At 39.7% G+C, this 144,179-nt stretch overlaps 2 protein-coding genes across 5 annotated transcripts; one reads left to right on the top strand and one right to left on the bottom strand.

Annotated features, from left to right (window-relative positions):
* Positions 1-41,346: 41,346 nt before the first annotated feature.
* parp8 (poly (ADP-ribose) polymerase family, member 8) lies at positions 41,347-122,267 on the top strand. 4 transcript variants are annotated; one of them, XM_083674166.1, is made up of 28 exons: positions 41,347-41,768; positions 42,404-42,458; positions 64,174-64,211; positions 66,795-66,884; positions 67,392-67,462; positions 70,601-70,630; positions 70,739-70,807; positions 72,890-72,984; positions 91,645-91,705; positions 92,304-92,394; positions 93,331-93,397; positions 93,731-93,859; positions 94,316-94,964; positions 95,387-95,440; positions 95,579-95,674; positions 102,604-102,696; positions 103,492-103,617; positions 105,672-105,737; positions 105,844-105,924; positions 106,421-106,488; positions 111,605-111,653; positions 112,667-112,779; positions 113,203-113,275; positions 113,411-113,480; positions 113,671-113,747; positions 114,319-114,388; positions 115,770-115,854; positions 118,078-122,267. In XM_083674166.1, exons 1-28 carry the CDS (start codon positions 41,678-41,680, stop codon positions 118,178-118,180), a joined length of 2,760 nt encoding a protein of 919 aa, XP_083530292.1. In that variant the 5' UTR covers positions 41,347-41,677; the 3' UTR covers positions 118,181-122,267. The 4 variants fall into 4 exon arrangements, with proteins under 4 accessions (XP_083530292.1, XP_083530293.1, XP_083530294.1 ...); XM_083674167.1 differs by lacking the exon at positions 70,601-70,630; XM_083674168.1 differs by lacking the exon at positions 105,844-105,924.
* LOC310807621 (E3 ubiquitin-protein ligase DTX3L) lies at positions 118,078-126,541 on the bottom strand. Its single transcript, XM_083674170.1, has 4 exons — positions 126,290-126,541; positions 124,724-125,686; positions 124,228-124,445; positions 118,078-122,720 (listed from the first exon to the last, which is right to left on the bottom strand). Exons 1-4 carry the CDS (start codon positions 126,311-126,313, stop codon positions 122,651-122,653), a joined length of 1,275 nt encoding a protein of 424 aa, XP_083530296.1. The 5' UTR covers positions 126,314-126,541; the 3' UTR covers positions 118,078-122,650.
* Between the last annotated feature and the right edge of the window lie 17,638 nt (positions 126,542-144,179).

Below are 144,179 nucleotides of genomic sequence, written 5' to 3'. Positions count from 1 at the left end.
TTAGACTCTCTGAACGACAGTTCGAGAACCACTCAATATTTGTTGTGAAACACAGCAAGCCCAAAATGCATGTAGGTGACTAGTTCAAGCTAAAGCTAACAATGCTACCATTGCTACTAACTGACAAATAGTTATGCCTTTACCCAGATACATTTGTTGACTATGCGTCTACTACTGTAAAATGTAATTAAATGTCACATAATTAAACGTGGAAGTCACTGTCCTCTCAACGGGAGCCCGGCAAAAAAGAAAACAAGAACAACAACCTGTGGTAGAAAGGCTGCTCCCAGTCCACGCACTCGTGCAGGCAATTCTGAAAAACACGAACACACTTTTCAGTCCCTTTCTTTGCTAATGCTAATGGCTTAGCAATGCTAACTCTCAGAAAACCGGCTGGGTCTCAATGTAAACATCAACATCAAGTGTGTTGCTGTGTAGCGCTGGATGAAACATTCCATAGAATGCTGCTCATGTTCTATTTCTAGAGGTGACGTATTTTGTTGAAAATACACGTCATGTATCATTATTACGAATTATTTTCAAAACTGTGTTGCTGTGCAACCTTTCAATATAGAACATTAACAACATTCTATGGAATGTTCAGTTCAGATAACAACAGACTTCAGTTGATGTTTACATCGACACAAACCGGCTGATTTTCTGAGCAAAACGGACTGAAAAATGCCTCGGTGTTTTTCAGGATTGGCTGAGCGAGTGCGTGGACTGCGGTCTGCCGTCTCTACGACAGGTTGTTCGTGTTTTCTTTTTTGCAGGGTTCGCGATCGTGAAGAGGAAAGCGACAGCGACTTCGAAGAGGGTAGGTGACATTTAATGGCATTTTACAGTAGACACATATCTCACAAATTTTGTGTGCAACGACTATTTTGCCAGTTAGAAGCAATGATAGCATTGTTAGCTGCTAGGTGGCTAAGTAACCCGTTGACAGTGTGGAAGGGTTGCTAAGAGTTAACTTTAGCTTGAACTAGCTAGCTTGCTAGCCAGCTCCATGCATTTTGGAAAGGCATGTACATTTTGGACTTGTGCTATGTTGTTTTGTATTCTAGCAACACATGGGTGGTTCTATGTCATTATTGTCCTTATGTAGAGAGGACTGACCGGGTCCAGGTGGAGGCCTTGGCTGTGTTGTTGGTGGATGTTGAACAGGGTGTGGTCGTGGAGGATGTACCACTCATCCTTGAGGATGTCCACGATGTGCACAGCATCATTGAGGATGTCCATGATGTGCAGAGCATCCTGGAGGATGTCCACGATGTGCAGAGCATCCTTGAGGTAGAACTTTGAAAAGAAAATAATTGTACGTTTGAAATTCATTATGTTTCTGTGAGATTTTGAAATCTTGGTCTGCTTTATTTTTTAGGAGACCACAGGTTGCTGGCAGTTGATTCCTTTCATATACAGCCCCCTGTACTGTGGGCCTGTCATGATTAGGGTAAGAAAGACACAAAAACCCAGGTCCATTCATCACTGTTACAATGTTCACTGTCTTTCTTACATTACTGTAATGTATTTCAAGGAAAATTGCTTTTTGCAGAATTACATTCCAGTGGTCGAAGCGTGGAGCACGTTCCACTTCACCACCTCTGACTCCTACCTGCATGGGCCATCCCAGGTATGTCTGCCGTGTTTGCACATGTTTCTGAGGTTGTACTGTCTTCCTAATCAGTAATATTGATGGTATTCTATTACTGTGGTGGCTGATGTCTTATAGTTTCTTTCCAAAGCAGGTGGATGTGAAGATGCACCATGTTTGCATGGTCCGGGGCCCTGTGACTCAGCTGTTGTGGGCCATTTCTAGAGAGACGGCAAGGCTGAGTCCAGAGGTAGGGAAGGCGCTTTACTAACCTACTATAGATACTCTACTGTCATATCTCGTGTAATGGGACTGTCACTTTAACGAATGATTTTCGCTGCTTTCTGTTTTGAAGGGGATCCCCTACTGGGCAACAAAGGTGCAGTCTCTCACTGTGATCCAGGTACGATCTGAACACATTTCTCTTTTCCTGAAACAGCATTGGATTATTATCATTTCTTTTTTTCTTTTCTTTTTTTTTTTACTTATTGGTGGTTCAGATGTTGATAGACATGCAGCTTGTAATAATGAAGTGGCACATTCCATAGTTGTCTTTGTTTGTGACATAGTTGCTTTATTGAACCGTTTTTCTTTTTGTCTCTCTCGTACAGCGCGTGGCTGGCAAGGTGACCCAGATTGTGTCCCACCTTCGTCACGAGACGTCTGTGTCTGTGACATTCAACGCCTACCAGGTAGAAAAAGTGTTTCCTGACATTTGTTTTTCAGACCATGTTGGTTGATAATGCTAATGACTTATGTGCTAAAGAGATGTGTGTATGTGTGTGTGTTGTGAATAGCAGACAGATATCTCTGTGGTGAATACCATCCTGCGTATGGGACCGGATGGGCAGCTGTCCTCCACTGCGTGGTCGGAGGCTGGCTCTTTCTCCACACCAGCTCGGCAGCAGTACACTGAGCCTGAGCCACAAGGCCAGAACTGCTATGAGGTCAAACTTAACACACACACAAACCTTTTCTTTTTTTAAACATTAGATGTCATATTGCATGTCTCAGCACTGGTTATTGCTCTATATGCTTGATGTTGGATGTTTGTTGTTGTTGTTTCAGGGCTGGGAGGAGGACCTGCTTCCTGAGGAGAGAGAGGTTCCTCTGCTACAGTGAGTTCCTCTTTGAGTATCTATTTCCTGTTTACCTGTTTACCCATTTCAGTGTGGGATGTTTTCATACTCTGTCTGTTGGTAAGCCTTTACCATATTATCACTTAGTAACTCCACTGGTTTACATGCACCATTCTCTCCCACAGCCTCTACCTGACCACCAAGAGGACTGAGGACATTGCCCTGAGGGTCACCACCCTACGCCAGGCCTTCACAGTGAGTCAACCACCCTTCTTCTGTGCTCTCTCTCTTCTGTCTTCGGTCAGATGGTGTCTCACCATTTTTTCCCCCCCTTTACCAGACCCTGCTCAGTTCCACCCAGAGCAAGAACCAGCTGTACGTGGCTGGAAAGGTCCTGCTGGGAGCACTGGTTCAGGCCAACCACAAGGTAAGACTTTGGCTTCCTCCAACAGAGTGAATTATCAAGAGAAAATGTAACAACCGTTTACTGACATTGTCTCTCTTGTTCTGTATAGGACGAGGCACAGTTCATCCGTGCCTATGACGACCTTGTTGGGTACCTGAGTGATCCCTCCAAACAGGTTGACATTGAGATAGAGCTGGCAGAACATCAGGTTAGTCTATCACTTCAATAGTCTCACATTGATTACCTGTGCCTGTATTGGGTCCTTCTTTTTAATATCATTGCTAATTTGTTGTATTATGTTTTTGTCTTTTGTTAGATTAGCCATGTCAACCTCATAGACATCCTCTATGAGCTGGTTCTGTTTGGGGTGATGGTGGGGAGGCCCCTGGTGGTGGTGAGTACAGTTCTTATACTGAACACTGTTACAGGGTGACTTTGTTGACAAGTCCATATGACTCTCTGCTCTCTCCTCCTATGTTTGCTGTTAGCAACCTGGTGGGTTTGTGGAGCGTCTGTACTCTCTCCTGCACTCCTGCCTGCCTGCCAGCAACATGGAACCAGAGGCTGAGAGATGCCTGCTGCAGCTGAAGGTACAGACAAGTTTTGATGTTGTTACTGTTCCTTCTCTCTAGTATTTAGCATCCAATCTATAGTTCAGTTTAAATGAGTACTGTGAACTAGCAGTAACTCAGAGCCTTACCTCAGGGCGGGCTGATGACGCTTCTGGATGACATGTTTGGTCAGGAGGTTCCCTGGTACTTCAACACAGAGTCTCTGGTCGTTGGAGTCTCGAGCCTCCTGGAGCACCACCTCCAGCTCCTCATGGCGTCCTTCTGAGGGGCCACACACACACACACACACACACACTTGCTATTAAGTAATCGGAATAAGTCATTTTAAATGATTGGAAGTAATTTTATTCTTACCACTAATGTTGCACTTCCCCCTCCCCCCTCTCTCTATTTCTCTTTTCTTCTCTTTCTTTTTTAGGAATTCCACAGGGTCAGATTCCATCGGTAACCGCAAAGGATGATAAGTAGTTAATTGAAATCCAATAAGTATTCTAGTTAAAGTTTAAACAATAACCTCACATGCCTTCTTGTTATGCCCCCCCCCCTCTCTCCTCTCTCTCTCTCTGATATGCAGGGTTACAGGAGTCTCACTGTCTTTACTTTGATCCTACAGACACTTATTATATATATTTGCAAATAAATGAGTGATAGAGTAGCTCAAATTGATTTAATGTCTCTGTGTTTTCTTTTCTTTTGGTGACACTTCACACTAAGGTTTCCTTTTATAATGGGTTAATAATTCAGTTTAGCGCTACGTTTAGAATTGTAGGCTGAGATTATAGAAATGATCTTGTAGCATCACTTTAATAGTCAAGAAACTACTCAGAAATCCTTAAATATTTCATCATATTCACAATTAAACTTGAAAAAGAAGTTCCAGAAAAACATCTTTCTTTAAGATCAGATTTTAGTAAATAGATATTATTGTACAAAATTTTCTTTTTCTCAAAGGGCATCCGTCTGTAATACATCAGGAAAGTCTCGAAATGCACTTTTCTCCAGCTGCAGCTTTGCCGATCATCAGTTAAACATCGGCACTACTGTTAGATAGTTGTGTAATTTCTTCCGCAGCAACAATAGTTTTCAGGTTTGCAATGAGATTAAGTAAACAGATCTGAAGGTCAACATCTTTTGGAGTGGGTACTTGTTACGGTCTAGGGGATGAGGGGCGTAACAATAAAGTGGACCGGGGGACCAAAAAGCGGAGGCAGACGGGAGAATACAGATAAACCAATAATTTATTGATCATACGAAATAATAGCAAAGTTCCGAGAACTTGCAAAATGCAAACTGAAAACTACCTTCTCAAAAAGGGGAGAAAGCGAAGACTGGTTTAACAAAGGATAGCAGTTAAGCAAAATAAGGTTAACACCGTAATTAAACACACTCAAAGAGAGTCAAATTTCCCGACACCGGCACAAACTACCACCCTAGTGCTGTAGCACAACACACACAACACGACAGGTTGCTGAATGGCCCCCTGGGGACATCTGTGAGTTCCTCCCAGCCTTTTATAGTCCACCCTGGATAACCACGTGGGAACAGGTGGGCACACCTATGCCGTCACCATGGCAACAGGAAGGGAAAGGGCGGTAACCTGGGAAGAGGCACAGGGAACAACAAAAACAAAAACACACACACAACACACTACTGCCGTAACAGTACTTTATTCAATTTTACAAAGAAATGTTTCAGGCTAACATGTTATCTCTCTCTGGGAGTCTCATCTCCCAGAGAATATATAGACTTGCAATGGAATTTGGCCTTAGAGGGCTACAGGTTCTAGGCCCCCCTTTCCCTAGCATCTGATTTCATGTCTCTGCATTGTGTACTGGTTACGGTCACTAGGTGAAAGGTCGAGAGGCACATAGAATATTGTACAATTCCAACAGTCCCCTCTTTGATTATTTTAAACAAAGTATAATAATCAAGAATTATCAACATAGATAATAAAAACATGAAAAAATATAAAAGTAACAACAGGAAATATAAAAACAACAAGAATAAGAACATTACATTCTTTCATTTACTTCACACACCCCTTTTGTCTCTAGGACATCATCCTCATACAGAATCGCCGTTAGATTCTCTTAATACCATTAAACCCAGGGAGGAGAAGAGGCTACTTCAGCTAGTTATAACAGTTGATTATTCTTCTGTGGGAAACAAGGTATAATCATAAAAAATAAGAAAATACAGAAATGAACAATAAAAAAATATAAAAACAGCAAGCAATGTCATATCAAAATTAATCACTGATACTTCTGACAAATACCAGGGTCCTCAAACTTAAGGCATACCAAGGTCTTACCAAGCATGCGTCAGTTTTGATGACTCACAGTTTACTGTGCTGAATCATTGAGGCAGACATTTTGAGCACCACACATTTCAGGAACATGAATATGACATTTACCAACAGACCAACCGAAATGAGTGCGAGCAGTTTCAGAAGGCCCCGTAGCAAAGGAGAGACCCAAGAACAGGGGTCCCACTCAGAGGTCGGTGGAATATGCAGGGCAGACACAACATCTTTTATTTGTTCTATTTGCACTGCCAAGCCTTGAGAATGGTCGGCAATATAGAAACAACAAGTAGAAGGGCTGCTCACAATCCTCCTTGTTGAGCATAAAGCATATCTTGGCCCATACGATTTTTGAAGTACCACTTTCCTCATCTTACTAGTCTCATTTCCCAACATTTCTAGTGATAGCGCAGTACCATTAGCCAATTTATCAATTTCCTCTGCCAAAATCCTGATATCAGTCAGGGCATAGTAAACACCTACAGAAGCTACAACAGAGAGAAGAAAATGTTCAATACCTGTAGTGAGAGACAGTTTGGATATTACATCAGTCTTAAGTGAACGTCTAGTGTACTGTCCTCCTTAAGGTGTATCTAACCAAAATTAGACAGCCACAAACACAAAATAAATTAGACAGCCAAAAAATTAGACAGCCACGCAAACACAAAATAAATATAACATTGGCCAGAGGAGCGCTAAAAACAACGCATTAAATGCAGAGCAGAATAATTTGTGTTACTGACCACTTACTGGCCATTTCCCTAGCAACGTGTGTGTAAGACTAGAGCGGTAGGCTAGAACAGAGCCAAATAAGGTGTCTTTTTAAGCCATTACAACAACGATCAAATGACCACACAACACTTTCATCACTGTCCTGCCATCCCATAGGGCAGAATACTCCCCGCCTGCCGTCTGTGGGATGCCACTACTAACTGATGAAAAACTCTAAAGTTAACTTATCAGTCCTCTTTAGGCAGAAGAAGAATGACTTCTGTGATGGGTCTCAAGAATATCTTGGTATGACCTTGAGATGTCTTACGTTCCACCTTCTGTACCTTGCCATCTCTTCCGGGTGTGGCGGACCAGCCCCATGGGCCACTCGTTGCAAGGAACTTGACTGTCCTTTAACAGCACCAGGTCCCCTTTCTGAAGGTTGTGGCATGTTTCATTCCACTTCCGTCGACTCGTAGCAAAATTGGTAGCTACTCAGTCTTCCAACGAGACCAGAACTTGCTGGCAAGGCTCTGCACTTGTCTCCATTGGCTCCTGAAGAGGTCCTTGTCGGTGAAGTCTCCTGGAGGAGTAGGAGGTGCACCAACCTTCTGGGTAAGTAGCATTGCAGGGGTTAGGATGAGCAGCACCCCACCGATTGCAAAGAACCTTCTGAGAGCATTGATGCAGCTTGACGTGTCCATAGATTCTATCACTTCGATATGAACTGCTCTAGTGCTTATACAAGTGAACATCACTGCCCAGCGTTTACTATGGACATGGCCTCCTCTTGTTCTGTGTGCAGCGACATTCCACGGGCCGAAGACTTCCAATCCGACGCAAGGGAGGAGATGTGCTAAGGTTCTGGCGGAAGACCTGCCATCTTTTGTTCTTCCATTTTGCCGCAGAACTTTCGACAGGTGACGCAACTCTCTAGAATTGAGCTGACTAGCCTTTTGCCACTGACGATCCACAGACATGCTGCTCTGATGGTGCCTTCAATGAAATGACGGCCTTGATGTTTTACCTGGTTGTGGTAGTGCCGGACCAGAAGCATGGAGAAGTGACTCTGTCTGGATAAGATGATGGGGTTCTTCTCACCACTGTCTAACTCAGCATGCTTTATTCTGCCACCGATTCTGATGATGTCTTCATCCACAACTGGACTAAGGTTGATGAGTGAACTGCTCTTGGGAATGTCTCTGTTGCCAGTGAGCGCAGCAAGCTCCACTGGGAAGGCTTCTCCGTGTGCCAACCTGATGATGCAGTTCTTGGCTTGAGATAGCTCTGGGGTGCGGGGTTTTTTGCAGTGGTGCCAAGCTTTACATTCAGTCAGCTTGTCTGTAGGCTTGTGAGAGCGAGCAATATGGATGAGAAGTGAAACGGGCCTCAGTAGTGACTCCCAGCTGGAGAACTGTTTGAAATGCTCAGCTACTCCGGCAGCCCTCTCTGATGCCTTTAACATGATTATTGTTACATAACATTATTGTTATCTATCGTCCACCAGGTCAGCTTGGCCACTTCTTAGACGAGATGGATGTCCTTCTCAGCTTGTTCCCTGAGGACGGCACAGCGCTCACACAATGAGTCATCGCAACACAAGTTAGACCTCTTTTCACATTTTAAAGTTGGATTGGTGTGAATCGCTTAATAGTTGTAGCACTGGGTAGAATATGAATAATAATAACTAGAAAGTTCCAGAAGAAACTTTGTGGGCTTGCAAAGTCTCATTTTGGTAGTGGAAAAGGTTTAAACATGTGTCGATAGATAGATAGATTTGCTGGGTAGTTGAAAATTAGTCTTATTATGGTAGAGGATGAAGTTAGAGATGGTTTGGTTGGTTGGTTGTATGGATAGAATGTTAGATAGATAGATAGATAGATAGATAGATAGATAGATAGATAGATAGATAGATAGATAGATAGATAGATAGATAGAATGAGCCAGGGGTAGCTCAGTGGGGTGGTTAGAGAGTTGGTTGGTTGAGTGGTTGAGAGAGGTAAGTTGGTTGGTTAACCAGATAAGGGTTTTTGGAGCTACAAAATAAGCTTAATAGTTATCTGAAAGCTTTTATCAGGGTTGATGAATCTGTTTTGGGTAGTTGAAAGAAAGTGAGAGGTTGGTTGAATGGAAGGATGAATAGATAGATGCAAGAGAGAATGAATAGGTGAGAGAGGATAGATAAATCGAACAATTAAGAAGTCAATCTGTATGGGTTATACTTAGTGAACCAGTAGTGACCAGTGAAAGGAAGAAAAGATGATGCTAGGTAGTTGAAAGGTTAGATAGATATAAGGTTGGAAAGACAGATAGTAGTTTAAAAGGTCATAGAGTCATAGATAGATAGATAGATAGATAGATAGAGAGGATGAGCCTGGGGTAGTTCAGTGGAGTGGGTAGAGGGTTAGTTGGTTGGTTAAGTAGTGCTTTCAGTGGGGTAGAACTGGCTCCAAGAGAGTGCATTGTTGTGTAATCATTCTAAGAATGTGTTCTGCAGGTCTCCTGTTGTTTTGATTAAATACTTCTGAAAGTTCCATAGCACTTGCAGTAACAATGGGGCTCTCAGAATGTTCGCCAAAATCAACACTCCACCATGTTAAAAGATAGGAGTTTTTGAGTTACAAAAAGCTGAATAAATATAATGAGTTTGAAATATATAAATCAAGTTAGACCTCTCTGCACATTTTAAAGTTTGATTAGTGTAAATAACTTAAAAGCTGTAGGAGGAGTAGCATACCAAAAAATCGGAAGAATTGGAATAATAATGATAAGAATAAGTATGAGCAATAACAATAGTTGGACTTGCTGCAGCAAGCCCATTAATAAGACTAAGTATGAGCAATAACAATAGTTAGACTCTCTGAACGACAGTTCGAGAACCACTCAATATTTGTTGTGAAACACAGCAAGCCCAAAATGCATGTAGGTGACTAGTTCAAGCTAAAGCTAACAATGCTACCATTGCTACTAACTGACAAATAGTTATGCCTTTACCCAGATACATTTGTTGACTATGCGTCTACTACTGTAAAATGTAATTAAATGTCACATAATTAAACGTGGAAGTCGCTGTCCTCTCAACGGGAGCCCGGCAAAAAAGAAAACAAGAACAACAACCTGTGGTAGAAAGGCTGCTCCCAGTCCACGCACTCGTGCAGGCAATTCTGAAAAACACGAACACACTTTTCAGTCCCTTTCTTTGCTAATGCTAATGGCTTAGCAATGCTAACTCTCAGAAAACCGGCTGGGTCTCAATGTAAACATCAACATCAAGTGTGTTGCTGTGTAGCGCTGGATGAAACATTCCATAGAATGCTGCTCATGTTCTATTTCTAGAGGTGACGTATTTTGTTGAAAATACACGTCATGTATCATTATTACGAATTATTTTCAAAACTGTGTTGCTGTGCAACCTTTCAATATAGAACATTAACAACATTCTATGGAATGTTCAGTTCAGATAACAACAGACTTCAGTTGATGTTTACATCGACACAAACCGGCTGATTTTCTGAGCAAAACGGACTGAAAAATGCCTCGGTGTTTTTCAGGATTGGCTGAGCGAGTGCGTGGACTGCGGTCTGCCGTCTCTACGACAGGTTGTTCGTGTTTTCTTTTTTGCAGGGTTCGCGATCGTGAAGAGGAAAGCGACAGCGACTTCGAAGAGGGTAGGTGACATTTAATGGCATTTTACAGTAGACACATATCTCACAAATTTTGTGTGCAACGACTATTTTGCCAGTTAGAAGCAATGATAGCATTGTTAGCTGCTAGGTGGCTAAGTAACCCGTTGACAGTGTGGAAGGGTTGCTAAGAGTTAACTTTAGCTTGAACTAGCTAGCTTGCTAGCCAGCTCCATGCATTTTGGAAAGGCATGTACATTTTGGACTTGTGCTATGTTGTTTTGTATTCTAGCAACACATGGGTGGTTCTATGTCATTATTGTCCTTATGTAGAGAGGACTGACCGGGTCCAGGTGGAGGCCTTGGCTGTGTTGTTGGTGGATGTTGAACAGGGTGTGGTCGTGGAGGATGTACCACTCATCCTTGAGGATGTCCACGATGTGCACAGCATCATTGAGGATGTCCATGATGTGCAGAGCATCCTGGAGGATGTCCACGATGTGCAGAGCATCCTTGAGGTAGAACTTTGAAAAGAAAATAATTGTACGTTTGAAATTCATTATGTTTCTGTGAGATTTTGAAATCTTGGTCTGCTTTATTTTTTAGGAGACCACAGGTTGCTGGCAGTTGATTCCTTTCATATACAGCCCCCTGTACTGTGGGCCTGTCATGATTAGGGTAAGAAAGACACAAAAACCCAGGTCCATTCATCACTGTTACAATGTTCACTGTCTTTCTTACATTACTGTAATGTATTTCAAGGAAAATTGCTTTTTGCAGAATTACATTCCAGTGGTCGAAGCGTGGAGCACGTTCCACTTCACCACCTCTGACTCCTACCTGCATGGGCCATCCCAGGTATGTCTGCCGTGTTTGCACATGTTTCTGAGGTTGTACTGTCTTCCTAATCAGTAATATTGATGGTATTCTATTACTGTGGTGGCTGATGTCTTATAGTTTCTTTCCAAAGCAGGTGGATGTGAAGATGCACCATGTTTGCATGGTCCAGGGCCCTGTGACTCAGCTGTTGTGGGCCATTTCTCGAGAGACGGCAAGGCTGAGCCCAGAGGTAGGGAAGGCCCTCTACTAACCTACTATTGATACTCTACTGTCATATCTCCTGTCATGGGACTGTCACTTTAACAAATGATCTTCGCTGCTTTCTGTTTTGAAGGGGATCCCCTACTGTGCAACAAAGGTGCAGTCTCTTACTGTGATCCAGGTACGATCTGAACACATTTCTCTTTTCCTGAAACAGCATTGGATTATCATCTTTTTTTTTTTTTTTGACTTATTGGTGGTTCAGATGTTGATAGACTTGGTAGCTTGTAATAATTAAGTTGCTTCATTGAAGCGTTTTTCTTTTTGTCTCTCTCGTACAGCGCGTGGCTGGCAAGGTGACCCAGATTGTGTCCCACCTTCGTCACGAGACGTCTGTGTCTGTGACATTCAACGCCTACCAGGTAGAAAAAGCATTTCCTGACATTTGTTTTACAGACCATGTTGGTTGATAATGCTAAAGACTTATGTACTAAAGAGATGTGTGTATGTGTGTGCGTTGTGAGTAGCAGACAGACATCTCTGTGGTGAATACCATCCTGCGTATGGGACCAGATGGGCAGCTGTCCTCCACTGCGTGGTCGGAGGCTGGCTCTTTCTCCACACCCGCGCAGCAGCAATACACTGAGCCTGAGGCACAGGGCCAGAACTGCTATGAGGTCAAACTTAACACACACACAAACTTTTTTTAAACATTAGATGTCATATTGCATGTCTCAGCACTGGTTACTGTTCTATATGCTTGATGTTGGATGTTTGTTGTTGTTGTTGCAGGGCTGGGAGGAGGACCTGCTTCCTGAGGAGAGAGAGGTTCCTCTGCTACAGTGAGTTCCTCTTTGAGTATCTATTTCCTGTTTACCTGTTTACCCATTTCAGTGTGGGATGTTTTCATACTCTGTCTGTTGGTAAGCCTTTACCATATTATCACTTAGTAACTCCACTGGTTTACATGCACCATTCTCTCCCACAGCCTCTACCTGACCGCCAAGAGGACTGAGGACATTGCCCTGAGGGTCACCACCCTGCGCCAGGCCTTCACAGTGAGTCAACCACACTTCCTTTGTGCTCTCTCTCTTCTGTCTTCTGTCAGATGGTGTCTCACCATTTTTCCCCCCTTTACCAGACCCTGCTCATTTCCTCCCAGAGCAAGAACCAGCTGTACGTGGCTGGGAAGGTCCTGCTGGGAGCACTGGTTCAGGCCAACCACAAGGTAAGACTTTGGCTTCCTCCAACAGAGTGAATTATCAAGAGAAAATGTAACAACCGTTTACTGACATTGTCTCTCTTGTTCTGTATAGGACGAGGCACAGTTCATCCGTGCCTATGACGACCTTGTTGCGTACCTGAGTGATCCCTCCAAACAGGTTGACATTGAGATGGAGCTGGCAGAACATCAGGTTAGTTCATTCACTTCAATAGTCTCACATTGATTACCTGTGCCTGTATTGGGTCCTTCTTTTTAATATCATTGCTAATTTGTTGTATTATCTTTTTGTCTTTTGTTAGATTAGCCATGTCAACCTCATAGACATCCTCTATGAGCTGGTTCTGTTTGGGGTGATGGTGGGGAGGCCCCTGGTGGTGGTGAGTACTGTTCTTATACTGAACACTGTTACAGGGTGACTTTGTTGACAAGTCCATATGACTCTCTGCTCTCTCCTCCTATGTTTGCTGTTAGCAACCTGGTGGTTTTGTGGAGCGTCTGTACTCTCTCCTGCACTCCTGCCTGCCTGCCAGCAACATGGAACCAGAGGCTGAAAGATGCCTGCTGCAGCTGAAGGTACAGACAAGTTCTGATGTTGTTACTGTTCCTTCTCTCTAGTATTTAGCATCCAATCTATAGTTCAGTTTAAATGAGTATCGTGAACTAGCAGTAACTCAGAGCCTTACCTCAGGGCGGGCTGATGATGCTTCTGGACGACATGTTTGGTCAGGAGGTTCCCTGGTACTTCAACACAGAGTCTCTGGTCGTTGGAGTCTCGAGCCTCTTGGAGCACCACCTCCAGCTCCTCATGGCGTCTTTCTGAGGGGCCACACACACACACCACACACACACACACACACACACACACACCTACACACTTGCTATTAAGTAATCGGAATAAGTCATTTTAAATGATTGGAAGTAATTTTATTCTTACCACTAATGTTGCACTTCCCCCTCCCCCCTCTCTCTATTTCTCTTTTTTTCTCTTTCTTTTTTAGGAATTCCACAGGATCAGACTCCATCAGTAACTGCAAAGGATGGGAAGTAGTTCAGTTATATCCAATAAGTATTCTAGTTAAAGTTTAAACAATAACCTCACATGCCTTTTTGTTATGCCCCCCCCCCCTCTCTCCCTTTCCCCTCTCTCTCTCTCTGATATGCAGGGCCACAGGAGTCTCATTGTTTTTACTTTGAACCTACATTCACTTATGATATATATTTGCAAATAAATGAGTGATAGAGTAGCTCAAATTGATTTAATGTCTCTGTGTTTTCTTTTCTTTTGGTGACACTTCACACTAAGGTTTCCTTTTGTAATGGGTTTATAATTCAGTTTGCACATTATAAGCATGTGTTGCATTTATAGATTGATGAGGGAAATTTAATCCATTTTAGAATAAGGCTGTAACATAACAAAATGTGGAAAAAGTGAAGGGGTCTGAATACTTTCCGAATGCACTGTACTTCAGTGGAGTGGGTAGAGAGTTGGTTGGTTAACCAGATGAGAGTGCTAGGTTGCTTGATTTGACGGATGAAAGAGAGGATGGATAGATCAGAAAGGGGAGGTATGAGTGAGATTCAATTGGACAATGGAATAACAATAGAAGTGAGACTGAGCAGTCACTGGTAGTGTAGTGCCTTCAGTAAGTATTCACCCCCCAGGACATTGTTTTTCACATTTTGTTGTGTTACAACCAGACTTTTAAATAGATTTAATTTAGAGTTTTTCGTCACTGATCTACACAAAATACCCCATATTGTCAAAGTGAAAATAATTTTTTTGAAATGTTTACAAGTTAATTAAACATAATAAGTCAATAAGTATTCAACACCCTTTGCTATGACACTCCTAAAATAAGCTCAAATGTAAAAATGTCTTCAACAAAGTACTCAGTAAGTTGAATTGAGTCCATCTGAGTTCAAGGATAATAGTTAACGTGATTTCAGAATGAATATCTTTGTTTTTATATGGTCTCTTCATCAGAATCAATTACACACTGTGGATTAGGCTGTCACTACCAACTCAGCAAATTTCATAATTTTCTCTTGATCCTGACAAACTCCCTGCCGGTGACAAGCATACCCATAATATGATGCAGCTACCACTATTATTCACATGAGGGATGGTGTGGAAACTGCATTGCATGTGGTGAATTTGCACTAAATTAAATGCTTCGTAGTAAAACCAAATAAAAACATTTTCAGCCACGTTTTTTTGCTGTATCACTTGAAATAATTTTTGCCAATAAAATTATGGATGTGAAATAGATTTTGTTTCATTAAGGGATTATTTTGGCCACTCTGTTATAGGCCAATTTTGTGAAAAAAGGACTGGGTAAGTCATGAGTAGTTTTGTTCCTCTCCATTTGCTCAGTTTGCAATGACAACCTGATCCACACAGTGTAGTTGTATAATTATGTTTAAAGTCAGTTTGTAACACAAGAAAATGTGGAAAAAGTCCAGGGGGGTTGAATACTTACTGAAAGCACTATATGGCCTAAATAATTGTAAAAATATAGTTAAATACTCAAATTCCATACATGTAATTCAGATAAAGCTACTGACAAGATGCAAATGCTACTGAAGAGTGATATCTAAAATGATATAATAATATTATGTATTAGTTTAAACAAGACATTTCTAAGATATTTCGTGCCTATACTCAAATGCATACTTCATATTTTGCTAAGATGATTTATTTTACTATGACATTCCTCAAAATTATCCATTGATATGACCCACTTCACATTGCTCTCTTGAAGTCTTACACTTTAAAGGGATATTCACAGTGAATGTTAAAGGTGTAATGCCAGTTTGATATTTCTTCCAAAAAGGCTTTCAGATTTCAAATGGATGAACTTTCTTTTCACATCTTCAGTCATAATAACTGCTTATTTCACAAGAAGTTATGGACAGAATGTGTATCTTACTGATGTGTCTACTGTCTGTTTGCTCTTTTATTTAGACATATTCCCCTTTCAAACACATACTAACACAATGTCTTGCTTGAGCCTATGCATTTCATGTTCAGACGTGCCCACTGAATGTTCACAAGTCTTACCCTATTATTAACCTTGTATATTATTTAGAATAGCATCTCTAGGAAGTGTTTGCCTATGACACTGGCCTATGCCAGTGCTGACAACCATTAGCACCTTTTCTTTATATCATCGAGGGCATAGCAATGTAATGTGAACTTAAACATACAACTCTTAGACCATGGTCAAACCAAACCTGTCTCATCCTCTTTCCTGAGGCATTGGCAAGTGTCTAGTAAATGAAGTGCTCAGATTGAAATACTCGGAAGTTGATATTGATTACTTCCTCCTCAAAATCAACCCTGGTGTCACTTTAATGTGACACTGCCATGTCAGGTCCTCACTATTTCGAGGGAAGGTTATCAAGGGCTAGATGGAGGTGACGTAACATCCTCTTACTTTCGCCCCACCCAACTTTTGTTGACAACTCTTTCAAACGTTGTCGCATAGTACTAATATTTTGCAGGTAGGTAGTCTTCAGCATTAGGCACGTGTGTGTAATTCAGATCATATTATCCTTCCATGTAATTTGAGGAAATCGGTGTGCTACTTTTGTCCGGTGTTACTTTTGTCACAACTCTCCTCTAATTCTCACCAGAGAGCCACTGTTCATTAACTTCACAAGAAATTGAGGTTCGTCTTTTTTAATAGAAGGTTTTGTCAGGGAATTAAAGTTGTAAAGGGGCCTTTTGTATCATAAAATCTTGGGAAATGTGAATGCTCCCCAACTTTAGTCTGTTCCATTTCTCCCAACAACATCTTGCTGAAAGACCTCTGCTTCTAAACTAAGAATTGATTGAGGGCACAATTTAATTTGACAGTGACTGATGTTATCACTGGCTTCATGTGTTGATTAAAAAGAGTGAAAGTCCAGGGATGCCAATGAGCAAGGTGAGAGACAAATGGTTTGGCCATCATTTTCCCTACAGTATACTCAAACATTTTTTTAGAGAGCCAGTCTTGAAAGTTGTATGGAAATGTACATTTCTTTCACATAACATTTTTCACATATAATATACTCCTGAATTTAAATATAGCTATATTCTCTTTTGGGCAGTGAAGAGCTTGATCAAAAGACAAGAGTTGTTACTTTTTGTGTACATCTAATCCATTTCACCTATACCTACTGTATGTCTGTGGAGTCATGAAAATGGTTTACAAAGTAAACACACACATACAGTATTCTTTATGTGTTTTTTTAGATATGGGCAGTTGATTCTTGTCATTCATTTGACTAAAGATTGCATGTAACTGCATTTACAGCAACAAAGAGTCAGTCACATCAGTATGTCAGAGTTTATGAGAATTGACACCAGGAAACACTTTGCAAATAATATTCTCCAGTCAAAACCGAAATGTCACTGTATCAAGTGACAAAGACTTGTGCAAAAGTTCTCTATATCGCACACACAAAGAACTTAGTTTTTTTTTCCACTGGCATTGTTCCAATTATCTTGTTGAAGAATAAAAAATAATAATAATAAGAGTTGAAGGTACTAAAAAATCTTGTTAGAGTAGGGTGCCCTCTACTGGATTCCAAAAGTCGCAGAATCTAATGGATTTAATGGTAGACAAAATGGTGGTTTATTTAAACATATATTGATTATGATAAATGTTATTTTATTGGACATTTGATATACATAGAATGTGATCCAATATGCTGTACATTTAAAACAATAAGATACCAAAAGCAGCAATAAAAGTAACAATAGAATATTAAACAAACATCTCGTACTACATACAGTATGGTTCCATAACACTGGAAAACTACTCAGTCCTTTTCTTTGACTACATCATTGTAATTAACTGATTGTGAGACATCTATGTAAGATGATTTTGTGCAGATGAGATAATAGACAGGTGATTCTATTCAGACCAAGACTACTTTAATGTCATTCAATTTACCTTAGTGCGTACTCCAAAACAGGTTATACCAGATCCAAACAAATCCTTCTACAGACAGGTCAGAACAAGTGTGAGCAAATAAGGCTCTATTTTTACAGAGTGAGTAGCAGAAGGTTCCACTCTCACTTCCCTATTTTTCTAGAACTCCCTCACAGTTTTCTTAAAAATAACTAGATTCTTAAAATAGCATACCCTATCATATACTGTATCCAACACCCGACTGTAACCACAAACACACCATTGCAGCTGGGGCAAAAAGGGGTCTATTTTGTCTGAAATGTTATTCTATGAGTTTATGGTTCAGGTATTATGTATTAGTATTATTATCTGTTTATGTGAAATGAAGATGATGTGAAATGTTTGGAGATTTTCATGCAAGTTCCTAATTCCTATGATTATTCCCATATGTTATAAATCAAGGGGTTACAAATGTAACCCAAGTGATCTGAAGGAGATGAGGGAGAGTCCTCACCATGGGACACACACTCTGAATACCTATTAGCTATTCAATCACACCTGTACAGGCTGGGGACCCACAAGGGGACACACTGTCTGGTAAAAAGACGAAGATGACACGCTCCCTTCATAAAACAACAGAGTGCCCCAACAGTAGGCAGGTAGCTTTTCACTGTGGAGAAGACTTTGCCCTTATGAAGCAGGACCTGTAAAAAGGAGAGGATCGCAGAGAGAGGGCTCTGAAAAGGCACACCTCAAAAAGCCTCCATTTCAGGTCGTAATGACCTCTGGTGGTTGGCCTAGAACTCTGAATTGTGGCAACCTTGTTCAGAGGCAGGCCATCCGAGACAAGGTTGGACCTTTCACGGGCCAAACCCATAAGTCCATCAGCCCAGGTCAAGGGTGGAATAATTGACCCTGCACTTGAGACAAGTGGTGTGTAGAGGTATTCGTAAGTCACGCCTAAGTTGGCGAATCTCAGAAACCTTGCTGTGTGCCTAAGGTGGGTGAGCTTTGTTTTCATTGCAGGAACTCTTAACACCTCTGGCCCCTGCACCAGGAAATATTTTATTCCAAGAAAAGGTGCCAGCCCATGCCAGCCGGGACTTACTTAGGCATAAGGTGGCCTGTGCAGTGCTGCCTATTAAAGGTGTTGTTTCATTTAACATTTATTTAACCAGCTAAGACCCATTGAGGTTAGAATCCTCTTATATGAGGGTGACCCGGCAAAAAGGGAGATACCAGCGTCTGCATAAAATGTTTACAAAGATACAAATACACATAAAAGACAAGTGTTAGCAATACATTAAGGATTAAAATCAACTGCAGCTAATTTTTTCGTTGGTCAGAGTCTTGAAAACAGGCAAGGACACTAGCTTCTCTAACTTTAAAATCTTTTGAAGCATGTTCCAGGATGAAGTGGCATCCCTGTCTCAGCCTTAGGAACAGATAATGATAACAGTGATTGTGAGCGAAGACTACATTGAGTGACTGATCTGGTCAATACTACTGCAAATAATAATAGATAATAATAGATTAGAAATACAAAGGAAGTTGCCCTTATAATGCTTTGTACACAAAGGTATACCAGTGCTTTAACCTCCTGGTGTAGAGAGAGGTCCATTGCACCATGGCATACAATTCACAGTATTGAGTGACTGATCTAGCATTGGTTATAAATCTAAAAGCACCTGTGTTAAGAGCTTTTAAGGAACTTGCTGAGGCCTGCATATAAACAAGGTCAGAATCTGCACATACAAGCCAATTGTTTATATAGCGCCAGTGGCCATGCACCCTCTAGCACTATTGCTGAGGCCAGCATATAAACAATATCATGAATATCTAGCAACAAAGATGTTATAAGAAAAAGTCTCAAAGTCGGCGGTCACCAAAGGCTTGATTGAATGCTTGTAAGCGCATCGAGAACCATCGAAAAGTCCCAAAATGGGACAGGTAGCATGGAGACCAGACGGATGGGGCGCACTGAGTGAGGGAGAAATGAGGCTGACAGGAAGGAATGCGTAAATGAATGCGTCTGGTTACTAGTGAGCCACCGCTAAAGACAGACAGCAATGTGCATTGTCCTGTGATGTGTAAAGATCTACAGTGGCCCTGCTGTGATCTCTCCACATCTCCCGGACGACATCTGGGTGGAGACGTCATTCCCCTGCTAGGGGGGCCTCCATGCGACAGTACAGTAAATCCGCTCCCGAATTTAGTCTGCCTGGTACATGTGTTGCTTTGAGAGACAACAGATGGTTGCTGCTCCAAAGCAGCAGTTCCCATGCTACGGCCAGGAGTTGCTTGGAGCACGTGGTTGGTGGTTGGTGGTTGATGTACGTCACCCAGGGCGCGTTGTCCGACCTGACCAGGACATGAAGTCCCTGTAGGAATGAATAAAGTGGCTAAGGGCATGATGCAGAGCCCGACAGCGTTGGAGCTCATTGAGTCTGACCATATGCCGCTCATTGAACATCCTTCGTGAACTACGCCCCATTCCTGTAATGACGCATCTGACATCACAACCCTGCGTGAGAGGACTCTCATCATGAGGCAACCTCTCAGCAGGCGGGAGAGATCTCGCCACCACTGTAGCGCTAAGGCATGTCCCGAAGACAAGCACCAGAGACAATCAGAGAAAGATCTATGACCCATTTTTGGAATTCTTGCATGAGAAGGCCGGGACTACCACTATCAGGAGGCCATGTGCCCAAGTAGCCTCAGACACATTCACTACAAGACTGTCGTGGTTGGACGAAACACCTCGGAGCATAGGCAAAAGCCTCTCGCCTGTCCACGGTGGGGGCAGCTCGAGCTGAGACCGAGTCCAGAGTCACTGACAAGGTTTGTCTCTTGGGTCGGTGTGGCACAATTTATCCAGAAACCTAGAACAAGCAGGTGTAACAACAGGTGTGCTGTGTGCTCTGCTGCCTAATCCAAGGTGACCACACATATTAACCAATCGTCGGTGTAAGTGGGACCCTCAAGCCCTTTTCCTAAAGGAAGGCTATGGCTGCTTCAGCACACTTTGTGAGTGTCTGTGGGGCCAGAGACAGACTGTATGATAAGGTTAGATATTTGTAAGTTGCGCTCTGAAAGGCAAACTTCAGAAAATGCTTGGGTCAAATAGACTCCAACAGAATGACATGCGTAAACATTCGTAAGCGGTAGGTCCGTAGGTGCTCGTTGAGGCCAACTAGTGTAGGAAATGCTAGCAAGCCAGGCTAATAACAGTGAAGTGGGGGGAGCAGGCTAACAGTTTTGTACAGTAAGCTAGCTAGCCAAGCATTGCGGCAACCAAGTGTGGAACAACTAGTGTGGAAAACATGAGGAAGCTTTCTTTTACTTGGTGTAGTAAAATAGGTCTTTCACTTAGTGTAGTAAAAGAGGGGAGCACTTTGATGGTGGTGTACACTGGGAAAGCTCGTGTGGCACCCTTTAGGGCACAAGAAGTCACAAGTAGCTAGTGACTAATTCATCTCTTGTTGGCGAATCAAACTAGAGAGAACTTCGCTTGGTAAGAGTGAAGCCTGAGTCAGCAGGATTCCTGTGAGGAAGTATAAGCAACCTAACTCCCCGGGAAAGCTGTTAACTTTCCAGTGGAACAGGTAAGATAGATAGCTAGGTTCTATCAGAACACTGCAGACAGGATTGTGAATAAGCGAGTGAAGAGTGAAAACAATGAAATGGGTGACCTGTGCATGAGCTTTTATAAACTGGGCTGGGCATCAATCCAAAACGCTCCCGGCCTGTCCCATGCGTGAATGAATAGGGTTTCAGTGAATAGGGTATGCAAGGGTGCATACAGTATCACTTAGTGAAATGTCGAACCGAGTCGACTGAAAGAGAACTCTGATTTCATACCCTCCTGTGCCACACATTGTTCTGTCAGAAAGTTTTGAAACCAATCCAATACTTCGACACTTCACTTTAAACCAACCATATCCAGTCAGTGTTCAAGGCTTTCGATTAGTCAATAAAAAGTGAACCACAGTGATGTTTCTTGTCCTGGGCATCTAGAATATTACCTGCAACCTTAGTCACTGCAGTAACTGTATTATGCTTGGCTCTAAAACCAGAACTTAGATAACACTGAATGATGATGAAAAGGTTGCCAGGTTTTCCAAAACTTTTGCCAGCGCAGTTTTGATATGAGACAATAGTTATCCAACTGGGATGGGTCTCTGCCCTAATGTAAAGGAGTGACATACTGTAGGCTGCTTTCCACACCTTTGGAACTGTTTGAAACCAATGAAAGATTGAATACTGTATATGAGTGGGAGGGGCAGCAGTGAACGTCCTCACCAATTTAAAAAAAAAGAAATAGAGGTTAAATTTGTCCGGTCTGGCTGCTTTCTTAATATACAGTGCCCTGTGTAAGTAATGGGACACTGAAACATGTTTTCTTCTTTTGGCTCTGCACTCTAAACATTTGGATTTTGAATCAAACAGTTACTATGAGGTTAAAGTAGAGATTTAAGCTTTTATTGATGGTATTTGTGTAGATATTGGTTTTTACCATTCAGAAATCACAACAGTTTTTATGTATAGTCCCCCTACTATTTCAGTGTACACAAAAAATGATTGGACAATTGGCTTGAAAGGGGTTTCTGGTTCATCAGGTGTGCTCCATCAGATCATTTGTGCAGTCATAAGAGAACTCTCAATATCTGGTATTGATTCTAGGCTTTACGTTTGCCTTTGGAGTGTGCTATCGGTGTCTGTCAACATAAAGACCAAAGAGACGTCAGTGAAAGGGAAGCCATTATGAGGCTGAAATATCAGAATATCAGAAACATAGCCAAAATCTTAAATCTACCAAAATCAACAGTTTGGAACATCATTAAAAGGAAATAAATCACTGGTACTGTAGACCAAGGAAGACTTCTACAGTGGATGACCGAAGAATGCTCACCACGATTAAGAAAAACACCAAAACAACTGTCCCACTGATCAGGAACACTCTTCAGGAGGTAGGCGTGAATGTGTCAGACATTACCATTCGCAGAATATGTCACCAGCCGAACTACAGAGGCTTCAATGCAAGGTGCCACAAAAACAGGATGGCCAGGTCACGGTTTGCTAAAAAGTACTGAAAAGAGCCTGCAGAGTTCTGTAAAAAGGTCTTGTGGACAGATGAGACAAAGATTAACATGTTCCAGAGTCATGGCAAGAGTAAAGTGACCCAAATGACCCAAAACATACTGCTATAGCAACTAGCTTTTCAGGGCCAAAAAGTGGAAAGTTGTTGACTGGCCAAGTCAGTCTCCAGATTTAAATCCTATTGAACATGCATTTAATTTTCTGAAGAGGAGACTCTTTTCATTTGCTGAAGAGGAGAAGGCAAACATGTCCTCAAAACAAACAACAACTGAAAATGGCTGCAGTACAGGCCTGGCACAGCATCACCAGAGAAGATATCCACCGTCTGGTGAGGTCAATGGGTCGTAGACTTCAGGCAGTTATTGCCTGCAAAGGGTTGTCGACCAAATGCTAAACATGAGTACTTAATAAATAATGAATTTGATGGTCTGAAATAGGGGGACTGTGTTTAAAAAGTGTAAGTAAGTGAAACCAATATGTACACAAATACCAAGAAAAGCATCTCTTTACGCGCAAGTAATTGTTTGATTTGGAGTGAAGAGCCAAAAGAAGAACAAATACTTCACTGTCCCATTACTTACGCAGGGAACTGTAAATAGTTGAGTGCCTTTACAACTTCTGTGCGCAATCATGTCAAAATGAAATAGAGGAGCCGTAGGTTGGCTTGCAGCTGTATCATGCACAGCTTCATTCGAGAGGTTAGGATGGGGTTCATTATCAAATAAATGCCTAGCCTTAGCAAAATGTTCATTAACCCTTTAACACCTGATACTGCATACAGGCAACAATGTCTTTAAACACATGGTAAGATGTCTGTACGCGATCAATTCACAAAAGCAAAGAACTGTCTTGAAATAGAATAGATCCTAATAAACATAGAAATCACAACTCTCTAAACACAGAAATTCTGCTCCTCTGAAAGAGTCTTGTACGTGGTCAAAAGGGTGAGTTTCTGAAATGTAATGGATGCAAAATGCTCATAAGATGTCCAGACACAAGAGTACATTTTGTACAAAAGATATAATTTTTTGTTGAAGGTATAGTCACTTACATTTACATTTATAATTACATAGAGACATGAATACATGCAACATTGCATAACTATTACTTTTTTTTTCTTCAGAAATGCTATTTGGGGTCTCCTTGGGCAGTCATAATCACTGCTTAATTTTTATCCAAGCAAAACTTGATCCGGGTATCTAACATGTTAAACAGTTTAGTCTTGTCTGTCACGTCTATTGAATTTGAGGACAATTTCATCTGGAGACCAGAGTAGTTTGTGTTAGAATTCATGGACTTTCGTCACGTTATTGAGGTTTGCCTTGGCAGATTCGTAAGAAAAGCTTGATTTGCATTTCCATATTAAAAAGGTGCACTTATTTCTCAGTGCCCTGAATGACTGCCATTCAGCCTGGGAGTTACCCTTTCTGGCTTTGGACCATTGTGTTTCATTTACGGATCAAATCTGATGATTCCTCTGTGAACCAGGCTGTCACGCCTGAGGTTGCTGTTCTGGTGACTCTGGTGCCCTCCTCTAGCGGTCCGGTGCCAGTGCTACCTCATTACTACTCATTCCGATCACCTGTGTTTTCCTGCCCTGTGTTGTGTATACAGTACACTATAGCCCTTTTGTTCCCCTGTGTCTTTGTCAGAGATTCTCCCTCTCCGATCGTAAGTGTATCTTGCCTGCCAGTCTGTTGTCCGTATTATCTTGTCGTTTACCCCGTTGCCTTGTACTTGTTGGCCTGTTTATTATTATTTCTTAGTTTGCCGTTTACTCCACTTGTGAAGTGTGTACCTTAGTTTATGGAGACTGGTTTTCTCCACTTTTATTTTTTTTTTACCTTTTTTTTTCAAGTATATGCCTTTGTACCCTGCGCAATCCTCTCATTAAAGAGAAACTTTATTTTTGCTATATCTTTCGTCTTGAGTTATCTATCCGCATTTGGGTCCACCCTACCAACACTTAACACCAGGCATTGTCTCTACCTCTTACCCGGTATTTTTTGAGAGGGGCGGGTTTATCACAGATAGTAGAAAATGCGGAATGAAAATAAAAGTTCATGCAGGAATGGCTGCTTACCGAACTGCTTAAAATTTCCAATCGACTATGACCCGAGGGGGCACTTTTTGTTTCATAGTCGAAAGGAAATTTGGTGTCTCTAATGCATGCAACTGCACAATGATTGCTTAAACCGTTTGGGAAAATACCCACGGCTGAGTACTAACACATGGATTGTTAGTTAAAATAACATCAATACTTGTTGACTTGGAGATGTCTTTTGGGTTTGATCTTGTGACTGCATTTATCACTTGAGTAAAATTCCCCCAGCCACACAGTCGTTCAGCCAGAGAGTCCAGGGATTCTACAGATGGAGGTCTATGAACACCCTATTCAAATCAAATTCACAGCTTTTGATAACTGCAGTTTCAATGTTAAAAACTCAAACTGCTTGGTTTGAATAGATACCTTAATTCACTAACCACATACCTATCTTTAATAGAAATGGCTATACCTCCCCCCCTTGCTTACACGGTTACCTCAATATACATTATAACCAGCTAAGCCTATAGACTGATTAACAACAGATTTGTTAAACCAGGTTTCTGACAGGACTACGACATCTGTGTCAGCAGTATGACCCAGACTTTTATCATGTAAATTTTCGGCATCAGACTCCTCACATTAATATGCATTTGGAGTCGGAAGTTCTTCTATAGCCAATGGGCCTTGGTTCAGGTGAATGTTTCCTGACACCAAAAGAATGAGAAAAAACCTTGATTTGTTTCTTCCTAAAATCTCTCTACACTTTAGAGGACTTAAAACAATCCAAACTACAGTCATCTGACACAACAAACATAGTTTTTAGCCAGACCAAACCCTGCAGATGATAAAGTTTATTAAGATATCACAATAGGAATAAAATGGTCGCACAATCAGACCTAAAAGCTGCTGTATTATCTGTCACTGTGGGATTTGGCGGGATCTCTGTGGTAGAATGAGTGGTCTTGTTAACTCAATAAGCCATAACCTAGATAGACAGCAATTCAAACTATTTGTACAAAAAGACCCATTTTAAAAGTGTCCAAAATAAACTGATAATATATGCTGAGTTAGAGTCTTATAAATCCTAAAATTCCTTAAGACTATTGTAACAATGTGCTTAAATATCTTGTAGTGATAGAAAATGTCCATCTGTAGCCTACAGGTCTAAATAAGAGTCCAAAGTGTATGCCTGAGCGTTCTTGGAACCTTGGCTACAGTCCCAGCACATTCAACAGCCGCTGTATGAGTGCGCTGAGGAGTGCAGGAGAGTTTACCCGGTGTGTGGATCTGGTCAATGCACCCAGTCGCCTCACAGTACCACACCACACAGCAAGGCAGCAGTGGGCCCTAGTAGACCAGCAGATCACCAGAGAACGCTGACCCAACCCTCACCACCACCCCAGGATGTGTTACATCTACAGCACAGTGTGTGGCTCCTGCAATGGCCTACAAAACATTACCTCCCCCATCCTCTGAGGAAGGTAATCATTGACTTCGATGGACAGCCCGGATGGATGTCAGGGTAGGGTCTGTTGATAGAGTGCTGATTTCTGGTCAGCAAATCAGTTTGTATCTTGAGGACCTCCAGGTGTGTTTCTTCTTCTCAGCATTGAGCGCTCTGATCGCTTACAGTTTCTATGATGCACAGACATACGTATAATGCATTATTATGCATAACTCTGTATAGGCATGTACAGTTTGTATAGGCATGTACAGTAAGATGCCTCATTTCTTCATAATATATCATAATATGCTGTCTGTCTATAAGACATTATTTGTCAACTGATGGAAAATTGCTGATAATAGCTCAATATCATTTTCAGATTATATGAGACATTATAATGCAAACATACAGTTACATACTTATAACAAGGATATTACTGTTCCTAATGGTCCTATACACAGTATGAAAAGTGAGCAATAAGGATCGCAAAAGCAATTACATACTAATTAGTATTAAAACTGACATTATAGGGGGTAATTTTCATAGGATATTTTTTACTACAAAACGTACAAAATAGCTTTTTTCACATACAGTAAGTAGACACTGGTATGGTTCTGGAGATAATGAATGTGAAATGCCCCTTTTAATGTATCATTGTAAAGTACTACCATTTTGTCAATATTAGATGTTTGGTTTCTGGATGTAGTCCATTTCTTTGGGTTCAGCACACAGGATTCAGGTTATAAGTGTTCTTCCCAAACCCCAAATAGGCTTATTTGTAACTCAGCAATCTACCACAGGGGGAGAATCCTGACTCACATTACACAAAGGTAGATGGTGATGAGAGAATTGTCTTCGTCTTGAGCAGATGGAGGTTGTGTCCTCTTGAGGGTAGGCCACCCTAGTACATTTGCTAAGTGTTCATTTAAACTTGGCAAAGACTCCTCACACCCATAATAACACTTTGTACCCTGTAAATATGGAACTGTCGAGGACACAAGGAAACTGTTGATGCTCTTGATGGAAACTGTTGATGCTCATAGCTCTGACAACCTCAATCGGCATTATGTATAGGAAAATTAGAATTTAATTTAGCCAATTTTTAATAGTCTACTCTGTATAAGATGGGGGATCGAAGAGCAAGCAGAAGCATGACGTTTAAGTTGGAACATATATCATAAACAACCTGGGTGTGACAAGATAAAAGTATGAATTTTGCACATAAAGAGAATGTTATTCTAGGCGTCCCTTGTGGCCAGCTTTTGCATACTGTATCATCTGACTTTGGCTTGTATACAGTGGGCCAGTGTTTAACGAGCACACCGACATCGCAGCAGGGTATACCTTAATGCCGCTGCTGCAGCAGACACACGGTGTGAAGTGCTGCCGAAAACCACCACAAGGTGGTGGCAAGAGCTGTGAAGGACCTACCTTATCTATCTTAACAGATAGATCGGCAAAATTAAGGTTATTATAGCAGCTCATGAATTGCAGAGATGAAGAGTGGAGATGGTTTAAATATCAGGTTATTTTAATGAGGATGCAGCAATATCTACTACTATCTATATAACTACTACTACTATCTACTCTCATACCGTCATCGTGCATTCTCTCACAGTGCAGTCAGCTTTTATGTAAGATATTGATTACAGAATGAAGTTAGGGATTTTCATGCGAGATAGGAGTAAGAATTTTGGGTTTCAGTGGGATTGAGACTGGATAGAAAAGTAGCCTACAGTTGTTATCATTAAAACTGTCATAATAGGGTGCGAACGTCCACATTTTCAGCAAGGGCAGCCTTCTCTTGTTCACACAATGTAATAATAATAATAATGCATTTTTTTGTATAGCGCTTTTTGAGGAATTGTTTGAAGAAGGAGAACGTGCTGGATTCTTTGATGTGGTTTGGAAGTGTCCCAAAGTGAGTGGAGGCTGCAGTGAACAAAGCCTGGTCCCTCCACTAAAACACTCCTTAATCAGTTTAATGGGAAACAATGAGCAAGCACACACAGACATTGAATTCCCCCTTCACCTTCCCTCACCCATTTGTTAACAATGGCCAGGTGTGGCAGAGGTTGGCAATGGCATTAAGGTAAAGAAAATGTGTGCTCAAAAACTAGATTCAATTATATTTGTTTATTTGTTTTAACGAAAAATCTACATTTCAACCTACTATGACAACTGTAACAAACAGACCTGTGTCATTGCATCAGAGATCCGAGCAAAACAAATATCTTGAGTTTATTACAGTGAATTACAGATATGAAGAGTGGAAATGGTTTAAATATGAGGTTATCTTAACAAGGAACAAGCAAGGACCACCAACTCGTTTTTTTCAAATATCCTTATCTATTCTCTTACCGTCATTCTCTCCCAAATACACTACAATTCGCTCATCTTCCCCCACTACATTGACCAGTTCTGATACATAGAAACTCCTGTTTCCCACTTAGTCATTGACATATGTAAATACAACTACAGATTGAAACATATATATTTGTATCATAACTGGCAACAATATTTGGGGGATGTTAAATAAAAGTGTACCAGTCAGTGATAACTGAAAATTAGCAGTAGGCCTATCTGTAATTATCTTGATGGTTAACAGGTTCGGCCGACATCGCAGCCCCCTCACAATATTTTAGGCAGCACCCCCTTGTGAAATATACTTCCTACAACACTGCATAAATATTACTTTCGTAAAATGGAATTGATAACAGTTATCTAAAATATGCAATGCCAATGTAAGACAGAGAGACTTGTACATTTATGTTCTCTATGACTACTGCATCTTAACATGGCAACATACTATGTAGGCTAACATTAGACAGATCTCAGAACCATGACGAATATCTCTGCTGCGATAAGACGGTCAGTGATGGGCAGTGAGTTACAATATAGTGGGGGAAGGTGTAGGGCAAGGTGTGGAGTGGGGGAAGGTTGAGCAAATTTGTCAGCAAATGTGGGATGATGTCAGTCATCTTCTGCTGTCCTATATACTGTAGGTTGTTATCATTAAGCATCACAATAGGCTCTGCCAAATCCATGCACACTTTATTGGAAAACGGATATCTAATCAATGGCAAATTAATCAATGGCAAATTAGGCTAAATCAGCTGGAAGTTTATACAGTCGATCTGTTGGAAAATTCAGTTGCCATGAGTTCGGTGAAAATTATTGACACAAACTGCTCTCTTTGCTTTGTGAGCACGCTGTGTCCATATAGCCTACTCCTTAAATGAGCAGTATCAACTCAGAGACATTATATGTCCACTATGAGTTAATAATATGCAATTTCACTGACACACATATTCCGTGTCTGACATAATTTTATGAAGTGTCCATAAAGCCATGATTTGTTCTAAATTAAGGTTTATCCAAGGATATCATTTCGAATTTCTCAGATCAGGCAAATTTGTCCTTTACTAAATTGAAACAACAACTCATAAACTACTCTTCACATAATTCATCAAGCAGCAATGTTTGTAAACACACTATAACACACTACAAGCATATCCATTATGCTCAACGATGCCTCCTGGTGGTTGTTTTGCCGATGTGAATGACCTGAAATAAATCTCACTAGTGCCGTCTTGGTATGCCTGTGACATCGCCACACCTGTGGCCAACTTTTAAACTCTGGCCTATTGTAGGTAAGGTGAAAGAACCAATATGTGTTCTCATACTGTAGATACCTCACCCAACAATGTGAACCCAGCAAAACTATCTATTTTTTCAAATATTTATTCTATCAGTTTCACATCTATTGAATTTTGATTTGGTTAAATGATTACATACACACAACTGTAAACACAGTTATGTAGATACAAACCAACCAAATTAATGCATCTACAAATAGAAAGCCTCCAATGATTGACAACTATGTAAAATAAATCATTCATGAGGAGCCAAACACATTAGTAAGCATCTAGCAGCAGCACATTGTACTGTATAGCTAAACGCTAATCTCAAAACCTATATTAAACTACATGAAATCCTCAAGCACAGTTGACATAATAATCTGAGCATACCATTGGTTCAAGCAGGTTACTCTAAATCAACGTCGGAGCTGCCTGTCAGGTGACAGGACAGCTGGTTCATACGAATGCAAAAACATCCATCACATGTTCAAAGCGACAGAGGCTTAAAAGCAGCCAAGTTAACACTCTTCCATAGTATTCAACAGTGTGAATATTGCACTGGCTAGTTGAGTAAGTTTTGTATGGTCATCCCACCCACCACTACTAGCCTCCACCCACTCGGTCGCTCTGCATGTTGCCTTCCTACGGGGGGTTTGATAAGCCATGAGCTCCCTGTAATATTGTGTACTTGTATGTTGTGGTCGTTTTACTTCAGGCAGGGAGCTATACAGAGTGGAGCCATCCAATTATGCCAAGCTTAATGTATTACCATTTTCATTAAATAAATGGTTAAACTGACGTGAGTGTCCTGACTGAACGATATTATCCACTGGGTTAGAGATAATGGCCCAAACCTTCTCTCATTTCCATGCATAAGGTTTGATAGATTCATATATGATACTTTTGTTCTTCTTCCCTTTTTTTTCTTCTTTTTTTTTACTTGTCTGAGCTTTAATTGGTTCAATGTTGCCTAATGACATTTGGGCAAAATATACATTCACACCCGTTTTATTAAGAAATATCACTTATGAGCAGGGGGGTTATTGAAGGCAGAGGGTGAGTGGTGCAAATGTTCCACATGCCACAGGGTTCTGCACTGAAGTTCGTTGTTGTGACGTGTGGTTGGTTACATAACCACAGGAAACCCATAGCAATGTGTTTTTTCAGCCATTCCTGGTAGGAGCCTAGTAAGCAATCGCAGTGTAGAGGAACTTCTTGTTGTATAATTTTCTTTCCATTTGATACGAAAGATAGATGGCATGGTTTGCTGGTAGGTTGGTTTATTGTACAACCACGTACCTTAAGTATTTTATTTACCTTTACCTTTTCAAAAATATTAATTATTATATATATGAACTTATGTACATTTAGAGACAGTGACCAACCATGCTTAAATGAAAAATAATCATCATACCCACCATCTCCTAGCCCTTTGAAGATTTGTCACGTTCACTATATTTTTATTAAACTCTTGACGTTGTTAGCAGTTAATAATATTCCATTGTGTATATTCCAGGGCTGTTAAATAAACTGTTAAAATGTTTTCATTTCACTGCTCCATGAGCTACATTTTCTCTCAAATATATGGTTGTCATATTTTTCATCTCTATGATTCGAGGCAGCAGTGTCTTTACTTCAAATGGGTTATGGAGCTTTTGTTAGTAATTATTTTTGTCAGATTTTGGCTTGAATGTTGACTCTGTGGTTCATGATATGATGTTCATCTATTCCTTATCTCGTTAGACCACACAGTTCTTAGTTTAAGGCTAACAAACTTTAGCAAAATAAGCTTTTGCTCGTGGGTGTGGAGAGGTGTGCCCTTGTCTGCCCAATCAGGTAATTTCTTAACAATATTATCTATCCATCTAGCTCAAGAGCTCCCCCAGAGGCAAGTTATGTATTGTAACTTTAACCACGAGGGGGATGAAACATCTTCTGACCCTGTGGAGTGGTTAAGGGAAGTTCTACCTAGTACTGCACCACCTCTTCCTCAATAGCATCACAGACACAGAGTGATGCATGAGGTTCCTGTTCATTCAGAGAACACATTTGAACATAGTAAATTGAACAAGGGTGAGTCACCTGGGAAGGTTTGTGGCACTAAGATCATCTTAAGTCCGTTGTGGGTTATGAAGATGATCTGAGTCAGTTATGGAAGTGAAGATGATCTGAGTGCAAGGTGGTTTTGGGAAAACACCTCTGAACAATTCCCATGATGTAATGTTCTTTTCCCATCCTACATTCAACTGCATCTTTGAATTATTCTGACTCAGGTCATCTTCGCCTCCATAACCGACTCAGATCATCTTCACCTCCACATTTTACATTTTAATTTTTTTACCACCTCAGTGTTTATGATGACGTTGATGAATCCACCTTTAACTTGACCTGGGAATGACCCCAGCTCTACTTCCCTGTATGCTCTGTGTGTATGCTATATGCTCTTGAATAAGCAGGTCCAAACAACCATTGCTATCCCATTCTCCCCATATGCTAAGTCTGGGCCCGTTACTATGGGACAGACAACAGTGGTCGGCTGGAATTTTCCATGGGGCATTTTAACAACATGCCTGGGCAACAAAAGCAGTGAAACAAACAAATCTGTCCATTTGGCTGCAGAGTTCTGTTGGAACTGGGTGAGAATGTCAGGGATTGGGGCTCACAACAGTTCAACAGGAGAAATGTGTCTATTTCTTAAACCCTGTCATTGTATTATCTGTGCTCTGTAGCCAACAAGGACTCAACCGTGGCAAGGATTTTTTTTCCCATAAGAAAGCATTATTTGTACACACACACACACACACACACACACACACACACACACACACACACACACACACACACACACACACACACACACACACACACCATGAAGATCACAGGCCATGTACACAAATACTTGATTTGTGGCAATTCAGCATCAGATTGTCTATTGGAAAACACAAATGGAGTTATCTCAGAGGTCAGGTATATATAGTGCCCTGTGTAAGTAATGGGATAGTGAAGCATTTTTTCTTCTTTTGGCTCTGCACTCCAAAAGTTTGGATTTGAAATTACTACAAGGTTAAAGTAGAGATTCTCAGCTTTTCTTTGATGGTAGTTGTGTACATATTGGTTTCACCATTCAGAAATGACACTTTTTAGACAGAATCCTCCTATTTAGACTACCGAAAGTGATGGGACAGATTTATCAAATGTCAAAATTAAGCATTCATGTTTACTATTTGGTCGACAATTCTTTGCATCCTTGCAATAACTGCCTGATGTCTGTGACCCATTGACCCCACCAGATGCTGGGTACTGTATCTTCTCTGGTGATGCTCTGCCAGGCCTGTACTGCAGCCATCTTCAGCTGTTTGTTTTGAGGACATTTTGCCTGGTATCTCCTCTTCAGCAAATGAAATGCATGTTCAATAGGATTTAAATCTAGAGATTGACTTGGACAGTCAACAACTTTCCACTTTTTGGCCCAGAAAAACTCTGGAGGCATTTGCTTGTACTGGAGCAGACAGGTTGTGTCTGTACACTTCAGAATACATTCTGCTGCTGCTGCTGTCAGCAGTAACATCATCAATTAAGTTAGCCAGTTCTTGTGGCAGCTATACATGTCCAAACCATAACACCCCTTCCATCTTCACAGATGTGGCATGGTGTAAATCTTCGGAAGATCCTTTCCTCTTGCAATCACTCTGGTACGTGATAATATTAGTCTTATCTGTTCACAAGACCGTTTTCAAGACCTCTGCAGGCTTTTTAGCAAACTGTAACCTGACCATCCTTTTTGAGGATAACTAGTGGTTTGCACCTGGCAGTGAAGCCTCTGTAGTTTGGCTGGTGACGTATTCTGCGGATGGTAGTCTCTGACACATTCACGCCCACGTTCTAGAGAGTGTTCCTGATTTGTGGGACAGTTGTTTTCTGGGTTTTCTTAATTATGGTGAGCATTCTTCGGTCACCCCCTGTGGAAGTCTTCCTTGGCCTACTAGCCTGTGTGCGATTGCTGAGCTCACCAGTGTTTTCTTTATTTTTTAATGATGTTACAAACTGCTGATTTTGGTAAGTCTAAGGTTTTGGCTATGTGCCTGATTGATTTTTCTGATATTTCAGCCTCATAATGGCTAACCAGACAGGACAGTGTTACAGTAATCAAGCCTACTTGTAATGAAAGCATGCATACGTTTCTCGAAACGGCTGCGCCCTGGGAATGTACCTCAGGTACTCTGACCATTAGACAGTTTAAACGCAACACCCTGACAAGGACTACATAAACATCCACAAACACTCATACAAGATCAGGTAAACAATCTCAATTTGAGTGAAAACAGGAAAGATAGAAGAAGGGGAAGTCCCATGTGTTTCTCCACTAACTGGTGAACATGTGTACATTAATTTCTGCCTGGTGAGGGATGGCTTTGTGCCCAACCTACAGTATAAATCTGTAGATTGATTCTATATTCAACGGTTTTGTTTTTTTATGAGGGCAGTGGAGGCTGGCCAGTACACATCTGTTAATCCCTTCAGTTGTTTTTCTCCATGACCTCACCATGTTCGGATGAGTTTCCCTTGATTAATTAATTCAACCTCTTTCAATGGATTTTTCGTCCGTGCTAAAGCTTCATCAGACAATACATTGTACAGTGTAACAATCTAGAACGTAGCTAGAGAGCTGCAATCCAGGATTGGTTTGTGAAATGGTGGATATTTCAATGACATTGCTTTTTGAGGTGTTACAGTTAATCATATTGCAGTTCATTGTTAAGCACCTTGACTTTGGTGACTCCTTTTGAAGACATTAATCTTTTTTCGATGATGTTGTTGAATGAATATGAAATGTAGGGGATTTCTCTCAGATTTGATGTTAACAATGTTTCAATGGAAAATATGTCATTAGAGAAGTATTAGAGATTACTTGCATATTCTTCTTCTTATTTTGTATTATGAGGAAAGTCCTGGCTATAAGCTGAATTTTTAATTAGTCACTCAATACATCACCTACATAAAAGTGCTTTGCTTTAGAAATGATTCCATTATGATAACTTAAATGCCTGTGTAATAATTATTATATAATTATTATCTTATGACCAACTCACTTTTTGTCCTCCACACAGTGACAGACAGATTTTGTCTTTGACATGAGATGGACTGAAGATGAAATACAAGGACCTCCTGAGAGCAGGTCTGCCTCCTCAGTGGCCCACCAGACTGCTTCTGTGAAATTTTTATTAATGAGGTAGGTTCTCCATGAAGTCAGAAATGCAGCACATCTCTCTACCCCTTTCCTTTCAATCTCTCATCACCATCCTCTATGACCCTAACTGACATTTCAAATAGCTAACCACAGTTGATTTGTATGACTTGTTTGTACTATTTTTCTGTTATTCATAAAAACAAATATTCGGAACAAATACAGTGCCCTGCATACGTAATGGGATCTTCAGTTGTTGTTTGTTTTGAGGACGTTTTGCCTTAAGTCTCCTCTTCAGCAAATGAAATGCTTGTTCAATAGGATATAAATCTGGAGATTGACTTGGCCAGTCAAGACCATTCCACTTTTTGGCCCTGACAAACTCCCTAGTTGCTATGGCAGTATGTTTTGGGTCATTGTCTTACTGTATGATGAAGCACCATCCAATTAATTTGGAGGCATTTGCTTGCACGCAAGCAGACAAGATGTTTCTACACACTGCAGAATACATTCTGCTGCTGCTGTTAGCAGTAACATCATCAATTAAGACAAGTTAGCAAGTTCTAGTGGTAGCTATACATGCCCAAACCTAACACCCCCTGCACCATATTTCAAAACTTTCCTCTCGCAATCACTCTGATACATGATAATATGAATCTTATTTGTCAACAATACCTTTATGCCTACCTCCTGGATAGTGTTCCTGATCTATGGGACAGTTGTTTTGTTTTTTTCTTAATTATGGTGAGCATTCTTTGGATGTCTTCCTTGGCCTACCAGCCGTTTGCGATTTGCTGAGCTCACCAGTACTTTTTTTTTTCTTTTTAATGATTTCCTAAACTGTTGATTTTGGCAAGCCTGAGGTTTTGGCTATGTTTCAGATTTTTCATCCTAATAATGGCTTCCTTGACTTTCATTGACACCTCTTTGGTCCTCATGTTGATAGACACAGATAGCAAACTCCAAAGGCAAATGCAAAGCCTAGAATCAATGCAAGACATTGACAGCTCTCTTATGCCTACACAAATGATGTGACGGAACACACCTGACATACCAGAAACACTTGTCAAGCTCCATTACTTTTGGGTACCCTAAAATAGGGGGACTATGCATAAAAAGTGTTGTAATTTCTGAATGGTGAAACCAATATGTACACAAATACCATCAAATAAAAGATTATCTATCTAATAGTAAACAAAATAAGAAAAATGCTTCACTGTCCCATTACTTACGCAGGGCACTGTATATCAGCCAGTATACAGTGGCTTAATTACAGTATACTACAGTAACTGCTAGCATTTAATTTCCTTTCTCAGAAATATAGGCGCCAGAAAGTGGGGTCCAGTCTGTGGACTCCCCTCTTTTAACCTCACTCTCTATAGAACATATGTAAATAATATATCTAATAATAGAAAATACATAGCCCCCCACTCCAAAACTGATTCTGAAAACTCATTCCGACGCTGTCATATAAAAAATATGTTTCAGTCACATAACTTATCACCACTGGAATACCACTGTGAAGACTGTGTGTGTGTGTATATATATATATATATATATATATATATATATATATATATATATATATATATATATATATATATATATATATATATATATATACATTTTCTTTTTGGGAAGGAAGGCATTATTTTCAGATGTGATCCTCTGAGCCTCAGATATCTTTTCACCACATCCTATTGATATCAAACAGTGTTTAGGTAAAAGCATGAGATTAGAATTATGTCCTCCACCTCGGCTGCCCACCTGGCACCGCCGCCTCTACTAATAATAAAATATCATAAAATATCATATACACTCACGTGGATTCAGTGGCCGCGCTACTCGGTCACGGCTTTTCACTGTCCTGGCGGCCCGCTGGTGGAATGAGCTTCCCACGGTCAGGACTGCAGAGTCACTTCCGATCTTCCGCCGTAGATTGAAAACCCATCTCTTCAAGCTACATCTTAACAGTCCCTCCTAAAGACCGCTTCACCCTCACTACCCCCCCTATACTAACCCTAACCCCGAGACCTCTTCTCCCCTGCTACCCCCCTGTACAAGTTCTCTCCTGCTGATAAAATATATTTAATTAAAAAAAATGTGCCTACTGGCATTACGACTGCCAATGGCCCCTGGTGTGAGCATTGATTACTTTGTCTTATGATGACTGTTGGATAGATGATTCTCTTACTTAAACAAATGTATTTGTTGTACGTCGCTTTGGATAAAGGCGTCTGCTAAATGCCATAAATGTAAAAAAAAACACGTTAAACACCTATTAAATGTAGCACACTCTAACCATCAAAAAAAAATTCGATTTGTGTGATGGCTTGTCTAGAACAAGCATATGGCTAATGCGCCCCTCCTTGCCCCCATTGTTGTAAAACCTAAACAGGTGGTACACATGAAAGCAGCCTGTGGCAATACAATGCCTTGTGGGACACCATCCATACACATGCCATATCAGCATCAGCATCAGCATCCACACAACACACAATGCTCAATCAGCCACACATTGAGCATTAACAGCAATGATATTACTGACTAGAAAATGCTACAACATGAGTATCATCATTGTCGTCATCAGACAGCGTTTGTATACACAGCCCTAATAGCTTCTCATTCACAAAGCACTGGCTGTGGTGCTGGGGAGAGGGGTTCAGCTCAGCACCTGATGGGGAATTGCCAGGATCCCAGCCAATGAATAATGCAGCAAATTCACTCATCGCTAAGCTCCTGTCTGACACAGCCGAATGGGGCAGCGAGGGGCGACTTGGACGGGCTCCAGTATGAGACACCAGCCCACACCCGCCTCACTCTCTGTGTTTTTATATCCCCTGCTCCATGGGAGTGCGCTGTTAATCGTAGTACAGTTCAGAAAATCACCTTACATTGACTGGACCCAAGGACTTGTACAGAGTCCTTGTCTTAGCAGTGCCAAGCACCGTGTAAATGTTCTCCCTCCTCTGTTTGAGTAAAGCTTTAATGGGGTGGGGTGGTATGTTCATGATTACATTGAATTGGACGTAAAAAAGAATCAAATAAGTCAAACAATGAATTGCAATTTAAATACATCAATATTATGATTACAGTAGTGTAGATGGATTTGTTAGGGCAAGTCATGTGATTGTGTTTAAATGTGGCTGATACAAAGACAGTGATCATTTGATCTTCGAGGGTGAATGGTGATCAATGCCCCCCCTTTCTCAGCCCGGGAACACTTATTTACAGTTGAATGAGCATGCCTGGTGGATGTCGCACCTCGCCTGTTATCAATTTCTTTGCTATTGTAATGTATAGTATAAGCCAACAGGCCTCTCCCATCGATGTCTCTGATGTTCCATATTAGGGTGGTAAGGACAAAACAGAAATATTTTCTTTGAGTTTCTCGGGTTAGGCCTATGTGCACCTGTCTCCTGTGTTGTCCTTGACACACATAGTGTTAGACTTATGTTTAAACTTCTGTTTGTTTACTACAGTTTGTTTATTTTGTATGTTTCTTTGGAACTATTAAATTGGTTAATTTGTTGATGCTCTATCCTCATCCTTCTTATGTGCATTAATGTGATGTTGTGCGCAAGATAAAGGTTCTGTTAAAACAGCACAATGTAATTGTGACCAGGTTATTACATAGAGTTCCCCATTAATGTCTAATGTTCAGATGCATAGTTAACAACACGCAGACTTGAGTCATCAACATCAGGTATTGTACTATGCGTAAACTCCTCATGATTTCTTGCAACTAAAAGCATGGTCATAGCATATTGGGTAATCTTAATGGAATATAGGATCTGTGATATGATAGAGTCTGTCACACAGGGATGGGCAAATCATTATCAATCATTATTAATAATAAAATATCATAAAATATCATATACACTCACTGAACACTTTATTAGGAACACCTGTACACCTTCTCATGGTGGAGATGGTGTAATGGTGTGGGGAATGTTTTCTTGGCACACTTTGGGCCCATAATACCAATCAATCACCACTTGAATGCCACGGCATATTTGAGTATTGTTGCTGACCATGTGCATCCCTTCATGGTCACAATTTACCCATCTTCTAATGGCTACTTCCAGCATGATAATGCACCATGTCACAAAGCAAAAGTCGTCTCAAACTGGTTTCATGAACATGACAATGAGTTCAGTGTTCTTCAGTGGCCTTCCCAGTCACCAAATCTGAATCCAGTAGAACAGCTTTGGGATGTGGTAGAACGGGAGATTCACAGCTTGAAAGTGCACCTGAACAATCTGCAGGAATTGTGTGACGCAATCATGTCATCATGGACCAGAATCTCAAAGGAATGTTTCCAGCATCTTGTGGAATCAATGCCATGAAGAATTGAGGCTGTTTTGAGAGCAAAGGGAGGCCCTACCCAGTATTAGTATAATGTTCCCAATAAAGTGTTCGGTGAGTGTATAACATAATGTTAACTTGTGTTGTCTTGTTGGTCATATGACCACTAGTGTGTAGAGTCTGCTTTATCATGTCCATAACCGTCTGAACTTTACTGGGGAATAAATGTATGTTCTTTATTCTTATCCCGTCTAGTGCTTCTTTCTCTTTTTAATACATACTCAGTTGTTTACTAATTCTTCAGTAGTACATGATAATAATGACATGTAAAACCTGAAAAGATGTCCTTTACAAGGACAGAATTGATCAATCACAATCATGCAAAGGGCCCCACCATTTTAATTACTCAGTGATGACGAAGCACAGACAAGTGTTCTCTTTATGCACAGATCTAACACTATCATAAATGGCATAGACACCTCTGGCGTGCTACACTTTCTACACACTCTAGGCAAACTTCTACCATCTGGTATCAAGAGAGGAGACAGGAGCTGAGCGTGGTCACCTTTGACTGCCTCCTCTGGTGTTTCATGTGGAGACCAAAGGCTTCCCACCATCTGTCTCAGTCTCCTCCTGCATGGCAAGCATGATAGACCTACTCTTGGTTCCTCACAGCTCAACGTCTGTGAGAAGCTGTGTTGTGAGCTATATTCAATATGAACACTGACTGGTCATTTTTTGTAAATGGGGACTGAAATACAAACACTTTAGGGAAATGTGGAGTGCAGACTGCACACAATTGTGTGCTTCTTTTGAAGCTCAGTAGGTGTTAGGTTCATAATTTCATCATAGTGGCATATTGCACTATGGAATGCAATGCTATTATCAAAATCTTAGATTTGTGATTTTTGCAAGGTAAATGGTGTTGGATTCATGTAGGCATGAATATTATATTTATATATCTTATATTTTTCTTTTAATACTACTGTTAATACACTGCACATATCTGTACATACTGTACATATCTGTTTATACTGTTCATACGGCATTCCATATTTATTCTGCTATTTACTCTAATGTTACTATTAAGACATATATACTGCTTATACTGCATTGCCTGTACAGCTCATATGCTGCTTACACGGGTCATACTGCATTCTATTTATTCTGCTTATAATGCTACTGCTAATTCATATACTGCTTACACTGCACTACTTATACTATACTGCACATATACTGCACTACCTGTATATACTGTTCACACTGCACTTTTCTGCTTTTTTGCACTTCTGGTTAGACGCTAACTGCATTTCGTTGTCTCTATATTTGTACTCTGCACAATGACAATAAAGTTGAATCTAATCTAATCTAATCTAATCTCATCTAAATGAGCAGGACACAATATTGAGTAGCCTATCTCTCCCCGACTGTTGTGTGGGGGAGGTGACAAAACCTTGCTCTGGACTCAGTGAAGACAACTGTCAGTTGCTCACCCACGAGTTTGTGGCTTTTGCACTGTGGTTCTTGATATCTGACACTACTACCTACAGTATTTAGTCACAGGCTTCCTGCAACTTAATGGAACAGTTGAGAACTTTCATATATTTCTTTCATATAGAACTTTCATAGGTTTCATATATATTAAAACTAGGCAATTTTTTCCATCAAATAACTATTTATCCTATGCGTTGTGATAAGAATATTGACATGAACTTGAATAAGGTCTCAAAAATGGGCTATATAAAAATGCCCTATATAATTGACACTACAGTAGTGGTGTAACCTACAGACCTAACACTCCTGGTTAATGTACGGTATTATAGACATATCCAATTGGTTTATCTGAGATATTGAAGCTGATCAGGAACTTTATTAAGCCTCTTACAGTTTTTTTAGTTAATGGATAAGTAAAACATTCTGTCATATCCAGCCCAGACTTGCATGCCTTCATATCAATATTCTCTACCCAGTGCATTCATCGATGAAGTCATACTTTCAATTCCAGCCAGTGACAAATACGGGAGGTGGATAAACTGAACAGCTTTCTGACATCACACAACATCATCGGCGTTCGTCTGTTGATTCCACGGTGTTATGCAAGCTCCTCTGTTTTGTTCCTCGAACAGTTTGAAAGAGATGGTTTCACTTTAAGACTGGCAATAGCTCTAACCGTAGCTTTCGAAATCGCCATTGTTGGGTTCAGCAGAGTAATGAGAAGTGGAGACTGGGGCTTCCGGTGTATAACAGGCTATCTTTATGAAATACATCGAGGCGCGGAACTGCCGACTCCTGGTGCATATTACCATAATCTATTGTTATCCGAGATGATAGCCTCCAGAAACTGAGAAGGCACGGTGCGTCGGACACACCTGGGATTTTACCAAAGCAGTCTAAGAGCCACGCTCGAATGAAAATTCAGTTTCTGGAATACATCATTCCTATTAAAGGGATACTATTTGCCATTATTAGAAAAAAGAAGCCATTCCAGTGGGTTTTATTTAATGGGGATGTGTTCAAGGCAGGAGAGAATACAAAAAGACGTCGACATCGTAATTCAAAGGTGCAAGGCAGAGAAAGACTGCCTTTTCTCTGGTGAGTTTCCGTACAGTCAGTGGTGTTTTCCTCCCAGGTTTAACCGTTAGGTAAATGTCGGTGTATGTCAGTGCAATTGCACACATTTTCATCATTGCTCTAAAACATACACTGACTGGCAATGCAATATCATTACACATCATAAATCCATTTATCACGAATTTATTCTATAAATGATAGGTGTACGTAATGAAAAATTTGGAAAAGCCAGGCTCTTATTCATTAAATGATTGTGTGGTAGCATATCTGCAGGCCTTGAGACAGATAGTTTGAATGATGGTTATTATTTCCAATACATGGGGAAAGAACTGAAAAATAACATTAATATGCTTGTCATGATGACACTAGGTTTGCTTGCATCCTTATAGAATGTTACTCAATAAATAGGATAGCATCATGGATAACGCACTCGCCAAGCCATTTGGACTGTCCAATAGTTTTGACGCACATAAAGGTTCTGTAAATATGTATTTACAAAGAATTGGTAGCCTTTACATCTTTTGTCAGTGGAACCCCCCTTTGATGTTGCCATGGAAACTGCACTTGTTGAAAGGGACTTTTCTTGTGGTCGTGATCCTTCTTGAATATAATCCTAACCTCCCTGACCAGTAAATTTTCCTTTCATTTCATTTCAGATTTTAGATATACTGACGCCACGTTCACATTCACTTATTCCAAAGGATCCAAAAGGTAAACATTTATATTGTTACATCAAATTGATTTTGTAGCATTGATGTTCTAGCCTTATTTGTCAAGTCCTGTATTGTAGTTGGTACAGCATGGCTCTAGGTTGGGGGTTAGATTCCCCTTGGGACCATAATATTAAAGAAATGTATGCACTCACTGTACTGTAAGTCGCTTTGGATAAAAGCATCTGCTAAATGGCATATATTCTTATTTTACAAGTGCAACACCTAAGGGCCATATCATACAGTAGCATGATGTTCCTCACACCCAGCTCATGTTGCATGGCTAACAAGTGAGTTGTACATGACACACTGGCACTTGTCTTTTCTCATTCCTTTTTCATGGAGTAATGGAGTATACTTGACTTTTAGGTCCAAATTGCCTTAAAGGTCCAGTATGTAGATTTGAGCAATCGTGCTAAATGGCCATGATAAATCAGTAGCAATCAAGGAATGAGATCACATGATATAGAACGTTCAGTGAAGAGTAGAGCCTGACAGATATATCGGAGCACCAATATTATTGGCTGATATTGGCCTTTTACAGAAATATCTGTATCGGCACATATTCCCCATGCATCCCGATTCTTGAAAATCTGTGTAATTGGGTTTTTCCAGAGGAAAATATATACATATATGGATTTTTATTCATGAATAAACTTGTTGTAAACTTGTGGAGTGCCTACTGAAGTGGCTGAATTTAGCAAAGTAACATTAGCTCTTTGTACTGCAGTCAATTAGCACAGTTGCTAACTAAAAGGATGTTGACTGAACAAGATAGTTGTTTGGCATACGGAGTCACACAGTAATATATTATTTACCAATCATTTCTTTCACCAATTAACATAGCTATCTTGTATCCATGAATTTCGGAGTCAGATGTTCTAGCTAATTTTTGTCACAAGCAGCTTGGGTGCTAGTTCCAATCAACCGTATCAGCATGGACTGCACAAGGCAGGTTTGTTTACTTTCATGAAGAGAGCGGAATTTACCACTTTGATGAAGTTTATCTTGGGGAGGAGAGGGCTGGAATAAACCATTACTGGAAATTACAGTGGCTGGCAACCAGACATTGCAGGGGGTATTCTAACAGTAGGTTTTAAGAATGCTTTTCACAGTGCATTTTTTATATGTTTTTGTAAATTAAATATAACTGTATAACAAAAATACAAACTGCGTCACAACAAGTTAGATTGAACAGCAAATCACTGATATCAATATTCAATGCATAGAACTGTGCACATAAAATAAATATGCTCTATTTATCAATGGAGATCATTTCAGGTCATTATTGAGAGATGGATTTTTGCCTAACCAGCATTAAGACCATATTTTGCCCCCCATAAATCGATCAGTATCAGACCCAAAAATCCAGGATCGGTTGGGCTCTAGTGAAGAGCACTGTTTTGGTCCAAACAAAGCTCTTTCTAAAATCTGGTGTTGAAGTCGAGCACTGGCCTTTACGTACCTATTTTGAGTTTTGTTTGTTTACAAGGAATATGCATGCGGCTTGCTGCTATTCTTAGCATACAGTATGTAAATTTTCACATGTTCATTGTAGTCAGAGAGGGCAGCAACGTGCAAAACGACATGCTTCAGCTTTAAATAAAGAAACTACTAGCCTAGAAATTCACATTTATTAGGTAACTATTGCTCTTCAACATACTTATTATTATAAATTTTTTTTACAGTGGTACTCCTCCTACAATGTTTAAGCTAACGTCACACCAATCCAACTTTACAATATGCAGAGATGTCTAACTCGCGTTGCTATGACTTTTGGTTTCGATACACTTTATAAACTATACAAACTTGAAAGTGTACTTTTTAATATTGAGGTCTATGGAAACCAAAATATGCAATTTTTTCCCACTGCCCTCTTACACCTTTTAAATTATTCACACCATTTCAACTGTATAATGTGCCAATAACTCCAAATTATCAACTCTGATAAAATATTTCTGTTAAACTTTTTCAACTATTAAGCTTTTTGTAATTTCAAAACCTCTCATCCAGTTAACATACTGGAATGTTGATTTTGGCCAGCATTCTGAGAGCCACAATTGTTACTGCAACTGCTATGGAACTTTCAGAAATGTTGAATAAAAACAACAGGAGACATGCAATACATTTTCTTAGAATGATTACACAACAATCCACTCTCTTGGCTACCAATTTTCTACATTGTTGAAACCACTGTCAACCACTCAACTATCTATCACCTCCTAACATACTATATATCTAACCTTCTTCTTTCCAACCTTATATCTATATTAAGTTTCAACTACATGTACCAAGCCATCATCCTTTCTTCCTTTCACCAGTCACCAATGCTTCACTCAGTATAACCCATACTGATTTACCTCCTAATTCTAATCCTAATACATCCCCTCTCTCTTCTATTCATCCTCTCTTTCATCTATCTATCCATCCAACCAACCAACCAACCATCCATCCATTCATCCATCCAACCAAACCATCTTTATCTGCTACCATAATAAGACAATGCTCATCCTATCTATTTATCTATGACCTTCTAACATACTATATCTAACCTTCTATCTTTCCTCCCTTATATCTATCTAACTACCTAGCCTAGCTTCATCCTTTCACCAGTCACTACTGCTTCACTCAGTATAACCCATACTGATGAACTTAATTGTATTGATCTTTCTCATCTATCCATCCTCTCCTTCATCTATCCATTTTTCCATCCAACCAGCCAGCTAACCAACCAACCAACCATCCATCCATGCAAATGATCTCTAACTTTATCTGTCTATCTATTTAACATTCTATCTATGACCTTCTAACATAAATGGTAGCTGACATTAGCCGAACTGCTCCCCAGCTAGCATAGCTAGTAAGCCAACGGTATTTATGGACAAATGCTAGGTAGTTAGCTGCATTAGCCTACTAATTGGACAGGACAGAAATTATGTTACCAGCACTCTACAGATCAAACAATTCATTTGACAATCTTTAATTAGCTGCATTTCAAACTAGGCGAATACAAGTCAGCGCGTGTTCACTTTTTAAAACACAACACTTTAGCAAAGTTTTGCGGGTATATTTCTTTCTCTAATTACAGCATATGTCTAAAAACATGTATATATTCATCATACTGTTCACATTGTAAAAAGCCTATGTTTTTGTAAAAATAGGGCCTTTTCGGGTCTTTTCTAAGACGCATTCTGATTTTCGACATTAGGACCAAAAAGTAGCCTGGCCAGTGCGGACGCATATAGGAGGCTATTTCGACATCCAAGGTCCATCAAATGTTCGCTGGGCTTTTAAGATCTCAGGCTTATCATGTTTATCACAAAGCACTGGTAGCCTAATACTTAATATCACAGTTACATGTGTACTTACATAAATGACATCAATCCAATACCCCACCCATCACTAAAACATTTATTTATTCAGGCTAAATAAGTTTTAGTGATGGCTGGGGCAATGGATTGATGTAATTGTAATGTAAGTACACATGTAGCTGTGAAATTAAGTTTCAATTTCAAATTAAGATCTCAATTTCCTGAAGCCTAATTATCATACACCTGCTGTGCCATTACATTAAATGGCAATGGCAATTTACAACAGACTATTATTTGAGAAGGGGGTGAATTTTGGTTTGAAGTCAACTAAATGTAATTGTCAAAGCAAACCAGATGATGACGAGAAGTAGCATTGCGTAGTGCTAACATCAACAGGAGAAACTCTGGTTCATTTACAATGCCCCGTCGACCAGGATCTGATTCCCAGGTCCGCCATCTCATGCTGTGCTCCTTCTTCATGTGTCACCCCTTCTCCTTCCAACTGTGAGTGGAGCTCCCCACATCAAAAAACATAGCACATGTTGAAAATGAAACTGTGGAAAATGAAACTGTAGACGCATATTTACTCACACAGCCTCCTGACAGCAACCCTGCATGGCATGAATTAGCACAGTAGTAGGAATCCTCTCCTCCAGGCATGCCATTGTCATGATAAATATTCTAATTGTCCCCCATGATGAACTTGAGGAGTGGACTGTGGAACGGTCTCTGTCCTTTTTTGTGTTTGTGTCATAGGCGATATTTCGGACACCACTTGGGACAATTTTGACAAAATGTGTGTGAATGATGCGTCTTGCCATAGAGATCCATTGTCGTGTCAGATAGTGTTCCCTTGCAAGATAGTGTTCCCGATCTGACAGAAAATAGGTTTCTAAGAGTAATCTAATGAAAATAATTGTAAAATAACAATGATAGTGGCTTACAACTTATGACACTTGGTCTTCCAAAGCAGTTTCATGATGACAAATTACTGTCACTGATACTATGAATATTAACCCTTTAACATCCGATGTTGCATTTTGGCAACAATGTCTTTAAACACCTGGTTAAATGTCTGTACGCGATTAATTCACAAAAGGAAACTATTGTCTTTAATAAACGCTTGTACGATTGTTGTAATTACACTATTGTAAGTTTGATATACTGTAGTCACTTGAAATGCTAATGTTGTGTAAATGTTACGTATATGTATTATTGATTGCATCTGCAATCTTATATTATTCAAGTCAAAAACTTTGATTCATTTTGGTGTTACATTGACAGATTGTGATAACATCAGTTAATGTTCTGAATTCAATAATTCATGTTAAAATATTCTTAAAATGCATGAAAACCAAGCCATCATCAATTATGTTTTGCCTGAGATACCTCTTAAAACCATCTGACAAGGGAACACTATTTGACAAGGGAACACATACTGACACGACACCGGCATTTACAAAATGACATTGAATGGCCCAAGGGGGGTGCTGTAGTAAACAACTGAAATTCCGAAATGACACTGATTGGCCGTGGGGGACAACATGTTTGCTGTAGACTTGTTCTAAATTAGTTGTTTAGGAAGTGCTTAGTTAATCACTGGACCAGCACCCTTTGTAGATGAGACTGTTCCCAACAAAATGTGCTGTCCGTAGTGGTATCAAGAGTATTGGCGGCTCCTGTATTTTACAGGTTTCCCTTTAATTAGAGCAAACCTTGGGGTCTAGACTTCATCTTCGCAAATTAATTTCCATATTATGGACATAACTTGGGCAGAAATGGTTGGGGGGGGGGGGGATTCTAAGTCCTGGTAATGTAGGGTGTTAGGGGGTGGAGAGGTCTGAGGAGGAGGAGCCCAGGTGTACCTTAAAGAGATGGGTCTTTAGTTTATGGTGGAAGATAGGTAGTGAATCTGCTGTCCTGACAGTGGTGGGAAGCTCATTCCACCAAAACACAGCAGACCAGAAGTCCAGAAGAATGAGAACAGGGTAGAGGGATGAAGGTCTGGCAGTGTGGAGGGCCTCCGTGACAGCAAGGAGAGCAGTTTCAGTAGAGTGAAGCCTTGAAGCCGGATTGATGTGGGTCAAGGAGATTGTTCTGAAAGAGATAATGTTGGTTACAAACAGCACGTTCAAGAGTTTTAGATAACAAAGAAAGAAGGGATACCAATCTGTAGTTTTGGACAACAGATGGGTCAAGTGATGCTTTCTTGAGAAAAGGTTTGACTTTGGCAGCCGGGACAGAGTCAGTGGTCAGGTAGGATTTGATGAGGGTGGTAAGGAAAGGAGGGATATTGTTCGTGATGGATTGGAGAAGGGGTGAAGGGATGGGATCGAGAAGGCAGGTGGTTGCCCAATTGGGTGAGACAAGTTTTAGATGATAAACCACAGCCAAATCTACTCGTGGTAGTAGTGATAGCAAGAGGTTGCGTGAGAGCTACTAATGTCATCAACCTTCTTTACAAAGTAGGTGACAAAGTCATCTGCAGAGAGGGAGGAGGAAGGGGAAGGTGGCAAACAGTTTCCTTGGGTCAGAGACAGATGATTGAATTTTAGAATGGTAGAACGAGGCTTTGGAGAGGATCTTGCTGGCCGAGTGGAGAGTGAACAGAGATAGTCAAACGATGAGAGAGTGGATATGAGGATGGAGGAGGCAGCATCAGCAGACAGATGGGAGAAGGATTCAGTCAAGGGTAGAGAGGGTCCACAGGTTGCGGTGGGTAGTAACAGTATGGGTAGAGTTTGAATGGGAGGGGATGGATTTGAGGGGAAGGGAGAAGGATACGATGTGAAACTGGAAGAGGGGTAACAGTAAGGTTGGAGGTGGAGCAGGATCTTGTGAAGACAAGGCCAAGCTGATTGCCTGCCTTATGAATCGGAGGAGAGTGAGAGAGGGTAAGGTCAAACGAGGAGAGAAGGTTAAGAAAGCCAGAAGAGTGAAACTTCTCTGATTTGATATTGAAGTCAGCCAGGAGAGTGAGCGGTGTGCCATCTTCAGGGAAGAAGCTGAGAAGGACATCCATCTCATCTCGGAAGTCACCAAGCTGACCTGGGGGGCAATAGATAACAACAATGTGAAGTTTGACAGAGATAGTAACAGAAACAGCATGGATTTCAAATGAGGATATGGGCAGATGTGATAGAGAAAGAACATTAGATGTCCACTTGGGTGAGATGAGGCGGGTCTAGGGGTGTGAGAAAAGGAGTAGGCAGCTGAAGTAGCCGTGTTCTCTGATGTGATCCTTGTCTCAGTGAGAGCCAGGAAGTGGAGGGACTTGAAGGAGGCAAAGGCTGCGATGGCCTCTGCGATCCTGACTGCAGACCGGCAATTCCAGAGTCCTCCGGCAACAACAAGATGAAGACAGTTTGAGCATGTAGAGTACACCAGATTGGATTGGTTGCTGCGGCGAGGTGGAGTGCCTCGTCTAAGTACCCTAGGTGAAATAGTCTGTGTGTGTGTGTGTGTGTGTGTGTGTGTGTGTGTGCTGGTTCACCAGTCTCTGTTTGCAGCCTCTAATTTTTCTAGCACACAATGCATGTAATGTCATACCTGATAATATGACACCAAACAAAGAATCACATTTCCTTCTAGAATTCCCACCTCCTCCCAATATGGAATAAACATTCAAAGAGTGTTGGAACTGAACTCTGATAGAGTGGCTAGACATGAAATGTTATCATTGAATGGGATTACAGCCACATTACATTAGACCCTACCTCAATGTTTTCCTAATCAAACAAAAACAAATTTGTTGATTTCTTGATTACTCCAGAGGTACATATTCATCTAAAATATATCAGCAACAATGTGTAATAAGCAAAAGCTAATTAGCACATATTGAAGCTCTCACAAGGCATGCATTGTTATTAATAGCCCGGTGTTATATCAAGCAATCACCAAGTTTCTTGTTTTGAAGTAAGGACAGCTAGCTTTGGTAGTTTCCCGAGCATGGTTCGAATTTTAAGACTTCTTTGACTCCTGTTTGCAATGTTGGACATGATCAGACGTTAGATCAGTTTTGTCTTTAGCCTTATGGCAAGAAGAATGTGGAACAAGAAAATTAGCTACTTTAGCACTACAACGTTTTTCACTAAATGACCCCTGTTCTATCCATTTGTTTTGTAATTTGTTTGATCATTTTATTATTTTATTATTAACTTGTTGTAAATCCAATTACATAGTCTGATCTGTTTGTGTATGATTATAGCTTTTTGTAATGTTTGAATCATACAAACTGTATGCTCTTTAATGACATGATTTATGATGTATATATGATTTGCAACAGTTAAGTAATAACAAACTTTTTGACAATTGTTTATAAGCCAGTTATAAGCAGTACTTCAAGTGGTGTGACAAAAACTAGTTCAATTTGCAACTGTCCTGCAAAAGACTGAACACCAATGTGATATACAAATAGATTGCTTAGGACAGTTGTCCAACATATCCTTGTTTTTAAAGGACACTTAACTGTTTTCGTAGAGGTTTGTGGGCAGTCCATTTATTTGATGTGAGTCAACGTGCAGGAAAGATTAGCAGTGTGTGTTTTCCTCCATTGTCCTCAAGCAAAAGGGAGTTGGCTCTTGCTTGGCTTAAGAGTCTCACTCCTCAGATCTCTAAATACCTACTGCAAATCAAACAGTCAAATCTCTTCCATGTCTCAAAAATACTTTGAAATGTTCTTCAGTCTTAGAATGATGATACACTGTGCTCTCAAGTTAGTATTCAAAGTGAATGAAGATATTGTAGCATAGCCTACATGTTGCAAGGCGTTTAGGCTTGGAGGCACTACATATTACACTTTATGTGATAATGTAGTAAAAATAACTACAGTAATGGGCAGCCAGATACATGCAACGGTGGGGCATTTTAGATCATTTGCAAGCTGGTGAACTTGCCATGCCTTAAGGCTGAAGGTCTTCAACAGGGGTTAGGGGCTGCTAATGTCAACAAAAGGTCAGCTTTCTGCCACACCACAAGAGTGAGTACAGCGCCTGTAGGAACGTTGGTGTAAAACACAACATTACAAGTGGAGAATGCTTTGAAGTCATTCAGCAGTACTTTGTGTCCAGAGACGTTAGCACTGATTGAAAGATGTCAATTCGAAGGAGACAACGCACATCGAAAGCAGGAAGGCAAGTCTGAGGTTGTTTCTCAACCAACTTTCTGTGACAAGGGAAGCTACACATTTCCTGAAGAAAGCTAGACCTATGTGAAACACATTGCTCAAACCTTACTTTCTCGGTCGAATATAGACATTGCCTGTGGTAAGTCTTTTGGCAAGTCTTTCGGCATGACAAGTTGCTTCAAGCTCATTTTTACAGTTAAATGAAAGTCAGGGGAATTCCAATACAGGAGCCAAGATTGTAGCATGTTATCATACACAAACATGTCTAAGCCTTGTCTTCCGGTATTAGACCCTATACAGGAGTCCCGGTCCAGCCCTCCATCTAACGAGTTAAATCCTCAGTCTAGGGTCTTACCCTGCTGTTAACCATCTACTTCCCACAGTTTCCCCTGCTTCAGCTTAATGTTATGCTCTGAAAGTGACCTACAAATCAGACCCTAGCATATGAAATGGTTAACAACGGCTCTATTCTTATATGAGTGCCAGTTGGTGTGGTTGCAGGAATTTAATTTATCGATGAGGACAATTCATCCAAAGCGGATATTTTAATACTGGGGCTAGAATAACCATTCAGATGCTTTGGTGTAATATGCACAGTGTAATCTATCTTTATATGTTTAGCAAGGAGAGTAACACAACTTTAGGTGACCATTTCAATTCTGTCTAAACTTCTAACAAGAACTAAAATAATAATTTTTCTTTAAATGCAGATTTGTACTTTATTTAAGCTTTAAGTGTTACAGCATGGTAATGCAATGTACCAATAAAGTAATTTAAGAAATAAAAATAAATAAATAAAATAAATAAAAAGTAAATAAAAGGAATGAAATAACTTAAATAAATTAAAGTAAATAAAAGGAATAAAATAACTTAAATCTTACCCTATCTTACTCTATCTAACAGCATTGGCATTTGCGCAACCACCGAATACTCTCGGTTCCTCTATCAGCCCTGCTGATTTCTCCGGAGTAGCACCGTGCCCTCAGCTGAGGGGCTTAGACGACTCATGCTTCCTAGTACAAGTGAAGCGGTCACTCAACTTCCAGCAAGCCTTTTAACCGAGTCCCAACCACAGACAGTTATGGACAATGCCAACTACTGAAAGGGCGAGGGCTAAGTCTCCAGGCAGCTAAGAGGAAGCCTACTCCGATACTAACAGCCATCCAGACTGGGGGCTTCCAAGTCTAAACTCTCCCCAGAGAGGACTGGTCATAGATACCCCGATTGGGCTAGACCTCCTGGTCTCTTAGGGATCCGTCCTCCGTGGGGTCATATGGAAATGCCCGTTGAGATGCTCTTGTCATCCCATTTTATACCTATTCTCTGGACCTGGACTCCTCCTGGTAGGTTGAACACTTTTCCCTGATCAGACTTCTTTCTCCTTCCCCACACCATATTTGGGCATACCATCCCCTGTTCTGGAAAGTATCTTAGGTGGATGTTGCACCATATTTGGGCACATCTTCCCCTGTTTGTACAGTACCCTCCAGATAAGGCCCACGTCCCAAGGTCATTCACCTCTCTCTCCCTACCAAACTTGAATGCAGATCAACACTTCAACTTTAGTCATAAAACAAACTTCAACATCAACCATTAAACATGTAAAACACATTTCAATCATTAGTCAATCTTGAATCACTCTGTTAGGTACTCAACATCAAACATTAAACATGTTAAACACATTTCCACATTAATCATTCTGTTCGGTACATTTGAAACATTAAATGTATTAAAACATGTACTATTGGTTATATTTGGTTACATATATATATATATATATATATACACATATACATACATATATACACACATATACATAGATATATATATATGATTACATTTGCTGTTACTTTATTAGCTAAATTGGAGTAGTTATATTTTGATATTATATCATTAGTTATTTAGTATATCCTATTGATAACACTTGATTTTACTTCAGAACATCATTACTCCACACAGGCCTGCCTAGAACCAGGCGTTGCAGATCGAGGGAAGTCCATATCTTTCTATATATTCAGCCTGCAAATCAGTGTTGAAGGACACGTCTTGCCAGAGCATAGCCTTCAAGCAACCGGTTGGTCCCCCCCTACATACAGTATATCCCTTGCATCCATTCCTCTACTACTGTGGGTCAGTGCCTGGCTGGCTGTGTGATAGATCTGTTGTCTGACTCAAATGGTCATGAGTGTCACGACTTCTGTGTGTGCTACTGCCCTGGTAGAATTGCATTCTTGTTCTGAGACTCCTCAGACATGGTAGGGGAAGCGGAACACCATTTCAGCATTTGAGCAACACCACCTGTATTCTGAGATTTTGTATTCAATATTCTTATTTAACCTGTTTGTGATGCATGGTACGATTGTGGGGTTCTACAGAGGAAAATTCTGCTTAAGTATGGCATTTTTGAGGATTTAGATGAGGTTTAATTCCCAAGCCATTCAGTTTGTCCCAAATGACCCCCTATCTATTGCTATTGGAAGAGAGACAAGAAATAGATTTTGAATTTGCAGCTGTTGTTTTTGTTTCTCATAATTGTCATTGTTTCATTGGTTCCGTCTTTGTTCCGTATGTGCATTCACACATACCTACAGCTTTTGATTGAGTAAAACCTTAATGGCTCAGATTTGCTTACCCTAAAAACTGTGCTGGGCACCACAAGTTTAGTTCATATGGGCGCTATGTCGGTTATTTCGTTCAGCAAAGTTTCAGTTTGCGCAGAGGTGGAGGGCAGGTCTCCGGCAATGAGTGGATGGGGATAATTAAATATGAGATGAAGATGTCCATTGTCCTCGCCATAAGGATTTCACTGTGAATGTTGGAATGGATAATAATTCCTTTTGTTGACTAAATAAAATTACCAAACCTACAGTTGTAGGCAACACATTTAACCACACACTGAACTGTCTATGATACCTTAATGTAACCATTCAGCAAGCCTAAAGTGGTGTGGCAAATTCAACCTGCTTTCCAAGCTCTATAGAATGGTTTAACACTAGTCATACCAAACAGACATCCACGTGCGCAATGTGACACATACAATAAAATAACTATGCCATTATGAAACCCATGCCCCCCTCCTTCCCTGACTGTTCCTAAATGTCCGTTTACATAATGGCGTTGTTACAATTTCAAATTTCACACATAGAAAAAAATCTGGAAGCATTTACATGACTACCACAGCTTTTTTTGATTGCCAACATCTCCAAGTCACGTCCTGAGGCGCGATTAACACCTGCTCGATTAACACCTGCTCGATTAACACCTGCTCCCACACCGTAGCTTTTACCCCATCGTGGTGAATCAAAACTGACCATATAGTTATGAATGGCTTACCCATTTCAACCGTAATGGTGATATCAGCAATAAAAACAGACAGACTATAATTATTTACATGATCAAAGCGATTACATGTGAATAGAAGCCCACGCAGGGCGCACCCAGCCTGCAAAGAACAGACATGTACCCTTCATCACACCCATATTTAAACTCGGCTTATTACATTTGTTTTACTCAAGCCACAATTTTGCTCTCACTCTATTAGAACCACCATATTTTTTCCACCTATGTGTCTGATTGATAAGCACACGATATCCATGCGCAGGAAGACAAACACATTGGCCATGATTACAGACATTTGGAACACTTTTGTGAGTAACTCGATTGCTTGGTATAAGCCAAGAGACACAATCAATATTTGTTTTGAATGTGGTTTGCATGGTGTAGCATGGAGCCGACAAGTTTGTCTGTGGACTGTGTTCTCTTTTAGTTGACTACACACAACACAAGTTCATTATTTGTGCATGGTTCTGATTTAATTCAATGATTATACTGTTACACTAACGTAAAAAAATGGAGGTCTCCAGATGTCACTCTGGGTACTTTGGTTAGTAATGAGGGCCCGGGGCTTCTAGTGTTAACGAACCTGTCGCAACTTTTCTCATGTTTCTAAATAAGTATCCGCCGTCATCGCTCACACCATAATCAACTGCCATTTTGGTGTAGCCTTACTTCAGTTGCCTTCATGCTTTTCATTACATCATTTACTTTACCTTTTTGTTTTCTCTCTATAAACGCTGTCATGACTGTATGGTTATTACAGTATTGTACAGTATTGTCAGTACTCAGGGTCCCTGGCAATAGTGGATAAGATTCAATGTAAATAAAAGTACATAGAGTGCATGAACATGTTAGAACTGTGATGTGCACAGTTCCATGATCATACCATGGATTGAAGAACTCCAATTTACTGCTCCGCCTATATTGATGCAAAGTTTGTGTTTGTCAGAGCAGACGCACCAGGGGTGACACAAAATCACCAAAACGGTGTTTGCACATGTTTTTTGCTTTCTGCCACAGTTTAGTGGGAGAAAAGTGGAGCCTAAGTTTAGTATCTCCCCATTCAGAATGGATTCTGTTCTCGGGGAGGAGTGAAACTGGATTGTTTTCAGCATTCGAATTGTATCTCTAAAAGACTTTCTAGTGGCTAGATAAATTGAGCTCAAGTGAGCACACACAGGAGCTGAATCAAAATGTGTAGCCTACAGATCATGAATGTCACACATCAAGAATGGTCCAAGGCTACAGCAATGAAAATAAGTCAATCTACACACAATACCTCATAATGACAAAGTGAAAACAGGTTTTTAGAAATTGTTGCTAATTTATTAAAAATACAAAACTGATATCACCTTTTATATAAGTATTTAGACCCTTTGCTATGACACTCGAAATTGAGCTCAGGTCCATCCTGTTTCCATTGATCATCTGTGAGATGTTTCTACAGCTTGATTGGAGTCCATCTGTGGTAAATTCAATTGATTGGACATGATTTGGAATGGCACACACCTGTCTATATACGGTCCCACAGTGCATGTCAGAGCAAAAACCAGGCCATGAGGTTGAAGGAGTTGTCCGTAGACCTCTGAGACAGGATTGTGTCGAGGCACAGATCTGGGGAAGGGTACAAAAAAATGTCTGCAGTATTGAAGGTCCCCAAGAACACAGTAGCCTCCATCATTCTTAAATGGAAGAAGTTTGGAACCACCAAGACATAAATAGGGGGAGAAGGGCCATCGTCAGGGAGGTGACCAAGAACCCAATGGTCACTCTGGCAGAGCTCCAGAGTTCCCCTGTGGAGATGGGAGAACCTTTCAGAGGGACCACCATCTCTGCAGCACTCCACCAATCAGGCCTTTGTGGTAGAGTGGCCAGACAGAAGCCACTCCTCAGTAAAAAGCACATGACAGCCCACTTGGTGTTTGCCAAAAGGCACCTAAAGGACTCTCAGACCATGAGAAACAAGGTTCTCTGGTCTGATGAAACCAAGATTGAACTCTTTGGCCTGAATGCCAAGTGTCACGTCTGGAGAAAATCAGGCACCGCTCATCACCTGGCCAATACCATTCCTACGGTGAAGCATGTTGGTGGCAGCATCATACTGTGGGGATGTTTTTCAGCAGCAGGGACTGGAAGACTAGTCAGGATCGAGGGAAAGATGAATCAAGCTAAATACAGAGAAAACCTGCTCCAGAGCGCTCAGGACCTCAGACCGGTACGAAGGTTCACCTTCCAGCAGGACAACGACCCTAAGCACACAGCCAAGACAATGCAGGAGTGGCTTAGGGACAAGTCTCTGAATGTCCTTGAGTGGCCCAGCCAGAGCCCGGACTTGAACCCGATCGAACATCTCTAGAGAGACCTGAAAATAGTTGTGCACTGATGCTCCCCATCCAACCTGACAGAGCTTGAGAGGATATGCAGAGAAGAATGGGAGAAACTCCCCAAATATAGGCTGCAATCGCTGTCAAAGGTGCTTCAACAAAGTACTGAGTAAAGAGTCTTATGTAAAAGTGCTATTTACATTTTTTATTTTTAATAAATTAGCAACAATTTCTAACAACCTGTTTTCACTTCGTCATTATTGGGTATTGTGTGTACATTGATGAGGAAATAAATTAATTGAATCCGTTTTAGAAGAAAGCTGTAACATAACATAATGCAGAAAAAGTGAAGGGGTCTGAATACTTTCCCGAATGGACTGTATATGAAAGTAATTCATTTGTAGCCAACTATGATACATGATATGATGGACAGGGGTGAAAAAGAACAGTTAAATACAGACAGTAGGCAACTACAAATGACTCGGGAAGTAAAACAATGAACATATAATTTGTTTTGTTTTCATCATTGCACATGGCATGTAAACATATATTGATAAACGTATATTGATTCATGAAAGCTCTCATTTCAATTGTGTGAAATACGTTCAATATGAACTTGCGATGCCAGAGTGGAAAATCAATGACACAAACTGCGTTCTTTGCTTTGTGAGTGCATTGTGTCCATATAGCCTACTGCTGAAATTCAGAAAATAAACTTATTATATTGCTATGATATTATATGATAAGCTATACAATTTCGTGGACACACTGCCACATACATTCCATGTCTGACATCATTTTATGAAGTGTCCATGAAGACATGATTTGTTCTAAATTAAGGTTTATCCAAGATCATCATCACCGTCTTTTTTTTAAATTGAGGCGTGAGGTGTGAATAACGTATTAGCACAGACGATGCACCCAACTCCTTTCCTTGAAATGTAATTTGTAATCTAGTTAAATACATTTCCAGAGTAGCTTCCCCAACACTGAATATCTATACAGTATTTTGATACACTTAATGGAGAAAATGGACACCTCACTGATGTAGTGGTCTTGAGTACTGCCATTGGTTTTACCAACTCTTTCCACATGAATGATTAAAGAGCTAACTTTTTGCCAAACACTTTCAACATTTAGTTGGTACAGGGTCCATTTCTATAATTGATCATTCTTTCTCTTGCTAATTACTGGAAGTTCTCCTCAATATGTGTCCTCTTTACGTAATTACCTCTTGTAATATGTGTCCTCTCTTTGTACACACAATTCTGATATTTATTTAACTTATGAAGTTACAACTCATTATTTTGTAGTTTCTGCATTTCATTTAGAATCATTTAGTTTTTTGCCTGAGCTAAATGGTTCTGATTTAAAGAATATTCCACACTGTCTGATAAATACTGTAATATACACAAGAAAATGTGAGTGCATCACTTAATCTAACTGCATTGGTACAGTGGGTGTTCTGTGAATAGAGGCTGTTGGTGAAGTAGCAGTTTGAAAGGGGAGGTTGAGGGAAAAGCCCTGTGTCACCTTCCCTGGTGTTCCCACTCCAACCTGATTCCGAATTGATTTGTTGTCACTCCAAGCAGCCTAGCTGGGATCTCTGGAGATGAAATCCACGCTCTGGAGGTTCGATTGCAGGACACACACACACACACACACACACACACACACACACACACACACAGCCTTTGTTAGAATACTCTGTGCGTTGTGATAATGCGCCACTCTACTTGCATGGCTTTTTCAAAGAGAATGACTTTCAAACATTCACAGGCATTACTATTCTGGTACAGTATTAGTGTAATGCTTTATGCCTGAGGGGGAAAGGTATATTGTCTGTCTCTCTCATAATAGGAAGTGTTTTGCTGAGTGATGCCGCCAGGTTGACGCAAATATATATTGTGAACTTGTTTTATGCTCCTGTCCTGTCTTGTGGCAGTTGGACTGGATGACTTATTTACAGCTTATAGGTGACTAGTTTTTGAAATATTGAAATCATGCACATTAGTTGAGGGAACATCGTTGATGGTCTCAAGTGGCACCTTTGAAGGGTGACAGTTTTAAGTGTGATGTTTATATGCTTATCCCTTGTAGCTACATTTTTACTCATATCTTTTGATTAATAGCTAGTATTTACTCACTGAATTCAGCAGCAGAGATCTAGCCTACTGTTGTCAAGGTGTCTGCCATTTTCTCAAAAGCTATTTTTGAACAAATGGACAACAAAAAAGGAAAACAAACTAAATTGAGTATTGTTGGAGCAGACACTATAGGAGCTAATGCAATTATTGCACAATCCTTTTAGTTTTCTGGAAAGGTTTTGCCATTCAGTGTTTTACCTACACAGCAAAAATGTTTCTCTCAGCTTGCCAGGGTAATACGTTACTGTGGAAGAACAGCTATAGTTCCATTTACAGACCCAGGGAGAGCTCCTATCCTTGACATTTACTTTTCGAATCCTTTTGAACATGTTGTTCTCTACATGCTCTTATGGCACCGATAGCCATACAGATTTGGGACATAAGTAAGAGCTGAGAATGTACTTGCTGACTGTTCATGGTAGTATTTTTCTCTGTTACCGGGTGGAATTAGGCCGGTTTGGTTGACCCATGCCATGTGGTTAACCCATGCCATGGACATTGTTTTAATTAATTTTAGAATTCTCTACAATTTCCTCCTGCCCTACCTATTTCCAAGTATAGTAGGCCTGGCCTAAATGTAGCTGCTGTGTGCTGGTAAAATTCACCAGTTGTTTACTGCTGCAGCTCAGCACCAACTGCAACTATTGTGCTGATTCAAAAGGCTACCTGACTTTTCAAAGATGACCATAGCCTAGCTACAGGGGGCTATTTCTAAATTAAGATTACATATATTACAGAGAGGAGTAAGACTGTCTACATTTATTATCTTTGGTTTTCAGGAATGGAACCTTGCTTTTTGGTTGGTCTTGAGCCATGCCACAACATGAGTGTTGGTCATGCTGTTAAACTAGGCCTAAAGTCATCCTAACTGCGTAAAGTTTGATAAGCACATAGTTTTGGAAACCTTGGTTCTGTAAGGCACTGACTGTTTTGTAGGCTACAGTAGAGCTGGCAGGGAGGTACATGATACCATAACTAGCTAATAGCGCACCCTAGCCTGTGGATCAACACAGAACAAATACAACAGTAATGTAAAATAACCTAGAATAGCGTGAAATACGTTTCTAAAAGGCCACATTTTGCCGGGAGAGGGCTCTTGGACCATTCACTGCAATATTATTCCCCTGTGGTTGAACCCCGAATGCGTGCACATCCTAAAAATGCACATGGAGAGATTACTTATCCTCAAAAGTGAAAAGAATTCACAAAAAATGTCCTGGAAAATGTTAATAGGTTAAATGTTAAAATTGTGATATCAAACTGTGTAGAATTGTTAGGTGCTTAAAAATGTTCTTTAAAACTATGTAGAATTGCATGAAATGCGCTTAAATAAGACCACATTTTCATGGGAGAAATCAAAGTTTTCAAGAAGCCTCCATATGTGCTAAATAACTGGTAGAATTGGTAGGTGCTTAAAAATGTTGTATGTAGAATTGCATGAAAGCTACTTACAGAAGAACACATTTTGGAGAGATGACTTATCCTTGAAAGTGAAAAAAACGAATATACAAATATATATGTTTCAAATATTATTGTTGTCCTATCAAACTGTACAATTGCTGGAAATGCGTTTTGAGATGTCTACATTTTCCTGGTGGGGGATCCCCAGACCCCCGTCAAATCTGGTTCTCCCCCCCCCCCCCCCCATATTTCAACCACAATTTTCACCAGAACGCTGACTCATTTCCTTTTAGGAAATAACCATGTCTGAATAATATAATTGGCCCACTGTGTTTTTGAGAGGACCTGCCTTCATTATCAATGCACTGTAGCTGATTTCTTAGACTAAACATCAAGAGATTTTGGTGATAAGTGTCATGGTGCCTTAAAATTGGTTTTGTTAATTGAGATTGCCTTTGAAGCTTTGAAAGTCCCGATGGAGATCCTGATACTTTACCACAGCTTTGGAAAAAAGTGGATTTTTTTCCCCTTTTGTTTTGGCTCGATGTGGATGGCGGATTGCAGCATGTTGAGGTTGTGAGAGGGGGAACAGGGACCTTCATATCCATTCATCACCTTGTCCTCCACAGCACTTAGTCCAGAATCTTACCTCAGCCCTCCACCCACCACCATTTAGCCATCACATGTTAGGGCAAATGCTCTGCAACTCCTGTTTAATGGAGCCCACTCTAAATTGGTGTGGCTAGCATATGTCAACAGTGTCTCACAGCTCTCCCACCACCGCTCATGTCTGGGGAGCATTTAATCATCAGTGGATTAAGGAGAATTCGCCACTCAGTAATTGCATCAAATCAAATTCCGCCACTCAAAGTCAGGTTTGTGATTACCAGCAATCAACTGGGGGGCCTGCGCTTCATGCTCAAATGGACTTGGCTACTCCTACTGTGTATCAAAACTCCCAGATGTTAACACTGCTCTGGTCCCTGTGAGGGGGATGAGGAATGTCTGGTCTGGGTCTGGGGTGGAGGAGAGTGAGTAAGAGAGTGGTCAGACAACAGTGATTAGATTGTGGTGCTGAGAACATTGGTCTTAATGGTCAGCCGTGACAGGAAGCAGACGGTTTTCAGCGTGCAGCCAGATGTTCTGGGGTGACGGGCCAGGTGGTCGGTAGACTAAATCAGATCCCTGACAGATTTAGCTACAGCACACTGCACATGGAGGCATTCCACCCTCTAAGATTGCATATAGTTGACTTTTCCTGGGTGTGTGTCTAGTGATGTTGGTGGAGGAGGAAGGAAATCTTATGAAGGCACACAGTCCTGCACATTACCTTACTGAACTGAAGAGAAAATATGTAAAATGGTAGACCATTTATATGTTAAAAAAAAAAAGAAAATGTAAAAAGTGTCACCTCTCCCTAATGGTGAAATTAAATGTGTAAAGGCTAATTCAGCACATTGTGGTTCCATGAACAGCCTATTTCTGGCCAATCAGCCACAGAAAGTATGGTGTGGGCCACAATTCAGCTCCCAGGGGATCTGCCCCTCGCCCTGCTCTTTGAAAAGACTTCCAAAACTACCAGATATCCCGGCCAGGAAATGCCAAATCCATGCTAGTATTAATTTGTTACTGAGGGAGGCATTGGTCTGCTGTGTATTCCCTCAGAAAATTCTGTGCTTTGCAAATCAAAAGAAGCCGGAAACATGCCATTGCACAGATCTATTGTTGAGGTTGGCTTGGTTGAGTGCTCTGAGATGCATGATAATATACCTAAGGTGTGACTGATTAATTTGAGCTTGTCTGGGCATAAAGTGATGATTGGTCATGTTCCAGCAGATCCTGCAACAGTATGAAGTGTAGACAATGTATAGTACTGACACAATATGATGTTGTGTTCAAGAAAGCTAGTCTGAATCATGAGTGCTCTTATGTCACTTTTTCTCTATTGCACTTGTAGCCACTCTGCAGATCTTGCTTTTACAGTAAATGGCAGCTACAGTACGTAGTCACTGACAGAGGTTTCTTGCACAATTACATTTTAAGCAAGTTATGCAAAAGGATACAAGCATGACAGTTCTACCACACAATATCTATCATATATCAAGCACAGTAACCTAAACATAGTAACCTATGCCTAACCCAATAACTACAGAAAATGTATCAATCTTTCTCCTCTTGTTGTTTGGGAAGTTTAGCTTAGCTCTGGCTAGGTAGGGAGTGCAAGTACTTTGTAAAAATGTTAACACTGTTGTGAAGCTATTAATAAAGTAAACACAAGCTAAAGAATAGCAGAGGAAGTGGAGGAAGGAAAAACCTGTTTGCAGTGGACATGTTTCACTGAGGAAGAGAACTAGAAATGATGATTTCAAGAAACAATAGCTGTTCTGGTAAGAGTGCTTAGGTTGGTGGCTGCCTCAGCACAGCTGAGGTCAAAAGCATCATCACATCTGCTTGTCAGCAGTCGTTCTGCTTACATCAAGCTATTTATGCTCCAATGAGACCATAATTGGAAAATGGTCATTGAATATCATAATTACATCAAATCCCGTCAGTGTTGCCCATTAACACTTCTTTGCCACACTTTGTTTGTGTGCAATTTCATACTCTCTGGAAAGCATGGACAGATGTCTTAAAGGAATTGAATTTGGAATATTTAGTGACAGTGTCAATATCTTTACCGTTCACTCATTATCATTCAACCAGCATGTTGTCCTTATTTCAGATTGCTTATGAATATTGGGTAACACTCCATTTTACTATCCCATTTCCAGAGATGTTTATCGGGTATTTACTAAGAAATTAAGCTAAGTTGTCTAATGCCTCACAGAATGGTTAGGGGTCCAGTATGGCAAAGTATGTGTCTGGCAGTAGTTTGTGACTGCAAGCCTCTTGGATATCGTGCATCTTTGTATTAAATTCACCTGGGTTGGCCTACTCCTGCTTGGGGGTTTTAAATACTCAGGTGGACCCATGGTGACACCTTTTTGATGATATTCTGCTTTCGTCAGTCCTCCAGCCAGTCTGGCCCACGATACAGGCTCCCATTGTACAGTATATGCTAAAAATACCCCATGATCAGACTTTTATGTCCCCTAGCTGAAAGGTGTGCACATTGCTTTACCTCCTACATTGTTATGTATCCATTTCTCCAAGCCTCTCTAGATTGGGGACCTCATGTTGTCTATTGAAAGTTTGATTGAGCCAACAATATTCTTAATTGGCTTTGGAATTGTCAGTTGCTGATAAACACCTGCACTCAGATGATGTTCGTGAAACATGTAATTTGATAGTGTCTACCTTTTACGAGCTAGCACAAAGTAGTGCACAGGTTTCAGCATTTCTTTGCTTGCTGTAATTGTGTCTGTGTGAAATTCATTTATTGATTTGTTGCATCATTCACAGTCATCTTTGAGATATGAGATGAATATAAGAGAGAGGCAACCACAAATTATATATAATAGATTGGGATAGAATACAATGGTATAGAGTATAATAAACAAAATGAAAAAGAAAAAAAATATTTTAGTACTTAGTCGTCTCTAAAGTGAAGTGTACAAAAACTATGCTCAAGGTGTAGACTGTAGGCAATTTATTTCCCTTTATATGAAATGTAGATAGCTACCTCTTCCAGGGGCAACTATATAGCTACTTCTTGAGCGTGTAACTTAATGAAAAACTCACAGCAAGTCATTGCACTGTGTCACTATCAGCGGGCGGCTTTGGGTGGGGGGAGGCGAGAAATCCGTTTTCCGCTAGCTGGTGTCTGTTGATACGCTTGATAGAATTTGCTATTGAGCCATACACCCTTTGAGTGTCAGTGCTGAGTCAACCAGGAACTGTACAGCTGTAATTATGACCTCACTGAAGCATACACAGTCACAGGGGAACTGATTTCTTGTTATTTTCCCCTTTAACTGGTGTTTCAAATTATGTATTGCTATTTTTTGTCTCTAACAACTGGCAACCCACCTGAGATCTTATTATTTTCCCTTCAACAATGTAGGTACTGTACACACCTGCTTCTTACTTAAAGTTATATTATGTACCAATGTGTTCCCTCTTTCTCTCTTAGGGTGTCCTACTCTGTGCACGTCTCTGATGATTATCCAGGTAAGGAATGAATGTCCAGTCTGTGTCCTCACAGTGTGTAACACCTTGGTCATGCTGTCTTCCTAGTGCAATCTGCTTCCGGAGGACCTCAAGACAGCCCAGATGCTCTCCTTCAATTCAGGCCTAAAAACTCACCTCTTTAAACAGGCCTTCCTGTAGTCTTCTTTTGTTCTTTTTAGTTTATTATTTGCTGTCATTCATATGGAGCGCCTTCACCCAATTTCCCTCACAATCCTACTGCAAGTACACAGGGCTACAAGTTCAGTCTGTCCAAAAAGCATTCAAATAAACTCCATGACACTTACAACTAATAATAACACGGTGTCAGTCGATCAAAGTTAATTCGATTTTTAATACCATCACTTTGAAGTGAAATTCAAGTTCAGCATTACTGTGGTATGCATTACTGTGTCCCTCCGCCCAGCCTCTGCGGAGAGATATGTTATAGCTACGCTCTCAGGGTTAGGGTGAGACAGTATCGCAGGCTACAACGTATCACTACACATCTACTGTGTGGAGGGACACAGTAATGCATACTTCGACAAAAAAATAAGTTCCACAAAGTAATTTATTGAATGTTCATTTGACTTCAAAGTGGTGGTATTATTAGCTTTGATGGACTGCCACCACTTATTATTAGTTGAAAGTGTCATGTGGAGTTTATTTGGGTGCTTTTTGGACAGACTGAACCCTGTCTACTTGCAGTAGCATTGTGGCTTATGAGGAAAATACTATAATAAGGCGCTCCATATGAATGATAGCACATTCCAGGTTCCGGAATACTTAGATATGGTTCAAAATGGCCGTATGAGCTTTGAGAATATACAAATGAGAAGTGCTTTACAAACATTCATTATTAATATTAACACCAAGGGCTCCCACGATCATAACATGACACACGGGATTCCCATGATCAGTTATGACATAACATGGGATTCCAAAGTGTAGGGTATTACTACTGTACATAAAGGAGCGAATGTAAGTTTGTTGGAAATCTGCCACCGCGGCGAAATTCAGTTAGAGGTTCCAAACAACAACATCCTCCCGAATAATAATATAAACCCCTGAAATAGACTTGCTGTGTCAGACATTAGCTGTTATGTTTCTGCATGTGCGCACAATTCCAAGAGGCAGCCACCTAAGACAGAAAGGCGAGTCCACTCCTCTAGAACACCACTGGCCATAACAACATGTTTGTATACAAACCAAGTATCAGCTTGGACACTCCATTTTAGAAAGCACTTTTGCAAACCAAAACAGCGTTTGTAAATGAAATATTTATTTCAAGGGAGCTCATTCCCTGATCACTACTGATTAAACATAGTCATTACAATCCCCAAAAATTAGGGACTTTAATAAGTGCAGACTTTCGAATTACTACTTGCCATGACTTTTTAGAATAGATACTATGATACTTTTATGATAGCATAATAAAAACATGCGTTGTTTTATTGCATTTTAGCAAGTGAGATGTTTTTATACTGTATATTCACAATAAAACTTGATCAGATATTATTTTCATATATTACTTACTGTGCTGCCATCATACAGTTTGTTGAGTGACTCTAACCTCAGACATTGCATGATTAACAGGGAGAGTGCCAGCGAGCACCAAAAAGCGCATAATGCTGTCGATTTTTAAACCCCAGACTTTCTTTCAGTAGTCTGACAGCGGACCACAGTCATTCATTTAGATCTTAATTCAGTCAATGAGCTAATATTGCGCAGCCGAGAAAGCTGCTTTAGGATTTGTCACGCAATGGGACTTAACCATGAAAGATAACAGGGGGCCTGGTGGTGAAGTGCCAGGTGTCCTTCGTTCTGCCTGAGACGAACGTCGCTCACTTGCTGTTTGTTGTCACTCAATTGTTTTTTGTCAGAGAACAAAGTAGTTATAAGGCTTGGGATATACAGTATATTCCATTTTGGATCTGTCAGTTCAGGAAATGAATTGATATTTAATTGAAAAATGTCTTGTTTGTAGTTGTAGTTAGTAGGTGCACAGAATTGTAATACTGTATGTCTCCTGGATTGAAAAATAATTGACCCCAATTGTATTTATAGTGCATTCATCTGAATGTGTTTTCAGTCAGCAGGTGGAGCTGGATGTTGTCCAACCTTCCTCACTTCATTATGTTGGATAGAATAGGCATCACTGAAAAGTGAAAATAATTCTGTGCAGAGTTGAATATCATTGATAGAGTTTGCACAGTTTTCATTCCCTTAGATGAGAGAGAACAGTTGGATCATTACAACAAAATAATTTAAATAATGCATTTTCCCCATGCAAAAAAAGATTTTCATCTTTAGATAGCTTAAACCTTTGTTGGTGGCTCCCATTGCTGCATTTAAGCGGGTAGAGCTGTCATCAAAATTGGCTGGCTTATTGAGAACATTTGAAACAGGACAGTTTTTATAATAAAAAGGCACAATGCACATAAGCAGCATAAAGTACACACTCCACATAGTTCCTACAGTATCATATTTCACTCTGGTTGCCACTATTCAGTGTCATGAGCAAGGCACTGTATTGTGCGTGATGTGAGTGTTTTAAAACTTTCTTTCCTTTTATTCTTTCCTCAGATAACACATATGTATCAAACTCTGAAAATGATGAAGAGGTTTTAGTCACGCGAGATCCAATCCCTGTCATTTTCCACAGAATTGCAACAGGTTAGTCGTAAGGTGCCCACAGGTGTGGGGCAACAGTATAACTATTTTTTTTGTGTGTGTGTCAGATTGTCTGTATACTGTAGAGTTGAACTATTGCATTGTGTAGAGTGGTCTATGAGAATCTGCATGAATACACTGAATTGTATTTTTCATCCTGTTTGCTTTTAAGTTCTATATGTTTGATAAGAAAGTTTTGGACAGTAGTTGCAAGAAGACACTGTTGCTAATGAGCATGTCTGTCTGTACATATTCTACTGGGGGTGGCGCTTGCCAATTTTCAGAGAATGTTATCTTAGGCTCACCACTAAATTCTCTGTAAACAACATTATGAGCTAATACACTGTTGTTTCAGTGGAAAGCTTAATGTCAGCAATTGCTCTTTGTGTGGTTTCAAAATTTCCAGCCCACAGTCCTCCTTACATCTCTAAAAAATAATAAGGAAGTAAATGTCATATATGCTTAGATTTACTGGCTTACTGTGCCTAATTCATTATACTTTGTCAACAGAGATTAGGTTAAATAATGATGCCACCAGCTGCCTGTCTATCAAGTCAAAGCTTCAGGTAGACAAACACCAGGTGAGATTACAATACATGACTATGCTATGCCATCAATGAATATTTTACACATATCTCAGAACATAGCTATTTTTAATATTTATGCACAGACTTTTCAATCTCAATATTATGTAACGAATAACTCTAACCCTAACTGACTGATACTGGATTTTTGGCACATTTTTCAAAAGAAAACAATGGCAAAATGATGCACTTAATGCTGATAAGGCAAAAACTCATATCCCAATAATGACCTGAAATGATCTCCATTGATAAATAGAGCAACATTCATGTATTTTATGTGCAGAGTTACTATGCCAGAAGAGAATTTCACATTGCTCAGTGCACTGCATATTGATATCAGTGATTTGCTATTCAAGCTAACTTGTTGTGACAGTTTGATCAACCACTGAATTATTTTGGTTATACTCAGTTATATTTAATTTGCAAAAACATACAAAAAAATGCACTGTGAAAAGCATTCTTAAAACATACTGTTAGAATGTCACCTTCATTTTCTGTTTGCCAACCACTGTAATTTCCAGTAATGGTTTATTCCAGCCCTCCCCCTCCCCAAGACAAACTTGATCAAAGTGGTAAATTCCGCTCTCTTCAAAAGAGTAAACAAGTGTACAGTAAACATGTCCCCCACAAATGATCTGGTGCCTCTCCTTGTGTGAATTGGTGACAATTATTCAAATGTATGACTGAAAAGTTACCGGAATGTGTAGTGCTTATTTCATTAATTATCAGTTTTGCTTCTTACAGCCAATTGCATTTATTTCAAGGCAGTCCACGGATTTGAGGGAGGCTGAATAATTACCGGACCTTGTAGTGCTTATTAGATCCATTTGAAAGGATTTTACAATATTATTTGAAAACAGTTAATTGGCCAAAACGTGAGGTGTGCTCTCCTCTTTGCATGCCGTTATGACGTTTAGCTGCACTGTCACGATGAATCGGCATCACCTTGAAACTCCTAAACAATCTCTATGGCAAGACTCATCATTCACCTAAGTTTCGTCAAAATTGTCGTAGTGATGTCAGAGATAAAGCTTGTGACATACGAACGGACAGAGACCGAATCATAGTCCCCTCCCTGATTTCATCAGTGGGGTACGACAAACCTGTGTTGTGCAGTCCATGCTGATATGGTTGATTGGAACTATGCACCCAAGCTGCTTGTGATAACTTTTATCTCCAACGTCCGACTCTGAAATTCATGGATACAAGGTAGCCATGTTAACTGTTGAAATAAATTATTGGTGTGTTCAGTAACATCTTTTTAGTTCGCAACTGCTAATTGACTGCAGTCCAAAGAGCTAACGTTACTTTGCTAAATTCAGCCACTTCAGTAGGCACTCAGGTAACAGCAAACACCAATAAACACGTTTATTAATTCCTAAAAATCAATATACAGTGCCCTGTGTAAGTAATGGGACAGTGAAGCATTTTTTTTTTCTTTTTTTGGCACTACACTCCAAACGTTTGGAGTTTAAATCAAACAATTACTATGAGGTTTAAGTAGAAATTATCAGATTTTATTTTATGGTATTTGTGTACATATTGGTTTCACCATTCAGAAATTACACTACTTTTTATGCATAGTCCCCCTATTTTAGGGTACCCAAAAGTAATGAGACAGATTTATTAAATGTTCAATTAAGCACTCATGTTAAGGGTTTGGTGGACATTATTTTGCATGCAATAGCTGCCTGAAGTCTGCGACCCATTGACCCCACCAGATGCTGGGTATCTTCTCTGGTGATGCTCTGCCAGGCCTGTACTGCAGCCATCTTCAGTTGTTGTTTGCTTTGAGGTCTTTTTGCATAAAAAATCTTATCATCAGGAAATTAAATGCATGTTCAATTGGGTTTAAATCTGAAGAAGCGTAGAGCCGAAAGAAGAAACAATGATTCACTGTCCCATTACTGACATAGGGCACTGTATGTCTATATTGCTCTGAAAAAAACGAATTACACAGATTTTCTATAATTTTGGAATGTGAGGCTGACACACATTTTTAGTGCTGTATCGTTGCTTTATCGGAGGACAATACAGATATGTCTGTAAATATTGGCCGATAATATTGGTGCTCTGATATATCTGTCGGTCTCTAGTAATGAAGCAACAAGACAAACGACTATATACCTAATGAAGTGCATAATAATAGTTCACATGATTGCAGAATGAATATCCTTGACTTTGTAAGTTCCCTCAGTTGATTAGAGACTCAATTACACACTGTGTTGATTAGGCTGTTTGTTGTCCCCCAATGATGAAATCGGGGAGAGGACTATGATTCGGTCTCTGTCCATTTGTATGTCACAGGCTTTTTCTCCGACACCATTGGGACAATTTTGATGAAACTTGGATGAATGATGGGTATTGCCATAGAGACTGTTTAAGAGTTTCGAGGTGATGCAGATTCATCATTAAAAATATCATAATAGGGTGCAATGTGGAGAGCTAGGAGTGTAGCCTAATGCAATAGGCCTATAGCCTAGCAGATTTGGAAAAATCAATGCAAAACTATAAGAAGCAATGAAACATGATAATGAAACAAATAAGCACATACATTTCAGTCTGGCTATGAATGCAGCTGAAGGAGTGTAGCCTAATGCAGTAGGCCTATAACACATTTGGGAATAATATTTTATAATAAGTATACCAGCATAATTTAATACCAAAACTTGGCCTATATCAATACGGAAACCAGAGTTGTGTAGCCTAGGTTTATAGTCATTCGCATTTGTCACCAAATAATTTGCCTGTGCACATATTTTGTCTTAGCCTATTGGTGAAATTTGTATTTGAACAAAAAGGTGTCTTATATCAATAGATTTAGTATGGTAGTAGAATAGTGGTGCCCAAATAATTGTTCTCTTTGGTCACAGAGGGTGATCGCACCAAGAGAAAAGCCCTCCCTGTGCTTGACTCAGCACTGTAAAAGAGACAATCAGAGTGTTATAGTAAAAAGTTTATGAATGAACGTCTTGTACAAGCTTCTCCATCACTCTCCTTTTGTAGAGGACATCATTCGTGCGGGACAACATGTTTACTGTCCTTTTTTTTTTTTTTTTTTTTTTTTTTTTTTAATATATAAATGTATAGAGTTTTCACAGAGAAAAATCCTAATTCATCATGTTTACATTTCAGGCTCTGAGGCAAAACAAATTGAAATGGGGGGTGAATACTTTTTCAAGGCACAGTATAAATCTTTGCTGGTAAAAAGTGTAATTTCAGAACATGAATGAATGAATGTCAATGATAACTCACTTGTACTGTATCTCCCAGTGCCATTATGCCATAGAGGAGGATTCCGAGGGAGACAATGATTCTGAGGAGTTCTACTATGGAGGTCAGGTAAGCATAAAGTGTCATTTGCAAACTTGAAATATGATATCATAGCATTATCTATTACAATTAAGTCATAAATCCACAGACCTCTTTAAGCGACTTTGGCTGTGAGAGTTACTTAAAATAGTGAGGAGCTGGGAATGGCTCCCTTTGCAGCACCACCTGAGCATGAACCCTTTTGATTTCAATAGTCGGAAAGCTCATCAAGTATAAAGCACTTTTTAAATATTTTCAGTCAGTCTGCTAAGAAATGGGCTAGTGGCTAATTCTTCATTTCAGCAGGGACTTTTCCATCATCGAAATGAATGGCCTCACAAGTGACTTTTCTCTGTATGCATCATATTGGCTGTACGGCGGAGCAAATTACCGCAAATCCATTAACGTGGGCGGTGAACTCTGATGGAGATGGTGGCAAGTTGGTTTGACTTATTAGCTTGTCATAGCTCAGATTATGACACATAACCCACCACACTAGGCTAGCGGTAAATAGCCCCTGATGCCCCTTGTTCCATAGTCAGTCCCAATAATAAGCCCATTTCCTTCTGACGTGTATTTTACACTGTGTTGGTGCACAGGGAAAAGTGTCATCGGCATATATTGTATGGGCTATGGGCTATTTCTCACAGGGGAGGCTGATGGAGGTAGAAATCATGGCATGAGCAATGGTATCAAACGTGTGTCCTTCGATTTCTACCTCCACCAGCCACCCCTGGCTATTGCTCACTAGCGTCCAGAAAACTCTAATATCTGGCCTTGGGGGACGGTTACAGTTCACTCTAGGTTCGTACACTGCTATAATGCCATCATAAGATGGATCCAGTCTGTATCGTAATAAGCCATAACCGATGATGACTGCAGACTTTTATCACGTTCTTATCTGTTTTGTGTCGTGATGGTGTTATGCATTTTTTTCTTTAACTGGGATGTGCTTATATGATGTTATGGAGGTGCACTTCAACTCAAAACACTGGATGTGAGTGCATTTCAAGTGATAATAACTTGCTAACTGGTGTTTATGTTTCATCACCAGTTAGCAAGTTATTTTCAAAAGGGTCTATTGTTTTCTTTCCTTAGTTATGTGTTTAATGTTGTACCCATACTGTTAAACTGTTTCCATTGTAAACAACACAGCCCTTGCATTCTAAAGAGAATATGAATCACGCAAGTAATCCACTATTGTCTTAAATGTGTCTGCTGACAGCTGTTATGTGGATTTCTTAATTTATTTAAGTGATAATGTTGAAAATGAAACGGAATTGGAGATGACATATTTGTGGAGTTAGGTAGTTATTTTTATCTCACCCACCCAAAGACAGTCTTTTGTTCTTCATGAAAGTTTTTTGAAAATTCTGATTAAAGGATGTAGGTAGGCACACTCAGAGCTGTCAAACATATCATCTTCTTCTGCATTTTGGATCATATTTTTGATCTTACCAGACAAGATCAAAACATCCTTTACTGCTCTAGAAATGTTAAGATGCTAGATCCTTTACTATTCACTGCTGAGACATTTTAAGATGTTATATCCCTTTCTGTTTTAAAAATGGCATCCTGCTTGTTCGAGGTGTTCATTGGCTTTCTTTGGGCAGACAGCCTGATTGGTCATGCTATGAGTCTATTTGGAGATCTCTCCAAATGAATCCACAATATTTCTTCCTGTTCCCTAAGATGGTACCATCTTGTGGAGGGAATGGCAAAGGGCTCATAGAAAAATAGGCCTCATAGATTGAAAAAATCTCAATGGTTACGAATCACAAATTAGAGCTAAAAAAAAAACCCTGATATACAGTTCCCTGCGTAAGTAATGGGACAGTGAAGCATTTTTTCTTCTTTTGGCTCTACTCTCCAAAAGTTGGGATTTTCAAACCATTACAATGTGGTTAAAGTAGAGACTCTCAACTTTTATTTGATTGTATTTGTGTTCATATTGATTTCACCATTCAGTATGCATAGTCCCTTTTTTACATATTACATTACTTACGCAGGTCACTGTATGTCCTGATATGCAAATCGACTGGCCATTCATCAACTGGCTCTTTTGATCGGTCAAAGAATCAGTCAGCGGACCCACAAGTCTCTTTTTGATAGGTGAACTATGATGGCGAGCTCCACAAGCACCCCCAGCTGGAGGCGGACCTGGCAGCGGTGAGGGAATTATACGGACACCATGCAGTATCTCTCAGGTAAAAAAAAAAAAGAACATTGCTTTTGTCTGCCCCGTCCCTCTCTTTCTCTTGTCTTTTTCTTACAAGATACAAGGTGATTTTATTGTCATACAACCAAAGTTGGTGGAATTAGTTTTCATGAAAGCGTGGTGGGAAGCTCTTCATTTACTGATATATACAGCAATGAGACAAGACAGATAATACATACAGTATAACACAACATTATGTACAATGAGTATGCAAGGTGTAGAAGACTGGCAGTTTTACAGTTTGCATAGTGCAATAGTCGCAAGGGTGTTAAAAGAGTATCACTGTCTGGTTGATGTGTTGTTTTTAACTGTTCCTCTATATGCACTTGCATTAGTTTACTTTGGGATATCTGCTCTGCACTGTACTTGCAATAGACCTACTTCAGTTATGAACCATGGATTTATTTGTCTCTCATTACGTGTGAGTCATCCTGGACAGTCAGTGATGACTGAATACTTTGGTTTATGAGTGTTTGTCTAAAATACTTCTCACACTTAAAGGCATGCCACCCACAGGGAGGTCCTACCGTTTCTGTTTATAAACAGATGGTTGGATACTGGCAAATGTATCTCGCTCATGTTTGGTTTCGGTAGAAGCTATCACATAATTAAAATAAGTCATTGGTAATTACTGTATTATTGAGAATGCCCACCCTTCATGTAATCTGAAAAAGAGATTGAGAAGTACACCTTTTACTCAAGAGTGTTCACTTTGCTTCTTGAAATAGCCTGGCCTACCTCACTATAAAGACCCTCCTATAAAGACACACAACAGCAGCAGCCTCAGACAGGTGGAGGAGAGCCAAGGTCAGCTGCATTATGATTGTGGCCGGTGACTCAGTGGCTCCAGGCCACTCGTGGGCCCTGGATTGTCGTGGTGGAGATGAAAGGTCCTTTAGCCTCTGGGGCCCGCCATGCCAACCCCCCCCCCCCTCTAAATTTGTCAAAGATTGCTAGGGCTTCTCGCCTTTAAACCCTGGCCAGCCAAATGACCACCCTGAGCCAATCTGCTAAGTGTCCGACTCTCTCTGCTTGATGAGTCCTTGATTGCTCCAGTGTCTGCCCTGAGAAAGACAGAGAGAGTGGGATGGGGATTGGAACACACACCCGAGTGCCCTCGACAAGGGCTAATGGAGGGGACTATTTGGGGAGAGCTCAACTTTAGCTGTGTTTAACGCCAACATAAAATGTTTTATCAAGAGCAACTTTGTGAAGGACACAATGTGGGGCTTTTGTCCCCATGTTTGTCTATGCATTTGTCTATACAATTTACATCCTGGATATTTAGGGGCAATTTTTTTCATAATGATTTGAAGTCAGAACACCAAGGGCGTTCTTCAGCAGAAGTAGTCATACAATTCCAAGTTATGCAAAATAAATTGTATAAAGTGCTCAAAACACATGTTTTTGAATATAACTTGTTTGTTGGGGAGAAAACAAACCCATAAATCCTTTATATAATACTCCCTCAGACGCTGTCCTCAGCTTGACCTCACTTGTGGGCCTCCACAAGTGTTTCCAAGAAAATCTGAATTCCCTTTAAAGAGCGATAGGAGTGAAGATTTTAGGAGGGTTCGAACAATGCCGTTACGAACCAGCTGTGTGCATTTTAATGCATTTACAATCATTCATTGAGGTTGCTTTAAGGTAGGCTGGGAGGTATATCGAGTTTTAACAATATACTCAATGTAATTGTATGCATGAAATGGGCATGAGCTGAATTGTGTGTATCAATTCAGTGTATTATTTTGTGTATTTTATTATTTTTACAAGCATTTTTCTTACAGTATGTCGACATACAGTATTTGTGTAGTTTCCCCCCTTCTGTAATACCCCATACGCTTTATACAGTGCATAAGCCCAAATCAAGCACTGACCGCAGAGTCTGGCAAAGCCAACCTCTCATCCTCTTCTGTTTGCATTCACGTACTGGAGCTATGGCCGCGCGCCACCTGACAATTCATGTTTCAGAGGAGCACAGCAGTTGGCTTGACTGCTGTTTGCAGAGAAGAATAGCGGATAGCAGAGAAGAATAGCGGATCTGTGCACAACAAAATCTTGCATATCTTACATAAACATATTTAACAATTATGTGTTGTCTTGTCAGGATTTTGTTTGGATTCTGTTAGTAATAAATACCTAGGCAAAAACAACATTTTAACTTTATTTACTTTTATAGAACATAAGAGTTTCGAAAGAAACTTTGTGTACTTGCTTCAGCTATCTATGTTAGGGCAAAACTCAAAACAAGTTAGGCTAGCCTCTCAAAGAAATATACTGTATATGTGTAATTTAAATGTAAATGTTTCTTATTTCAGGCAAAAACTGCTGTGTGTTCTACCAGAACAAACAGACATAGAAACTACTTGTACATTGTAAATGCAGACTGTTTTTTTGAATAAGAAGTATATTTGAACTTCATGTTGAGCCTCATACAAGCTATAAGGGAATAAATTAAGGAATATATATATTGTGTACCACAGAAAATATTGAGATATGAATTTTAAGCTATACCCAGCCCTACTACAGAGCCAAAAACTATTATACAGGGCCCTGAGTTTTTCCTGACCACATGATCTGAACAGAAAACCAAGGGTCTGTTTTATATATTAGTAAATATTATCTATCTTGGAAAGGTTTTGATCAAATATCTTTATCGTTGTGACAGCAAGTTCTGGCATAAAAAATAATGCCTTTCTCAATGCAGAACCTTTATATTTTATGAAAACTATAGTGATTCTCTAATTTCCTCTGATATAAGAAATGTTCCCACCCATACTGTACTTGAGTGGGCTCTTAGGTCTAAATGTGTATGAAATATCTCTTGCCGGGGAGAGAAAAGAGGATTACTCCCTTAAAGCACCCAGCTTTGCAGACACAAACGCGGCCATCGTCGTCATGGGGGATGTGATGTGTAACCATGGTGACAGTTAGCCTTGGGCATAGCAACAAAGTCATCCTGATGATCTCATGAAAAATGAATGCGTGGAGTAAACCTAAGGACGATGGCACTGTCAGGGAGATGCTCTCGTTGCTCTCAATGCCACGATAAGAGTGCATACACCCCCCCATGCCAACCTTATCGGCCATCTCGATAACACCACTTATATGAAATACATTCATAGCAATGCAGTCATAAAACATTGTGGAACTTTAGCCATGAAGTATGCTAACTATTCAGAGTAGAGGATGGCATGGGAGAGAAAATTAATATCCTGTCCTAGAGCCTACTCAGCAGTCTATATGCTATATTCCTATCCTTTACCAATCCTGCTGAAACTTAACACCACCATGGTTTACGGTAGTACCGGTGCACCGTGACTTCCCTACTGATGACAAAATAGGCTATATTTCATAAAGGGAAGCTACAGTATGTGAACATAATTTCGGCCACACTTCATAACGGGAGGCTACAGTACACCAGTGTTAAAAAGGTTCATATTGCCATGGCAATGGTGGTCTACCTCAATGCCGCTGCTGCAGCAGACACGAGTTGTGAAGACCTGTGAAGTGCTGCTGAAAGCCACCACAATGTGGTGACAAGCTGTGAAGGATTTACTGACAGTGCTGACATTGCACTTTATTGGTGTTCCCTCCAAATAAAATAATCACTCAAATAAAAATGAGAGAGAGAATGGTTGGTGATGGTCAGCTTGCCTTATCGGCTTGATTGGCAAAATCAAGTTTATTATAGCATCTGAATTACAGAGATGAAGAGTGAAAATGGTTTAAACATCAGGTTATCTTAACGGACCAAGCACTGGGACCAACTCGTGTTTTTCAAATATCCTCGAAATGCTTTCTACCCCAACCAGCAAGTTCACCTGACCAGGGCACAAATAGAAGTGCCAATAACGCTTGGTAACAAGTGCAAAAAAGCACAAAATAATGTATAATGTATAGATGCATGAATACATACCAGATACAGGTTATTTGTTGATAATATTGGACACTACTGTACCCTCAGGCTATGCACCTTTACGCAATGGCATCAGTATTTGTTCATCCACACTTATCCTCCTCCTGGTCTTTCTGCTCCAATACTTAAACAACAAATTGTGTTCACGGTTCTGATGTGAGTTTTGATGGCATTATCATCAGTGAGGAAAGACAGATTGGGACGCTTGGGAGAAATTATCGTTCTAATTACTTGACGTTGGTGGTCTATTTGTAATTTAGAAATTCTAACAATGCTAAAATGTAAAGAAATTAAATAAATACAAATAATAATGATTATAACAGAGGAGTGAAGGTGAAGGTTTATTCATTTGAGTCTACACTGTTGGAACTGCTCTGTTGGCCATTGTTCCACTGACCATGGATGGGGGGGTCGTTAAGTGTCGATTAATCGGAAAATTCTGATTGTCAGGTATACCATGTGACACACAGCCATTTTCACCCCTTTGGAGGGGGTCTTTCAGTGTGACTGAGACTGGATAGATAAGTAGCATATATAATAAATGAGAGGCTGAGACAGAGATGCCTGTGCAAAACAGACTTTTTTTTCTGGACGTTTAATTCCCTGTGACCCGCTTCAGGTTTTCACAGCCTTTAGGGTGGGGTGAAGCAGAGCAGGAGAGGTTTGCAATGGCATTATGATAAGAAATGTGTGCACAAAACAAGATTAAATTACATTATTTAATTTGTTTCATGTTTTAACAAAAAAATGTTGTTCTCTATGGCAACTGTAGCAAACAGACCTGTGTCATTACAACAGAGATGTGAGATCTTGGTCCCCATTAAAATACCTTGATAGCCTACTTAAATAATTTCCTCTCTCCATCTCGCCATTCATAAGCTGATCTGCAATAGCCTACTTTCCCTCGCTGTCCCTCACTCTAGGCCCACCTGCTCACTCTCATTATCCCTTGACACCTTTCTACAGATTTATTCGTCATTGCTTCATCAAAGTTTTTGAATTTTTCATGAAAACTCTCATTTTAATCATGTGCAATACATTCCACGTGAACTCAAGTGGAAAATTCATAATACGCACTGCACTCTTTGTGTTTTGGGTGTGCTGTGTCCATATAGCCTACTGCTGAAATGTGCAGAATCAGCTAAGAAACATTATATCGCTCATTAATATCTAATTTCATATTTCAATGGTAGAGGAAACGCTGACAGATATATTGTATGTCTGACATAATTTTATCAAGTGTCCATGAAGACAAGATTTGTCATAGGCTACTCCTCATGTAATTCATACAGGATGCCATTATTGTTCATTCAGAATGAAAAAAAAGGATTACAATAATACAAATTAAATAAAAACATGCAATCCATTTCAGCTCAGAAATTGGGCACGTGAAGACGCAAATACAGGTATGAGCTACTGTTTCACAACAAGCCCATCCATTCAAATTGCTCAACGATGCCCCCTGGTGGTTGTATTGCCAAGATGAAATACCTCAAATAAAATATGTGGAAAAGGTCAGGTTGACTGTGGTGGTATCGCTGCGATACCGTCTCTAAACCATGAACTATATCTGCATGACATCAACAATTGCATTGTTCTTTTTTTAATACAAGCCTAAAATGCGATACCGAATCTTTAAATATGTGGGGTGATTTTTGCAATTTTCCTATATAGTTTTAGGGTGACTGAGATTATTTTGTGAATTTATATTTGACATTATGTGTTATATTTCTCTGCATCTGCGCCTATGCAACACATATAGACTCAAAGCGTAAAACTATGCTGCTTGAAGCGATCCTCGCTTCACGGATGTGCTGCTTTTGCATGCAGTCTAGCATGTCTCATTGATCACCGTGAGTTGTTAAACTATGGCTCACACGTTGCGGTGCATGACAGCGTTGGTATATTTTATAATGGTATAAAAATGTTATTTTAGCTGTTTACCAAAACATATTCAAGTTACAATTATATAATGAATGGGCTTAATGGGCTTAAAGTGCAGACTCTCAGCTTTAATTTGAGGGTATTCATATTCAAATTGGAGGAAGGGTTTAGGAATTACAGCTCTTTTATATGTAGCCCCCTCTTTTTCAAGGGACCAAAAGTAATTGGACAATTGACTCAAAAGCAGTTTCATGGACAGGTGTGGGCTATTCCTTTGTTATTTCTGTATCAATTAAGCAGGTAAAAGGTCTGTGTTGATTCCAAGTGTGGCATTTGCATTGTGGCATTTGCAAAGCTGTTGCTGTGAACACACAACATGCGATCAAAGGAGCTCACAATGCAAGTGAAACAGGCCATCCTTACATCCTGCAGAAACAAAAAAATCCATCAGAGAGATCGCAGCAACATTAGGAGTGGCCAAATCAACAGTTTGGTACATTCTGAGAGAAAAATAATGCACTGGTGAGCTCGGCAACCAAAAGGCCTGAATGTCGACAGAAGACAACAGTAGTGGATGATCGCAGGATCCTTCACATGGTAAAGAAAAACCCCTTCACAACATCTATCCAAGTGAAGAACACTCTCCAGGAGGTAGGCATATCATTATCCAAGTCTACCATAAAGAGAAAACTTCACGAGAGCAAATACAGAGGGTTCAGAGGGTTACAAGGTGCAAACCATTCATAAGCCTCAAGAATAGAAAGGCCAGATTAGACTTTGCCAAAAAACATCTAAAAAAGCCAGCCCAGTTCTGGAACAGCATTCTTTGGACAGATGAAACTAAGATCAACCTGTACCAGCATGATGGGGAGAAAAAAGTATGGAGAAGGCTTGGAACTGCTCATATTCCGAAGCATACCACATCATCTATAAAACACGGTGGAGGCAGTGTGATGGCATGGGCATGCATGGCTTCCAATGGCACTGGGTCACTAGTGTTTATTGATGATGTGACAGAAGTCAGAAACAGCCGGATGAATTCTGAAGTGTCTAGGGATATACTGTCTGCTCAGATTCAGCCAAATTCAGCAAAGTTGATTGGACGGCGCTTCACAGTACAGATGGACAATGACCCAAAACATACTGCGAAAGCAACCCAGGAGTCTTTTAAGGCAAAGAAGTGGAATATTCTGCAATGGCTGAGTCAATCAACTGATCTCAACCTGATCGAGCATGCATTTCACTTGCTGAAGACAAAACTAAAGGCAGAAAGACCCACGAACAAACAACAACTGAAGACAGCTGCAGTAAAGGCCTGGCAAAGCATCACAAAGAAGGAAAACCAGCATTTGGTGACGTCCATGGGTTCCAGACTTCAGGCAGTCATTGCCTGCAAAGGATTCTTAACAAAGTATTAAAACTGAACATTTTATTTATGATTGTTAATTTGTCCAATTACATTTGAGCCCCTGAAAATAGGGGAAATTGTTGCAATTCCTAAACGTTTTATACAATATTTTTGTTCAAGCTGAAAGTCACTTCAATTGCATCTCGATTGTTTCCTTTCAAATCCATTGTGGTGGTGTACAGAGCCAAAATTATGAAAATTGTGTCACTGTCCAAATATTTCCGGACCTAACTGTATTCCTGATATATCACAGACTCCTGCTTTGTGCTTACTTGGCTTCATCAGTGTCATAGATGATATATAACACTTCAGAACAAAATAAAACCTCTTTATAATACTTTATTAAGAAGATGTGTCAAGTAAAGTGTTACCCTTTTCTGCCCCTTTTTGATTGGGAATATCGCCTTGATTGAAGATTGGTGTTGTTTTTGGACCTTGCTCCACACTCAACAAAGCAGGAACAATTCAATAATAAGTAATAAATATGACAAAAGGTGCAATAATGTCAGTGCAATAATAAGTGTGATAATGGCAGATGTCTTCTGATCAAATAACCGCTGTTGTGAAACCAATGGCCACCTCCTTCCCAGACTTTTCCTAAATGTCTGTTTTTAACATATTAGCATTGATACAATTTCAAAATCACGAAGGAAAAAAACCTGGAACTATTTTCATGACTACTGTACAGTAGGTAGGGGTTTAATAGGTGAAGTAAATCCGCCTACAGTGTGAAGTGCTGCCGAAAGCCACCACAATGTGGTGACGAGCTGTGAAGGATGGGATATGCGTCTTGCACTTCCATGTTTGTTTACATTTGTCAGCTTGCATTTCACAGCACGCACAAACAATAACCACCATCGGATTATTTTCATCTTCTGGAAAGTGTTTTAGTCAATTATTTTGATCACTAATGAGCTCACACGTAATGTGAGAGCCAAAAAGGGCAATTTTACTGTAACACCATGTTTTGAAGCTAATATGCAGTATCAAGGACAGGAAAATATGTGAGGGGGCTACAGTTAGGGGGGTGCTGCCTAAAATGTTATGAGGGGTTGAAGGGGGGGCTGTGTTGCATATCACATGTTAAACAAGCAATTCTGGTATCTTTTGACGGGAGAATAACGTAGTGGTTAGTGTGAGTGAAAAGCATGAAATGATCGGATCTCAGGTTTATGACACTAGGCCTATAAACAGCTCTGATAAACGTTGCATATATTTGTCAGTATGTCCATCTCAACTAATCCAATTAGGCGCTGCAATCTACAGTAGCAGGTGCCGACTGTATGTCACTGCGCACCACCTCACATTTTGGCTATTTGTCCCGATTCCGCCACCCCACAGCACACTCACAAAGCAAAGAGCGTTTAACACTTTAACACTAACGTTAACACATACTCACTCACACTCTGCTCAAATAAATAACACCATGCTCACAAAAAAAACAAATCTAATCTTGAATGGCACCAGCCATCAGTAACCGTACTCCATAATAATCATATTACATTCACCCATTCTCCTGTTAAAAGTCACCAGAAATGCTTATTTAACATGTCATATGCAACACAGCCCCCCCTTCACCCCCTCGCAACATTTTAGGCTGTAGCCCCCTCATATAAATTAGTCAGATATCCATTACAGGCAAAATTGAAGATAAAGTCAAACTACTGTATACAAGCTAGACCAACCTTTTTAGCCTACCGAGGCCATGACAAAGAGAATGCTTTGCCTTATCAAATAGATTGGCAAAATCAAGTGTATTATAGCAGCTCATGAATTGCAGAGATGAAGAGTGGAAATGGTTTAAATATCAGGTTATTTTAACGAGGACCAAGCAATGGGACTAACTCCTATTTACATCAAGCATTCTCTCACAGTGCAGAGAAGTGGGGGAAATGTTTAGCACAGTCTGACTTGAATAAACATGAGTTGGCTTTAATAATGCAACAAATTTTCATGAGAGACAGGAGTAAGGATTTTGGGTTTCAGTGGGATGATAATGCATTTATTTTGTATAGCACTTTTTGGTGGATCGTTTGAAGGGGGAGAGAGTGCTGGATAAATTGTCATGCTGTTGTTTGTTAATCGGAAACGATCGAGGAAAAAAATTACCTTCCCCCATCAACCATACAGTATATCACTATAAAGTTCAACTCCTGCCTGGCTCGGGAACAGCTTGCCCCAGTCACACTGCATTTTAGGTTTTAGTCTGTGAATAGAAACGCACCAAAAGTGAGATTTGTTGACACAGGTTTGTTTGCTACAGTTGTCATTGAGAACTACCAGTCGGCTAAATCTAGATTTTTGTTAAAACATGGAACATATAAAATAATGTAATGTAATTTTGTTTTGTTCTCACATTATTTATCATAATGCAATTGCCTATTTGGGAGGAACGTACCGGCATACAAAAAAATGCACCCCTGGTTTTGGACACGCTCTGCTCTATCCCCCCTCCTGTTCACTCACTCCAGCTCTCTTGCTTGATCGTGACTGTGGGAGTGAGTCCTCTCTCCCTGCCCCTCCTATTGTAACTATGCCTCAACTGCTCTGCTTTGATCTGAAACAATCGAGCAAGCAATTGCGGAAGGCTATCTTATTTTGATGAGTACAACCTTCAAAAAAGTATTTTACACACATCGTGTCCAATACAATGTATGCACAAATCAGAAAAAAGATTTGTCAGCAGTATTTGAAAACATGTGAATAAGAACGTAAATAAAAAAAATGATCACCACACAAATCTGTCAATGATTTGTTTATTGATACAAGTGGCGACTACCAGTGTCTTGGGCTGAATAAATTTGTTGGATATCCAATACAGGCAAAATTTAAGATAAAGTAAAGCTATACAATAGGCAATAGCAAAAGTGGACAGTCAATGAGTAATACGTGGATAGCTTTCCAAACCTGGGGAAAGATTAATCTTGGCCAGTGGGGGTGCGATTGTCTGAGAATATGGTGATGAAAATCAGTTCATCTCTAAAGGCAGACATTGACAACTTCTCATATCCACATTAATTTCCCTGGCAAGCAAATTGATTGCAAAAATGGAACCATAAAAAAAATTAGACAGCTTTCTGCCCTCGCAGCACGGAGAGAGCGGGTGATGACAAGTGAAGCGACCCTCACTCTTTGTGTGTGTGCGTGTGTGTGTGTGTGTGTGTGTGTGTGTGTGTGTGTGTGTGTGTGTGTGTGTGTGTGCCCATGTATGCATGTGTGTGTCTGGCACGTTTAAGAAGAACTTTTATATGCTCCCTATTGTCCTTCAAAACCGTTATAGTACAGCTTTCCAAAATGCATCTCACATTCCCTGGCAAACAAGTTCATTGCAAAGACGTAACAATGAAAAAAGAAGTGAAGCAAACGTTTTTTACTGTTTTATTTATACAAAAAAACAATGACCAATCACCAATTATATGTTAGTCTCTATATATTCAATATGTAGCTTTTTAAAATACAAATTGTTGTATTTTGATTATGATTCTTACGTCCTGACTAAACTGCATTATTTTTGCATGGTAATTCAATGATTACACTGAAAACACTAATGATAAACAATGGACGTCCCTAGACGTGACTCTGGAGGTGTTGGTAAGTAATGAGGGCCTTGAGGTTCTGGTGTTAAACATACATTTCAGAACTTTTGTTGCAATTCATCAAATTGGTGTTGACTGTATGGTTCATGATGTGTTAATTGATTTTTTATGTAATTAGACCACACAATCCTCAGTTTAAGACCAACAAACGTAAATCTTTTTAGTAAATCTTAGTATCAGTGGCTGAAATTGTACAAAAGTTCTGTAGAGCATCTTTAAAGGTACATATTCTACGATTAAAGGTAGATATATGAGGAAGACATTTAATTCACGCATGAGCAAGGCAGTGCAACGCAATAGCCGTATGACAAAAGGCTGCTGTATGAATTGTCGTGCTTTATGCTAACTATCTCTGCTGGTAGTCCCCCGCTATTTTGTGGCAACGTCACAAGTCTACCTTTAACATTCGATATAATGTTTAATTTATATGACAGTACATTATATGCAGTGTTCAAGAGTCCTTTCTACAATTCCACTTCTGTTGTGAATATTAACCAAGACATTATGAGGCAGTAATTGCACAGAGCGTTATCAGTGAATTGATGTTAAACCTTGTCCACACTGTGCTCTATCTTCCCTTGCCCTTACACCAGCCCTCTTTGCTGTGCTATTAAAATCATTTTGATGGTGTGGCGGTATTCTGTGAAAGTACTGGTGGTGAATACCTCATTGATTTGTATTCATATTGATGGGCTTTGTGTTGTGCAGCTATATAAAAAGCATGAGAGCTGAATTGTAGTGTACCATGTACTGTGGTTGGAGATCATGGTGAATTCATCTATTGTTTACTGGACCAAATATCATGATCTTGATTGCTGTATACTGTACGCTCTACCATAGTGCTTTCAATGCAACTGGGATGTTATTCAGCAACAATGAAAATCAAACAAACAACACTTATATATTTAAATATTACTTAAATAGTAAAATGTTTTTTCTTTACTGATTGCTTTCCTCAGCCTTGGTGTAAATGTGTGTTTCTGCTGTGCTTTTAACATAATGTATTTTGTCAAATAAAATGCTGGGGAAATGTTATCTGGTGTTGCAGTGTGCTGTGGTTGAAAGAATGCTGATCCAAGAAAAGGGGAATGTTTAGGATTGTGTCTGTCAGCTTCCTGTAAATTTGGAGTTGTAAATCACACAAAGAATTGTGGCAGTGACAGAATCAACACTACACCAGGTGAATTTTTGGCACGTTTTCTTTCCATGTAAGGCCCTGGCCACACCAAACTATGCTATCTGTTAATTACGGATTGAGCCATTTACATTTATGGCATTTAGCAGACGCCTTTATCCAAAGCAAAAAATACATTTGTCAGTGAATCCATCAGTCATCATTAGAAAAAGTAATCTATGCTATATCAAGATGTAGCCTGAAGAGATGGACCTTCAATCTACGGCAGAAGATAGGTAGTGACTCTGCAGTCATGACAGCAGTGGGTAGCTTGTTCCACCAGCGAGGTGCCAGGACAGTGAAAAGCCATGACCGAGTAGCGTGGCTGCTGCATCCACATAGAGGCGGCGGTGCTAGGCGGCCAGCCGAGGTGAAAGAGCGGAGTGATCGGGCAGGGGTTTGGGGGCTGACCATTGCTTGCAAGTACGGAGGGGCTGTTTCCTTTGTCGCCCGGTAGGCGAGCACCAGGGTCTTGAATCTGATGCGAGCTGCTACCGGGAGCCAGTGGAGGTTTCACTATGGGAGTCATCCATTGACGGACAACGGAAATGACAAGGGTCTGTCCGTTTCATAAGTTTTGGCAGTGTTTTACGGACAAAAAGAGTTGAACTTTCCACAGTCCATTCCTCCTTTTAGCCAATTAGAAACAAGGTTTTGTATTGACTTGCTAGGTTGCATTGTTCAGTTGCTGCTGTAGGTTGTTTCAAAAGTCACGCCTGAATTCCACAGATTAAATCAGATAGTGATTTTATACATATACGTTTTCATCAGTTTTCTGATAGTTTGGTATTGCCGGGGTCTAATGCTCTGACTCTCCTACATCAACTCAGACGTGGTCATTCATCATCTGATGTGTGTATTGTGTGTGTGTGTGTGTGTGTGTGTGTGTGTGTCTTCTGTGCTCAGGACAGTATTAAGCTATTGGCTGAGTACCAAGTGTGTAGGGACAGTTGTATTTCAATCTTTGATGCTTAAAACTAAAACTCGGTTTGGGTCATCCAAAGACGCGTGAGACACTTTATAATAAAATAACTCTGCCCTCCTTCCTGACTTTTCATAAATGTCTGTTTTTAACATAATAGCGTTGTATCAATTTCAAAATCACACTGTGGAACTACCACTGCTTTTCTTGATAGCCAACATCTCCAAGTCACATCCTGAGCCACGATAAACTAATTTGCCTTCATCATGGTAAATCAAACAGTTATGAATGGCTTACCCATTTTAACCATAATGGTGGTATCAGCAACATAGACAGACAGATAATAACAGTTATTTGCATGATCAAAGCAATTACATGTGAATAGAAGCCAGCGCAATGCACAACCAGCCTGCGAAGAACAGACACACCCTTCATCATATCTGTATATCGAAATCCCAGTTTACTTTACATTACATTTGTTTTACTTAAGATACAACATAGTTTTGCTCTCTGTCAATTAGCTTTGTTTTTCTCCACCTGTGTGTGTATGTAGGCTACAGTAGCCTATGTGTGTCTGATTGATGATAAAAGCACAAGATCCTTGCACAGGGAGACAGACAAATTCGCCTTGATTACAGACATTTGGAACACTTTTGTAACTCTTTTGTAAAGCTTGTTTATAACCCAGAAGACAACATCAATATTGGTTTTGATTGTGGTGTGCATGATGGAGCATAAGAGCTGACGTATTTGTCTGTGGACTATCCTGACACATTTGCGTAAAGGTGCATAGCCACTGAAAGAAGAAGTGATTTTGTGTTAACTTGAATTTTTTTTAACGTTAGTGAATGACTGGTGTATAGACCTTCTTGCATGTATGTATAATTATATTTCATTACATGATGATTATTGCTTCAGATTTGTGTTCTTTTTTACTTGTTATTAAGCATTGACACTTCACATTTGACTGCAGGTTTTTTTTACAATATACAGTTACGCTAGTATATATCTCTGCATATGTTATATGTTAGTAATTGGTTAGTAATGAGGGCCCCGGCATCTAGTGTTAAAGCGTTGATACCACATACACCACACAGTATGTTGACTTATTAGGGTTCTCCCCAGGATTTTTGAACAGCGTGGCGCTGGATTGCCCTGCGTATTGTACCAGTATTGTACACAAAGCACAGTTAATAATTAACATACAATGCCCTGCGTAAGTATTCTGCACTCCAAAAGATTGGATTTTAAATCAAACTGAGGTTAAAGTAGAGATTCTCAGCTTTTATTTGATGGTATTGATGGTATATGTACATATTGGTTTCATCATTCAGAAACACGTTTTATGCATAGTTCCCCTATTTCAGGGTACCCAAAAGTAATGGGTGTGTTCCGTCACATAATTTGTGCAGGCTTAAGAGAGCTGTCAATGTCTAGTATTGATTCTAGGCTTTGCGTTTGCCTTTGGTGTCTGTCAATGTAACTGAGTTGAGATGGTAAAGTTCAAATATCACCACCCGTGCTGTCGAATTGCTAGCTTTTCGATAGCTTAGCTGGTTAACATCGGGTATTTGAGTCGATAGCCACGACTCAGTGAAGATGAGCGTGTTGCAGTCCCTGATGTCTCATTAGAAAGTAATCCTCCCCCTGAGTTCATCCAGCTTGTTGTCCAGCGACTGGACATTTGCGAGGAAAATAGTTGGGAGAGGTGGACACTGTGATACTCATCTTTCGCACCCCTAAAACAAACAGTCTCGTTTACTATAAAGTCTTCTGATCTGATCACCTCTGTGTCCTACCCTTTCCAAAGTTGTTATCCTAGGACCTAGGTGATTTCAACATTGTTTCTCTGCTGAACATGCTTGACTGTCTCAACCTGGTACAGCATGTCAATGTCCCCACACACAATCATGGGCATACACTACCTTATCATCACTGGAGGAGTCCCTGCCTCAGACCTGGATGTACATGAGCTACGTTTATCTGACCATAGGGCTGTGATAATGTCTTTGAGTACTCCTGCACTTCAGCTCCACCCTAAGCACACTATTAAATTCAGAAACAACAAGTCCCTTGACACGTCCCTCTTCCAGGAGTCTGTTCGACCCTGCCCTACAAGATGTCTGCCTTGAGTCCACCCTTGCTGAGATGATCGACCTGTATAATCTCTAAGAACCACTTTAAACAGCCTTGCCCCTGAAAAAACATGTCAAGTATCCTTCCAACGGTCCTCCCCATGGTTCACACAGGAGCTGCGCAGTATGAAGACCCTTGGCCACAGTTTAGATCGTCTCTGGAGAAGTACTGGTCTAACTGTCCACCTGCTGGCCTATAAAGACCACCAGGCTTGATATTTCTTAGCACTAAAAGCAGCCTGCTCCATTCTTCTCTGCCATGATAGACAATGACAGAGGAAATCCCAGGACCTTGTTTTCCACCATCAGTCGCCTCCTCCACCCTACCGACTCTGGCCCTCCCACAGCAACTACTGAACAATGCAACAGATTTGCATTGAGTTCACTGTTCAAAAAACATGCTCAGCTGCTTTCATCCAGTTTGTTACAACCTGTTCAACAAGGCCCTCCACACTGGACAGGTGCCATCACCCCATTGCTCAAGAAACCATCCCTTGATCAATACCTTCTCTTCAACTACAGACCTATTTCCAATCTCCCATTTTTATCTAAAGTCCTGGAGAGTGAATCTTCTCCAGGACTTTAGACCCATGCACAGTACTGAGACAGCCCTGGTGAAATTTGTAAATGACCTGCTCATGGCTGCAGATACAGGATCCAGAAGAGTGAAGATTGTGATCTTAATTCTTCTGGACCAGTGCTGCTTTTGACAAAGTAGATCACACTATTCTACTGCAGCACCTCACAGAGCACACTGCCATCTGTGGGACTGGCTTAAATTGGTTAATCTCCTACCTTATATAACCACAAGCAATATATCACGCTTGCTGAGTTCAGAGGAGTCCACCATTACCTGTGCTGTCCCACAAGAGTTGGTTTTAGGACCTATCATCTTCCTTTTCTGTATGCTCCTGCTTGGCCAGATCTTCAGACAGCACAGTGTCCAATTTCTCTGCTACGCAGATGACACACAGGTGCACATAAAAACCAAGCCTGACAACATCTGCTCTGTCAACCTTGTTCGACTATCTGGAAGAGGTAAAAAAACAACTTAACTCCAACTCAACAGCAGCAAGACAGAGGCCATGCTGATTAACTTTAAAATTCTCCTCTTGGTCTACAAAGCCCTTAATGGCATCAGACCTACCTACTCAGATCTACTCTGCCCATATGAACCTCCACACATCCTACAGTCAAGCCATGCCAAACTGCTTCATGCACCCAGAACCAGGGTCTGCACAATGGGGGACCGTGCCTTTTCATGCCACACATCACACCTTTGGAACTATCCTGACAATCTGAGGGCTGTTCAGACAGTTGGGGCTTTTAAAGCAAGCCTTAAGACGCATTTTTATCGTCTGGCCTATCCATCCTACTAGACTTGGATAGGTTTTATGATGTGGTTATATATTTGTTTTTATTCATTTATTTTTAACAATGTTTTATGCACTTTGAGACATCTCAAAGCGTGGATGGTGATGTAAGGTGGATGTGGCGCAAGCAGATAGGCAAGTGCAGTCTGAGGTTTCAGCCCGACTTGCGCTCTTGGCCAACTTTCAAAAGTGATGATATGGGGCGCAAACACCTCTGCACTCCACCTGCTCCTGGCTCACAGAGTGGTGTGTCATCTTCACAAAATATGCAAATATGATATTCAAACCTCTTGCCTAAATTTTCAAAAAGATGTATGCACATTTGCCTCCGGAAAAGTTGCACCAGGGAAGGATACTTGCACCATACTTGGGGAAAAATGGTATAGTCGCTACCCAGAAAATAAAATACAGTGCCTTCCATAAGTATTGGAAAGAGGAAGCATTTTGTATTTTTTTAGCCCTATACTCCATGAAATCAAACAATTACTATGGGGTCAAAATAGAGAATCTCAGCTTTAATTCAATGGGGGTTATTTTCAGATTGGATTCACCATTTGGGAAGTACAACATTAAAGTACTCATGTTTAGTATTTAGTTGACAATCCTTTGCATGCAAAGTCTGAAGTATGTTTGGGGTCATTGTCTTACTGTATAATGAAGCGCCAACCAATGAATTTGAAGGTATTTGCTTGTACTCGAGTAGACAAGATGTTTCTGTACACAAGTTAGTTCTTGCAGCTATACATGCCCAAACCATAGTACCCCCTCAACCATGTTTCAAGTGGTATGCTGTAAATCTTGGGCATATCCTTTTTTCTCCAAACCTTCCTCTTTCAATCACTCTGGTACATTTTATTCATCTAATCTGTCCACAAGACTGTTTTCCAGACCTCTGTAGACTTTTTAGGTACTTTTTAGCAAACCTTGCAGTGAAGCCTGTAGTTTGGCAGGTGACGTATTTCCTGCGGATGGTAGTCTCTGACGCATTCACGCCTACCTCCTGGAGAGTGTTCTTGATCTGTGGGACAGTTGTTTTGACAGTTGTTTTTAATTAATTATGGTGAGCATTCTTCGGTCACCCACTGTAGAAGTGTTCCTTGGCCTACCAGCCTGTTTGCGATTGCTGAGCTCACAGCAATGATGTTACAAACTGTTGATTTTGGTAAATCTAAGGTTTTGGCTATGTTTCTGATAGATTTTTCTAATATTTCAGCCTCATAATGGCTTCCATGACTTTCATTGATGTCTCTGGTCCTCATGTTGACAGACACCAATAGCAGACTCCAAAGGCAAATGCAAAGCCTAGAATCAATTCTAGACATTAACAGCTCTCTTATGCATGCAAAAATAATGTGACGGAACACACCTGACTAACCAGAAACACCTGTCAAGCCATTTTTCCAATAGTTTTGGTGCCTTGAAATGGGGGATTATGTATAAAAAGAGTTGTAATTTCTAAATGGTGAACCTAATCTGAAAAAAGAAAACATTGAATTAAACATTAATCTCTACTTTAGTCTCAAAGTAATTGTTTGATTTCAAAACCAAACAGTTGGAGTATAGAGCTAAAAGAAGACTTGAAACTGTATATAGGACTCATATAGGACAATCACACCATTCTGGGTTTAGCCTTGGGGATTGGGACCAGAGCTTTTCCTGTGCCTTGCATTCCATTGCTGACCATCTCAATCAACATTGTCCTTGATTTAAGCTAAATGTGTGTACAGTCCAGGGTCTTACAATATTTTCACCACACAGTGCAGAGAATGTTAGCCCGCCAATCGGCAAAAAAAGCTCCTTGTAGTTTTCAAAAGCATGTGATTACCCCCAAATACGTCACTCAGGGTAAAATCCTCAAACTACCTAGCTTTTGATCTACACAACGCATTTGGAAGCTGTTTTCGCATGCCCACATGTTTGTAAGGCGATCTGAACAACAATTTTGAGATAAAAAATGTCTCTTTAACAATAACATCACAGTAAACAGTACCGGATTGAGATTTCAAAGGGAGGCCATTTTTTATTATCTGTGAATCTATTGTCATTTAGGCCTAATTCAACTGAAAATATTTTTTTAAGATGGAAAACTGTTATCAATATCACATGTGTGGGACATTTTTATGTTGAGATATCAAAGGGTAACCTTTTCAGTAATCTGTCAACCATTGTGGTGCAGTCCACCTGAAGTTATGTTTTAAGATGAAACATGGTTATAGAATTCTGTCTTGTGTGTTTCAGGGAATACGGTGCAATTGATGATGTGGACATTGATCTGCACATCGATGTCAGTTTCCTAGATGTAAGTATAACATTCTCATTGGGTTCCATTTGTCACAGTAGTGTAAATATTGGATGGGTGATTTGATCCGAAGTGTGTGCTAGGTGAAAACATAATGTATGTTATTATGTAAACATCTACTGTAGAATCAATTTCAGATTGTCTGGTAGACCGCATTTAGACAGCATTGCTAGGCATTTGCTTTCTTTGAAATTGATCAGTTTGTTCTGAAGTGGCAGGCGATACACATATACAAATGTAACAGTTTTGCATATTACAGTCTGAATACCAAATCATAAAAGAATTGAAATGTCTGTCTACAGTCTTTTTTATAAGACTTTGAGAGCCAATTTAGGAGTTTAAATAATCAAGTAGCAGTTTTCACGCAGTTTCTCCAGTTTGACCCTTGCAATATATCATTGTTTTTTTTTCGCTGACCGCGCATGCATTTTATTCATGGTGAAACGTCTTTGACTATATGCAACAGTGGAGAAGGACACACAAACAGATACACTGTGCCCACAACTTTGTGGTGCCCACAACTTTGCGGCTGTTAATAATATTATTATTATTGATAGAATAAGCATTCCATGAATTGTTGGTATGGTTTTGTCCTCAGGAGGAAATAGCTCTTGCATGGGATGTGATCAGGAGAGAGCCAGTCATCGTGCGACTCCACTGCTCACTGACACAGTATCTGAACGGACCAGGTCAGACATAAGGCACTGTTCACAGATCAGCTCAAAGGGAAACCGTTCAACTTTTCAAATGTAACCTTTATTTATCCGGGGAATTTATGCGGGTGTGCCCCAAGAGCATGCCTCTATGATTTGGTCCCTAACCAAGGACATAAAACGAACCTCAGTCTACCCTGCAGATCGCTCCAAGTCTGAGGAGTACAGTAGCTAAAAGCTGTTTTTCCTAATTCAGTTTTTCCTAAAACTTCAACGCCACTTTTAAACAGATGTTCACTGTTATTAGATCAGCTCAATGGTGAACATGTCAACTTGACGCCATTCTTACACAGATACATTTTCACTTCTTTTTTTATGGTTGTCTTGATAGTCTAAAATTGCCTCCACCTCATTAGCTTATTTTACTATATTGGCATTTCAACTCCTAGTCGTTACATGAAACTATTCTGGATACAGGTCAGGAAACTGTTACTCACTTCAACAATGAACCCTACATATGTCTTAATTGTCTTATTGTTAGTCCTATCCTTTAGCGGAGTGCATTTAAAGAACAGTACAGATTGAGAAAAGGAAAAAGAGGAGAAGGCCCCTTTCGAGAATTGAACCAAACTGCTCTTCATTGTCTTTTTGGAGCCTTGAGAATAGGCAGTAGTGGCTTTGAATGTTTCTGAGTGTCTGTTCCTCAGACATATAATTAATCGGATGGTTTACCTCTTTTTTTGCAAGCGAGACTACCTTTCTTTCAACTACTGTTAGATCTGCAATATAGACTACTGTGCCTTTCTTGCAACTAGGGTTAGGCCTGCAATATAGACAGCTTGGAACAGCTTACACTTGCACTAACCTTCCATCTTTGAGCATTTAAAAATGGTGATTGATGATATTTTGCATACAACTGGACTGCAGCACAGCATTGCTTATTCTTTGCGTTATACAATGTTTTTTTTTCAGTCCCAACAGTTGATGTGTTCCAAGTGTCGACAAAAGACAGATTTGGACTTGGACATCAGATGAAAAAGTGAGTGAAAGAGAATTCTATGTGTTGCCAGTATCATCTACCAATTAAATCATATCACAACATTTTGTGCTTGTTTAATTATGAATTTAAGAATGTGCATTGGTTGTTTTATTCTTCATTTGCCTTTTGATGTCTGAGCTTATGTTAAGCAACAAATCATATCAAATAGATATTCCCTACAATCCTATCATTTTCTTAAGATGGAAAAAAGTTAATTTTGCTTTTTGTATTTACTGCTGTGGAAAGTCATTAGCCGATTCTGTTGATTTGTGGCTTTGCGTGGCTTTGCTCTTATTGGAAACACAGCTGTATTTATGTATTCTCTCCCATCAGGATCATGCAGACATTTGTCACCCAGCAGTGGAAGCACCAGAGTAAAGAGAAGCTCAACTGCCCACACAGCAAAAAGCAGAATGACAAGAAGGTGAAATCTCCGCTGCACATTTTCACAACACTCCGCAGGTAAGAGAAACAATGTGCCATGATGAACTCTGACAATGACTCTGACAAATCTAAAACAGATATAGACATGGATGTTCTACATTTTTGTCATATTCCAGTCTGTTTGATTTGGCAATGGAGCGAAGGTGGACGCATCTTTTATGCATTTGTTCCCCCAGATTTTCAAAAGTTGATGAATGCTTAATCTGATCTTGATTTCAATATTAGAGATGAGCTCTGGTTCTTTGAAACAATGCAATCTTAATGTGATATTGAAATCAAGTAGCTAATATAGGCATTGTGTAACATTGTTTTAACATATGTTTTCTTTTTCGATTATATAGCGTTTGGTTCTAGTAAACGTTCCTCAATTATTAGTTCTTTAAGTAAAATCTCGAAAATGAATGAGCTAATTTAGAGACTAGAGATAGCTAACTTGAATAAAATCAAACTTCACTTCCTATTTGACCCTGTCAGATCTCCCAGCTACCCCCCTCCCGGCTGCGTCAAGAGCAAAAAGAAGCTCAAGCCCGAGCAGGACGGTGTGTCCAAATCCCACCGCCTCCTCCGCAGGACCTGCTCCAACACCGTCAAGCAAGAAGCTGATGGCTGTAGCCCTGGGACAAGCACCGGCAAGTCGACCCACAAGCTCCTGGGCCACTCCTTATCCAGCGACCCCCGCATGGAGCATGGCGGCCCGCTGCCCCTCAAACCCCACCGCCTCCTTGGCCGCCCCTGCTCGACCGCCGGGCTCAAACCTGATGACTGCGCTTCTGCGCTCCGCCCTCCCCACAAGCTCCTCCCCCGCTCTTGCTCTGGCGACCCTCGCTGCGAGCACACTGGTGGGGGTGGAGGTGGTGGAATGGGCATGGGTGGCGGGGGCAGTCTCGGGGGCGGCGGTTTGAAGCCCCACCGACTGCTCAGCCGATCGTGCTCCAGTAACATACGGACGGAGGAGCTGGATGGACTCAAGCACCATCACCGGCTGCTGAGCAGGTCCTACTCTAGCAACACCAAGATGGGCAAGGCGGACATCTTCAAGGAGCCTGCCACCGAGGGCAGGCGGCTCTCTCTTACCTCAGGGCTCATCGGCATCTTGGCCCCGTCGCTCGCCACTCCACCGACGGTGAGCATGCTAGTGGTTATTCAGATCTGGGCTTTGATAGTCTGCAGTACAGCTCGTTTCTTTTTTTTCCTGGACAGTTCAATGATTGATTAGCGTTGTTGATTGGTCAAAACCTGACCTCAAGGCTCGAATTGAAATTGCAGCAATGAGATGTTACTTGAAGTATGGCCAATCTCATGATATGATGCAATGCTGTTGCTAACATTTTGGCTAACTAGGAATAATTCTGGTCTAATGATGCTCTAATTTTATACTCATAGCAACAGACTGGATTGCAGCCAGTCCCCCTCCATGTACTGTTTTCCAGATAATTAAATGATTGAAAGCTGTACAGATATTATAGTTGTGAACTGTGACTTTAACATTGTCATAATTCTCACTGGCGTTAGTTGTTTGTGGCCTTTTATTCTCATTCTTTATAGCCAAACCATGGTGCCAAGTCTACACCAATAAGAGACAGAGGCTTTCTGGTCCAGGTAAACAATACACACACAGACACACACACTATAATAACACTGTTTTATGTATGCCTTTCAACTCGACTCAAAATGTAAAAAAAAAAAATAATACACTTACTATGTGCCATGTGCTGAAACTGTGTTGGGTGATGACAGACCATGGAGTATGCTGAGCAGAGGATCCCTGTCCTGAACGAGTTCTGTGTGGTGTGTGATGAACCTCATGTATTCCAGAATGGACCCATGCTGAGAGTGAGTACCATAGCAAGGACCCAGGGCCTTGTTGGTGATTGAAAAATATGTATGCAAAGAACATTGAACATTCCAGAACATAAAATGTATATCGGATAGTTAGTTGACCATCATCTGTATGGGACTGTCCAAATATACTCTTCCCCTTCACTTGTTTTAAACGTACTCTCAGGGATCCCATAGTGTGTCCAGTAGGTCACTGTTTAACATATGAATTTGTCATATGGGCAGCATCTGTAGTGAATCTAATGGATAGGCTTGCTGTACCTCAATGAAGTCGTTAGTATTGTGTTAGTAAATGTGAGAGAGGGAGGATTTCAGCATACTGTATGAGATAAATATATTATTATGTAACAAAATTATATGTATGGCCTACTCCTGTGATTATAATCAAAGTGAGTAATTTATTCTCACAGTAATCAGAGGAATTTATTCTCATAGCAATTGTATTGCATTCGTCACCTTAACCAATGTAATTTCCTACTAGGCTACTACAGAACCATTGGTAGGCTAATTTCTAAATTAAAGGTCCACTAAAGTGACTTTGATTTCTATATAAAATAATGGGTAGGTTAGGTTACATACTTTAATTGTTTCCAATGAATTATTAATTGTTTAGCTTTTTTGCTTATTACAGTTTCTCAAGCCAGCAGACTACAGGATTGACTAAGCGTGACGCTCATACATTTGATTGACAGTTCACATTTGTCACTGACAGTTCGTCTTGTGAGCCATTCCCAATGTTTTTTTAGTTGGCTATAATGTTGATCAATTTGTTAGCAGCCTACAGCGTCTCTTATGTGGATTTATGCATAATTTATTTTTTGCAGTAGGATGCGATTACATTTTTGGTAAGTTAATTTGAAGCTAGATTTGTAAAATTGTTAGCAACTCCACTAAGATAAGTTAGCAAACAGGTTGTTTTTCTAGCTTGCAAAATACAACATTGCTAGCTCAAACAACAAGATAACTACATCATTTTCTTAACATTGTATTATGAACAGTCTTGCTACATTTTACCACAGCATTTAATTGGTAGTCTGGGCTGTTTTCTGTAACTGCTGAGCTGACAATGTGTACTCTGTTAGTGTTTGCTAAAATGGGAGGGATGTAAACAAATTATAGAATTGGTTTATTTGAGATTTACTACCAAGAGCACGTATCCTATTGGAGTATAACATGAAAGCTACATATTGTGTAATTTACAGAAATGAACAATGATTGATTGCTTTTGAATAAGTAAGCTTTGCATTAATTATACAAAATGATGAGAGAATAATTTACAATATTTTAGATTGACAGTTTAAAGATATAGCCTAGACAGAAATCTATTAAACAATATGAGGGTTAATTCACTGTAATGCCTTGGAAGAAATGATGAGTTGGACCCACAAAATCTTCTCTTATGCATGGCTCAACAATTCCTTTGATGTATTCCTCCAAAGTAAATTTGGTCCATGATACCTGAAAGATGACATCGAGTAGAATTAGATGCAGTCAGAAATAACCAAATCACCTTCCATATTATTTATTGAAGCTTAAAAGAACCACTGACTGACCAGCTTGGAGCTGACTGACCAGCTCCAAGAACAACACTATAATTTCATTGGCTTAGGCTGGACACAGGAAAGACGCTCATCTGAAGTTGCTGCTTGTCAGTCAGCCTGATATGAGTGTGAGCCAGCCGCAGAATGAATGAAAGTCAGGTGCCTGGGCTGAAGGTGTCATCAGGTCGTCAGCAACATAGTTTGAGTAAATTGACCTTACCTACTGACTGACCGACCTACCTACCTACCAAAAGAACTAGTCAGCTAACTATAACCTATATATTTTTGTATAGGCTATGTTTGAGTATAATAATCGTTTATATTTTATTTAGTTGAAATGTGCTCTCTTTTTGTAAAGCGGTACAGTAGCCCGCTCTCCACTGGCAAGATAACCCTCAAGCAAATAAACATACAGTAGGGGCGTGCAAACTTATAAGCATATCATGAATTACAACACTTCAATATATACAGATAAATATAAACCCTTTTTCTTTTTTGGCTCCAAATGTTTGGATTTGAAATCAAATAATTACTATGAGGTTAAAGTAGAGATTCTCAGCTATTATTGAAGGAGTTTTCTGTACATGCTGCTATCATCATGAAGGCATCACAACACTTGTTAGACATAGTCCCCCTATTTCAGGGCCACCAAAAGTGATGGGACAGATTTATCAAATGTCCAATTTAAGCACTCATGTTTAGTATTTGGTCGACAATCTTTTGCATGCAATAACTGCCTGAAGTCTGCGATTCATTGACCCCACCAGACGCTGGGTATCTTCTCTGGTGATGTTCTGCCAGGCCTGTACTGTAGCCATCTTCAGTTGTTGTTTTGTTTTTTGTGATACATTTTTCTTTTTTGTTTTCAGAGAAAAGCATGACATGGAACGCAATTATATGCAGTAAGCCTATACAATATGAAATTACAGCAAAATAGTACATACAATGATCCATCACACTATACACCCCTGCCCCCCCCCTCCCCCCCCCCCCCCACACACACACACGTCCCCAATCTCCAAAGCAAAATGTTACAGACAGTACAGAGTATGAGTCAATCAACAGACAAATTACAGTTTCAATTCAACAACTCCCTAATTTCAACAGTTGTTCTAGCCCACTCCATAATGGTACTCACACCATGCATTCTTGCTACAGAGAGCTCCGTGTTGATTACATCCAGGAAGGTGTTAAGACAATGTGTGCGTGTGAGTGTGTGAGGAGGCTGTGGATGAAAATGGTATTACCACTCCCAAAACATCTGACAGTATAGAGGACACCTGACTCCAAAAACTTCCACATCTCTGCATTCCCAAAACATGTGCATTAGGGAGCCTACATGTCCATCTGAACAAAGGTCACACTAATCTTCAGTATATGGTGTTTCCTTGGAGTGAGGTAGGTCCTATGAATAAAGTTAGTATGAATCAATCTGCTGATGATTGGGGTTCTTAGATGATTGGGGTTCTTGGGCTTCAACCACACCATCCCATACTTTCTTCCAGTATATAGACCCATCATCAGCTGAGAGGGCCATGTCCCTAGCCCACACTTGTTGAATGTATAAGGGTTTGTAGGAAGAGGTAGAAAACAGAGAGTATAGCGCAGACACCATACCCTTGGTTTGAAATTCCTTATTCAAAATGGAGTGGAAAGTGTGGTGGACGAGTGATGTATTCCAAGGGACACCATATGCTTTCATGGAGGACCTTAATTGGAGATATAGAAAGAATGAGAACCCAGGTAAACCCGTATGCAGTGCATAGGTCATTACAGTGTGTAGGTCATTAAAAATACAGAATCCATTACCATCAATACCTCTGTCACTCCAGGCTGGAAATGAGAAAGGGACAGTTCCCATGAGAAGCGAGTAGTTGTGAAAAATTGGACTGTTCAAATGCCGCCTGACCCTTTTTCTGCAGTAAGCCACATAGTAAGAAGGAAGGAAACAATATGGCATAGGTGGAGCTTGGAGCATTTAAGTAATATAGCAGAGTGAACGAGATCTTGCAATCTGTGTGTAAAAAAGCTAGCCTTTCCTCATTTGGGTTAAGCAACGTTGAGAGTGGACGCAGCACGGATGACCACAAGTAGTGTTTAAAATTTGGGAGAGAGAGACCAACCTCTGATTTGTGATATTGCAAGGTAGACTTTTTAACCTGCCCCCCCCCCCCCCCCCCAATGAATCAAATGAAACTAGTGAGTGCATCTTATCCCAGTAATTGGTAGGAGAATTGGTAGGAGGGTAACATTGAGGAGAAGAAGTTCAGACTGTCCATCTTAATAATGGAGACACAAGTCCGCAGAGAGCGAGGAAAATGAGACCAACTTTCTAGGTCTGCCTGTGTGCGACTATAAATGCCTTTAAAGTTGTTTCTAGTGGTAATGGCTAATGAGGGAAAATGTCTGTTATGACTATGGGTATATGAGAAGGCAGAGCTGTTGGCATCAGTGTTGGGTTTAAAGGTAATAATGCCGACTTGGTCCAATTAATTTTGTATCCCGACAAAGTTCTTTGAAGGTCTCAGAAAATGTGAGTAATAGAAGAGGCTGCCTTATCCATTAACAACAATATATGGTGCTAATTGCCATTGAATGCAGTAGGAGAAATTATAGGATGTCTGATTTTCTAAGCAAGAGGCTCTAGTTGTTGTTTGTTTTGAGGACGTTTTGCCTTAAGCTTCCTTTTTTGATCTGATACTCTTGGTCAGGTACAGGCGAAGAGAGAATGGCAATTTAAAATGGATTATTGAAATGTTATTTATTTATTAAAATTGAAATACAGATGCAAGGATAATAGTTAATAGTTAATGTAATTTTGGAATTAATATCTTTGTTTTTATAGGGTCTCTGATTTGCATAGGAATCCATTACACACTGTGTGGATCAGGTTGTCATTACACACTGAGCAAATGGAGAGGAACAAAACTGCTCAGGAATGTGACCCTGAGGCCTGGGGAGACTTACAAAAATCTACAAAGTTGAATGGCGGAGAGGAAAAAGCACAGTCAATGGGTCAACATCATCTCAGTCACTCAAAAAGAATCCCTTAATGGAAAATAATCTATCTCATATCCATAATTGTGTTTGCAACAATGAATTCAAGTGATACAGCAAAGAAAGTGGCTGGAAATGTTTTTATTTGGTTTTGCTACAAAGCATTAAGTTTAGTGCACATACAATGCAGTTTCTGCACCATCTCTTGTGTGAAGAATAGTGGTAGCTGCCTCAAGTTATGGGTATGTCACTGGCAGGGACTGGGGAGTTTGTCAGGATCAAGAGAAAATTATGAAATTTGCTGAGTTTGTAATGACAACCTGATCCACAAAGTGTGTAAGTGATTCCTATGCAAATCAGAGACCCTATAAAAATGAACTATTGTCCTTGCATTAAGATGGGCTCAATTCAACTTATTGAGTGATTTGTTGATGACATTTTTGCATTTTAGCTAATTTTAAGAATGTCATAGCAAAGGGTCTGAATACTTATGTAAATTAGGTATTTCTGTTTTTCTCTTTGTCATTATGGGGTATTGTTTGTGGATTGATGGCAAAAAAAGTATAAATAATCCTTTTTAAATTGGGTGTATAACACAACAAAATGTGGAAAAGGTGAATGGGGTCTGAATACTTTCTGAAGCCACTGTATGTGAAAGCTAGGCAGATGATCATAATGACATTGCTGAAAGGGGTGCCTTTGCTGGGATAACGTTAACTTATGCGGAATAAACCAGAAATCTAGCTTGCTATCCATGATAGTGTGAAACTGATCATTTCGGCTGGGCTCCTGGAGGAAAGCCCCTCCCCGTCGCATTCAAAATAGGACAGGAGTTGTGGTGTTTGGGCTAATGGTTATGGGCTCACCACTGCTATGTCCAAACTCAGTTTACAGATGACATGTCAGAGGATCACAACATTATTCATACTGTCCAAACTTCGAGCCTGACTGCGTGAGTTTATCGCCAATGCACTGCGACATTCATGCAATTTGTGTTATATCATAATAAAATAATATCATCCATAATATTATGTCACTATCTCGCCGACCTATTGTTGCATGTTGCTCACCTATTGTGATTGAAGTTTTGTTTTGTATCCAAACATGTCAGACACTTGTGAATAAGCCTAGTTCTTAAATATTTTTTTCTTTTCTAATTAGATTTTTAATTGTCTCGCAGGATAGTGATGTTTTAAGTGAGAAGTTATGGTTTGTCAAAAGCTGCAACAGGAAATTCAAAATGAGCACCATCACTTACCAACTATGTAGACAACATACCATAAGTATTAGAAAAAGGAAGCTTTTTGTCTTCTTTTAGCTCTATACTCCAACAGTTTGGATTTGAAATCATCCAGTTACTATGAGATTAAAGTAGAAATTCTTATTTTTTCAGATTAGTTTCACCATTTCGAAATTATAGAGTTTTGGAAAAAGATATTGTGGACAGATGAGGCAACGATGAACATATACCAGATGGATGGCAAGAGTAAAATGTGGAGAAAAAAAGGAACTGCCCCAAACCCCGGCATACCACCTCATCTGTGAAATATGGTGGAGGGGGTGTTATGGCCTGGGCGTGTATGGCTGCCACTGGCTCACTTGTTTTCAGTGGTGATGTAACTGCTGACGGCAGCAGCAGAATGAATTCAGAAGTCTCCAGAAACATCTTGTCTGCTGAAGTACGAGCATATGCTTCCAATTTCATGGCGCTTCTTCATAAAGCAAGACAATGACCACAAACATACTGCCATAGCTACTAGGGAGTTTTTTCAGGGTGAAAAAGTGGAAAGTGTGGCCAAGTCAATCTTCTGATTTAATTCATGAATTTCATTTCCAGAAGATAAGATTTTAGGCAAAAGACCTCAAAACAAACAACAATTGATGATGGCTGTAGTACAGGCCTGGCAGAATCACCAGAGAATATACCCAGCACCTGGTGGGATCAATGGGTCACAAACTTCAGGCAGTTATTGCATGCAAAGGATTGTCGACCAAATAGTAAACATGAATACTTTATTTGGACATTATTATATTTTTTCCAAGACTTTTAGAGCCCTGAAGTAGTATGTTTAAAAAAGGTTGTATTACTAAATGGTGAACCCAATCTGAAAAAAACCCATTGAATTAAAGATGAGAATCTATACATTAACCTCATAGTAATTGTTTGATTTCAAATAACTGCTAAAAGAAGACAAAATGCTTCCTCTTTCCAATACTTATGGAAGGCACTGTATAAGAGTGTGTGTGTGTGTGTGTGTGTGTGTGTGTGTGTGTGTGTGTGTGTGTGTGTTTTAACATCAGCTCTCATTGTATTTTTTCCTTTTTCCTTGTTGTGTGTGTGTGTGTGTGTGTGTGTGTGTGTGTGTGTGTGTGTCGTCCTCACAGCCCACAGTGTGTGAGCGCGAGCTGTGTGTGTTTGCCTTCCAAACGCTGGGAGTAATGAACGAAGCTGCCGATGAGATCGCCACAGGAGCTCAGGTACAGCATGTGTACAGTCTGTATGTCTGTTAGCACTTTTCCACGCATGCACACACACACACACCCTACCAAACCTGGAACATCTGTCTCAACATGATATTTTAATATGTGATCCTCACAGTACATATATTTTTATTGACCTCAGGCTCAACTATTTCAACAAAGCAATCAATGAAATAAAAGGATTGTTATCTCTAAATTGAATCTGCAGTGTTTAATTAGGCCCAGTGTGACCTAACCAGGTAAAACTCTGGGCCCGCTCCTTTGTATGCAGCATTGCAGCCAGGCCTAAAGGAGTTAAAGCAATAGATCACTTAATTTCCACATAACATGATCTCACATATACCTTGGCTGTGGTCAATTCACCAAGATAGTTTTGCGTAATTAACCAGAAACTGCTGCTCGGATGCCAGAATACTGATTTAAATTATAACACAAACAGTTGGTAAATAAATCATTTTGTCATCATCAACAAAAACAAAACCGACCCATGCTTATAGATGGCAGCCTAACCTATGGTTTTACAGAATTACAAAAAAGTGAATAGACTGCAGGACTCTAGTGTGACAGTAGTTAGAATTGTGTGTTTGTAAGGTGTTTTAGATAAATGGGAATCTATACTGTAGCAATGCTCACTCAAAGACATATGGCTATCAAGTATTTAATTAAGGGAACTAAACACCCCAAAACTGAATTTACCGCAGCCAAGATTTGTGTGAGATCATATTAAGTTGAAAATAAAGTGCACTCTTGCTTTAGGTCTTGTGTGATTCTTCCCTGTTTATTGTCTTCTAGGTGGTGGATTTGTTGGTATCCATGTGTCGATCTGCGCTGGAGTCACCAAGGAAAGTCGTCATTTTTGAGCCATACCCCTCTGTAGTGGATCCCAATGATTCCCAAGCACTGGCCTTCAACCCAAGGGTACTGCTCACTTTACTACACTAGAGACAGAATAGGGTCCATTCACACTGATCATGCTGTCAAATTTAAAAATGGTGACGTATGTGTGGCTGATAATGATTTTTTACCATTGTGTGGATTTTGTTAGGTAAATTGCCAGTCAGTAAATATATATTAGCATACACTTTTATCCAAAGCGACTAACAGCATAGTATATCCATAGCGATTTACAGTCCAGTAATTTGTTGTATATAATTAAATGAGTAATGGGACGGTAAAGCATTTTTTCTTCTTTTATCTCTACACTCCAAAGGTTTGGATTTGAAATCAAACAATTACTACAAGGTTAAAGTAGAGATTCTCAGCTTTTATTTGATGGTATTTCTGTACGTATATCACTTTTTAGACATAGTCCCCCTATTTTAGATAACCAAAAGTGATGGGACAGATTAACCAAATGTCCAAATATAGCACTCGTGTTGAGTATTTTGTCGATAATCCTTTGCATGCAATAACTGTCTGAAGTCTGTGACCTACTGACCCCACCAGACCCTAGGTATCTTCTTTGTTGATGCTCTGCCAAGGCCTGTATTGCATCTTCAGTTGTTGTTTGTTTTGAGGACGTTTTACCTGAAGTCTTCTCTTCAGCAAATGAAATGCATATTAATTATGATTTCAATCTGGAGATTGACTTGGCCAGTCAACAACTCTACACTTTTTGGCCCCGAAAAACTCCTCAGTTGCTATGGCAGTATGTTTTGGGTCATTGTCCTGCTGTATGATGAAGCGCCGTCCAATGAGTTTGGATGTATTTGCTTGTACTTGAGCTGACAAGATGTTTCTGTACACTTCAGAATTCATCCTGCTGCTGCCGTCAGCAGTTACATCATCAATGAAGAGTGAGCCAGTTCCAGTGGAAGCTATACATGTGAAAGCCCCCTCTACCATATTTCACAATGATATTTTTTGAAGTCGTATGCTGTGGATATTGGGCAGTTCTTTTTTTCTCCACACTTTACTCTTACCATTACTCTGGCATCTTTGTCTCATCTGTCTACCTTTTTCCAGAAATTAAGTTTACGTAAATTCAGGCGGGACACTTTAAGTCGAATGGCACAGTTGTCCCTCAGATGACAGACAGCTGATTCACATGTATGCAAAACATCACAACATGTCTCAGGCACAAGGCTTAAAAAAGCAGAGTATGCTACACTCCACCATGGTTAAACAGTGTAATGCCACTGGCCATGAGAGTTCACTTGTTGGTCGTCCCACCACCGCCCCAGCCTCCACCCGCTCGGTCACTGTGTATTTACCTATCTACGGGGGTTTTGATAGAGTGTTCCTGATCTGTGGGACAGTTGTTTTGGGTTTCTTAATTATGGTAAGCATTCTTCAGTCATCCACTGTAGAAGTTTTCCTTGGCCTGCCAGCCCGTTTGCGATTGCTGAACTCGCCAGTGCTTTCTTATTTATTTATTTATTTATTTATTTATTTATTTATTTATTTATTTATTTATTTATTTATTTATTTATTTATTATGTTACAAAGTCTTGATTTTGGTAAGTCTAAGATTTTGGCTATGTTTCTGATTGATTGTTCTGATATTTCAGCCTCATAATGGCTTCCTTGACTTTCATTGATGTCTCTTTGGTCCTCATGTTGACAGACACCAATAACAGACTCCAAAGGAGTCATACTAGACATTGACAGCTCTCTTATGCCTGCACAAATGATGTGACGGAACTCACCTGACTAACCAGAAATACCTGTCAAGCCAATTTTCCAATACTTTTGGTGCCCTGAAATAGGGGGATTACTGGATGTATAAAAAGGGTTGTAATTGTCTAAATGGTGAAACCAATCTGAAAAAAAAAAAACATTGAATTAAAGCTAAGAATCTCTATTTTAACCTCATAGTTGTTTAATTTCAAATCCAAACTGTATTTGTATAGTGTATAGAGCTAAACGAAGTTCTGCCCATGTTGCATAACATAGTCACTTTTCTCTAAAAAGATGATGAATGTGGCTTTATTTGATTGCAGTGCCATGACTCTGTTTCTGTTTCATATCAGAAAAAGGACTATGACCGAGTGATGAGAGCCCTTGACAGCCTTACATCTATCAGAGAAATGACCCAGGTAGGGAGCCTTTTTATTGACAGTGTCACTTCTTGTGGCGACTTTATTCAAGCAATATAATCCTTATAGCCACTAGCAATATACAATTTATATATAAATTCTACAGGCAATGTCACCTTATACTGTACCAATATGGAGACGTTTTAAAGGCAAAGTCACCTTAGAGCATGATGGAGCCTCCTTACAGGTAGGGATATGCATTTTAAATATTTTCAATTTTGGAGTACTCATGATTTTTTTGTGTGTGTAAAATAAATAAACACAAATATTTATGGATGATTTTTTTGGACAAAGACCAGGATTAAAATGTGAAATTAGGTTCTTGTTGGTGGAACTAATGATTACATTAGACATATTTATCAACTTGAAAAGCTTGAAAAGGTAATCATCAAATGCTGAGCTGGGCTGCCGACCCAAAGAACAATATACATGCTTATACAGTTCAAGTTTTGTCAGTGCTTTTTTTCGGTTCATCCTCAGCAATTTGGAACATTTGTCCCTGCAATGTTACCTCATAGCATTATCCTCTAATGCTTAACGTCCACACTGCATCTTAACATAGTATGTTTGATTTGATTAAGTTTAGGACCTAATTGATCTTGGCCTTCATCCCCTGCCATCTCCCCTGTGCCTTTGTTCAAATGAAGGCAGGAGAGTTCAATTAATGGTCCTTTTCATTACAGGCACCTTACTTGGAGATAAAGAAGCAGATGGACAAACATGACCCGTTAGCTCACCCGTTACTACAATGGTAATAAACCTCTGTCCTGATGTTAATACCTAAATTGAATATTGTTCTTTGTCATTCCATTTTCCATTGCTTTTTACCTAATTGGAGTTCGATTAAACAATATTCTTTGTCTAAAAATGCTATGAACATGTAAAAATTGCTAACATAAGTTGGAACTTGTATAGCTATTAGAGCACAAGTGACAGCCCTAGACACTTTTCAAGAATTTTAGTATGGAAACATTTCACTTTGTTATTTTCATATTTATGGTTAAAAAAAACAACCTGTCTAGCTATATATGCAAGTGCCTTTGCATAGCTGAACCACTTAGTACTATTTCGCTGTCACTGCATAGCTCAGCACTTAAGTTTAGTGTCTGTCAATACATTGCTCAAAACCATAGTGGAGTCTTAAGACAGAAATTCATGATGCAATCATAATGCATCAAAATGCAATACTTAACACCCTCAGCTCACATACCAATAAAGCATGCCAGTGTCAATCACTACTATTTGGTTTCACAGCTGACCATACCCTTAACCATGGGTTTTAACATATACCACAAACGTTTATCAATTTAGTATTTTGTTTATGTTTATGCAGTGCTATACGCATTGCTTATGAAATACACTATTGTAGATTGGTAAAGCTAGTTCAATCCTAATATAATATGCATTGGTGATGTAAAAACTGCATATAACACATCAGTCGACATTTGGGGTTGCAATGACATTAATTAAACCCGTTCTTAAATACAATTTCAGCTATTGTGTCTGAATAATGTGGTACAGAGGGAAGACTCTTCAGGTTGGGGAGGAATTTATTCTCTCTCTCTCTCTCTCTCTGAGGAAGCCTGTTATCACTGAGTTCATTTCAGACAGCGTCAGAGCTGTAATCACTCTGATTTCTGTAGCATTCCGAGATGGTAAAGGGGTTGAGTGAGATAGGAGGTAAAATGTAGGACCATGATTCGATAAGATACGAAGAACATTTAGAAATGAAGGAAACCCCCAGGCACTTGGATCAAATATAGCAATTCCACAGCTTAAAGTAACTGTACTCATCTTTGCCCGCATACAGAGAATGTGACTATTAGGTCATTCTGAAAGTTTAGTTTGAAAGTTTGTGTGTGTGAGTGTTGGTCTCAATCGTAGCTCAGCACATCAGTGTTATTTAGTGCCCAGAATGATTCCAGATGCCCTGCTCAGGTCATATGGTTATTAATAACATAGGGCTCTTGTGATTTAGCACATGATCTAATACTAATAGTATGATATTTTGGGTATTTTATATTGTGTGTGAATAGGTTTGTATTTTCAGGAAGCCATTACAACTATACCCCATGGGCATTTTATGTTTCACAGTTGTGCAACAGTCAAAAACTAACCAAACTGATGTTGTACATTGGTTGTGAGAATATTGTTTTTGAAAGTTTTTTAAATGTCAAAATGCAAATGCTCTGTAGCTTTGCAGTGTTGGATTGACATTGTTATTTGATGGTTGTTGGTTGGATCACATGTTGGTTGGAATTAACAGTTTATTAGACGTTGTTATGTGATGGTTATTTTTCTAAGTTCACTTAAGGTTGTCATTTGATGCTCATCATCTCGCGTTGCTGCGTGATGTCACATGGGTTGAATAGTAGTAGTAAGAGGATACATTTCAGACCATGCTGAAAAGGCTATTACAACAAGAAAACCTTTTCTTTTTACAAATGTTCAACATGTCCAACTATTCTCTGTGTTACAGAATGTCTTTACAACCTCAAGGAAAGTATTTACCTACGTTTCTAATTTCTCTGATGCACAATCTGATCCCCATTATTACTCTTGTGTTGCAGCAGTGGACTAGTGGCATTGTGGACAGAACAATATATTACAAACCAAAAGGTTGTGGGTTTGATTCCCAAATGGTTTAATAAAGAACAGTGTTTATTCAATCATGCATGGAGAAAGTACTCATATAGCTTATGTCAAGTAAAGTATTCCAGTTCTATTAATGTAATTACATGATATTTTGTACTTCCCTTTAGTTAGGAATCAATGGGCAATCTTGTTACAATGGTGGATCATGACTGTCAAATAATGATAATGTAGAAAACCTCCTTTAAAGTACACATGCAACCTTGTCACAATGTTGTGTGATGACCGTCAAATGCTCGTTTTAAAAAAATATGTAATAGGCAACATTTAAAAAAAAAAAAAATGATTTTCAACTGTGAGACTGGTGTGATTCTGACCGTCAACTGCCAATTTTAAGAAAACTTTCATTTTCAACCCATGATAAACAATGTAGCAACGTTGGATGAAGACCATCAAATGACAACCATAAACCAACATGGTATGATGGTGTTAGCACATTCTACTGTGCAACGTTGGGTTTTAACGTTGTCCCACAGTTATTTTCCATCGTCTCTCTTATGGTTGGTTGATCGATTCACAACACAGTGAATCGATCATCATTATTATCATTGTGCTATCAACATCATCAAACAAACAGTGGCTCAGAAATATCATGTGATGACAAAGTACGATGATAATAATATATATTATTAGTAGTATTCATTTTGCATAATCCACTCATCTCCATATCAGATTACAGTGACAAGTAAATATGTGTTTTTGTCATTGTGATAATTTGCATTTCCCCATGTAATGTCTATTATTTGCTTGAGATATGAAACATACAGTTATACGAAAACATTTTAGTTGTCATATTTTAGCCCCTTATATTCAGTAGGTTTATCGTGACGGCCGAGTTCTGGAGCAGAGGGAACTTTGGAGGGGCGCACCCCACACGTTGGGTGGTTGTAATCTCTTTGACAGTCTTGCTCATCATCTATTCTCATCATCCTGATCGCCTTACTTATCGCAGGAGAGATCTTCATCATGGTTCTGTGATCTGTTTAATGAGGCTAGGGGGTCTATTAGGCCATGAACTTTGAGCTGTTACGTATGTTGACATGCTATGCTACAGTTGTCATAGAGAACATAAGTACCAATTTATTTACAAGTCCCTCTGTCTTAGCTCACTCCTGAATATACCAATAGCAACTGGTAGATATCACACTGGTTAGGCCAGCGTTTCCCAACCGCTGTGCCGCGGCACACTAGTGTGCCGTGAGAGATCGTTGGGTGTGCCGTGAGAAATTATCCAATTTCACTTTTTTTTAATTAACATTTATTAATAATTATCTGCAAATAATATGCCATTGTCGAGTGTCTGTGCTGTAATATAGTGACTGGCAGAGTAATGTAATATTCGTCCGGGTGGCAGCAGGTAGGTAATTGCCTCGTTCCTTCTTAGAGACAAGAGAATTAGTGACGCATGCGACAGGTCGTGGTGACAGTGATGGAGAAGTTTTTAAAAAGGAAAAATGCAAACTCCGAACTGGGCCCTGAACAAGATTCTGACCCAGGTAAAGGCCCTAGTATGAGTGGTGGTAAAAAGAAAGCAAAGACGGTGAGCTTGAGGCAATATACAGCGAAAGCTATCTTTCGTTCGGATTTACTTTCACCGGGGATGAGACGACATCGACTCCATTATGCTTGGTGTGTGGCGAGAAGCTGTCCAACAGCGCCATGGTGCCAAGCAAGTTTAGTTTGGCTAGACATATTGTCATCCTATTGTTTGTTAATGGGAAACGATGAACTTGTTGTAAGCGAAGCTCACAGAGCTCAAGCAAGCACACACTGGAGCTGCAGCAAAATGTGTAGCCTATAGATCATACATGTCACACATGTCAAACATTTGTGAGTTTTATATATTATAGCCTACATAATAATATGAATAACAGAATGTCAACATGACAACTTACTTTCACTGATCACAGTAGGCCTATACCAGGCACACAACTACCAGCGATTGTCACCCAGCATCATAATAATTGCAGGCCACATGCCATGGGCCATGATACTGTTGATAACCTACCCTCTGCCCCGTCTCTGATAATCAGTGGAGCGGACAGATCTCAAACCATGAAGCCTATTGCACATTAAGTGGTGGTCATATTTTTACAAACCGAGGAAGAGGCCAGAATTATTACAACCGCAGTCAAGCATAGTTTCTAAAAATTACTGATATTGCCAATTCGCACAGGACAAAAAATACGGAGATGCTCTGGTAATGATTGTTGTGAAACTAATCCTGTCCAAATAGGGTTTAGATTGCTTTCATATAATACTCTTGGGCTTCTTTCAAATAATAGGCTATGATGTTGCAAAATAAGCCTACATGCAACAGCCTAGGAGACATTATTTATATTTAATCCATTGAATACGCAAATCTTGATTGGCATCTTCCCCGACAAATGAAGTAAACAAAATAAATAAATGAAAATGCTTGCTATTCAGATTATATGTTAGGACATGTAAACAGTTACCTCCCAAAGGTCATTTGAATTTGCGATCATACAAACAGTTATTTCGGAATGTTAGTTTGGAATGAATTCCTTCTGAATGGCCAAATATTGTGCATGGAAACGTAATCGCTGTCCCGTTAATCCTAAACTAACCCTCAAATCCTTGCACTGCTTTCAAATTACTCTGACAAATAAAACAACAATAGAAAGAAAGGCTATAGCCTACTGTAAAATACTGTCTGCTTTTCCACTTTTTAACAATGCCATTGTAAAATAAACATGAATTACAATAATTAAAATTACATTAAAATATAAAAATAATATCAGTTCGCTTTGTGGAGACGTAGATATTGAGTTACTGTTTAACAACACATTGCCTGTCCATTAGCATGCTCAATGATGCCCCCTGGTGTTTTCTTTTTTTTGCCAAAGTGAAATACCTAAAATAAAACATGTAAAACTTGACTTGCTACTGCTGTGGTGGTACCGCCGCACTACCGCTGCTCAACCATTTTCATATTCTTGGTGTTTTGATATTGTTTGTGAATAGGTTTGTGTCTTCAGCAAGCCATAACAGCTGAGGTCTAGTATATCAAAAACATACAGTACTTGCTGTTCACGTCATTTGGAACCATTCACATCAGATTACAAAGATGGATACCTACAGACAGAGAATGATTGACAATTACAGCAATATACTACAACAGGTCAACCAAGCTGCTGGAATTGTTAGGTTGCAAAATAAATGACAAGTAACCATTTCTCTTTTCTTTCTAGGGTAATATCCAGTAACAGGTCACACATTGTCAAACTACCAGTGACCAGAGTAAGTGATGCTTTTTTACCCTAGTCGTAAGAACGTATTGGAAAGAGGAAACATTTTGTCTTCTTTTAGCTCTATACTCCAAAAAATACAAAAAACTCTTGCCTGCTCAAGTACAAGCAAAAGCCTCCAAATTCATCATACAGTAAGCACTTCACCATACAGTAAGACAATGACCCCAAACATACTGCCATAGCAACTAGGGAGTTTTTCCAGGGCCAAAAACAGAATGTTCTTGACTGGCCAAGTCAGTCTTCAGATTTAAATCCAATTGAACATGCATTTCATTTCTTGATAATAAGAGTTTAGGCAAAAAGACCACAAAACAAACAACAACTGAAGATGGCTGCAGTACCAGCCTGGCAGCGCATCATCAGAGAATATACCCAGTGTCGGGTGGGGTCAATGGTTTGCAGACTTCAGGCAGTTATTGCATGCTAAGGATAGTCAACCAAATTCTAAACAGGAGTGCTTTATTTGGACATTATATGATTTTTTTCCAATACTTTTTTGTACTTTCTAAATTGTGAAACCAATCTGAAAAAAACCCACATTGAATTAAAGCTGAGAATCTACTTTGACCCTATAGTAATTGTATGATTTCGAATCCAAACCGTTGGAGTATCAAGCTAAAAGAAGACAAAATGGTTATTCTTTCCAATACTTATGTAGGGAACTGTATCTCTATAGAGGGGCAGGAAAAGGCCTTTACTTCCTGTATGCAGACACATTACTAAGTTACAGTAACAGGAGTTGCTGCAGAGTGACAGAAAAACAAATTTAACTCAGATAATATCTCCCTATTAAAGGGATATTAAGTATGGCTTAACCTTAATCTCCTAAGACTTATGTAATATCTCTCTGATGGTATTTTCCCGCCGCTTTTAGCCTTTCCAGATGTCGTTAGATGTTCCTGTGAAGTCAGAAGGCAGCCTGATATTAAGTTAAGAACAACGAAGCAGAGTGAACATGTGATAAGTGATATGCTCTCTAACATCTCCCTTCTGTCACGGCAGCAACTGAAGTTCATGCACACACCCCACCAGTTCCTCCTGCTTAGCAGTCCGCCTGCCAAAGAGTCAAACTTCAGAGCTGCCAAGAACCTCTTTGGGAGCACCTTCGCTTTCCAGTATGTCGCCCCTTAGTCTACACACCCTCCATGCTCATGAAAACATGCTATACAGCGATATACAATTTTCCTTCCCTTTAAACATATCCAGTAAGCTTTGAAGGTCAGTGGGAAAATCCTAATTTAATGTGTTTTAATGTCAGTCTCTAGGGCAAGAAAGGGTGTGTAGAATGTCCTTTAAAGGGTGCGTAGAATGTCCTTTAAAAAAAAAAAAAAAATCTTGCACATAGATAACAATATTTGGTCAGAAAGTATGTTTCTGAATATGTCTCTGTGTCACTGCATATTTAAACTTAATACTCTGACACTGAAACTTTACACCTGAATGATTCAGTAACTAAATCCTGACCAAATTCACTAATGTGGATTTCAAAAGTAATATATAGTTGATTGTTGCCAATTGTATTTTTTCTTTCTTGTCAGTGGTTCACACATAGAGAATTGGCACTCCATTTTGAGGAATGGTTTGGTTGTTGCATCCAACACAAGACTTCAGGTAATAAAACCACTAAGGATATGCTGTTTTTTTATCAGCGTTTTAACCCATTGAGGCTGTAATCTTAATATAACCTTATATAATACAAAAGAGTGCCTTGATATAGCCCTGTAATGTTTTGGTTGTGCTGTGCAGCTCCATGGCGCCATCTATGGGAGTGGAATCTATCTCAGCCCAATGTCAAGCATATCCTTTGGCTACTCAGGTACCCAGTGAACCTTAGTTCATAGGGAAGTTAATGCATTTAACATGGTAAATGTATTACAAACAGTATGATATAATGAGCCACAGTCAGTAATGCTGTAATTAATACAAGACACTACAGTATGTAAGCAATATGTGGTATAGAAGGTAAGAAAGAGCTTGTTATAACTGATTGATTACTATTGATGTAGGGATGAACAAAAAGCAACAGAAAGTTGCTTCCAAGGACGAGACTGCTACAAACAGCAAGACCAACTTACATTTGCAGGTGAGAATGATATTTTGAAAATGAAAAGGTGTTTAAAGCCACAATACGTAATTTGTGAAGACGTATACTTTTTTATATTACTTATAGATGCCTCATGAACATGTCTCCAACCCCAGCTTTATGTGGCAAGCATGACGTTTTGTTGTTGTTCAGAGTTAAGAATTGTGGCTTTAAAGATACCATTTGCAACTATTTTACATGGAAATGTCACAAAATGTCCATGTTGTAGCAATATGTAGCTACATGGAATTAAAGTCCTTAACAAAAAACCATCACCTGAAATGTTGTAAAGATTAAAAGTAATGTCTGTCAATCTTTTCTAATTCAAGATGGTGGCTCATGGCTGGAAAATTAGGCTTTTTCAACTGAGATAAATCTACATGATTACTGAATGTATTTAGCATTATGAAAATATCAGGCTAACCTGGAGATCTACTGGTGGAGCAAAATTGTAAATTGTACCTTTAAACTGGAATAAAATTGGCAATTGTTACTACATACAAATAGTGAGTATTCTTACTTTAATATATGATTTAAAGTAATGTTGTTGTTATTTTTTATCCTTTTATAGTCACAAAAGAAAGGGCAGCAGCCCCAGTTTTTGCAAAGTCGGAATCTGAAGTGCATAGCCTTATGTGAAGGTAAGTAGGCCTATACTCCACAACATATGTGTTTCAGTTCCCAGACAGAGATAGTTTGTTTTGGTCACACTTAAAACAACACTTTTTTAGCATCATGGAGCCTTTATTAACCCTGTATAAGGCATACAGTGCTCTGCGTAAGCAATGGGACAGTGAAGCATTTTGTCTTCTTTTGGTTCTACACTCCAAAAGTTTGGATTTGAAATCCCAAAATTACTATGAGATTAAAGTATAGGTTCTCAGCTTTTATTTTATAGTATTTGTGTACATATTGGTTTCACCATTCATAAATTACACACTTGTATGCATAGTCCCCCTATTTCAGGGTACCCAAAAGTGATGGGACAATTGGCTTGACAGGTGTTTCTGGTACGTCAGGTGTGTTCCATCACAGCATTTGTGCAGTAATAAGAAAGCTCTTGATATCTATTGATTCTAGGCTTTTCGCTTGCCTTTGGAGCCTGTTGGTGTCGGTGAACATGAGGGCCAAAGAGACGTCAATGAAAGTCAGAGAAGTCATTATGAGGCTGAAATAACAGAAAAAATTAATCAGAAACATTGCCAAAACCTTAAACCTACCACAATCAACAGTTTGGAACATCATTAAAAGGAAAGAAAGCACTAGTGACTCATTGAACGGCGCTTCATTATACAGCAGGACAATGACCCAAAACGTACTGCCATAGCAACTAGGGAGTTTTTTAGGGCCAAAAAGTGGAAAGTTGTTGACTGCTCAAGTCAATCTCCAGATTTAAATCCTATGGAACATGCATTTAATTTGCTTAATTAACTTGAGGCAAAAAGACCTCAAATCAAACAACAACTGAAGATAGCTACAGTACCGGCTGGGCAGAGCATAACCAGAGAATATACCCGAGTGTCGGGTGGGGTCAATGGGTCACAGAGTTCAGGCAGTTATTGCATACAAAGGATTGTCGACCAAATACTAAACATGAGTGCTTAATTTGGACATTTGATGAATCTGTCCCATCACTTTTGGTGGCCTGAACTCTAAAAAGTGTTGTAATTTCTGAATGGTGAAACCAATATATATACAAATACCATCAAATAAAAGCTGAGAATGTCTTCTTTAACCTCATAGTAATTGTTTGATTTCAAAAGAAGAAAAAATGCTGCGCTGTCCCATTACTTACGCAGGGCACTGTATATAATTTCTTTACAAATCATTTATAAGCAAACAGGTTGCCAAACGTGGCATAACCCTTTTGCTACCTTTTGCATAGCGTGACATGAGTGATTTGTGAAGCACAGCATGTAAGCCTTATTAAGGAACTGTGAAGACTATGAACTATGAAGCTACAAAAGAAGTCATTTGTTTCAAGTTGACTGTTTAGTTAACATCTTGGTCTCTCTCTTCCAGTCATCACTTCTCCCGACCTGCACAAGCATGGAGATATCTGGGTCGTTCCCAACACAGACCACGTCTGTACAAGGTTTTTCTTTGTGTAAGTACATGGCATCCCTAAAGCAGCATCATATCCAAGTAGAAGTTTGCTGGGTTAGTTTGAACAAAATTAAGTAATTGCTGAGAAAACTGACAAGTGCCCTGTTTTTCCTGCTGTGAGCTTGTGGTGTCCTGTGCAGATAGTATTTTGTAACTAGGTGAAATCACTGCAGGCAAACTCGCCACCATCCGTGATTGGTCGGAAACACTTTCTATGAGGCATACACAGAAAATTAATTATAACTAATTATAAGCATGCCTTATAATCATTATATGTTATGCCTATCTTTCTAACTTTTTGAAGGGTACTGACATCATCTCTTCATAGTGCGTGTTATTTCATGAAAACAACTACAATAAACTATTATATAGCAAGTTGACATTGAACACCTTATGTGATGTCGTCCATTCTACTCCCTCCATGAGTGCATTCAAGGCAAACTACATGCTGCACAATATCACAGATGAGAAGGCTCATAACATTGTGTAAGTGTGTTACGACTCCAGATGAAAACTCGTCTACGTCTAGGGGCTGTAGAGGAGTCGCAACAAAAAGGTAGTACATCGGACTTACTGTAGGAATTAAACAGCCACAAGCCACAATTCAACTATATACAGTATATACAGTTATTTATTTCCTCGGGGCAAACACAACACAAGACACACGCCAAGGAGAAAAGGGAACTACGAGCGGTGCCAAAGCAAAGAAATCATAAACAAAAGTGATGTCCTAAATTAGTGCAATAGTAAGCTATACTATCAGGGCTATGCTAAAGTGCTATGCTACACTAGACTAGAACATACATGGGGCGGCACCCACTCCTAACCTGGTGAATTGTAACACAGGTGAGCCTACGTGTTGGAAATGTAAACCCATGGGTCTCTTACCTATTCACCTTACCCCTATGGCGTACAATTAACAGACAGACAAATTATGAGAAAAGAAAATAAGATGCAAACTAACACGTCGGAGATTTGAACAAACAGCAAATGCAAAAACCAATACGTCGGAGATTTGAACAAACAGGCAACAACGAGTCGACAGCAAACGCAATACTACGGTGAAATGGGTCGACTCCCGAGGGGAAGTCCAGCGTTTTAAAGGACACGGACAGCCCTCTGATTGGTCAGGAACAGTGATGAGTGATGGGGACGAATGGCCAATTGCTGACGGACACCTGAATGTAGAGTGACAGGGTAAGGGAAAAACAGAAGGAAACACAAAACACGACAAGGATACACGCACATGTAGGAGTGGGAACGTAACAAAGTGTAAAGAAGGCTTATTTAACCAATAGAACTCGATCTTGGGGTCTCCTGCAATGCTTTTTCTTATAACATGGTGATGTTAACGGCTTACATAAAGCAATTTAATGGCAACTTGCTGTTACTTTCATCAAATACTTAAGCCCTACTTATAAATGCACTAGGAAGATGCTATGAATGAGACATTAAGTCATGTCAGTACCCTTCAAATATATATATATTTTTTAAACTGATAAAAAAAAACAATTTCCCCATTGGGGATAATAATAACATGTTTTACATAGGATCATTATGAGATGATATAAGACATTATAAAGCAGTCATATACATGTGCTTATAACAAGTATTATTTTTTGTACAAATATAGACATGTTACTAGGTGTTTAAAGACATTGTTGCCTATATACAACATTGGGTGTTAAAGGGTTGAACAGCTAATACAAAGGCGTACAGTTTCTTGTACGTTTTCTTCCTGATAAACTAGCGTTTGGCTTGTAACCATTCCTCAATTATTATATCCTCCAAAAAAACATTTGAGCCCTGTGATTGCCTCCATTGTTTACATTAAAGAGGGTACATAGGACCTACGTATAATGCTTGACTTGTATACACTGCCATCTATTGTATTGGAGTGGTATAGATGCAAACTCAACATAGATGCACTCCGAATATGGTCTGCTCAGTGCACGGTGGACACATTGAAACGTTGCATGAACCAGCTGAATTGAAACTTTGATTTAAGCATGCTGATCACTTGACAGTGTTCTAACAGACATTCGTGTCTAATTAATGTCAGCATTTGATATTTTTTCTCTGTATAAAGGAAGACGGGTTCATTATCCCTAAGAAAGTGAGATCAAACACAGTGGTTGTCAGTGTGGAAAGGGCTTTAAAGTGTTTGGTTAGGTCAGGGAGTTGTTGCTGAGGAGTGACAGTCTTTTCTCTTCTTCTGGACCAGTTATGAAGATGGGCAGGTGGGCGACACAAGCCTCAACACACAAGACCCCAGCATCCATAGGGAGATCCTCCGAGTTATCGGCAATCAGACAGCCACGGGATGAATGCTTCCCTGAGCAATACCGCTGCCTCCACCTCTCCTCCATCTTCTGTCTCAAAGCTGGATTTTTGAGCTGAGGAAGATCCGTACCAAGTGCGTTCATACTGATGAGCGCAGAAATACGCGACTTAGCAAAAGTTTGAAATCCTCAAAGAATAGCTACAGTGTTTCCAACCTTGGTGAAACCACAAATATTTACAACAGAAAAAAAGCAAACAGTTTAGGAAGAAACATTTTGCTAAGTTTATAAATAAAATGGAGAATACTGTTTTTCCTAAGACATGTTACGGCTGAGTTTGATGGACGACTTACATTTTTTTAGAGAACATTTAAAATGGTAAAACTCTTTGGTGAACATTTTGAGACTTCCCCTAGTAGATATAGGACCTTTTTGGGAAACAAGGAGATGTTCCTGTCTAGAAAAGGTACCACCTGACCTTGTTGACTAAGAGTTGTACCTTTTTAAAGTACAATGTACTTTCTGTATTCCGAAGGTGTGATATGCACTTTATTTTTCTTAATGTAATATATTTGTTCCAACTAGGTCATAATCAAAAAAAAAAAGAAGCCTTTTCCACTCTGATTATTTTAAAATGAACAAAAAAAAAGGTTTATGTATCTTCAACAGTGGTAAATATTGGTGAACAGTTCTTGTAAATGAGGGACACAGCAATACAAGGAGGAAATTCGAATGGGCAGCTGGTTGAAGACATGGCAGAGCTGTCATAAAATAGATGAGCAGAAATGTATGCTGTGTTCATTTTCCAAGTCAATCCGCTTCCTTCACATGCTTATCATATTGGGAAATAAATATATTGGTTGCTACTCTGTTTGCAGGGGGACAACTGGTTTACAATGAAAAGGATTAAGATTCCAGTCAAGAATTAGTCGATTTAGGATCATTCCATTTGCCAATCCATTTGCCTTTTAAAACCGGTCTAATAGAATAACTCTTGATTTAAAATAAATCAATTCAGAATAAAAAGGCAGTGTTACATAATGCCTTTCATTTCAGATTGATCTTTGTACTGGTTGAAAAATATGGATGGACATAATCATGGAAATTCACTTAAAAGACAAGCATTTTTAAATGGTTCCTTTTGTTAGGGGTATGGGATTTCTATACAAACTAAGCGTTGATGTTTGCTGCTTGTTGTTTATATATTGCCGTGCTTCTAAGACCAGAGCTCAGAGTATGGTATTCCCCATGTGTTCATTGTAATGTATACATTTCTAGGGAAATTATATTGGTTAGTAGATATTGATATTTTGCCATATTTGACACCACCACTCTGCATATGATACATGACCCCTGTGTTTTCAAAGAACATAAAGTTACAGGTCATATTGTTTGAAAAAAGTAACTTTGGGTTACGGTATGTAACCCCGGTTCTCTGAAGGAAATGAGGGAGATCTCTCACTATGGGATATGCACCCTTGCGTAAGCTATTCGCTGGGAGCGCTTTGCATGGCTGACCCTGCCCCAGCCACCTTATAAAGGCTCATGCAAAATGCAACCAATTAATTCTGCGAACCACCTCTTCACAAGCCCGTAAAAGAGAGCCAATCTGGTGAGATGTCCACCTCATCTCCTTCAGAGAACTGGGGTTACATACCGTAACCCAAAGTTCTCTTTCAGTCGACTCGGTTCGACATCTCACTAGGACATTTGTTAAATGCCTTGATTTCCAAAGCCCGGTCCACTCTACTCAGAAGGTGCAGTGACATCGAGGCGGTAAAATGTCACAAAAGTGTGAGGGGATGCCCAACTGGCTGCAGCACAAATCTCAGAAACAGAGCCCGGGGCTGCAGGCCTTTAGAACTGCTTCTGTAATAGCCTTCACTATCCAGTGGGAAAGGCGCTGTGTGGATAGCGCCCTACCCCGTGCAGGGTTGGTGAAACACAAACAGTTGATCATATCCCCTCTAGGGCTCAGTTCTGTTCATGTAGATGTGTTGTGCACGTACCGGGCAGAGTGTTCTGGCATCTATCTCCCAGGGTGGGGGATGGAAAGAAACCAGTTCAGTAGCATGACTAGTGAAGTCAAGTCATAGAAATGACCGTGGGAACAAACGTGGCGTTGGGACAATTGCACCACGAGAGGGTGCTCTCGTTACTCTCATAGTGAGAAAAGGTGTCCCTTCTGTAGACCGGGGTCCCCCGGCCCTACATGGGCGCTCATTGAGAGCGGAGAATTGCTGTGAGGCCTCGCACTCAGCGGTTTCCTCTTCCAGCAGGCTATTCGCCAGCTCTACACTCTCAGCGAACTTGGCTCTCCGCTGCAAATTCCTAACTTCAAAATGCACGCAATACTCACAAGACGAAGGATCAGAGAGCGCATCCCTCGCGTGGTGAAAATCCCAAATGGCTATAGTGCATCCACATTTACGAGGACAATCTGGGCACAGATTGTTCTTCTTCACTTTATGTTTTCCCAAAGCCTTTAGAGGAGGACGAGAAGGAGAGAAAATTGGAAGTGGAATAAGTGGAACTTCCGTAAGGAACAGTTAAGCTAGGTAGCTAGGTTCTATCGGAATACTGCAGACAGGCTTGCGAGTGAAGAGTGAAAATAAGTAATTGGTTACACTTTGCATGAGCCTTTATAAGGTGGCTGGGGCGGAGTCAGGCTTGCAAAGCGCATATCCCATAGTGAGATGTCCAACCAAGTTGACTGAAACAGATCCACAAATTACTTGATCACATTCTAAGTAAGAAACATTCAATGTGATTGTACAAAATAGGTTAACTCAAAAGTCAGGAAAGGCAAATGGGCAACACAATATGAATGTGGCCAGTACATCTAAGTATGATAACATTTGGTGGACTAGTTTATTCAGTGATTTTGGTTTAGACTCTATCCTGATAATATATTTACAAGAGTAAGACCAGCCAGATTTATAGGCAGTCACAAGAACTGATATCAGGTTATGACAGCTGCATAGATGCTAACTACAGTCGTTAGTCAGACTAACATGTTGAGCTTGCATTAAGTTTCCTGCACAATTAGCTACCATGATTACTTATCAGATCTGTTGTCATGCTAATGACAATGTTCACTCCAAAATATTTTTGTTGTTGTTTTTTTTTAACTTTTTGAGACCTCAAAAATGGTCTAATGTTTAGATAAGTCCATGTCCGTACCAATCAAAATCTGGATGTTGGACGGTGCTTAGTTAGGTCGACACAAGGTGGCGTAGACTTTAGACCACTTTTCAGGTCTGAAAACACCGGACCAACTTTGACCTCTGTGGGAACTAGCATAATGAGAGTTCAAGTAAAGACATCAAATCTTGCAACTTATTTTGAGAAGAGTAATTTCTTAATACCAGAAAGGTTACTATACACTCAGAATAATACATTATCTTATAACACAAGCAACATTTCAAGGAACTTGGTTACTGCGCCATTGACACTTAATTTAAAATGTTTCAAATTATTATTACTGTGTGAATGGGTGCGTTATAAGGGTTATAATTGTATGTCTTATCAATTAATTTTCACATTAAAAAGTTGTGTTCATTTGTATTTTAAGGTATCATGATATCTCATCTCATGAGTGAAGAAAATTGCACCAAGTGCATGTTGGATATGGACCTACAGTTGTTCTGTAGTAGTAGTACTCCTGTAGTAATGATTTGACTGTCAATTAAGAAAGAACTAAAAAGTGCACACGTAAAAAAAAAAACAATGGTTTTAAACTAAAAGGATAAATAAACCAGTGGAATGGGGACCGATCAACACAATAGGGTCTGCAGCATATTTCATTTGATCCGCTTTGTGATTGAGTGTTATTTTGATCTGGATGTCTTTCTTTGTATTTTCCGCACAATTTTAGTGAAAAAGTATGATTATGCTACTTAGCATTTGGTGCCTTATAGAAATTGATAAATGGCAAATATGACAATACATATTGTATATATTGTAAATATTGCCACAACAACAAGGAGGCCAAATATTTTCTGTATTGAGTTTTTACTGCTTTTTCTTTCTTTTGCAAATGAATTGAGCTTTTTGGCTTTTTACAAGTTATGAAAATAGTAGCTTATGTACTTGTTTATGTTCATTAAATTCAAACCTGCTGAAACCACAATTTATAGTTCATTTTTCATTGCACAGTATGACAATGTCAATCATGCCACATCAATGTCAATGAGTTGAATAGTTCTCATAGAAAACTAAATAATTTTGGGGGAATTATTATCCCTTGACTGAATTTAAATGGAATTGACCTTCCCCATGTGCTGTTCTCAAATATTAAAAGGCATTAATGATAACTCAAAGGATCAATTGCGGCCAGCTTTGCCAAGGGTTCATTCTGATTGTCTACCCTCTTCCTGGATTGTGCACTAATTAATTACACAAATGTAATGTTCATTGTATTGCATCTCTCCATCCACTTCTGATTGTTGTGACCACTCTTCACATTCATATGTCTACACTGTTTTTTTCAGTGAGACTGTCCAAGGACATGAGTCAATAAATTCCTTTGACTTTCAATTCATCTTGGACACGGTCCAGGTAGTGGGGATCCGGGTAGCCATAGCTGCAAAACCATAGACACAAAAACATATATGAAATGAGTAACATTTTATACTCAAATGCATAATGTACTATAACTTTCCATAGGCATGTATGATGTCTCTTGTCTTTATAATTCAGTATACAGTGCCCTTCATAAGTAGTGGAAAGAGGAAGCATTTTGTCTTCTTTTAGCTCTATACTCCAGCAGTTTGGATTTGAAATCAACCGTACTATGAGGTTAAAGTAGAGATTCTCAGCTTTACTTCAATGTTTTGATTGGTTTCACTATTTAGAAATTACAAGCCTTTTATACATAGTCCCCCTATTTCAGGACACCAAAAGTATTGGAAAAGTCTGTGTGTTCAGTCACATCATCTGTGCAGGCATAAGAGAGCTGTCAATGTCTAGTATTGATTCTAGACTTTGCATTTGCCTTTGGAGTCTGCTATCAGTGTCTGTCAAGGAAGCCATGATGAGGCTGAAATATCAGAAACATCTACCAGAAACAGCCAAAACCTTACACTTAACTAAATCAGCACAGTTTGTAACATCATTAAAAAAGAAAGAATGCACTGGTGTGCTCAGCAATCGCACATGGACTGGTAGGCCAAGGAAGACTTCTACAGTGGATGAACGAAGAATGCTCACCATAATTAAGAAAACCCCAAAACAACTGTCCCACTGATCAGAAACACTCACCTGGAGACTACCATCCGCAGAATACGTCACCAGGCAAATTGCAGAGGGTACAGTTTGCTGAAAAAGTACATAACCAGCCTGCAGAGGTCTGGAAAACATAAGGTTTTGAGAAAAAAGGATCTACCCAAGATTTACAGCTTACCCTGTGAAATATGGTGGAGGTATAGCTGCCACAAGAACTGGCTAACTTGTCTTAATTGATGATGTTACTGCTGACAGCAGCAGCAGAATGTATTCTGAAGTGTACAGAAACATCTTGTCTGCTCGAGTACAAGCGCTTCATCATAGTGACAATGACCCAAAACATACTGCCATAGCAACTAGGGTGTTTTTCAGGGCCAAAACGTGAAAGGTTCTTGACTGAGTGAATCTTCAGATTTAAATCCAATTGAATATGCATTTAATTTCCTCCATTTCATGATAAGATTTTAGGCAGAAATACCTAAAAACAAACAACAACTGAAGAAGGCTGCGGTACAGGGCTGGCAGAGCATCAACAGAGAAGATGCCCAGCATCTGGTGGGGTCAATAGGTCGCAGACTTAAGCGGTTATTGCATGCAAAGGATTGTGGACCAAATACTATATATGAGTGCTTCATTTGGATATTATATGAATCTGTCCCATTACTTTTGATGCCCTGAAATAGGGGGACTATGTATAAAAAGATGTACAATGCTGTCAATATATACTTTAACCTCATAGTAATGTTTGATTCGGATTGAAAATCCAAACTTTAGGAGTATAGAGCCAAAAGAAGAAATCATGCTTCACTGTGCCATTACGTACACAGAGCACTGTAACTGAATTGAACAGTGGCATCTGAACTTACCAAGTAGCACCTCCAAGCCTAGAGGTTTTATGGTGAATATCATTCCATGTAACAACATTGTTCCTGCCACTTGTGGATGATCGGCCAATGGTGAATATAAGCCGCTGCTTGAAGGCCCGCTTCAGAAGCTCCAGGACCTTCCTGCCCTCGAGGGAGTCTGGCAGGTATGCGTTGCGTGACACACCCTCATACCTCTGACCAGGATTAGGGTGCCCCTCCTATAAGAGTAGGTTTTTGTAAACAATGTACAGTACCTGGGCATGATGTGATATGATGTGCAGTGCTGGGTTTCAAGGATAAGTCAAGCTAAATATTTAGTTTACTGTAAATATTCCAACTGCATCCTTGATGATGTTTTTGACTCTAAATGGAGAGGACATGTCATACAAAAACAGCATCAACAAAGCTGTCACAGTATGTCACGTGACAACATAAACAAAGCTACCATAACGGATCATTCAGTACAATGCATTACATTAAGGCTTTGTTTTCTTACCTTTTGAATTCCATTTGGAATGTAGTATGAAATTACAATGGTTCCATACTTCTCATATTCAGGCAAAAATGTCCTCTCCTTATTGACCCTCATAGTGCCTCCCTCGGGCTGTGTGCCCTTCAATTCACCATACAGTTTCCCACAAGTGGGACAAGCAGGTTTGAACTTAAAGGCTGTTTGCAGGCAGTCCCGACAAAATGAGTGCTTACATTCCAATGTCTTTCTCTCCGTCTCTTTAATAGTGTCCATACAAATGGCACATGTCTCCTCTTTGTCCGGCTGTTTGTTGTGTGCGGCGGATGTACCAGAGGCTCCATCGCTGGCTTTTGGTGTTACGGGTCTCTGTCTCCCTGAAGAACTTTTCGAGAGAAAGTCCTCTAATTTTGCTATGCTTACATAGTGCCCAATGACTGTAACTTTTTGTTTACTGGAGCTGCTTGAGATCAAAAGGTCTGGAAACTCACTTTGCAGGCTTTTGTAGTGCCGTGGATCTAAACTGTACGACTTCACTTGAAGATCTGTAGCAATTCTCTGATAGAATGTGATGAATCTTTCTCTGGCAAAGTGAACATGAACCAAGTCTTTTCTCTGATTGAGAGTATGGAAGGTCACCACTACTTTTTCAGGGGGTTGATCATTCATTTTAATTGAAATGTCTTCCCCCTGGATTCTGAGTAGTTTCTTAGAACATTTTTGCTCAATGTATTTCATAACTGCTCCAACTACCTCGACCGGTTTTACTTGGGTCTGGCTGTGATGACCCTGGTGATGCCTGGCATTTGGGGCATGTCGCTCTAGACTTGACAACTTTACAAACAGGTCCTCAATTTCCACAAACGATCCATGTGCTTCATATGACAAAGCTTTTGACTTGTGGTTAGAATGTCCTCTGAAAATGTCTTGAACTTCATCAGTGTATTTGAAAATGGCTGCATCAACAGTGAGAGTAACATCTGAAAACATCTGAGATAACAAAAAGGAGTCAGAGGGTTTATTATGCAAATTATTGTTAAATAGCTTTCTATTTACAAATTGTGACCTGACTAAAAACTAAGTTGCCATCTGTATCAAACACAGCAGAATCCACAGGTGAGTGCTTACTCTCCCATGAGCAAGTCTGATTTTAGTAGATTATTATCTACAAATCTCATAAGTAAATGTTAACAGTGCATGGAACATGTTCCTGCAACTCTGTTGAACAGTGGTGGGCAATTTTTAGGGCTAACCACGAATTACTTAAACTTTAAGAATTCAAAGAATTGCTGTAGGCTAAGTGGGATCAGTCACCAAAAAACTTGTATTTTGTATACTGAATTCCATCTAGTATACACCAATTCGTAGTAATTCATGACTTTGTGAGTGGGTGCTGCTTTTGTTCCAGACAAACAGTGGCACACCAGATACTACGTCTAAATCAGTCGTTGATTTGTAGAATCGGATAGGCCTACTGTACCCTCGACCCTCACATGGTTAAGATTGGCCACTCTGGCAAACATTCCTAACTCAGTCTTAAATCAAGATAATTTCCCATACTACACAAACGTTGAATTATTAGCCTATACATACCTCTTTCAATGGTGAATTTGCCATGACTTATACACACTTTGAAGTGCGTCCTTTCGTTGCTACGACAGCGAGTAGGTTTCCAGATACTTCCCTTTACTAAATGCATTCATACATATCCCGTATGGTAGGCACAATTCAATTATAGCCTAATCTTAAGTACTACGTAAGCTACTCTAGTATATTGGTTTTCTTTGAATGTTGAGTATATTCACTGCCATGCATTGTTTGAATTCAAACATAATACGCGACCATGTTTTGGTTTCGATTCGAGGGCAGGGGGTGGGGTTTAGCTCCATCTATGCGCAATGCTCCTCTTCTGCTAGCAGAGGGCAGTAGAGTACCATGTGTTTGATAGAAGAACCCTCTGCCTGTCCATCCGCAGGATGGCGTTATAGGCTGCTCAATGTTATAAATAGAATTACCCTCTACTGTGATGATATGAGATAAAAACATGTATTTGATAATACTTGGACCATCGATTGGGTTGATTAGCTTCAATGGAGAACCGTTTCAATGCAGAACCTATTAAAATGTTTCATTTTTATTTCAGATAGTCAGCATAACACAAACCTACAAACAAACCTATTATCAATATAATGCAACTTCATACTGCAGTACTATCCTCCACAAACAAATAATCATGCTATGTTTTATTGTGTGGTCTGATTTCACACATCATGTTATGTCGATCCAAGCTGTTAACCCGCAATCCTGGCACTAACAGGCAGAAATCTGTATGTAAATCATCTTTTTTCGTGACACAGTTTTCTATTGTGACCTTAATGATATGGTGCACCCAGTAACTTCAAATTAATTAGAGCTTACGGTAGTCGATTTAGAGTGAGGCTGTGCCATTGAATCCGTGCAGTATTCACTGAACTACCAGCCACCTGCAACAGGACGCGCTGAAAGACTCAAATTAAGTCCCCCTATAAGAAGACGACGACACAACCATTTTTCAAGGCATTTCTAAAGGTGGGGGACTGACCGGACTTGTACAGGGATCACAGTATGTATATGCCACAGGCAATTTAGAGTCTTGCTATTGAATTACCAGAAAATAGATATTAGAGCTTTAAATATTGGAGGGGAATAAAACCCTACATTGGCTTTTTAAATTATTTATTTCTATCCTAAATACATTTGGCAATAATACGTTAATTGTCGGTTGTTTACCTATTCTAAAATGTTGAAAGTATAGCCTATGCAATTTGTTTACTGAAAGATTGAAACAAAGTCATTGTGATGGTTTGACTTGTGAAATAAGCCTACTGTTTTACCTTTTTTGACATTTTGATCCTGAAGGTCTGTCCAGTTTGTGTCTGTGATACGAATTTTAGAGAGTTGTGAGGCTATACGTTGTAGGTTAGCCTACACCTTTAAACTTTATCGGCTACAGGATGATTTTACTTGTTTGTACTTTTAAGATAACTGTGTATGATATAATCCAACCAATGAGAACTTCAATAAATCTATTTTTTTCGTCAATGTATCTGCCTGTTTTCCCATGTAATATTGTGTGCGTATACATGACCTCTCTAAAACATGAATTAATCAACAATGCCTTAATGACTCTGTCTTGACACAATATGCATCAAATGCAAACGGAACTACTGAAAACTTCTGCATGAGTGTCATGACCTACAGAAAATATGTTGAAATTCTAGATTTCTAGATTCTACCTTGAATGTCTGGACATAAAACTAGTCAATTACACCAAGCCGTATTTAGAGCGCCATGCATTTTAGGCTGTGATGAAAATGAAATGAGTATCTAACTGAAATATTTCCTGAAATGACATTTATGTCCTTGTCACTTCATATTTCTCCAGCAAAGGTTAATCAAAATTAAAATCCAGAATCTTTGAACAATTTAGCTATATGCCTTCAACTTGTAATTAATTATTAGGGTAATTCACATTACTAATAATAACAGTAACAACAACAATAATAATAATAATAATAATAATAATAATAATAATAATAATAACAGTAATAACATTTGAGTGTTGTTAGAATAATAATTATATTAATAATAACATAGTAGTAGTAGTCGTTTTATTACGATCTTTACTATCTTTATCACCTTTAGAATAGGCTAGAGTAGGCTACTAGTAGAAGTAGTAGGCTAGTCATATTGTTGTTATTGTTGTTGTTGGTGGTGGTGGTGGTTGCTGTTGTTGTTGTTATTATTATTATTATTATTATTATTATTATTATTATTATTTGACTGGTAAAAACCGATACAATTCTGGCTTGATCTCATATTTACTTCTGTTTGATAGCATCATTTCACTGGTGATTTGGTAAGTTTCGAATCTACCGTAGGCGGAAAGCCATCTGATGCTTCGGCTGAAAATGTTGCAAGGATTGAAAAAAGACAAGCATTATTTTGATCTGTCCTGACATGATGGCAGATTTATGCATCCCCTCCGTATTGATTTGCGCCACTTGCTGGATATCACCGCATCTTATTAGTCGCTGACTCTACAAACGCATTCACAACACATGTATTTGAATTGACTCTCACGAATTTTGCAGCCTTTCAACAAAATATCAGTCCCAGCCTTTAGCTAACTCGTAAGAGGCCACCAGTGTGGATTTAATAGCAGTGAAAGTATTATGTAGAATTGGATTTATGGAGATTTAGACATCTGTCAAATGCAGCCAATATAATGTACATTAGAAATATTGAACCAAGAAAGACGGCGGCAGATCGAGTAAGGATTAAGTACAATTCATAATCTGATCACGAAAAACTCAGCTGCTTGAAAGCATCCAGGCGGCACGGTAGGGACACCACGCAGGACACAGTTCAACCCGCACTTCACAAGAACATCCTCAGCCCTGCTTTGCAACTGATGGACGTTTCAAAGAGGAAGACAAATCAAAAAGCTTAACGAAATGCCGGAAGTATTTACTTAGGGAAAAACAAATATTTGGCTATTTGGAACATCTTTAAGTATAGTGCTACAATGCATTGAAATCAGTTTATTTGACACAAGCCCACCTGACATGATCTCCCTGCCTGTGGAAAGAGACTAAAGGAAAGGCAATGAATATGCTATTCTAAAGACAAATAAACAAATGAATCATAATGTTCCTGGATGTTAATAAACCAATACATATCGGAAACTATAGGTGTTGATGCTGATAGCTTATGTAAGGTGCAGGTGCATGTGCCTATGTAAATAATATATTGGTTGGATATTGGGTCGCGATGTTGCTGCACCAAAGCAGGGCTCGACGCAAGAGAAGTATTGTGTCAAACAATGGGTTATATAAGCAGGATAGACAACAGGCTCACCCAAACCGACACTAATCTGATCTAGACATGTCACGGGGACGGGGGGATGGGGATGGGGATGGGGATGGGGGGGGGGGCGTACTAATTACGTTGTTGTTATGTCCCTGTTGTTTTTGTTTTTGAGTAAAATAACATTTTTATTGACTCTTGACTTGATACTGGTTACAAAACTGTCATTAACATGAGCATTTCTTTGCCGCTGACATAAGAAGGACTGATCCTGCGATTGTGGCTATTTGATTTCAGCTTCGCAGACCTATTTGGTGGTGATAAGTTTCATTCATGTTTACATTTTAGTCTTTTCGACCTATGGGATGAAGTATTGCTATATTCATGACACAATACTACCGCATATAAAACACTGAGGCACATCTTATAAGTGCACAATATAGTTTGAATTTGCATGAATACTGACATCTCTTAGTATAGTTTATACTGATTATACTTTACTAATTAAAAAGTTGTGATGTGAAGTACTACTACTGTAGCCTACTCTTAAGATCCAAAAGCAAATAAACTACAAATACACATTAAGCTCAAGTGTGGCCTAGCTCTTTCAATTGCAACTGGTAATTAACAACTGTTCACAATGCACTAATTGGCATTGCATGGCTGTTTGTTTACACACACAGCAACAGAAGTGATATTTATCTTTTTGTAACTTTCTGCCCTACTATTGACCCATATTGGAATGTCAAATTCACAATTGAATTCTGTATGCGTATTCTCAAACTGTTTGTTTGATCATTTGGGCATTATCACTCTTTTCCCTGTTTTACCTGTGCGCAGACCATTGTTATGAATGGACATTGGGGGAGGGGGATCTCAGATGCACTTATAGCTCAACAAAATGGGACATCTGTTAGCTAGCTGTATATAGGCCATGATCCTATAGGTTATGACATATTTTCAAGCTCCTGATCCCAAATGTATACCATGAATATTGGCTTAACATAAGATTTGCAATGTTTGAACTATGCAGTTTATAGTTATTATCACATATTCTAACCACAGTAAACAACATGATGACCATAACAATCAGATTAGTATAAACAATTCCTAGACCCTTTAATCTGCATCAATAACATATATATTCCCTAACACCTCAAAACAACACATCTATTGTGATATTAGCTGTTTGATGTTCTATATCGTTTGTAAGATACACAAATCTCAGTTATGTATAGGTCAACCACAACATAGGCCCATAAAACACAAACACCTCAGATGAGATAATGTTACAGTTTAATAATATATTGGACTATATTGGAGCATTCCTACTGACTACTTTTTCAGTTGTGTCCGCAACCAGACAGACCCCAGATATTCACTTTAGTCTTAACACTTATCAGCAAAGTTCTACCATTCAATCAACATTAAGAACTAATCATACATGTTTTTTACCAAATATTTTAGAGAAATCCAGTGGCTGATTATCATTTTGTTTATTACAAAGGATAACCTCAAACAAAAAACTAAATCTGTGTCTAAATCTGCAACAAATGTCACTTGATGTACAAAATCGGACTGACCAAACTGAATCTTTGAATTGGAGAGATATGACTTTTAATCCAATAACATTTTTGCTGCAGGCTGTAAAAAGTTTATATCTCACTTATATCAGAGTTTTATTAACCCACCTACCCAAAATAATCATAAAGCCATTAACGGATGAATGAAATGATGAATGATGGCTTAATGTGAGGCAAGGGCAAAGCCATTTTATTGATTATTGCTGACACTGGAACTTGGGAGCCAGAGCTTAGAGGTAGCAAAGACCAGGAGATGCCCTCATGTCCAGCTAATGAGTCAACATTATCATAATTAATGCTTGTTAAACGCTACCAGTTGTGGCATGGCATAAATAAACAGCTTCAATCTTCATAATGTGAATGCTGACTTGACTTCTCTGGTGGTTTATCACTCTCAACTCTTCAGCGTCCATGGCCTTATCTGAATTCTAATTGGCTAATGATGAGTCATTAGAACATCGACACAAACTAATCATATGGGTGATTTAGGAGTCTGCACAACAGCTGTGATACTATAACAGCTATGATATTGCAACACAGCTTCCATTGATCAGTAGAGCAATCCATGATACATGGATTTGAGATACAATTATTCTACAGAAAGAGTAAAATGAAGAAAACTCCTCTCTGTTTGACAGAAAAACATCCTTTAGCAAGTACACATCCATCAAAATATGTTAGTGAGCCTGTAATTTATGCATTATGATATCAGAATTTAAGAGAATATTTAATTCAAAATCTTAAATAAGGTCCATGTCAAGGTGACATTTGGACGACAAAACAAAATAGGTCAGGCCTACTGTATTGTAGACCACCTAAAAACTTTTGTGATCTGATTTAGGTCCATTTTAACAGTTGCAAACCATAGCTAATCCTCATTCGTGTAATCTCAACATTTCACAATTAATATGGTGTGACAAGATTTGTAGCAATGAAAAACATCTACCTTATTTGGAAATGTATTATTAAGCTCTTTACTTTTAAATATGAACCGAAATGGAGCTGGTCTCTCCTAGATGTAGTCGACAGTAAATTAGATTTAATGGTCCTCAGCACTGCCCTCTCTAGAAGAACAGCGTGTCATGCAGAGTCATAGACAGGGCAAGCAGCTGGAAAAGAGACACAACAACTGCTTGCGTGTGATTCGTGGGAACGAGTGATACTGTACTCTATGCTTGGCCTTTCAAGTTGCACACTTGGGCTTTGGAATTGAACTGCATTTGGCATTGCTCTCTTGACTGTCTTTGGTTGCCCTATCTCTACTTCCAAATTGAAACAATGATTGTGGTCAATTCTGATATGTACCATTCACTTGCATAACAGTTTGGACAATAATTGTGCTGCAGCATTGGATAACTGTGATTAACAGAAGTGATGATGTGATGAGGTTTGAAAAAGGTTTGAGTTTTTTCTGCTCGCAGTGTCAGGAAACGGTCCTGGCTCCTCTTAATAGTAACACCAAACTTGTGTGAAGATTAATGAAATAATCATTATCAAGTAGAGCCTAGAGTTTGTCATTGTTGTGTGACCTGACCAGGAAAAACTCTGGGCCCAACAAATGAAGTCGAATGAAATTAAAGTCGAATGAAATCAAATTGTGTTTGAATTACGCAACAAGAGTAGCTTTTCATTACAGTGCTTTTATGCCACGTAGTTACTCTGTAATTACATAAGTTACCGTTAAGTGATTACTCAGCTGTAGGCCTACAGAATTACCAGTAAGGTACTGTGTACACAACTGCATGTCACAATTAAATTGGGATGCAAGGAAACAGGACAAAGTTACTAATAAGATACTAATATACTGTGTAACATTGTACTATATCTGTGCAACTTTATAGTATTGATATATGTGATTGTTCTCTTTGATATCGCTGGAACATGTAGCAGTGCTGACAAAAGCAGGAGTGGGTCAGTGATTCAAAATATAGGTGCATTCTTTTTCCTCTTGAGAAGAACATGTCAGCCCCATCATCTGACACCCTAGGGACCCCAAATGGACTGACATTTCAGCTTGCGTCAGTCACCAAAAAAGCTCCCATTTTGGGGGGGACAACAGGTTTTTTAATATTTCACAGGCAAACCTACTTTGCAGGTTTCCAGAGGTTGTGATTGTAAAATATTTCAATAAAGCTCCCTAAAATCAACACTTTGATTCCTTTTAATTGTCTTTTATTTTTCATTTATGTAAAACAAAACTGCACAACTGCTGGCTGGGAGACCCTCCTCAGAGTAGTTGAGGATAAGTTTACCTTTTTCTTGACGACGGCTACAGCTACACAACTGAAATATCTAGCACTATCAATGGAGAGTTAGCAGCTTTTGGTCCTGCAAAATGATTGATCATTCTCTGTAGCATGTTTTTCTTCAAGATGCCATCAATCTTTTATTTAATTCACTTTTATTCATTTATCAAGCAGGGATCATAAGCAGTTCCAGTGTCCTGTGCATGGTGAGCTATAGCTAGCTAGCTAGCTAGCTATCAGGCTAATGTAAGGTTTGTTACAAACCAGAGCCCCCTTCACTCATTACACCATTTCCCCAGGGCTAAAGAGAAGCCATTCTTCATCCTCCCCAGCTACATTTATGTAAAGGAAACTTGAAGCCATCACTTAAAGGTGGTGAAATGATATGCTGATGAATGCTGTGTTTAGACTACTAGTTAAGACCAAACCAGCACACAGATACACAAGCATTTCCCTTAACAAACTGGAGATACAGTTATTAATGGCCCCTCTGTCAGATGACTGCTTCAGGGTAGGGATAAGCCAGGCGAAGGAGATAGTTGCCATAGTAACAGTCATAAATTAAATCCCACAAATGAGTGAACGGGAAAAAAAGACTAAATCTTTTCACTCCACTCATTTCCCCTCTAAAAGGTATGGAATTAATGATGGTCCGACACGGGAAGTAACTTCTCGGGCAACTTTTGACATTTCAGCCTTCCACAGTGTATAAACAGCTTTTCTAAGACCTTGAGGAAGGCCTAGGCGGGGGACTCCATGTCATTTTTCATCTCAGCGACACTGTTTGAGTTCAAGAGCTCTTCAAACTCAGACAGATAAAATAGGAAGTTTCGAGAACAGAGTAAATATCTCATTATCAGGTCCTGTGGCCGCTAGTGAAAGGGCAAACATTGTTTTCTGCGAGAGGAACGTCAAAGAGGAGTTTACATTAGCACCAGTCATCGTCCATCATGAATCATTCTCTACTATCTCAATGTTGTGATCTCTGAGAAACATGTATGGCACATTGTAAAGTGCACATTTGCCAATGTGGTTTGAAATGCCAATGAAGAATTCTCAGGGAATAGCATTCTCCCATATACAGTGCCTTTGGAAAGTATTCAGACCCCTTCACTTTTTCACATTTTGTTGTGTTATAGACTCAATTTAAAATGGATTAAATTAAAATAATTTGCCTTCAGTCCATACACAATACCCCAGAGTGACAAAGCGAAAACACGCTTTTTGAAATTTCAGTAAATTTATTAGTATTGAAATACAGAAATACCTCATGTACATAAGTATTCAGACCATTTGCTATGACACTCTTAATATTAGCTAAAGTGCAAAAATGTCATCAACAGATCACTCAATAAGTTGAATTGAGTCCATCTTAATGCAAGGATAATAGTTCATGTAATTTTGGAATTAATATCTTTGTTTTTATAGGGTTTCTGATTTGCAAAGTAATCAATTACACACTGTGTAGATTAGGATGTCACTACCAATCCGGCAAATTTCTCTAATTTTCTCTTGATCCTGACAAACTCCCCAGTCCCTGCCAGTGACAAACATACCCATAACTTGATGTAGCTACCACTATTCTCCACACGAGAGATGGTGCGGAAACTGCATTTGCATGTGTTGGATTTGCACCAAACTTAATGCTTTGTAGTAAAACCAAATAAACACATTCCCAGTCACTTTCTTTGCTGTATCACTTGAATTCATTGTTGCAAGCACAATTATGGACATGAAGGGACACATTATTTTCCCATTCTTTTTGGCCACTTGGTTAAAGACCAATTTTGTAGAGTGACTGAGATGATGTTGTCCCATCGACTGTACTTCTTCCTCTCCACCATTCAACTTTGTAGATTTTTGTAAGTCTCCCCAGGTCTCAGGGTTGCATTCCTGAGCAGTTTTGTTCCTCTCTATTTGCTCAGTTCCAAAATTACATGAACTATTATCCTTGCATTAAGATGGACTCAATTCAACTTATTGAGTGGTTTGTTGATGACATTTTTGCATTTTAGCTCATTTTAAGAGTGTCATAGCAAAGGGTCTGAATACGTATGTACATGAGGTATTTCTGTATTTCAATTTTAATAAATTTACTGACATTTCTAAAAACCTGTTTTTGCTTTGTCATTCTAGAGTATTGTGTGTGGATTGATGGCAAATTCTTTTTATTTAATCCATTTTAAATTGAGCCTATAACACAACAAAATGTGGAAAAAGTGAAGAGGTCTGAATATTTTCTGAAGGCACTGTATGAACACTGCAATGCTCGCTTAAAAACATTCCATTGAAACATCCCACAGGCTACTTGAGTGCATCCACTATATCCATGAGTATGTAGACGGTGGTATATATATTTGTTTACTAAAAGAGTGTGATGATTGCATTACTCTAATTCTTTTTTCATGAGAAATAACTAAAGGAAACCGTATTTTGGTTTCGGCTACTTTACATAGAGCATACAGTGTCATGGCACATTATTAGACTTGTTATGGGCATATATGGGTGCATTATAAGATTAATATGTTGTATATCATCTCATAAGGATCCTGAGCGATTATCAGTAATTAATCAGCATACTGGATGCTGCTCCAAAAAGTTAATAATTCATTGTGTGGACACACAATTAGTCAGGAGCAGCAACCAGTGTGTAGATTTATTCATATGTTTTTTACTGTTATCTTGAATCCAGCACCTCGGTCAAGTTTGTGCATAAACATTATAAGGCATCATACATGCCTATAAGTTCTAATGTGTTTTATGTGTGAAAGATAGAAATCATAGAAAGTGCTACCTGTCAAACATCTAAGCCCACATGTAAGGAACCGTTTACAGCAGTTGTGTGTCATGTCATGATTGTTCCGTTCTATGCATACAATATGTTACCCTGACGTGAACTTTGGCTTACTGTAGCAGTCACCTCTACCTCTCCCAAGCTTGTGCTCTTCTTTATTTTATTATTAATGAGGTGTAAGCCGCTGTGTGTAATTTTGCTTGGACGTCAAGCCAAGCCAGATGTCAGAATGTGGCAGTGGTAAGATCAGTTGGAGAGCCCATGCACGTTAAGCTGAGGGATGTCCTCTGGCTTCACTCTGTGTGACTATAGTAGAGTTAGTATACAAACACAACAATAACACATAAAAACAATGTAGAAACCAACTACAGTTAGACGTTTTCTCAAAGTGCAAGTAGCTATGAAGCGACTTTGTTTTCTACTAAATGTCTGTTCTGATGCAAAACAAAAAACAAAAACTAAATATTTGCTCAAACTAATATTAGAGAATGTGTTAATAATGTTGTATAATTTAGTTAATACTTTGTCTGTGCAGCCATATTATCATCCAAATAAAATTTATAATTTCAATCCTGTACTAACCTCCAATTTTTTTTGTATATGTGAGCCAATGCTGCAAAGCTGGCATCTCTCAGCCTTGAGGCGGCCCAGTCTACCGCTTCTCTGGCAGAGTGGACAGAGGGTTAGGGTGTGGCACTGGGCCAGGGGAGAGAGAGAGAGGGGGGGGGGGGGCGTTGCTGACTGACTGTCCAAGAGACACTCTCTATTGTTAATTCAATGCAGGACTCTCCCCTCTGGAGTCAGGACTGGCTGAGTGGCTGTAGTATCACAGCAACGCATGAGCAACACAGCCATTATGAACAGGCAACACAAATGGGGCGCCCAGATCTTACCCCTTAGCAAGTTACTCCATTGAACGATATCATATTTTTGATAGTCAACGATAGTCATATTTTTGTATAACTTATTCAAAAATAAAATCGTCAAAAGTATGGTTGGTAATGTTAAATGACTGACTGTAACAGACATGAAGAGTCTCTCAAAGTTGAATGATAAAACATTTCACCAAGTTTGAGATGGCTTAATCATTCCTAGAGAGTCCTACAGAACATGCTGTGCATTTTCCACACTTTTATTTATGCTACAGTGTAATTTTCACTTGACGCAAATGGTGAATGAGGGTTCCTTTTATCCTCAGTCCTCACAAAGAGACTCAACACAAAAACACCTCTCCTCAGGAGTAAAAGCCAGCCTTGGCTGTCCCCTTCCACCATCAAATGGACGTTCTGGGATATGATCCAAAAACACAGAAAGTAAAGCAAGACACTCTCCCATTCACACAGGGCTCAATAGAGGGAATATCAGCAAGCGAGGCTTTTTTGTTCAATTCAAGGAATCACTTGTAAATGCAGATAAAGCGCTAACACAGAACGGGTCATCATCTTTGACTCATTCAGCCAATGATCGGAGAGCGACGCCTGGGCCCAAGGCAAATACAACCAGGCGGTCGAGTTCTAAATGAGCCGAAGTAAAAAGCTATACAGTATCTGCCACGAGCACAACACATCACTGACATGGTTTTTCTTTTATTCCAGATCCATTAGCAACCTCCCGACACGCAACATAATAAAAAATACACATTTATTTTAGCCAAAATTGGATAAAAACACCACTTCAGAGCTCTTGGGGATTGAAGTAGCAATTTCAGGGTGTCGTTTTTTTTCCCTTCTTTTTCATTAGATTGGTGGGGTTGGTCATAAAGAGACCTATTCACAAAGCCTGGTATTGTACATTTAAAATGATGATTCTTTAATGAAGACTTTTTTTCCCTTTTGGGTGTACAGGTGCACTTCTTGTGATTGTACTGTATGTGTATGTCTGTATGTTGAAGTTTGATGCTGGACCCACTGAAAAACCCAGTGTTCGTGGATGCAAGGTCTTAGATGGGCATGTGTAAGTGGGCTAATGGCCTATCTAGAGTGTGTGTACAGAGTAGACCAGAGTGAGTACACCATTGTAAGACTCATGTTCACATCATGTTGGTTCTGTCTCGGGTCTCAAAAGCAACATCCACCTACTGACCTAAACGTATGGGTATCTCAAGTCATTCAAAGTGTGCTATATCTGGATTATATCATCAACACAAAACATATGTCACAGATATGATACATGTACTACATGTGAAATAGATTTGATCTGCAAACACATTATAAAATATCAATAAATATGTCACTGCGAAACCTCATCACACATCGCTAATTCGACAGCGTCTAGCTATGCTAGTGTAGGTACCTATGGGTCCCCATGGCTCTAATTGAACACTTGTATCTGCCACTGTGGCACCTGGAGACTGGGAGTCCGATGTCTTTGACATGCTGTTGCCCATGGCTGCCTTCCAGCTGCGCTTTGGTCGGAGAAGACAGTCGTGTAAAACAGGAGCGGCGTACACCAAGTCACATCAGCTCTGGGCCCACGCCACCTGAAACTTTAATGCCGACATGGGGAGAAAGCCCCCCCCCCCCAACTTCCAGATGTGCACAGGGAATACCTCCAGAGTAGCGACAGTAATTCCAACCCCTGGGTGTGTTGTAATAACCAGGGCAGGCAGCGTAGGAGGCCCTGCCCCCCCCCCCCCCCTCCCCCCCTCCCCCCCTTACCCAGAACATGAGGGGGTAATGAGTGCTCAGGCTAATTTTCTGAAGTCCCTACAAGCATGCCATGTGACAAGTTTGGTATACCCACTGCCCCCCTATTCCCCTGTAAACACTGCCTCCACCCCACCCCTTTCCCCACTCCCGCTCCGTACGCTGTGTGCACTCAATTATTTAACATCTGAAGACCAGTGTCAGCTCTCAGACTGCTAGTGTCTGGGAGACATGTTTAAAATAGCTCCCCATGCCACAGAGCACACACACACACACACACACACACACACACTAGCCACTTTTCACCATATGCTAACCGTTGTTTACAATCTGTTTTTTCCTGATACGAGTCAATTGATGGATTTGAGTGGATGCATTAGTCTTCACAAGGTGACAGGAACTCGACTCTGGAGTTATCCAAATCATAAAAGCTGTGCCTGCAACTTGCAGTCTCCATCCAACCAGTACATTTTAATAATAGTAATTATTGCATTCATAATTTGTATAATTATTTTAATTTTGAGTGGCATAGTTAGAATTAGGGGGAGTCATTACAACATTGTCTACTTCACTACTTTCCCCCCTGAACTTATTACAAGTACAGTATATGATCCCCTCTTCCCCTCTCCACTCTGAATACAGTGGTGAAATCAAGTAGCAATAGTTGAATGTCTCATGAAAGCTGAGGTAAAGGCAGAGCAGTGAATGGCTACTTCACTATAACACCAATATTTTGTATTCAAACTTAATCTTGGTCTTGGGTACAGTAATGTCAGAATGATATGTAGAAAAATAAATACTTGTTAGGTCAGTTTCCATAAATGTAGTTTAGATTAAATGTATTCGATGCATGTTTCCTGATTATCAGGAAGATCTTAAACCTTGCAATTCATGTCGGCTTCATTATAAAGCCTAGTCATATCTTTGTCTACATTTTCTCGGGACATTAACTACCAAATCATGACCCTCTGTAATGCAGATATAAAAGTATTGTTAATGATTTGCATGACAATCTCCATATTTTAAAGCCTCACTTCATCTATAGGTAATGTTGTACAGTGACATGCTATATTACAATCCTTAATACTGCCTTTCTTTTTTTCTTATTCTTGCAATGTGTTCTCGAGGCAATTTAGAGTGTTTGTTTAAAATGCAGTGTTTGTTTTTGTTTGTGCAACACTACTTTGTGCAGGATGGAGCTACATATTAATCAAATTAGCTCAACACATCAAAGGGCCCAATGTTTTCCTGGCCTGTTTTTCGATTACAATTTACTATGGAAAGGGGCAATCTAACAAAGGACTTGGCAGGGAAAGGTATTATTTTCTTGGCAGGGCTTTGCATTATGGAACAATATTAGTGGGGAAAAATGACAACAATAGCCATTCCAATGAGGGAGGCTGTATTGTGGGCAAGAAAACATTTTTTGATGTTTACTAGAACACTAATTTGCATTAGTGGTACATCAGACTTTTTTTGCAAGGTAAGAAGTGAATTAAGGTTAGAAACTAAGGGCTCTGCAAAGGAAAGTCTTCTTTAAAATAAAAGTGTTTTTTTAATAGCCTAATAGGTCTATTCCATGTCAAGGTTGAATAAATATGTTGAGGTAAAAGTGTCTGATCAGACAATTAGATAATGATTTATCTGAAGCAACTTCACCTTTTAATTGAACAGGACAGTATTATGAAAGTGAAGTACTGTTGTCAATTCACATTTACAGTACATGATTACAGCCATTGGACACCTTATACACTGTTTGGACAGTACTTGCAACTAGATGGAAGTGTTTGTCTTATGGTCAGCCAAATTATGTATGTCTATGCACATAAGTGGGTTCATATGGCTGTGGTGTGTATATCACATCTAATCTAAAGAGGTGGGTTTCTCAAAGACATATCCTGGCATTGCCTAGTAGGTTTATCTCCACAGTTCACTTCACCAGTCACTGACCACCATCAACTGCTACTGTGCTATGGTTAATTGTGTGCAATTTTTCTGGCAGGTGAAATCGAAATATTGCACTGTTATGTTACAGAACTGACTAGAACAGTCCATCATGCATCAAGCTAATCAGTAAAATGCAGCACAATATATTTTTTATAAGAAGTTTTTGTGATGAGATTCCTATGCATAGGCCTACTCTACCTCTTATTTTGAGGGCATTTAGTTTCAGCATAGCTTATATTCTCTGCAAACATAATCAAGTACTGTATTAGTGTCAATAGTGTCCAGAATAACTATTTTTTTCACATCCAAATGAGACTTTGGTTGTGAATTTCAATACAGCTAAATCACAATGCCAAAGAGATTTGAAAGATAGAGCATTTTATTATTATCTTTTGGTGGCTGTTGATTAGGCTTCAAATACACACTCATATGGTGACGTAAATCATCTCAGTGTGATATGAAGATCTACCAATAGTAAACGCATACTAGTATAGTATGTATATAGTACAGTATATAGTACAGTATTAATGCATACAGTATCACATCAATACAGTATCACAATACGGTATCAGTATCACAATACATACAATACATCAATTGGCTTAATGAGCGCAGATACAGTATTGTAGAGCTGGATTGCAAGAATACTGTTTGCCGCTAGTGTGCTGGTGTTTGTAGGTTTACATCCAGAGTGGGGCCAACTCTCATCCCACAAATACATTCATGTCACAATACAACCTAATAAAATATGATAATCAGCTTACTTCCCAAGTGAATTATGGCTCCTGCAACAGACAATGCAGCTACCATATTTATGCCTGTCTCCCTAAAAGGGTGAGAAGGGTCAGTCTCAGAGACAAGCAGCCATGTTCCCTAATCAATATTTAACATTTCCCCCCTCGCGGTTCTTACAACAATATTGCTCATATGTTATAGAGGGAACCATAACAAATGTCACTTAGACCACGATGTGACAGTTCTGACCTCTATATTTCTTTGACCTCCGAGCCCAAACACTGACCATGAACTACAAGATGTAAACAACCCAGAAGAGATGTGTCAGAACGTGGGCTTTTAAATTTGACTTAACATAAACGATCGGGGTCAACCCTTTTCGCAATTGTTATCCCGCTCCCCTTTCCCCTAGCATACTAGGCCTATGTTCCAGAACACAGAAGTCCATTTTAAGTTTTTTTTGTCTAATTAAAGTGCATTGCTAGTTTTCAACTATTTGACAGTTATCTATGGTCAAGGAAATCAATGAATTTAGTTAATTTCTTTATCCTGCATCAGTAAAGCAGTGCAATCCTCCATTATTTTTTCCTCCAAATGGCCGACTCTTTTGGTATAAAGTGGAAAGATGGAGCTGGGAAAATGTGAGCACTCTCAAATTCATAGACAGATAGTATAGTATAACTATATTTTCATAACCAAAATACTTGTACTAAGCTCATACAGCATTTTATTAAGTCATGTTTCCTCAATAATTAATGGGTATATATCAGGAATTGTCATGACTATTGAACAGCAGAGCAAATCTCCTCACCTTGTTTATTAAAAATATAAAGAAAATCACACGTGTACAGTAGGATAATAACAGATAAGCACAGACATCAATACCTCATATGAAAAGAGTGAGTACAGAAAAGTAACATTGTTTAGGAGAATAATGCTCCCACTAGTTTATCTTCCTGGTTGGCTGTAAGAGTGAAGGGAGTCTATATCAGTCCATCTGTCTTTGTGCTAAAACAATTCACAAGCCGACGTGCCCTAGTTCACAAAGCCGGAGCTCTAACCTCAGACTGGCTGGGCCTCATCCGTTGGTCTCTGTTTGCTGTGTGTGCGTGCGTGTGCGTGTGCATGTGCATGTGTGTGCGTGTGTGTGTGCGTGTGTGTATGTGTGTGTGTGAGTCCATGTGTCCGTATGTGTTTATCTGTATCTGTATCTCTGTGTTTGTGTGTGTGTGTGTGTGTGTGTGTGTGTGTGTGTGTGTGTGTGTGTGTGTGTGTGTGTGTGTGTGTGTGTGTGTGTGCTTGTGTATTCTTGTTTTGTTTAAATCTCCCAGGAAAGCACTGTCTGTCTCATAGTATAACTGGATATGACATCCAGTCTATTCTAATCAGTGTTTGGTGTAGCAAAGCTGGTGAGGCCTGAGCAGAAACCCACAACTGCCAGTCACTGGAAACCTGTGTGTGTGTGTGTGTGTGTGTGTGTGTGTGTGTGTGTGTGTGTGTGTGTGTGTGTGTGTGTGTGTGTGTGTGTGTGTGTGTGTGTGTGTGTTGTATTACAGTTCTTTATACTCATAAAGGATCATTGTGGTGTGCATAAGTCTGTGTATGGATGTGTGGTGTGATGTGGAATTGTGTGTGTGTGTGTGTGTGTGTGTGTGTGTGTGTGTGTGTGATTGCGTGTGTGATTGCGTGTCCATGCATGTTTCTTCCACCAGCAACACAGCAGACACATAAGTGCTGCCACACATGAGACCCCTTAAAGGCAATCTGGGATTGGTACATCTTTTTTTTATTTATTTTTTTACTTTTAAATGAATGATATATTGCCATTGATTCTTGAAGAATATAACTTATAAATGCCTCATGTGGTTAGTTCAACTCTTTACCCCATCAGAACCCAAAATTGAAGCTTGTTTTATCCACTGTTTGTAAACAATGCATTTGTAAACAAACACGGCATAGCTTCAAAACATGGTTACTAAAAACTATAAAACTATAATTTTGGTCATCCATAGCTCCGTCTATGAATTTGAGCATGGTTACATTTTCCAGCCCCATCCCTCAGCTGTTTATTTTTCTTTGAATCCCAGATTGCTGCTTTAACGCTTTATTAAAACACAACTGCCTTTTTTTTATAACGAAGAGAGGAGGAAGAAAATTGTGCTCCATCCAACCATTAGAAAAGAAGGGTATCTCTTAATGTTACATTTAGGATAAATCAGCAGGGCTGAGAGGAGGCAGCCAGTCTCTGGTGACCTAAATGGAAGCCACAGGAGAATACCCGAGCTACTCTCAGCTAAATGCACTCTCATATTAATATTTTAAAATGCCATAATGCCTCTGAAAAAAAAGAGAAAAACCTCAGAGGAGAGATACATCAATTTGCGAGGTCTTCGCTTCAGGAAAACGAAACAGCGGATAATTCGCCATTAAAAGAAATAGTTCATTATGCCTGCTTCTTGGGAGCACATAAACTAAGCCCCCCTCAACTCACTTAAGCACCAAAGCCACACTTTCAATTGAATGGAAAACATTGCCCTAGAGCTTTACTGTCCCAATGTTTTTTTTAGCACAGAGAGGTTTCTGGTGGTATTAAATGTTGCAGTGATCAATCACCATGAAAGGACATGACATGATAAGCAAATAAATCAATCAGTCTCCAAAAGTTGAGCTTTTGGCTTCAACTGA

The sequence above is a fragment of the Argentina silus genome, assembly GCF_951799395.1.
Source record: "Argentina silus genome assembly, chromosome: 7".
NCBI lineage: Eukaryota > Metazoa > Chordata > Actinopteri > Argentiniformes > Argentinidae > Argentina > Argentina silus.
This window is presented reverse-complemented; position numbering and strand designations above follow the sequence as displayed.

Coding starts and splice junctions, on each gene's coding strand:
- parp8 (XM_083674166.1), top strand. CDS start 41,678: ATGGGGATGTGTTCAAGGCAGGAGAGAATACAAAAAGACGTCGACATC. Junction 92,395..93,330: donor ACAGTATCTGAACGGACCAG/GTCAGACATAAG, acceptor TTTTTTTTTCAG/TCCCAACAGTTGATGTGTTC. Junction 112,780..113,202: donor GGGAGCACCTTCGCTTTCCA/GTATGTCGCCCC, acceptor CTTTCTTGTCAG/TGGTTCACACATAGAGAATT.
- LOC310807621 (XM_083674170.1), bottom strand. CDS start 126,313: ATGGCAAATTCACCATTGAAAGAG. Junction 124,446..124,723: donor TTCCAAATGGAATTCAAAAG/GTAAGAAAACAA, acceptor CTACTCTTATAG/GAGGGGCACCCTAATCCTGG. Junction 122,721..124,227: donor AGGCTTGGAGGTGCTACTTG/GTAAGTTCAGAT, acceptor ATGGTTTTGCAG/CTATGGCTACCCGGATCCCC.